Source organism: Myxine glutinosa, chromosome 1 (assembly GCF_964187855.1).
Source record: "Myxine glutinosa chromosome 1, kmMyxGlut1.1, whole genome shotgun sequence".
Taxonomy (NCBI): domain Eukaryota; kingdom Metazoa; phylum Chordata; class Myxini; order Myxiniformes; family Myxinidae; genus Myxine; species Myxine glutinosa.
In genome coordinates, this window is record NC_136261.1 from 323,869,770 (window position 1) to 324,013,948 (window position 144,179).

Consider the following 144,179-nt stretch of genomic DNA (forward strand, 5'->3'; position numbering starts at 1 on the left):
CCAATTGGAGCGGTTCTTTTCGTACCACGCTTAGTCAATGATGGAAAACACAAGAACAATCGAATGGAAGGAAGAATGAATGAATGATCATTTTAAGGCCATTTTCCCCGCTAGAGCGGGGGTTAGCCTTGCGGGCCCCATGACAATCATGGTTCCCTGGTTGAGGCAATGTTTTTATGGCCGGATGCCCTTCCTGATGCCAACCCTTGGTCACGCTCTTACGATGCGCAGGGATACGGTGTACCTATTCTGAATCCGGGTACACACCGTGATCATTCATCCCAGCAAGCTGGTACTCAATTTGCCGACCTCGGAAGGATGACAGGCTGAGTCAACCCCCCTGGCGTTAATTCAGCGATCGACCAGGATTTGAACCCAGGATCCTAGGATCCCAAGCCGGCACCCTAACCGCTAAGCCAACACCAGGGATAATTATTATTATAGAAGAGCACTGGTTTAATTATTATTCCCAATATTATGTACAATGATCGGTGGAAGCAGAGACACAGAGCAGCCTTATACAGTCTTATTATAAACTCCCAGACACGGGCCCGTTCGCACTCACACAGGGAAATTGCAGGCAGGATGATGTTCAGGCCAAACGCGCCGACTTGGTCGTCCAGGAACGGCCCCGTCCGGCTCTCCTCGGACACAGCACGTTCCGCGATTATGGCAAGCAGGCCGTGGAAGGATCCCAGTAGCGCGTCTCTCGGACAAAGGCAGATGATGAGGCGGGAAGGAATGTGCGTGTCTCTCGGCGCGGCTGGCGGTTCCACCGCGTTTAGCCACCAGCGCGCTATCACTCGCGTAACCCAATGCACTATCGCGGCTCGGCTTCAAGCTCAACCGAGCGTCACTTTACTAGGAGCGCTTATACGGTTCATACGCATCTTTCTCCGATATCGTATCTCTCAAACTCTACTGCTGACCACGCTCCTTCAACTCCTCCTCTCTTCTGTAACTCACCGCACTCCCCCTGGGGGCTTTGTGCGACGGGTTATATTTGCCACGCCCTGAGCCTTCTCGAACGTTCCAACCACGCCCTGTGACGCAGTGCTGCAGCCACTCCCTGTGAGCCCTGATTGGCGGCTCACGCTTACCGTCAGCTTCTTCGCCGCCCTCATTTGGTCCCGACCCGACCTGCTAGGCCTGCCTCGTGTTAATTCGCGCCAAAAAGCCAAAGGCAGCACATAGAGGCGTAAGAGGCATAAGGCAATGGAGGCGGGATAAGGCAATGGAAGTATGAGAAGGACCTACTCATTACTCTACTCAACGCAAAACTAACACAGGAAAAGGACTATTCTCACACATACTATGAAATAACTGAACTATCGCGAGGCTACGTGTTGTTTGTGTGACTAAACTATGAGGGGGAAATTTAACCTTTAATGTACAAAACTCAAAACCGCAACACTACCCCTCTCCCTTGTCAGACTCGTTCCCGAGTCGAACCGAACAAACAAAAATGGAACGACCGGTTTTGAGAATGATCTGGAAAATTAACTTTTACTTTTACATGTGACATATAGATGTGGTTCCCTCTAACATTTACTCTAACCCGTGGGTGCGACAGTTTTAAAACACTAAATATGTCTCACCTATTGCATTGAGTAGCTACTCTAACAGAATCACGCCCACAATTAACCGAATCCGGAATTTGTCAAACTAAACATATAGCCGGTGGGCAGCATTTTATATACAAGCACAAAAAAAACAACCTTATTTACAGTTCTATGACCCAGGACCTGTCCTTTTTGGAAAGAAGATTGGAGGGGAGAGAAAGCACAGCAAAACACAAAACACACTCAAAATCATCACATTTGATTTGCTGCTTGTTTCTTGCTTCTTGCATCTTCTGTGTGCATATATCAAACCGGCTAGCACCCGGACCGGCATACAGGCCAGTCCTGCTCTTCAGGGCTAACTAAACTTACAAATCTTCTCGTCCCTAGCACACCATAATAAAAATACACAACAAAATGCTCTATTGTATGTCTTTGCCAAGCAGGGCCAATCTCATGTGGTCCGACTGCATGACATTAATGCCACTCAAAACAAGTGGTCCGAAGATGCAAGGTGATGCTGCAGCAAGGTACTGCACAGCAGAGGTGTAAGGCCACAAGACCTGTGGTCCATAACGTGTGTGTGTTGCAGCAAAGTGTTTGTGGCAGCAAAGTGCTGCACATGTGCAGCAAAGTTATAACACAAGGATACGGCAGCAAAGTGCCGTGCAGTTCGGCTGCGCAGATGTAACAAGGTGCAGCAGGAATGCTGCACAGGTCGCTGGTGCTGCACAGTTCCGCCTCCAAAATGGTCCTGGGGATAGACAAAGCACGACCAGCAAAGCGGAAAGGGCGCAAAGGTACACAGCAAAACAAGTTAATGCAGCGCAAGGGGCACGGAAGAGCGAGCGGAGCAGGCTCGTTCCTAACCGTCCATACCCCCCATCGTCGGCTTACACTACCGTACCCCTTTCTTGTATTTACAAATTCGTCACTACGTCTTGTCTCCCATATCCCCCTCTAATCCAAATTCGTCTCCCAATCCCTCCCAGGAAGGAAGGAATGGAACAAACACAATGTCCTCTTACATCATGATGCGTCTTACACTCAAACAGTTTACAAAGCCTTGGTGTGGAGTTTCGTCCTCCTCGGTGAATGGCTGTGGATGATGCGAAGGGATATCTCATCCTAACTACACTACTGACCTTTACTTTTAAACTACCCGGGGTCATACCCCGCCAATCGGCCTCTTTAAACTATGTGGTTCTAAAAACCGAATTCCCATTGCCCACTCTGTGATGCCATCCGAATTTGGGTCTCACTCCCCAATTTTTCATACTGTGCCCTTGCACAATTTCGGGGCTGGGTCGTGTGGCTCCACTACCAGGTCCAACTACCTGCGCACCTCCGCCACTGAAGTCGCCACCCGAGCTTACCTGCTCCTACGACTACCTAACTGGGGAAGGCCCCTCCTGGCTCTTTACCCCCTGATGCCCACCTTGGCATTGGGCAACCCGGGTCCTTCCTTTGGATCCTCGGGCCCCACTCAACAACTCACAACTACCCTAACTGGCATCACAGAGTGGTCCCATCACAGAGTGGTCACATCACCCCAGAGCCTACCTGCGGCCTCACCTGGCCGACAAACTACCAGTGGCGGAGTGCCCCAATAACCATACGCACCAATTAAACCACACGCCCAGCCATTTCACTGACTCATGCACCCTCCAAAGCACTACTTGCCACGACCTGCACCACAGGTGTCAATCAATATCCATACAAATCTTGCCTAAGCCCTCTACCTGGTTTTACATGACCCCCCCCCCCCCCCCCCTGGGCTTTCGCGAATGGGTTCCACTCTTCCCCCATTCAATCCTTCGCACCATGCATTCCACATCTTTTATTCCACACCAAGCATTCCACACCAAATATTCCGCACACATTTATCTCACACACCTTTTGTCTCGCACACCAAATTCCTCGCACACCCTTTTGTTCTCACTCCTCAAACCAATTCCATTTATTTTCATCACAATTGCTCACACATACAGCATCATCTATATCTAACTGCTTTTCCCCTAAAACTCGTGCTTCCCCATCTTCCCGTTAAACTAAGCACTCCCTTCGTCATTAACAACCATCTAATCTCTCGACATCCCCTCTGCAGTACAAATGTCACTACTTAACTCTCATGTCTTCTACAGTCTGCTAATTCCCGAACAATTATCCTAGCCCTCCCTCGGCTAGCTTCGGTGCCCCATGGAGGTAACCATCGCCGGCACCCCCATGTGCCTGTCACTGCCATCCCCCTAAGCTAATGCTCATGGGCCCTGATCATGTGAGGAATGGTTAAACTGCCATTCCTCCACGTAGGGTACACTATCCTCATCCGGCCACTACACTCAAGCCTCTTCATGCGGAAATACATCGTCACAGCTCGGCTTTGAAAGGCCAAGCGATCCATGCGGTTGGTTTGTCTCCTGTAGGTTGGGTCCGTCCGGCATTTTCGATCCAGGGGAGGAGGCATGGATGGGCCGAGGTGCAGGGGCCCATCTCGGCGCGGGGCCTCGCGGTCCCACGCACGATGGCCCAACCGCCCACGGTCGGAGCACCGCACCTGCAAAGGTGCGCGGCTCCGAAATCTCCTACCTCCCCTTGAACCTCGCCGATTGCCTTTGCCGCCACGGCACGGCATCAACCATACAGGGCGGGCTCCGGCACGAATCGTGCACGTCGGTCCTTGTGACACCGCCGCACCACCGATCCCGGCCGGTTCCTCCTGCACACAACTCACCGAGGGCTCACGTCGGCTATCCGTATCGCTAAACGCTACCCCGGTCGGTGTCGATGCTTGAGCCGCGTCCTCAACACTTGCAACCCACTCCGCACTCGCACCTGCACACACACCTAGGCGCACTCACGCCCCTCACACACTTCAGTATGCACTCTTCTTCTTCGCACTCTTCTACCGCACACTCTGTAATACCCCCGGGTGTGCACTCCTGCACACACTTTACAACACGCTCTGGTGTGCACTCCTGCACACTCTCTGTAACACACTCTCCCGTTACACACTCTAACACCCACGGGTGTGCACTCCTGCACACACCCAATCATCGCACACTCTTTTTCCACGCACTCTTCTCGTGCACACTCTCTCATTACCGCACATTCTGGCGCACACTTTTCTCTCTCTCACACCCATGCTACGGTGCACACTTTTCTCTCACACCCGTGCTCCGGTGCACACTTTTCTCTCACATGTGCACCAGTCGCCCTCGTACACCGCACAATGGACCTTCCACGACCGCCCGGGTTTCGTTTCTTTCCCAAGCGCGCCAAAACCCTTTTCGCGCCCAGCAACACCAGGTACCTTTGCTAGTAATTTATAAAGAAAGCATTTTTTAACCACAATAGCAATGTGCTTGGAGTAGTTGTCACCAGCAGGAGAAATTGAATGCCCAAACTTCCAAAGTGTTTGTCTACTCACCCAAAACACTTGCATAAACAGATTATTTTATGCCTCCGTTGACGAAGTTGCCGGAGGCATTATATTTTCAGGTTGTCCGTCCGTGATATGTTTTCGTTACCGCGATAACTTGAGAACGGCTGAAGGGATCTTAGTCAAACTTGGTGCAAGTGTGTATAATGAGGTAAAGATGAACTGATTAGATTTTGGGGTCGCGAGGTCAAAGGCCAAAGAGGAGAGGTCATGTTAGGTAAAAATCCTGTTACCGCTATAACTTGTGAACCAGTGATGGGATTCTGACCAAATTTGGTACAATTATGTATAATGTGGTAAAGATGAACTGATTAGATTTTGGGGTCATGAGGTCAAAGGTCAAAGTCTGTAATAGGTCTATAACTTGAGAACGGCGGAAGTGATATAATTCAAACTTCGTACAGGTATGTATAATGATGTAAAGATTAACTGATTACGCTTTGAGGTCCCGAGGTCAAAGGTAGAGGTTATGTCAGGTAAAAATGTGATAACATGTGAAGAGCTGAAGGGATTTAAAGAAAACTTGGTACAGGTATGTATAATGATGTAAACATGAACTGATTAAATGTTGAGTTCAAAGGTCAGAGGTCATGTTAGGTAAAAATGTTATAAGTTGAGACAGCTGAATGGATTTAAATCAAACTTGGTACAAGTATTATAATGTAATAATATGGGCGGAGGCATATCGGTCGACGTCGTGACGCAAGAAGAGTGCAGTTCTAGTTTTATTTTAAAGTTTGCTGTTTGTTTTCTTCTATTTATTCTGTTTCATGTATGTCTGTGCTATCCAGGCGCTTGTTCATCAATCGCTGCTTGGACATTGTCGCCTCATACCTGATAGAACTGCAAGCAATGGATCCTTGTCGAGACAGCACGGACCTGCTGCAGAACTTTCGATCTCTTCAGCCTAAGTTAGAACGACTGTTGGTTTGATTATGTGACTCTCAAATTTATTACACCACATGCGTTTGCACTTCCATATTAATTATGAAGTTGTGCTTAACTTGCATAAATTTTGCTAGGCCTCGTTTAGCATATAATTTATGTTGAGGCCAACGTATAAGGATTTCAAACAATCGGGTGTTGAGAAGCGTTTGAAATTTAATGTGGAAAGTGTTTGAACAAGAGGTTGGTTGGGAATTCTCAGGCTTAAAGAGCAATGTCACTGATAAGATTTGATTCCTTGCCAGCACAATATTGTATGACATTCGTCCAACAGGAGCCGAGTAATTTTGATGACGTCAGTGCCGGCATTGTTTTGCATGTTAATTTTCTTGAAAAACACTTCATAAGAGCATTTGTACAATAAAGACACGGCTGGATTCTTCTTCTTTTTCTTGTATTAAATCCATTGCTGGTGTTGTGGTGCGTCTCTCCGGGATTTTAATTCGCGTCGACAAATAATGATTCTACGATTGCGTATTGGGGGCCTTAGCTGTTGTTGAATTTATGATTTATAAAAGAGGAACGGGTTTTTACTGTTTCCTCAATTTAAATATCCTGTTTGTTATTTTTTTCCCATTAAATGTAATTTCTGGAATCTTGAAAGCTATCACTTTCCTACTATTCTATGAAGCTATCCTACTATTTATTGTGCCTCAGTGACAAAGTTACCAAAGGTGTTATGTGTTTGGGTTGTTCTAACACGTCACATGGATGGCAACCTCCGGATAGGACCAACCACATCGCAGTTACCATTACACGATCGTAGCCTATCTTCTGAAAGACGGTCGAACTAAAACTTTTTCAGGAACCACCACCGAGTGGTTGTTGCCAGTTTGTGGTCCAGTGGTCACACATGACCCTTTGTGTAGCCTTGGGATTATCATGTATGTGCTACTTGTGAATGTCTGCAGCTGTAGAGGAACCTGTGTATGGTTTGAAACAACAAAGGACTTTCCTTTTGTAGCTTTTCTTGGTTGCTATGTGCAGCTTTCTTTAGCTGGATGAGCATGAGTTGATTTGTGAAAATCCTATCCACCCGGGGTAATTGATTGGGTGAGAACTGATTGGTTATTCCCTCCAATTATGGGAGAGAGACGTGATCGGGTCTTGTTATGTTATGTTGACGACTAATAGCACATGGTCCATGCTCGGGAGCCTCGGTGGTGCACGTTTCTGGCTACTCTGTCACTGAAGACTTTCCAACAGGTGATGAGATTATGGAAGAGTTCCTAAAGCTACAATAAAGGAAGACTCCACTTTGTTCCTTGTTCGGTTTATTAAGACTTTAAAAGGGTAGGGCAGTATTTACTAATTCAAGACATTGACTAACTAAGAACGAATCTGAACTTTAAACAAAGCATCGTTCCGCCGGTCATGCCAAAGGCTCCAATCTCCTCCAAGAAGCAGATCTTCCTCCGTTCTCCCTGGGTTCAGCGCAGCTTCCCCTTCTCGAAGTCCCATTTTCCTTATATTATGAATGTTCACTTCCATATATGGTATGGAATTTAAGACTCCGCACAGACTCTCTCGGCCCAGACAGTGGAACAGTCTGGTTCCCATCTTGGAGAATTCTAAGGGCCTCTTCAGACGGCTCTTATCTAATAAATGATAAAGCACCTTTTCTGTTCCCCATAGGTCACTCTCTTCCTGACCCCTCCGAGAAACAAGAATGTTCCAAGCTTCATTTGAGTAAAAGGAAAACACATTTTAACAAGAGGGGAAAATATAAATAATTATATATGCCTCCACAAGACCAACCCCAGCGGCTGGGGGTCATGTATTGGGATTCTCATGCGTGTGTTACTTGTGAACGCTTGCAGCTGCAGAGGAACCCGGGTAGGGTCTGAAACAGCAAAGGGTTTACCTTGTGAAGCTTTTCTTGGATGCTTTCTGCAGCTTAACTTTGGCCACCTATCGAGTCGGCCACATCACTTGTCCCTATTCAACACGGTTGCATGATGGGTGCATCAGATGAGGCCACACTCGACAACTGTCAAGGTACCAGATAAACATTAACTCAAGCTCCTGTCATTTCTCAAAGCCGATTGATCTGGTCCAGGCCTCATCCTTTAACTGCAATACTTTCCATCAGGTTGGTCGAAATTTCCCGTTGCCCGTTGAGGTGCCAAAGCCCATTGTCGGCTCATTTGCCTTTGATCTGATGTTTGTTTGTAAGAAATCAGATCTGGACCACAGGAGTAGAATAAACAGGCTTTACTCGATCACCGCAATATACTCTCTTCAGCACCTTTCTGCACCCTCTCGTGTCCAAGATCACGTGAACATTTACGTCATCAATGTAATAACAGGACACATCAGGCTGCGATTCATCTCCGTGCTCTGGATCATTACATGCATGCACTTCATCCAAACGATCTTGGTTGGGTCTATAGCTGCTGGTTGCATCATTGCTGTGTGAGCCACTCATTTGCAGTGCCCCATTTCGATTGGAGCAGGAACTTGGCCATGGTGCCGGCGATATCTCGCCGAACCTTCACGAAGGACACAAGTGGGATCTTTAACGTCCACCAACTAAAACCTGCACACGGCATACAGATTTACGCCAATCCGAGGGACGGCACACATTGACTGAGACACAATGACGTTTATAGCTAGGCTGAGATTTGAAGACCCCAAGTGGACATGGTGAGATGTCTGTCTGTCTGTTTTGACCTGCAATGTGTCACACACAGGTCGACTCGAGCTCGTGGGGTTGTTGTTAATGGTTGTTGTTGGAGGTTGATCTTTGAAATGTGCACCCATTAGCCGGACAGCTGCCAGACCCCACCCACGTCTGTCGCTTGACTCCACCCACCATGGCACCAAGATGAAATGATATGGCCGCCATCTTGGTTATCTGGTGGGCCTAAGACATTGGGAATGTCGGCCTCTGCTGATTATACACTGCCTGGGTTTGTTGTGTCAGATTTCCATTCGCTTTGTTTGGGTCGAGTATTAAATCTCATTCTTCCATCTGGGTCTTCAACAGGGGCGCCGAGAGTGGGGAGGGGGAGGATAACCACCCCCAGGGCCCAGACCTCGAGTCATTGGAACCCAAAATTATTCCTTCAATTTTTTTGTTTCATGTAATTGTTTGTGACGATAAAACACCGTGAGCAGCTTTATTTTGTTTCTACCTCCAAGCCACTCAGGGCGATTCCCCGACATACCATTACCATGGGGAGTAACATTCCCCCCCGCCAGCCCCCTGGTGAAATAAACTACTGTGGGAAAAATTTACATCCTGATAATCGCAGTAATGACGTAAATGAACACAGGAATGTTGATCACACCCCATCAGGATGAAATGGATTAATAAACGAATCTGCATATAGGAATAAATGAACAACACCCCCAATTTACGTTAAACATCGCATGTGTTTGTTGCGACGAAAATTTAGAAACCTCTAGCGGTTCCCGCTGAATGTACACAATCGCCTTGCACCTGCCAGGACGCGGCCAGGGCGCGATCGCCATGCCGGGCTCGTCCGGACGGGCCCAGACGCGCCTCTCCTGGGCATGCCCGGACTCGCTGTTCCCGGGCACGCCCGAACCTCCCGGGCACGCCCGGTCTCGTCTTTCCCGGGCATGCCCGCTCTCGCCTTTCCAGGGCTCACCCAGAGCGCCCGGGCACGCCCAGCCTCGACTTGCCAGGCCGCGTCCAGGACGCCCGGGCATGTCCAGACTCGCCTTTCCAGGGCTCGCCCAGAGCGTCCGGGCATGCCCGCTCTCGCCTTTCCAGGGCTCGCCCAGAGCGCTCGGGCACGCCCAGCCTCGACTTGCCAGGCCGCGTCCAGGACACCCGGGCATGTCCAGACTCGCCTTTCCAGGACTCGCCCTTGACACCCGGGCATGCCCGGTCTCGGTTTTCCCGGGCAAACGCCCCGGCATAAATGTGTATATATATTGTTGCCCGAAAAACGGGCTTGTCAGAATACCTGAGCTGTTTTGTTTCAATAAAGCAACTCGGACGAATTCCGTCTTTGGTCGCGTCAATTCTTTCGACTCGCGTTGGAGCGCAGCTCCTTCACCTCCGTATTTATAAGGTTGATTTTAAAAAAACATTTTTAAAGGGCTCCACACTGAGTATGGCACCGGGGCCCATTCTGGCTCTCGGCGGCTCTCATCTTCAATCCAAAACCATGCCCTCGTTAAACATGCCCCTTTTCCGACCCAAAACCATGCCCTCGTTAAAGATGCCCCTTTTCCGACCCAAAACCATGCCCCTTTGCCTTAAACATGCCCCTTTTCCAACCCAAAACCATGCCCTCGTTAAACATGCCCCTTTTCCAACCCAAAACCATGCCCTCATTAAGCATGCCCCTTTTCCTACCCAAAACCATGCCCTCGTTAAACATGCCCCTTTTCCTACCCAAAACCATGCCCTCGTTAAACATGCCCCTTTTCCTACCCAACACCATGCCCTCGTTAAACATGCCCCTTTTCCTACCCAAAACCAGGCCCTCGTTAAACATGCACCTTTTCCTACCCAAAACCATGCCCTCGTTAAACATGCCCCTTTCCTACCTAAAACCATGCCCTCGTTAGACATGCTCCTTTTCCGACCCAAAACCATGCCCTCATTAAACATGCCCCTTTTCCGACCCAAAACCATGCCCTCATTAAACATGCCCCTTTTCCGACCCAAAACCATGCCCTCGTTAAACATGCCCCTTTTCCTACCCAAAACCATGCCCTCGTTAAACATGCCCCTTTTCCTACCCAACACCATGCCCTCGTTAAACATGCCCCTTTTCCTACCCAAAACCAGGCCCTCGTTAAACATGCCCCTTTTCCTACCCAAAACCAGGCCCTCGTTAAACATGCCCCTTTTCCTACCTAAAACCATGCCCTCGTGAGACATGCTCCTTTTCCGACCCAAAACCATGCCCTCGTTATACATGCCCCTTTTCCTACCCAAAACCATGCCCTCGTTAAACATTCCCCTTTTTTTTTTTTTTTTTGTATACTGAATCGAGGCTCGTGAAAGAGCTAACATTTATTTCACAAACAAATCAACCAGACAAACAAAATATATACAAAGAGGGAGCGGAAGACAAGATGGGGAGAGAAGGGGAAGCACACAAACACAACATTTGAGAGCAGGGAGATGTGTGGAAGGGAGAGGGCTTGGGGGGAGGAGGCGTGGGAAGGGGGGGGGGGGGGGGAGGCAGAAGTACAAAACACAAGAACACCAAGGACTTCCAGGACAGAAGTTGGTGTTTCAAAAAAGTGGAATTGTGGTGAAATTAGCGGGGGTAGAAAAGATCAAGGTTTTGGATGGAGGAAGATAAGAGATGGTGGTGAACAGCCACCACCTGTTTTAAAGACCTGGAGGGTGGAGTGGGATTGAAGAGAGTGAGGGAGTTTGTTCCAGAGGCGAGAGAAAAGAGGAGTGAAGGTGAGCAGAGAGTCTTGATTTTGGCAGTTTAACCATAAGAGGGTTGCAGGCAGATCTTGTGCGACCTGTAGGAATATTTGCGGGACAGAGCCCAGAGAGAGCTGGGGGGGCAAGGCCAGAGAGGAGTCGGTAGAAGACGGAAAGACCACCAACCTGCCTGCGGTGTGTGAGTGAGAGGCCCTTGGAGTTAGCTTCATCGCCAGAGATTCCAATGATTCTGAATGCTTTGGTTTCAACAGCGTGAAGACGAGCTAGGTGTGAGGCAGGAGCACCAGCCCAGAGGGGAGAGCAGTATTCAATTGAGCTGCGGATGAAAGCCTTGTATGTGATGAGGAGCTCAGGTGTGCCAAAGAAGGACTTCGCACGACGGAGGATGCCCAGTCGGCGACTGGCTTTGGAGGCCAGATTTGAAATGTGGTTTTCCCAGGAAAGATCATGGCAGATAGTGAGACCCAAAAGCTTGAGTGACAGAACTTCTTGGAGAGGATTATTCAGAAAGTGGATGGGAGGGTTGTCCAGTCGGTCTTTTCGGAGAGACATCGTAAGAGTGTGAGATTTGTCAGGATTGAAAGACATGTTCCACTTGTTTGCCCAGTCTGCGATTTTGTCCAGGTCTGCAGAGAGTGAGGAGGCTGCAGAATACCGATCTGAGGGATGAAGAATGGAGCGACAGAGAGTAGAGTCATCAGCAAAGAGATAGAGAGGATTATCAAGAGAGTCAGAGAGATCATTGATGAAGACCAGAAAAAGCACAGGGCCCAGAACACTGCCTTGGGGAACTCCAGCCTGAACAGGAAGAGGAGATGAGAGAAACCCATTCAGGGCCACACGTTGACTACGACTAGAGAGGAAGTCCGCCAGCCATGCATGGAGATTTCCATGGATACCAAAAGAGGAGAGTTTGGTGAGCAGAGCGGGGTGCCAGAACGTATCGAAGGCACGTGATATGTCAAGGGAGACTGCTCTAATTTCCTGTTTGGCATTGAGGACCTCCATCCATTGTTGAGAAAGCAGAAGCAGCATGTCCAGAGTAGAGTGTCCAGGTCTGAAACCAAATTGATGATCAGAGATCAAGCCATTGGAGAAGAGGAAAGATTTCATATCTGAAGCAATGATGGATTCCATGACTTTGCTGATAATTGGGAGAAGGCTGATTGGTCTGTAGTTGCTGGGATTTGTTTTTGCACCTTTTTTGTGCAAAGCGGTGATGTTGGCAGATTTCCAAGCAGATGGAAGATGACCTTGAGCAAAAGAGAGGGTGAAGAGAACAGAGAGAGGGAGTGAAAGAGCGGAAGAACAGGATTTTAGGACCCGTGGGCTGATGCCGTCAGGTCCAGTTGCAGAATCAGAGTCGAGGGTTGACAGAAACTTTTTCACCTTGTCAGGAGGAAAGGACACAGAGTCCAGGAGCAACTGGGTACGGTGGGTACAGAGAGGGATGTGTTTGGGACACAAGCTTTAGAGGCAAACACAGAGTTGAGGCATTCAGGTTTTTCACGTGCGGAGTCAGCCGTGTGGCCATTTGAGGTGAGGGAGGGGATGGAGGGGGAACAAACACCAGAAACAGATTTGACCAGACGCCACCAGGATTTGGAAGAGGGAGACAGATAAGAGAGTTCGGTCCTGAGAACGGAGAGATATTGTTTCCTGGCTCACCTGAGGGTGGACACACTTGTTTCGGGCTTTGTGAAAGGAAATGAGATTTCCTTCCGTTGGATTTGCTTTCCAGGACACGAAAGCAAGTTGTTTCTGGGCAAAGGGGTTGTCAATCAGGACGGCTTCTTCAGGATGAATAAACAATGCAATCACTGATCACTCAAAGTTGAAGATAAGGGCAATACCACTGAGCCTCACCACAAGATTCCATGTACCATTGACGGGAGGAAGGGTATGACAACTGAAGACGAGATGGGATAAATCTGTGCATGAGAGAGCAATTTACTTTGGAAGAATTCCCAGGATGAGTTGATGTCAGAGGCGATAGAGATGGGAGACCAGTCCAGATGATTGATGGCTGCTTGAAGACCGTGTCAGTTGGCCCGAGTGAAATGCCAGACTCGTCGACACTGAGGAGGGCTCTCTGAGAATGGTCAGAGAGATGTCCACTTTAACAAGCACATGATCAGAAGAGCCGATTGGAGCAGAAGAAGAGCAGCAGACATTTTCAGGGAAGTTAGTCATAACCAAGTCCAGAAGAGAAGATGCTCCGTTGACTAGGATCCGGGTCGGGAAATTGACAGATTGTGTCAGTCCCAGTGAGTCACAGAAGTCATTTGCTGAAGAGCCACGGCTGGTGAGAGAGGTACCCACACCCAGTCAACTGGCATGGTGACAGTTGAAATCACCACATATGAGGAAGAGAGAGTTGGGATGGGTAGATAGAAGTTGGTCCATATTATCAGACAGCGAGATGTAGATGGAGTCATCACTGTTTGGTGGACGGTACAACACACATATGAACAAAAGGTGGGAGCGAAGGGGAAGCCGTAGCCAAAGGTATTCCTGGGTGTGAGGTGGAGAGAGGGCAGTGCAGGGCGAGTGAAGAAGAGAGTTTTTTTATAAAGATAGCAACCCCTCCCCCCTCCAGGACGAGGCTCAGGTCTATCATACCGGAGGAGGGAGTAACCTGGGAGAGATACCAAGGAATCAGAGACATCATGAAGGAGGAAAGTTTCTGTTTAGCAGATTACGTCTGGTTTGTCAGAAGCAACCTGTATGGAGAGATCAGACAAGTTTGAGCGAAGGCCCTGGATGTTTGAGGTCCATACCGTTAAGGAAGAGGAAGGGGGAGCATCGGATACAGAACAGGGGGGGGGAGCGGTCGGGTAAGATGTGGAAGAGGAGGAAGAGGTAGGGAGAGCTGTTGAAGGTGTCAGAGATTACAAAATAGCTTGGAGAAAGGGAAGAATGGGGCAGACAAAAGGTTTGATGGTGATTGGGTGAGGCGCAGTGAGGTGATATTTGAGGAGGGGGAAGAGTGAGGCAGAAGGTTGAGGGAGATGAAGGTGAAAGTTGGAAGGGGGAAGAAGTGGGGAGGATGCTTTGAGGAGGAGGGGTGAGAGGGGAGTCTAGGAGGGGAGGAGTGAGGGAGGGTCTCAGAGGGGAGGGGTGTGGGGGAAGATTTGGAGGGGAGGGGCAAGGGGAAGATTTGAAAGAGATGGGTGATGGGGATGATTTAGAGGGGAGGGGTGATGGGGAAGTTTTGGAGGGGAGGGGTGATGGGGAAGTTTTGGAGGGAAGGGGTGATGGGGAAGATTTGGAGGGGAGGGGCAAAGGGGTAGATTTGAAGGGGAGGGGTGATGGGGAAGTTTTCGTTAGACATGCTCCTTTTCCGACCCAAAACCATGCCCTCCTTAAACATGCCCCTTTTCCTACCCAAAACCATGCCGTCGTTAAACATGCCCCTTTGCGGCCCCAAAACCATGCCCTCGTTAAACATGCCCCTTTTCCTACCTAAAACCATGCCCTCGTTAAACATGTTTCTTTTCCTTCCCAAAACCATGCCCTCATTAAACATGCCCCTTTTCCAACCCCAAACCATGCCCTCATTAAACATGCCCCTTTTCCTACCCAAAACCATGCCCTCCTTAAACATTCCCCCTTTTCCTACCCAAAACCATGCCGTCGTTAAACATGCCCCTTTTCCTACCCAAAACCATGCCCTCGTTAAACATGCCCCTTTTCCTACCCAAAACCATGCCCTTGTTAAACATGCCCCTTTTTCCACCCAAAACCATGCCCTCCTTAAACATGCCCCTTTTCCTACCCAAAACCATGCCCTCGTTAAACATGCCCCTTTTCCTACCCAAAAACCATGCCCTCGTTAAACATGCCCCTTTTCCTACCGAAAACCACTCCCTCGTTAAACATGCTCCTTTTCCTTCCCAAAGCCATGCCCTCATTAAACATGCCCCTTTTCCTACCCAAAACCATGCCCTCCTTAAACATCCCCCTTTTCCTTCCCAAAGCCATGCCCTCCTTAAACATCCCCCTTTTCCTACCCAAAAACCATGCCCTCGTTAAACATGCCCCTTTTCCTACCCAAAACCATGCCCTCCTTAAACATGCGCCTTTTCCTACCCCAAACCATGCCCTCGTTAAACATGCCCCTTTTCCTTCCCAAAACCATGCCCTCGTTAAACATGCCCCTTTTCCTACCCAAAACCATGCCCTCGTTAAACATGCCCCTTTTCCGACTCAAAACCATGCCCTCCTTAAACATGCCCCTTTTCCTTCCCAAAACCATGCCCTCGTTAAACATTCCCCTTTTCCGACCCAAAACCATGCCCTCATTAAACATGCCCCTTTTCCTCCCCAAAACTATGCCCTCGTTAAACATGCCCCTTTTCCGACTCGAAACCATGCCCTCGTTAAACTTGCCCCTTTTCCGACTCAAAACCATGCCCTCGTTAAACATGCCCCTTTTCCTTCCCAAAACCATGCCCTCGTTAAACATGCCCCTTTTCCTTCCCAAAACCATGCCCTCGTTAAACATGCCCCTTTTCATTCCCAAAACCATGCCCTCGTTAAACATGCCCCTTTTCATTCCCAAAACCATGCCCTCATTAAACATGCCCCTTTTCCGACTCAAAACCATGCCCTCCTTAACCATGCCCTCCTTAAACATGCCCCTTTTCCTTCCCGAAACCATGCCCTCGTTAAACATGCCCCTTTTCCTTTCCAAAACCATGCCCTCGTTAAACATGCCCCTTTTCCTACCCAAAACAATGCCCTCGTTAAACATGCCTCTTTTCTGACTCAAAACCATGCCCTCCTTAAACATGCCCCTTTTCCAACCCAAAACCATGCCCTCATTAAACATGCCCCTTTTCCTTCCCAAAACCATGCCCTCGTTAAACATGCCCCTTTTCTGACTCAAAACCATGCCCTCCTTAAACATGCCCCTTTTCCAACCCAAAACCATGCCCTCATTAAACATGCCTCTTTTCCTTCCCAAAACCATGCCCTCGTTAAACATTCCCCTTTTCCGACTCAAAACCATGCCCTCGTTAAACATTCCCCTTTTCCGACTCGAATCCATGCCCTCATTAAACATGCCCCTTTTTACGCTCTTTAACCCTGGGATAATTCCCCCAGCATTAGACAATTTATTGCAGACTTGGAGTGATGGTTGGAGTGTCTGCTCTGAGTCTGGGAGGTTGGTGGTTCAAAGCCTGGCCAAGTCATACAAAAGGCTTTTTTTTGTATGTGCTGCTTTCTTGCTTGACATCACATTTAATAGGACTTGTCGGTCCGTTGGTCCATTGGAACAAATTTCCATTTGATACAATAATTGTTGTTAATATTATTAGCATTAATTAATAAGTGCTTTGTTACAATGTTATCAATATTTGTTTTTTATTTTGTAATTGGAATACCTATTAAACTGCTCTGTGCACCTTAACATGGTGCACATTTAGAAACGTGGGAATTCTTCCAGATTTTTAATTCACCTAATCAACTCGGATCATAACGATCATTTCGGTGTATCACATTTCAGATCGGGAAGCTCCAGTATAACTACAAAAACCATGACGCACATGCACACCATAATTATAATATGATTTACTTTGGAAAGCAGGTAATCAACTAAAAATAGATACCTGCGATCACATTCATCATAAATGTGTCTTACTCTACAATGTCTGTAAATGTGTCTGATCGGACAAGCCTTAGTTGAGTTATGGTGAAAATTGTTAAAATTACCATAACTGACCTAAAAAATGACCTAAAAATTACATCAAGATTTTAAAAGTTATGTCAACCCCACGTACGTTCTGTTCTCATTATCGACGCAAAATTTCATTTCGAAAGTCTTAGCCATCTCCAAGATGCAGCTCAGAAACTGATATAGTTCGGAAATTTGGACTGTTGGGAATGCAGGAATAAAAATAAATAAATAAATATTGTTTTCTAAATGGTGGTTTATTACTCCCATGGGTCTAAAACTCTGTGGTACCATTAAAAATAGGGGCAATACCCCTGGGCGCTCACCTGGTAGTATAAAGCAGTATACTACACTGATTAAAGGTATTTTAAACAGTATCATGGTATTTTAAAACAATTTCAATGGTTGCTGTAAGACAGGGCAACATGTAGAATCATACTGACGTAATCAAACAAACATTGGTACATCACAGGTGATGAAGGTCGTCATCAAGTTTCATCAAAATTGTGTGTGTAGTTTCGGAGAAGAGAGCAAATACCTATTTTATGGAGTAAAATCACCCACATACCCCTTTGAACCCTGATTTCTTTTTTTTATGCCATGAACAAACACTGATGCATCACGGGTGATGAAGTTTGTGGTCATGTTTCATTGAAATTGTGTGTGTAGTTTCGGAGAAGAGCAAATACCCACTTTGGGAGGCTCAAACCCCCATGTACTTCCTTCGACCTCGATTTTTTTTTTTAATGCCGTGAACCAACTTTGGTACATCACGGGTGATGAAGGCAAGTGCAAGTGTTTACGGGCTCACACCGCACCAGAACTACATTCCAGGTAAACTAAAAATTGGGGGTGCTAATTGTAGAAACAAACCCAACAACAGCAATGAGCCTCCACTTATCCTATAGGGGGAGGATTAATGATTCAGAAACAGCGAGCAGTCTCTCAATTCCTTGCTTCAATTGAAATCTGGAATCAAAAACAAATTGCATGGATATTATTAGTTTTTATTATACTTGATGATTAAAGAATATACACTTCATATTTATGAACAATTAGTAGCCATTTTGCATCCACAAAGTGCAATAAAACAGAGTGGTATTTGTGGATTCTCCTTTTTTGTTGCAAAACATTCCTTTCACAATTCTTTCAAAATGTACAATGAATGAATGGCGAATTTTTTGAAATCTGAAACAGAATTTCTTTATGTACATTAATGTTTACAGCTAAAGACACAGAAACATCATCTTTTCAAGGCTTCCGTTGATGCGTTGTCAAAATCAGACTTCACCAGGACCTGTGTTATGTCATCAAATTCATACGTCCTCTTCAGAAAAGTGTCAGTGAGACGTAATCCACTGATGCTCTGAAAAGCAAATTCAATCCCAAGGTTTCACAATTCAATCACACACATAATATTATTACAACAAACTCAGCAAAACTGCTCGGAGTGACTAACTTTGCCACTGCCCAAGCTGTGGTTAGATTGGCCTGAGAAAGTATTCACCCCCTTCATACTTTTCACATTTTGATGCCACCTGAAGATTTATTTCATGATGCTTTCAAATGTAATATATAAAGTTTTCAGAAACAACCTCAAAGTGATAAAAATGCAGATAAAATGTGAATAAGTTAGATTAACAGAGGTAATCAGATGATTCTCAGTTGCATAAGTATTCAAACCCTTTGCCTAATTAACCCGAAATCACTTCAGGAGCAAATTATTTGTTTGAAAGGTTATAGAATAAGTGCAATAGGTTTCACCTGTATATAATCAGTGATTTAACTTGAAAAATTCATCTCCCCCACTTATCTCAGGAGATTTAAGGTGCAACTCACTTTGTCAACCAACAAGGCAAATATGAAGACCAAGGAGTTTTCCAAATATGTCAGATATAAAGTGGTGGAGAAGCACCGTTCAGGAGAGGGTTAAAAGAAGATTTCAAAGTCACGCATCATCCCTTTCAAATATGGTGAAATCCTTCATTAAGAAGTGGATGACGGATCGTACCACCCAGACTCTACCCAGATTTGGTCGCCCATCCAAACTCTGACATCGGGCAAGCAAGAAACTGGTTTGGGATGTCACTGTAAATCCAACAATGGCTTTGAAAGATCTGCAAGGTCTGAGATGGGGATCGGTGTTCATCAATCAACAATATCCCGTTCCCTTCACAAAGCTGGCTTCTATGCACATGTGGCAAGAAAGAAGCCATTGCTGAAAAGATGCATTTAAAAGCTTGTATGTAGTTTGCAAAAAAGCATCTTAATGATGGCATGTGGAGAAACATTTGTGGTTGGAAGAGACAAAAATTGAACTTTTTGGTCTAAATTAAAGTGTGACTTCTGGTGCAAGCCCAACACTGCACATAACCCAGTTAACACCATATCTACTGTCAAGCATGGTGGTGGCAGCATCATGTTATGTGGCTGCTTTTTATCAGCAGGGACTTGCAAGCTTGTCAGGATAGAAGGGACAAAATCTATGTTGCAAACTATGCACAGGAGAATCCTTGATGAAAACCTGCTTGAATCAGCCATGAATCTGAAACTGGGTAGGATATTCACATTTCAGTAGGACAATGATCCGAAGCACAAAGCTCAAGCCACACCAGCATGGCTGAATCAGAAGATACTAAATTTTCTTGAGTGGCCCAGTCCAAGTCCTGACTTAAACCCAATTGAATATTTATGGCGAGACTTGAATATTGCATTCCATCGACAATCCTCATCAAAATTGGCAGAACTAGAGAAATTTTCATGTGAAGAATGGGCAAATATTTCACCATGTCTCTGTTAAAACTGGTAGAGTAGAGACATACCCTAAAAAACTCATAGTAGTCATTGCTGCAAAATATGCTTCCACCAAGTGCTGACCTAAGCGGCTGAATAGGCAACCAGTGAATTTTGATTTGTATATATATTTTTTTACAGGTATTCCTGACATGTAACTTCCTCCACTTATAACAGTGTTTAGTTTGATTTCTTCAGTTATGAATTTAAAAAAAAGTTAATTTGGTAAAAATGTTTCCACATAATTCGTAATTCATCTAAATGTGGCATTATTGGTCAGGGGTGAATACTTTTGGAGGCCACTGTATACGATATGACAGCAATATGCTTTGTGCTTCTGCCTAATTGACGAAGGTGTGAATTGTATCGAGGGCTTTACAGAAAGGAATATTTCACAAAATCCAGGATAAAGATGTAATACTGGGGCACCAGCTCATAAGAGAGAGCAGTACTACATTGAGCTATGGACAAAGACCCTGCAGTTTGAGAATTGTTTCGATCTTTCAAGAAATTACTTCAAATGACAGAGGATGACAAGTCTGTGGCTGGCTTTGGGGGCCAGCTTTGAGATGTGGTTGGCTCAGGTTACGTTGTGGCTGATGGTGACGCCTAGAAGATCAGGAGTTATGTTATTGTGGGGTAGGAGATTCACATTTCAGCAGGACAATTAACTGAATCACAAAGCTAAATCCACCCTGGAGTGGCGGAATAAGAAGATAATAAATGTTCTTGAGTGGCCCAGTCCAAGTCCTGACTTAAACCAAATTGAACATTTATGGCGAGACTTGAAGATCCATTGACGATCAGTATGCTTTGTGCTTCTGTGCTTCAAATGTGCTTTGTGCTTCAAATGGGGATCAGATCCCCATTAAACATGGCAGAACAAGAGCAATTTTCATGTGAAGAATGGGGAACTATTTAACCATATCTCTGTTAACAAACTTTTTAAGTGGCTGACTGGAAGGAGATAGGGCGAGTAATTTAACTATCCTTGGAGTGACATTTGACTGAGACTTGCCAAGGATCAAAACACGTTCCACCTGTCAGATCAGTATCCAGTCAATTCAAGATCAGAAAGTGACCCAGCCGCTGTCTGCCTATCGGTAGGTCGGGGTACTCATCATCCTTTCTCATTGATTAAAGACATTGCATTTTCCTCTTTATTGCCGAGTGTCACATTGCTCATTTGTATTTAACTGCTTTATCATGAAAGCAATTGTGGAGTTGTCAGTAGGTGGCACGTTTTCCTCATTGAAAATAGGTACCCGAGTGTTACATCTGTCAAGTGGCCATTGCGTTGATTAACTTGAAATAGTGGTTTCCAATCCCCTGGGACATCATTGGTCGAAAATATTAATAAAGCGGCTTAAAGTTTTACTTTCTTGTCCATGTCCTTTCTTCTACCGACTTAAGAGTCTAGAGTTTCGATTTTCGAGTTTAGAGTTGTACTTCTAAAGTTCTATCTTCTACCGACTCCTCTCCGGCCTTGCTCCCCCAGCTCTCTCTGGGCTCTGTCCCCCAAATATTCCTACAGGTCGCACAAGATCTGCCAGCAACCATCTTATGGTTAAACTGCCAAAATCAAGACTCTCTGCTCACCTTCACTCCTTCATTCCTCTTTTCTCCCGCCTCAGGAACAAACTCCCCCACTCCCTTCAATCCCACTCCTCCCTCCAGGTCTTTAAAACAGCTGTTCACCACCATCTCTTGTCTTCCCCCATCCAAAACTTGATCTTTTCTACCCCCATTAATTCACCCCAGATCCACTATTTTGAAATACAGACTTCTTTCCAGGAAGCCCTAGCAGTATCCATGTGTTTTTTTTTTAAACCTAATCCCCCCACCCCTCCCCCCACACTTCACATGCCTCCTCCCCCCAAGCCCTCTCCCTCCCACAGATCTCCCGGTGTCCCTGCTCTCCACCTTGTCTCCCGCTCGCTTCCTTTATCATGTTTTATGTGTCAGTTTGTCTTTTTGTAATCAATGTTAGCTCTTACATAAGCCTCGATCTTGTATACACACACACCAAAAAAAAATGGCCATTATTTCATTGTCTACACACACACACACGCAAAATTTTATCAGCACAAATCATGCAAAAATGAAGAAAAAGTATAATATTCGGCTTAACCACCGGGAGCATTCCCAGAACGGAGGAGATAGAACAACAGGCAGTGGTAATGCTGCACAGAAACCTGTGTGTGTGTGTGTGTTAGCTCTTACATAAGCCTCGAATGTTAGCTCTTACATAAGCCTCGATCTTGTATACACACACACAAAAAAATGGCCATTATTTCATTGTACACGTGTGTGTACACACACACACACACACACACACACACACACACACACACACACACACACACACACACACACACACACACACACACACACACACACACACACACACACACACACACACAATTTTATCAGCACAAATCATGCAAAAATGAAGAAAAAGTATAATATTCGGCTTAACCACCGGGAGCAATCCCAGAACGGAGGAGATAGAACAACAGGCAGTGGTAATGCTGCACAGAAACCTCACCTGTAGACCAGGTACACAAGCGAGTAGCGAAAGATTCACAGGTAGTGAGCCGTTAGCTGGCAATGTGCCGAGGTCCCGACCCGACACTCCGCACCAATGCACAGCATGCGAGTTGCAAAGCTCCAGGTGTAGACCCATAGTTCGCTCACTTGAATCGAGAGGGAGCGATCGAGGGACATTATACGAGCAACACGAGGGCACAAAATGACACCGATAATTATCTAGAGAATATGTTTTGCTTTCTGAGTTCATTAATCAAAAACTTTATTGCTGATGGTTTATTCTGCTGATGTTAAGTTTTGTATCTGGAATTGACCAGTTGTTCTCCCTGAGCACGTTGATTGAGGTATGCTAATCACAGTGGGAAGTAAGGAGTTGACGATTTGGGCATTACCACACCTCAATCAATGTGCTGTTAACCTTTTCTTTTTTTGTATACAAGGTCTAGGCTCGTGCAAGAGCTAAATTTGAGCCAACACTTCATCCATTTTCTACCTGTCCGCCGATGTACACTACCGGTCAAAAGTTTTAGAACACCTCAATTTTTCCAGTTTTTATTGAAATTTACGCAGTTTAATGTCTCAATGTACTTGTAATTAAGCATAGAACAAATAAACAATTGGAGATAAAAAAAGAAATCATAGAATCATTTTGTTTAACAAAATTTCATTTAAATTTTGACTCAGCAAAGTAGCCACCTTTTGCAGATATAACCGTCAAACACACTCGTGGCATTCTTTATACAATGGAAATCAAATATTGTTCGGGAATTCTTCCCAACACTGTTGCAGAAGTTCCCACAAATGTGTTGCACTTGTAGGTTGCTTTGCTGTCACCCTTCCATCCAGTTCATCCCAAACCAGCTCGATGGGGTTTAAGTCTGAAAACTGTGCTGGCCATTTCATGATTTGAGGCCTACCGTCTTGTTATTTTCCTATAAGGCAGTTTTGACATAGCCTGAAGGTGTGTTTAGGGTCATTATCTTGCTGTATGTAGGATGAACCCCTGACCAACTAGGCATATACCAGAGGGTATTGCATGGCGCTGCAAAATGCTGTGGTAGCCCTTTTGGTTCAGGGTGCCAGTCACTTTGTCCAAGTCGCCGACTCTGGATCCAGAAAAAGAGCCCCAGACCACCATGCTTCCTCCTCCATGTTTGACAATTGGTGTCACACCCTGAGGAACCATCATTTCGCCTACTCGACGGCTTACAAAAACCCTGCGTGATGAACCAAAAATTTCAAATTTTTATTCATCGGCCCATGGGACCTTCCTCCAGTCTTCAGTAGTCCACTGGCGGTGCTTCATGGCCCAGGCAAGCCTCTTTTTCTTATTTTACCTTCTTAGCAAAGACTTTCTTACTGCCACTCGACCTGTCAAACCTGCAGCTCGAAGTCTTCTCTTCACAGTTGAAACTGAGACTTGCTTACTTCGACCAGTGTTAAGCTGTGCTTGAAGCTGTTGTCCTGTGAGCCGCCTATCACGCGAGCTGTTGACTCTCAGAAACTTGTCTTCTGATTCTGTTGTGGCTTTGGGTCTCCCAGACCTCTTCCTGTCAGAGTTTCCTCCAGTTTCCAATATACTACTTCCTGCAGTGCAATATTGTTCAAATAATGCTTCAGAGGGTGTATTAACAGTCTGTTCCAATACTGCTTTTATACAGACAGGGGGTTTGTAATCTAGTAATCAGCAGAGGTTGGGACACCTGCAGGAATTGTTTGCATAAACTTTCAAGGCTTAATTTACTTACATTTCTGCAGAACAGCTTTAAGTTTTTAACCCATTACTTGTTCCCTGAAGAAGGCCTTTTTCACAATATAACTGTGCAATTTACATTATTTTCCCGTTTTTGCGCACCTAAACTTTTTTTTTTTAACCTCGAGCAGTTTACTGCTTACCTTTGTACCATTTCAGGTTATTCACTGGACATTAAACTGCGTAAATTTCAATAAAAAGTGGAAAAATTGAGGTGTTCTAAAACTTTTGACCGGTAGTGTAGATCTATCGACACCAGCCTTCCCCAGTTCCCCAGCAAAACTACTTCTTTCTGGTTTAAGCAGAACCTGCAATATTTGTAATACCCCACAATAACAAGTTCAAGCACGGGTTGGAACCATCATAAATTTGCTCACTGAATCAATGACCCATTGAAATTACAAATCATGATTCTTTTCAAAAAGTTCACCTGCCTGCAGTTTGTGACTTTGCAATGCACCGAGAATGGTGCTTCGATGTCCACGGTATCAGGGATGCTCTCTAGTTGCAAATGAACATCGCCATAACCAGGTGCCTAAAAACAACAAATCACAGGTTTACATCAACCGGCTGATTATGTTCCATTCAAATTCGAATTTATTTGTCATTACAGGCTCATTTAGGAGGATGCAGGTGTCCACAGTCAATTCTATAGCTGTGCTATCTCAAAGTTGAAATTTCTCAACAAATCCGAATCTTTGAAATGCGGAATAATATGTTGCATTACACCTATGCTAAACTACACCCAGGTAAGTTATTACCTCCACCGCCGAAGGTGAATGGAGGTTAGTCTTTCACTCTTGTCTGTGAACATGATATCTCAAAAAGTTGTGGAAGGATTCAGACAAAATTTGGTGGACAGGTTGTGTGTGTGACAAGGAATAATTGATTCAATTTTGGTGAAGAGACTAATCCAGATTTGGATCTGAGACTTTTCTAAGTGTTTCTTCACCATAGAGAGATTGGGCCAAAAACGATACGTAGCACGATATCTCAAAAAGTTATGGATGGATTCAGACGAAATTTGGTGAACAGGTTGTGTGCGTGACAAAGAGGAAAAGAATGCCATTCTCGTTTGTCATGCGCCAAGAGCACATGATGTTCAAGAATGTGTATCGTCGAGTGCAACTCCATGGGCACAATCAGTACTGGGTGTAACCGAACCACTAAGACTAAGCAAATGCATGTCTGGGCAAGCCAGGCTACAACATCATAATCTACCATGTTGAAGGCTCTCAGACTTATAATTAGTTTGTCGAAGAAGAGAACAGAAATGAGTGGAACACAGACACCAAAGAAGAAGGAATTATAAGAAGGAATCTAAGTCGATTCTCCACAATTTCCCTTGCAAACTTATGCAAGAAGTCAAGAGATTGGAGGAACTCAAAGTTGATTTCTTCGCAACTGCACATAACATAGGTTTCTAACCACTCGTTGAAGTTGGCTGGTCTGCAGACGTCCACGCTCTCCGAGGTTTGTACGCCACACAATGTCCAACTTGCCAATGGCGGTGATACCACGGACACCGCCAGTGCGCCCCAGAGCCTTAGGGAGGGCCTGTAGCCGATAAAGGTACTGACGGGTTTCATTGGGGCCCAGGTAACGTATCTTGCCATATATGTTCCCCCTGAGAAGATAAACCCACAACCACATAAAGGATTAACATTTCAAAAGTTCCAGACAATACTTTTCCATGGCCACATTTGTTAATCAATGTTCGACACTATTAGGGAAAAGGCATCATTCAATGAACATTTTAAATTAATCACACAAATTAGATTTCTATGTCTGTTGTATATTGTTCAATATGTAGAGTTTAAAAGGAAAGGAATGTGTATATTTTGCATCCAAGGACTGATACTAATGAAATACAAGTAAGTTGTAGAACATCACGATTAAACAGGTTCAAATGTCAGGACACGAATGACAACCTAAAAAAAATGCGGACAATGAATAAATGGAGAACCAATGGTCCTGTAGCTCAGCTGGCTGGTTGCCAAAAAGTGGAGTGACAGAGGGATCAGGGTGGAAATAAGAGCTGGATTTAGAATACACATTTTATCTCAGGTAGTATTGAAATGATGTTCACAGTAGTGCATTTCCCTGCTGTCTGTGAGCCTTAGTTTTTGAGATATTACCCATTCCGAGAGGATGATGCCACTTCCTGTAGTGTCAAAATTAGCCCTCTTTGATAAGGTGCGACTCCAGTGTCTATAATTTATATTTTTTGAGATATTACCGATTCCGAGAGGATGATGCCACTTCCTGTAGTGACAAAATTAGCCCTCTTTGATAAGGTGCGACTCCAAAGTGTCTATAATTTATATTTTTTGAGATATTACCCATTCCGAGAGGATGATGCCACTTCCTGTAGTGACAAAACAAGCGTTACGCCTAGGTCCCCCGTCGGGGAAGTGATGTGAGTTGACAAAGTGGAAGACGCAGAAAACATGCTATGATATGATATTTCGCTCACAAGGTTCAGACATACATGGAGGCGGCCATCTTGGATTTTGACGTGCCGACCCAATTTTCAATAGCGTTCTTCCTTATGCCCAGATACACCCACACACCAGATTAGAAGTTGGTACTTGGCTTATTTTCCAAGATATTTCGCTCACAAGGTTCAGACATATATATGGTGGCGGCCATCTTGGAGTTTGACATGGCGACCCAATTTTCAATAGCGTTCTTCCTTGTGCCTAGATACACACACACACCAAATTAGAAGTTGGTACTTCACGTATTTTTCAAGATATTCATCTCACAAGGTTCAGACATATATATGGTGGCGGCCATCTTGGATTTTGACGTGGCGGCCCAATTTTAAACAGCGGTCTTGCTTGTGCCTAGATACACCCACACACCAGATTAGAAGTTGGTACGTCGCGTATTTTTCGAGATATTCATCTCACAAGGTTCAGACATACATGGCGGTGGCCATCTTGGATTTTGACGTGGCGACCCAATTTTAAACAGCGTTCTTCCTTGTGCCTAGATACACCCACACACCAGATTAGAAGTTGGTACGTCGCGTATTTTTCGAGATATTTCGCTCACAAGGTTCAGACATATATATGGTGGTGGCCATCTTGGAGTTTGACGTGGCGACCCAATTTTCAATAGCGTTCTTCCTTATGCCGAGATACACCCACACACCAAATTAGAAGTTGGTACTTCACGTATTTTTAAAGATATTCATCTCACAAGGTTCAGACATACATGGCGGTGGCCATCTTGGATTTTGACGTGGCGACCCAATTTTCAATAGCGTTCTTCCTTTTGCCTAGATACACATTACACCCACACACCAGATTAGAAGTTGGTACTTCGCTTATGTTTCAAGATATTCATCTCAAGGTTCAGACATACATGGCATCAGACATACATGGCGGCGGCCATCTTGGATTTTGACGTGGGTTGCACCCACACACCAAATTCGAATGCGGCCCTTCGCTTACGCACGCACGCACGCCCGCACGCAAACACGCACGCCCGCACGCACACACACACACGGAGGGGAAAGCCATAGTCCCCCTTTCGCTACGCTGTGCGACGGGGGACAATTAGCCCTCTTTGATAAGGTGCGACTCCAAAGTGTCTATAATTTATATTTTTTGAGATATTACCCATTCCGAGAGGATGATGCCACTTCCTGTAGTGTCAAAATTAGCCCTCTTTGATACGGTGCGACTCCAAAGTGTCTATAATTTATATTTTTGGAGATATTGCCCACTTTCTGTATTATGATGTTGCAGGCAACCATGTTGTGTTTCGATTTTAAGTTTCGCATTGATCGATTAAGCCGTTTCAGAGAAGGGGATTTCTAAAGTTTTTCTTATGATCCAAAATGGCTGCCATACCATCCGACTGATGATGTCATTGTTACCAAACTATATTGCCTTTGGGTATCGATTCCAAATTTGAAGTTTCACAAAGATCGGTTAAGCAGTTTGACAGAAAAAGATGGTTTAAGGTTTTCCTGGAATACAAAAAGGCGACCAAAAGAGATAGAAATTCAAGTACTTTTGTGACCTTCATACCTTACCATGACCTACTTATAGGTTGAGGGGGAGGACGCCACAAACAAACTTGAATCTACCACACCAAAGATAATTTTAGCCAAGTTTTGCCACAATCCCATCAGCAGTTTCGGAGAAGTTGCAAGTGTTTACAGAAGAACAACGCGTCATCCTATAAGCTTACCTGAACTATGTTCCAGGTAAGCTAAAATAAATAATTTGGGGTGAAACAAACTGAACTTTAATGTTGTAATAAAGCAAAGTTAATATTGCAGCCATTTTCCTCAAGACAAAAGTGAGGCAAATGGAAACAATGTGAGCAAGGAAAGTTACGGATGTTGTTTGTAAAATTTTACAAATTAAGAGATGATTCGGCAAGAATTCCTCACAAATGCATTGTCGATGGATGTTGAAAAACGAAAAAGACAAATGAAACTTGAACCAGTTTCGAAACAAAATGAAAAAAAAAACGTTTAGCTTTTTGTGCAGCGTTATAGGTGTGGAAAAAAAAAAATCACAAATCACAATCAAGTATTTATAAATAGAAGGAAACAACTTCAAAATGTTTCACTGGAGACATGATTGCATGCTTTACCATAGATGGGAGGGAGCCACTGATTTGATGTGAAGAAATTCAATGTGAATAGCCTACAATGCTTTCGTGGAAAAATAAGCAAGTCAAATCAGTGAAGCTGTGATGTGTGTGCATGTATATGTATATGTATATGTATATATATATATATATATATATATATATATACATATATGGTGGCGGTCATCTTGGCTACATATATATATATATATATATATTCATTTTTTATTTTTTTTGTCACATCCCCGGGATTAAGACCCCTGGGTGACGGCTGGCCGACCGAGCTTTAACTCCAAGGCATATGTGCCGAATTGATGGCGGTTCCTTTGGCACGCGCGGGGGAGGAATAACGAGGAACTTACCTGAACGGACGGACGTGACGAGGGTTTTCTGAAACCACAACAAATAAACGTACAAGACACAGGAATTGAAAATGCACAAATAATGAGTTTAATGAAAATAATGCAAGGAGAACAAAACGAACAGTAAGGTAAAACTAATTCCTATATTGAGGCACCTCCACTCGGACTCGCATACAACACAAGGGGAAAAGGAAAGTAAAAATAAACAATGTTTCTGCCGGCTGGCACTTAACTCTGGCCTCGACGAGAACTTGGTGGGGTCGCCTCGAACCACTGCGCGGGAAACTCACAAGATGGCGCGGAGCCACTCCCGTAACCAGCCGCCGGTGTGAGGCAAGCAGACAGAATAGCCTCCTTATGATGGGAGTTGTCCACCACAAAAACTCCCCCACAGCTCTGAGGTTTCTCTCAGGCGCACATGGTACAAAGTGCAGCCACCACAAAGCCAGTAACAGAGAGAGCGAAAGAATGCGTCCGCCTGCTACGAACACCAGAACCGAGAGAGAGCAAAATGGTGGTCGCTTTGCCTTTTCTTTTCCCCGTTCTAGAAGGTTCCATCTGACGTCATGCGCGCTCCAATCACCAAGCGCAACTCGATTGTCCTATCGTTCCTTAACCAATCGTCCTTCAGGGCGTGGCCGCACGGCCATTCTTAACGCCCATCGAGAATGTTTGACTGGGCATTAATGTCTGGATACCGTCGGCGATCGGGTTGTTGTAATTATGTGCCGAGTGCATGGCTGGCCGAGTAAATGTCATAAGAACAAAGGGAAAAATCACAGGGGCATTTACACACTGGGAATTTATCCTTATGCCCTATATAATTAGCATAGCTCCACCCCTCGCATGGAGACACAAACGCTTAAACGTACGGACATTCGGCCCTGACTTGGATACATCAAGGTTCTTCTACGCAACATTCGGAGCATGCTACTCCATACAATTCTACCTAATTCTACTTAGGTATTTCATGACCTACCCCCACACACGTAACAATATATATACAGTGCATATCAAAAAAAAGGTAATCCGAATTCAGGGGGTTAATATGCAAAGGTTATTAATTTTGACAATTTACATGTGGGTTACTAATTAAGAGGAGATCCTCAGCTTTCCATTGATACCTTCCATGCATCATTGCTGTCACACATGACCGAGTACATGTTAATTGAAAATGACAAGTTCAAATCGCATTTTTACAAGTTTGGCGAATCGATACAAGTCAGGATAATTGGTGCAAAATGAACGTCAGATGTGAACTTTTCTCAGGAATGATTGGCATTTATGCACCCACACCTTCAACCTGTCCACCTCCCCTTTATACACAAAGCTCACAGCGGCGGAGCATGGCCTGAACTGCTCATCTTACCATAGCCGGGTCATTGCGCAAAGCATCCACTTCATGGCGAATACGGCCCTGCAATTCGTCAAGATCACGGGGAGGAGTTACGAACACCTTGTTCTTCAAATGTCCCCAAAGGAAATAATCACATGGTGTGAGGTCAGGTGATCTTGGCAGCCATTCCACTGCATGGTTGAGGGCGATGACTCGATCTCCAAAGAGTTCCCTCAGTCGATCTCGGACAGCGATAAGATGATGTGCTGGGGCACTGTCTTGGGCCCACCAGAGATATCTGAAGACACCATGAACCTGTCGCTCAAAGTTCTCCTCCAGCTGCGGTAAAACTTCATCATTGATCATCTGCAGATATCTGTTACCATTGATATTCCTTTGAAAGAAAAATGGTCTGATCACCTAACCACTTCCACAAAGTCCCAACCAAACAGTCCACTTTTGTCAATTCATGTTGGTGTCAAAATTAAATTCCAGGGGTTGTCCTGTCAGTGCATGTTCAAGAACATTATGGGTATTGTTCTTGCCGTCCATGGCGAAAGCAGCTTCGTTGCCGATAACGAGATACCGCAGGAAATTGACATCTGCTTCGCGACGTGCTATCAACCATCTGGCAAGCACCAGCCTCCTGGCAAAATCCCCTGGCGTACGTTGATGCCGGATGTGAATCCGATATGGATGTTGGTGGAGGTCCAGTCTTGTGATTCGGTTGAATGTTGCCCAAGGCAATCCCGTCCCATTTCGTCTTGCGCTGGTATCCCGAGGATGCTCCAAAACTTGCTGCCTTACTGCTGCAATGTTCATTTCCGATCGCCCAGTGCGCCTCCTACCAGAATTCTCCTTGTTGCGGTTGAGGCTAGTGCCATGCTCTTGGTATTTTCTAACATTCACCCAGATGGTTTTGGCTGCTGGAGGCTCCCGTTCTGGGAAACGTTCCCTGGACGCATCACGAGTTCGCTGAAAACTTCCAGTTTGGTGAAAGGTTGAAACCACGAAGCTCCGCTGTTCAGTCGTAAGTTGAACCATCTTTTCAATGACTCAGACTGTCTCGAAACCCATACACTGTAGCCCCATCTTAAACAAAGGATGACGCAACCGACGATTACCAGACCAGCTTAACAATTTTACATAATCAACTTGGCAGTCGACAAGTAATGCGTCCATTTAAAACTGTCTTGCACCGATTAGTCAAACTTGTAAAAATGCGATTTGAACTTGTCATTTTCAATGAACATGTACTCGGTCATGTGTGACAGCAATGATGCATGAAAGGCATCAATGGAAAGCTGAGGATCTCCTCATAATTGGTAAACCACATGTAAATTGTCAAACTAAATAACCTTTGCATATTAACTCCTTGAATTCGGATTACCCTTTTTTTTTCGATACGCACTGTATAGATATATATATATATATAGATATATATATATATAATAATATATATGGATATATATATATATATATAATATATATATATATAATATATATATATATAATATATATATATATTATATATATTGTTGCGAATATGGAATTTGGCCTCCATATCCGCTTGTAAATATTCCCCTATTTTCTCCAATACTCCCCAACTTTCCCCAATCCCCCATTCCCTAGTCCCATTGCATGTAAATAACAATCAGTAGAGCCGACCTTCCCCTTATTCCCCCATTAAATGTCGTGCCCAGGTCCACCGCACCACACGTAGACAACTTTCGGACATCTTCCTAGTTATTCTTATTCTATGTCAGTTAAGGCCTCGTCTCCATTAATTATGACTCTTCGTTGCACCAGAATGTGATTATATGGCATCAGTAGTGAGTTTAGGACCTTTCCCATACCTCCTTCCATCTTCTTCCCCAACAATAACAACAACAACAGAGGAGATGGCGGCGGAGCGGGGGAGGATGCGTCCTCACACCGGCTCGATTAGCTCCAGACCATGCGCTCCACGGGGTTACCACGAAGGGGCTCCTTGTCAGCTCCTCGTCAAGGGCGGAGCCTGGTAAACCCCCCGCACGCACCCAATGAGAAGCAACGTGCCGATTCCACGAGGCGGAGCTAACGAGCCGAGGGCGTGTCACTCCCCGCCGGATATACGCGGCCCCGCGCCGGATGTGACGTCAGATGCGCACCCAGCTTGGAGAAGGAAAGCCACCTGCGAGCGCTGAGTCAGATGCGCCCCCAGCTTGAGCAGACAAGACGCCATCCGAGCGCTGCGACCTCCCCGCATCTTTGGACCGGACCGGACCGTACTGGACCCTGCTTTGAGCCAAGAGTGCACCTTGAGCCATCGATACCCGCTGTCCTTTTCATCAACCCCCGTGTGAGTCAGCCTTGTCCCGTTTGTCTGTCGTCTGTCCGGGGTTAATATAAGAGTGTGTCTAAGTGCCTGTCTTTCTGTGATTATAACTCTAGCCCCTGTAATCTGACCTTTCCGTACGAATATAACCTCCTCCGGAGGTCTTGAGAACTGAACCCCTGGTGTCGTATTGTGTTATTGTAATCCAGCCGGGTGTCTTCTTTTCCTTATTGAGCCAGCATAGCGCGACTAGTCAACGTTCGGGCACAATCGGGTAACTTGTGCAGACGTGGTCATACCAATAAACCGCTCGGTAAATAACATCCAAGCCACGTCTGTAACAATTGGTGTCGAGGAGTGGAATTCGAACCCGGGACTAAATTAGTTAGGCCCAAATTTTGGGAGGGAAAATCGAGCCGGAGCGCGTACGGCGCTCGACCGAATCGATTCGGAGCGCGTTTCCCGCGCGAAATTATAACGGCGAAATTTGAATTTGTTTTACGAAAATATAAAAATAAAAAACCGAATTTTGAAAGTCGCGCTATGGCGGATCAAGACAGCTGGGGTCCGGTAAAGGAGAGTGAGGTAGGGTCGATCCAGGACCAAAATGAGGGACAGGAGGAGAGCGAAGCAGTGAGGGCGGCAGGTTCGCAAAATAGCGCCGTCACGCACGAAGAAGCGGGCGCGCAAAATGGCGCCTCACTGGTCACCGTGCCCGCGACCGAAGTAGCGCCGCTGGGAAGATTGGAACTTTTTTTTATACAAATGACGGCCCTTATGGAAAAGAATAGTGAGCGATTGGAAAACCAAATGGGGGTAATGGGAAACCAAATGGGGGTAATGAGGGACGAAGCGAGGGCTCGGAGTGAGCAATTGGGGGTAATGAGGGACGAAGCGAGGGCTCAGAGTGAGCAAATGGGGGTAATGAGGGACGAAGCGAGGGGTACCAGTGAGGGGTTAGACAATAATTTTGAGGAGTTAGACAAGAAATTTGGGAAGTTAGACAATAATTTTGAGGGGTTAGACAACGGGATAAAAGAAGTGAAAAATGGGTTAATGGGGGTAGAAAATAGAATGGCTGCCCAGGAGAATCAGATAGAGGGAGTGAAAAATGGGTTAGAGGGGTTAGAAAACAGTATGGAAGGCAAATTGAGGGACATGAGGGACCAAGCGGAAAGGGAAGTTAAACAAATGGAGCAGCAGATAGAGGGGGTCAGAATGGGGGTAGAAACCAAACTGGATGCTCACAGGGAGGAAATGGAGCAGATGAGGGTGGCATCTGGGCAGGAGATGCAAGTGATGGGAGAGGAGATCAGAAGAGGAGTGAGTGAGGAGGTCGGAGGAGTGCGCGAGGAGGTGAGGCACTGTAAGGAGCACATGGAAAAGGAGGTGAGAAAGGGGACTGTAAAGTTACAAGGGGGCATAGAGGACCTGACGCAGGAGGTGGAACAGCTGACGGAGGGACAAAAAGGACTAACGGAGCAGGTTCAAAGGAACACTGCAGTATTAGGAGGTTTAAAAGCGACACAAAACGACATAAAAAACGACTTGATAGCGACAAAGAGGGAATGTCAGATGGTACGTAAGGGACTGACAACGAGGTTGGACGAGGTGATAGAGGTAATGGAGACGAAGGACCGGCAGGTGAGGACGCACATGGAAACGGTCAAGGTAGCCTTAGAGGATGAGCTTGAGGAGACGTACCGGGGAATAAAAGAGGTGAGGCACAAATTAGAAGAAGTGGAAGAAGGGGTGAGCGAAATTAAGAAGCGACGGAGAGGGGATAACAAAGAGATAAAAGAGGAGATAAAAGAATTGGTCCAAAGTCTGTGTTTGGATCGTGATGTGCTCATTAACCGGATGAGGGATTCGCAGGTGATGGAGGAGAAGCGAAGAGGAAGAGGACCCGGTGTAAGTGGTGACCAATATGGTCGTGCGTATGATGCGCCGGGGGATTTAAGAAGCTTGGGGGTCGAGATGGACCCGGGTGTTCGTGAGAGGCCGTTGGTGAAGTGTGCGACAGGTCTGGTGTGCGAAAGAGGAGGTGTGCGAGAAAGTCCGACTCTGGGGTGTGTGAGGAAAAAGTGCGTGCCAGGGAGTGAGTGTGCTGGCGAGAGTGAGTCGGTCGTAGCGCGTGTGCGAGGGAGCACGTGGAAGCGCGGTGTGGTGAGTGTTACAGAGGGTGTGACGGGAGAGTGTGCGCAGGAGTGTGCGCGAGAAAGGTGTGTGACGGACAGGTGCATGGGGAAAGAGTGCGCTGTCAAAGGCAAGGAAGAATGCACACCTGTGGTGAGTGTTACAGAGGGTGTGACGGGAGAGTGTGCGCGAGAAAGGTGTGTGACGGACAGGTGCATGAGGAAAGAGTGCGCTGTCAAGAGTAAGGGTGAGTGCGCTGTCAAGAATGGAGGTGAGAGTAGTGAGAGAACCAAGGAGAGTGAGTTGGTTGTGACAGGTGAGCGAGGATGTACACCTGGGATGGAAGGATGCACACCTGGAATGGTAGAGCGTGAGTGGGAATGCACGCTGGAGTTGGTGGTGAGGCACGTGGTTGGGTGTGCGAATGAGGGCACACCTGTGATTGTCACAGAGGAGGTGACAGAGGAGGGGGCGCGAAGCGGTGTATTGGTGAGGTGTGCGAGCAACGAATGTGTGCCAAAGTGTTCGGTGGTCAGGTGTGTGACCAAGGCTGTGAGTGGAATGGGTGTACCTGGGTGTGTAAGGAAAGGTACGAGGAGCATGGGCACGGCTGGATGTGTGAGCAAGGAACGGGCTGCGGGGTGTAAGAATCCAGGTGAAACATCGACGTTAGACGGGGTAGAGTTTAGAACGACTTATAGCCGAATCAGGCCCTCGGTGCGTGCCGGGCTTCGCGTGCCGCGAGAACCAGCGGGGATCCGAACCACGGCGGTTTCGAAAGAACCGCCGTGCGCGATCCACGCTGGGCCTCGCGTGGAACGGCCGCGTCCGGGCTCCACTAGGCGGAGCGGGCAGCTCGATAGGAAGGGTCGTCATGGCGACCACTTTCTATTGAGACGTGCCGGCAGGTCGAGATCGGGACATTGGATGGCTCCACGCCGAGGTGATGCGTGGGATCTCGGCCCGGGTAAGCCCCCGTCCCTGCACCGAGTGCCGGACGCATCCAGCCGCTGGCACAAAACAACCAGCATCCATTGCTTGGCTTTACGAAGCCGGGCTTTGGACAGGGATTGGCGCACCGAGAGGTATTAGTGAGTCGACTGGGTGATGAGGTTAGTGTTTTGGACCCAAAATCAGAGAAAAACAAAATTTGATGATTGGCAAGGGATTGGCAGTAGTGATTGGCAGATGATGGGCAGTGATTGGCAAATTTTTAATTTGTTGAAATTTGATGTGCAAAATTGGTAGTGAGAGACCCCCGATGTGGTGGGATGGCATCCCTGCCACCCTTCCCATGTGTGGGGGGCAAAGGAGCAATAGTTTATGGGGTGTATGGCAGTGAAAACTAGCCCGGGTGGGTTAGGATATTGTGTGTAGGGATCTAGCGAAGATGACAGTAGGTAACGTTAAGGTTAGTTAGTGACTGATACCTGTAGTGGGGACGCAGGTAGATTAGTGTGGATTATAATGACGAGGGAGCGCAATAGTTAAAGGGACGACTGGGAAGCGCAAGTTTCAGAGGGGAGTAGTTAGCTGAGATGATGCTGTGTGTGTGAGAATTGAACAGGTGTGATTGCACAGGTGTGCAACTGGACAGGTGTGTGGAGCAGTGTATGAGTAGTGAGTGTTGTGGATCAGCGCGAATGCGCTTGGGGAGAGAAGGGTGCAGGTGGCACCAGGTGTGAGAGCACAGGTGTGCAAGTACAGGTGTGTGGAGAGAGTTGGAGTAAGTGGTATGGAGTGGTGTGCGTGGTGCGAAGGTGTGGATGGGGGAAGAGTGGACCCCTTTCACGAGTACCCGGGGCGGGTAGTGTAAGTGTTAGGTAGAGGGTGCAGGTAAATTGTGGTTGGATATTGGCATTTGTGGTGCGGTGGCAGAATGGTGTTGTGGATGGGTGCATTAGTGTTGTGGAAATGGCTGGGCGTGTAGCCTGTTAGTGTGTGTAGTTGGTTGGGCACTCCACCACTGTGAGGATGTCGGCCAGGTGAGGCCGCAGGTGGGCTCTGGGAGCCGGTAGTTGTGAGTGGGTGCCTGAGGATCCCGGGTGTGGATCGGGCAGCCCAGTGCCAGAGAGGGCACGGAGTGGGGAGAGCGCCAGAGGGCCTTCCCCAGGTAGATAGGTTAGGGTAAGGAGCAGGTAAGCTCGGAGGCAACTGCAGTGGTGGAGGGGTGCAGGTGGGTAGACCCACTGGGAGAGGTACACGCCGCAGCCCAGAAATTGTACGAGGGCACCGGGAGATGAATCGGGGGAGTGAGACCCCAAATTGAAGAGCACCACAGTTTGGCCAATGGGAATTGGTTTTTAGAACCCATAGTGTAAGAGGGCCAATGGTTTGGCCGGAGAAGACCCCGGGTAGTGTAAAGTTGTTAAAGTCATTTAGGCGATAGTTAGGATTGATGAACCTGTCGCACCATACGCAGCCACTTACCTGTGGTGATGATGATGACTCCACACCTGTGTTTTCTTTGTTTTGTGCAGGAAATGAGATTGCTGTGTGGATTTGTGAGACGCATCACGACGTGGATGAGACATTGGGGTGATTCCATCTCTCCCTCCCTAGGAGGGACTGATGATGAATTGGTAATGGCAAATTTTGATGAGAGTTGAAAATGGCAAATTTGATTGGTTAGGAGGGAGAGAAGACGAATTTGGTTTATGGGAGGAACGGGGAAGACAGTAGGGATGTTTGTTGATTTGTAAAGTAGATGTTTATATGGGTAGTGTTGTGTTTTGTGGATACAGTAAGGGGTAAGGGAGGGGCCATGTAGGTTACCTGGTGGGGGGGGGCGTACGATAGGAACGTACCTGTCTCACCTGGTTCCCATGTGCCCCCAGTGTGCATCACCTTACATTGCGTGCACTTTTGCGCCCTTACCACCTTACTCACTTGTTTCTTCTTTTGTCTCCCACCTCCGAGGATCTGGCTTTGGGGTAGAGAGAGAGGTGCTGGCTGCGCAGTTGTGGGCCTGCACTTTCGCTGTTTGCTGCCGGGATCGATACACCATATGGACCGCAATGTTTGTGGCCACCCACAATGGACCGCAGTTCGTTTGCGGCCAAGCACCACCCGGGGATGGACCTATGGGTCAACGTGGCACCTATGCCATACTGTTGAACCACTTTTAGTTACCACCAAGTGCACCACAAGAAGAGCAAGAGACACCTGCAGGGTTAGGGGTTGTCGAATTTATTTTTATACCAATGAACAATGGTGACTGCACCGGATGGTGCTGACTGTGTGGTGGGGTGGTGCTTTTGATGCTGGGAAAGGGTGCTCTGCACGTTATTAAAGGCCGTCGGCCACAGAGCACTCGTGGGTTGGTGTATCGATGCTGGCAAGCGCGCTCTCTCTATGCATAACATCTGCATGTGTTCCTCCAAAAACAGGTCCTGGATCGTAGTGTAAATAGCAGCGTAGTCTTGTAAATAATGCTCCCTACCGGCTGTATGTTTAGTTTGAGAATTCTTTCCGGATTCGGTTATCCTGTGGGTGTGTTTCTGTGAGGAGAAGGGTGCAACGTCGCAGGGGGACATATTTACTCATTTGTGAATATCTGTAAAACTGTCGCACTCAGGGTAGAGTTAATAGTAGAGGGAACTACATTGCGTGCCACACTAAAGTAGGTAAAAATTTATCGGGTCGGGACGCCCCGAGGGTAGAGAAGGGTGCAATGTTGCGAATATGGAATTTGGCCTCCATATCCGCTTGTAAATATTCCCCTATTTTCTCCAATACTCCCCAACTTTCCCCAATCCCCCATTCCCTAGTCCCATTGCATGTAAATAACAATCAGTAGAGCCGACCTTCCCCTTATTCCCCCATTAAATGTCGTGCCCAGGTCCACCGCACCACACGTAGACAACTTTCGGACATCTTCCTAGTTATTCTTATTCTATGTCAGTTAAGGCCTCGTCTCCATTAATTATGACTCTTCGTTGCACCAGAATGTGATTATATGGCATCAGTAGTGAGTTTAGGACCTTTCCCATACCTCCTTCCATCTTCTTCCCCAACAATAACAACAACAACAGAGGAGATGGCGGCGGAGCGGGGGAGGATGCGTCCTCACACCGGCTCGATTAGCTCCAGACCATGCGCTCCACGGGGTTACCACGAAGGGGCTCCTTGTCAGCTCCTCGTCAAGGGCGGAGCCTGGTAAACCCCCCGCACGCACCCAATGAGAAGCAACGTGCCGATTCCACGAGGCGGAGCTAACGAGCCGAGGGCGTGTCACTCCCCGCCGGATATACGCGGCCCCGCGCCGGATGTGACGTCAGATGCGCACCCAGCTTGGAGAAGGAAAGCCACCTGCGAGCGCTGAGTCAGATGCGCCCCCAGCTTGAGCAGACAAGACGCCATCCGAGCGCTGCGACCTCCCCGCATCTTTGGACCGGACCGGACCGTACTGGACCCTGCTTTGAGCCAAGAGTGCACCTTGAGCCATCGATACCCGCTGTCCTTTTCATCAACCCCCGTGTGAGTCAGCCTTGTCCCGTTTGTCTGTCGTCTGTCCGGGGTTAATATAAGAGTGTGTCTAAGTGCCTGTCTTTCTGTGATTATAACTCTAGCCCCTGTAATCTGACCTTTCCGTACGAATATAACCTCCTCCGGAGGTCTTGAGAACTGAACCCCTGGTGTCGTATTGTGTTATTGTAATCCAGCCGGGTGTCTTCTTTTCCTTATTGAGCCAGCATCGCGCGACTTCGTCAACGTCGAGTATAGTCGGGTAATTTGTGCGGACACGACGGCCATTCCGCTCGGCCCACTTTAACATCAAAGTCGTGTCTGTAACAATATATATATATATATATATATATATATATATATATATATATATATATATATATATATATATATATATATATATATATATATATATATATATATATATATATATATATATATATTGTTACTGATCGCGGTTTAGATGTTATGATGGGCCGAGCGAAGGCTCCGCGACCGAACAGTTACTCCCCGATTAGAACCCAAACGTTGGCCGGATCGCACCGCAGCTATTCAATAGGGAAAAGACAAAGGCGACACGGATGTGAAGAAGAAGAAGAAGAAGACAAAAAGGTTGGAAATACTACTAAATTTATTCCTACTATTTACATGCTCAAAGTAACCAAGGAGAAGGAAAGATAATAAAATAATATACAGAAGGATCAGAGACACAGTGCAATTATTAACTTATACAGACTTAATTATTCCCAGGACAGAACAAACAAAGACACTGACTCACGCGGGGAATTGCAGAGTGGATTGCTGGAAGGAGGTGTGTGGCTGGAGGGGGAGGACGGCACGGAGCTGGCTGGAGCTTGATCCCGCACGGGACGTCGGGCTGGACCTCGACGGCCGCTGATGCCACCGGGCCTGTCGTGTGCGCGGGATCACGGGTCGGAGCTGCTTGGTGGAGCCGATGCGCTGGTGGGGGGGTCTGGCGTGACGGGTTCTCTCCTCCTTACGCGCTCTTGCTCTGATGACCCAGCTCTTTTTCGTCCCTCCTTGTCTCAACTCAAAGTGCATCTCTCGTGGGGGCGTCTCTCATGGGTTATATATAGCCCCACCCTTGAACCTTTGCGAACCTCCCCCAAACGTTCTCTCTCCGCCCTCTCAAGCCAAACCCCTTGTTCATGGTTGGTCGAGTGGGGCTGGCTCACTCCTCCCCTCTCTGACGAGGTGGGGACCCGCCTTTCTTCCCCATCCCTGCCTCGTGGTCAATGGCGGATGAAGGGAAAACCGCCCAACATGCAGTTGGCAATGCGAATTGCAATTGACGAAAAGGGGGGAATGGAAGTGTTGGGAGTGGGAATGAAGGGAATCTATCTCTTTCACTGGTGCAATGGAGTACTTCAATTAATGGGAGACACAGCCTTACCCTAAAACACAGAATAAGAGATAACTATCAACAGGGGTATTCTATTATTTGGCTGACGTGTATGCTTGTGGACTAATTATGGGATGCCCTTTCACCTTTACACAGCTCCGGAGGCAGGGGGGCGTAGAATAAACAATAATAACAATAATAATAAAGCACACAATCAAACAAAATATACAGTTCTCATATCCGCAACAATATATATATATATATATATATATATATATATATATATATATATATATATATATAAAATATATATATATATATATAATATATATATATATATATATGAACTTCAAGATCCAATCACATCCTCATCTGTAATTGCAGAGAATAACCAATCAGCTCTGACCTAATCAATTACCCCAGGTGACTAGGATTATAAATAAATTGACTCCCCACATGCTTTTTCAACCGAAAAAAGCTGCATGAAACCACCAAGAAAAGCTACACAAGGTGAGACCTTTGCTGTTTCAAACACTACCGAGTTCCTCAACTCTGAATGGTCCAGTTACAAAGGTCAAATGGTGTGAAGGTTGAAAGATGTTCTTACAGCTTTTTATGAGCACATTGTATATGAAACTTAGAGAGCGCACCTGTCGGCATATGGTGCCTCTGCCTTATTGAGCTCAATGACAGAATACATCTGTGAAGGCTCAAGAGACACGTGCTCCATGCACATGGGTGAACATGTGATGTTCTGAATCTGTGCCTCCAAGAAAACCTCCTCGCTCTACGGGTCAGGGGAATAGTAATTTGGTGTTTCAAAGGAGAAGGAAAATAAATTACCATCAAGGCCTTCCATGCTTTACAAACCATTTGCAGTTGTTTTTCTCCCCCAGCAGCCTAAGCAACTGCCTCAGAGTTAGCTCAACTATTATTTCAGGTATCAGACTCTTGAGCAGACAGCACATGGGAATGTGAGATGGTTGAGTCATCACCATGTTCTTAACCTAATAATTGGTCAATGCATGGCGATAGTGAATTTGTGGTTATCAAGTAGGTAAACATAAAACAAGACCAAAAGTCTAACAGCGGCGTAGCCGGGATTGTGAAATATTATAAACCACAAACACACATGCTTAGCTTTTTAAACAGTCGCTAATGATGTTTATAACATTAAACAAATAAATTTAGAGGAATTCCGACATCTGTGAGGTAAGTTTTACTTACAGAACCGAGGGAAGATCTACTGTAATATATATACCCCACAAGGATTGGGTTAATAACATGCTATAAAAAAAAACGAGGCCAATTCCTTACTTCCGCGGTTGTTCGTACCGCACACCGCTTATCATTTATTCATGAACCATACACCACTTCAATCCATCAACTTTCTATTCACAACATTGGGATTAAAGCGTTATGGTCATATTTACTATATTATAATTAGTCCCCTACAGGTGTACAACGTAGGGGACTATAGGTTTGCACGCCGTCCCTCCGTCCGTCAGTGTGTCAGTCCGTCAGTCAGTCCGGCACGCAAGGAACAGCTTTCCGGACTTTTTTTCCTGAACTCTTAATGCTAATGATTTCAAACTTGGTACATGGTTTCGTCATGATAAGTTACAGATCAAGTTCGAACTTCACGACGTTTCGATCATTTTTGACAAACTTATGGCACTTTGAACTTTGGGAATTTCCCCAACAGTTTTCCGGACTACAATTTGGAGTGCGGTAAGTCATAATACTGTCTTCTATGACAGTGCTACCCAATGCCGGTAGGGGACATGTATTGCAGTGCAATACTCAGAATGCTTGTTATTATTACTATTACAAAAACGATACTACTGAAATGATGCGATACACTACATTAAGAAACCTGGGCTTAATTTGTCCAAAGCGGCCTGAAGGTGAGGCATGAAGCCAAAGGCCTATACGTACCGTATTGTTGGAAGAGACGTAACGCCGATGCTTTTGATATTTGATGGTCATTTTAACAATCGGTTTGTTTGTGTTTCACACTGATTGAAAAACGTAAAGGTAGGGCATGGCAATTGTGATATATGACAGGTTCGACGATATGTTCGGCCTGAACGACATTGGAATCAAAATGCCTGAGTGTGGAGAGTCAGCCGCCGTACCGCCGTAATGACATCAGACATAATCACATCACCCTGTCATGTGACCAGATCCCCAGCTCTGATTGGTATACATACATACGTACAGACGGGCAAACACTGTTCTGGACGGCTTTGCCCGTTGAGCTATGCCGTAAAAACAACATTATTCTTTAACAAAATCCGTTTTTATATTGCATTGGGGGCAGTGATTACTTTGCAAAAGGTAATTCGGAAGACCATTTGAGGTCACCTTTGCAATTGTTTCTCATGTACAATTTGTTTAATCAAATGTGTAAATTTTATTGACCACTTATTATTATTATCATTTTTTCACTTTCACTCCTTTTACCATAAAATTTTCATCTTAGCATCCACCATGCCGTGCTTATCAAAATTAATGATGAATGAATGAAGGAATTAATAATTCACAGATATAAGGGGGAAATTTGAGATTGCTAGACATTATCAGAACATCAGCGTGTATCAGAACTATTTACAATCTTTATTGCACTTTTTACAATTTTCTTTTTCTTTTTCTTTATAAAGTCCAGACCTATGGAGGAGTTAGAACATAGAACAGATAAGAAGAACCACCTTTAGAGGCCATTTTTCCCCACAGAGCAGGGGTTGCCCTTTTTCAGGCACCTTGGTCCCCTTTTTGAAGCAATATTTTATGGCTGGATGCTCTTCCTGCCGCCAACCCTGTTAGTCGCCTTTTGCGACACACAGGGAATTACCAGTGAACTGGTACTCAATTTGCCGACCTCGGAAGGATGACAGGCTGAGTCAACCCCCCTGGCGTTAATTCAGCGATTGACCGGGATTCGAACCCAGGATCCTAGGATCCCAAGCCAGCACCCTAACCGCTAAGCCAACACCAGGCTATAGAAAAGATAAGGATGCATCATAATAAAAAGGAACAGTAGAAAGAGAGGGAGGAAGAGGGAGGATCCCTTCAAATCTCCCCACCCTCATTGCTTCTCAATTTCCCCCCTCTCACTCCCCCTCCTCAAAGCGTCCTCCCCGCTTCTTCCCCCTTCCAACTCTCACCTCCATCTCCCCCAACCTTCTGCCTCGCTCTTCCCCCTCCTCAAATAACACCTCATTGTGCCTCACCCAATCACCATCAAACCGTTTGTCCACCCCATCCTTCCCTTTCTCCGAGCTATTCTGAAATCTCTGACACACCTTCAACAGCTCTCCCTACCTCTTCCACCTCTTCCACCTCTTCCACATCTTACCCTACCCCTCCTCCCCCCTGTTCTGTATCTGATGCTCCCCCTTCCTCTTCATTAACGGTATGGACCTCAAACATCCGGGGCCTTCGTTCAAACTTAACTGATCTCTCCATACAGGTTGCTTCTGTCAAACCAGACGTGATCTGCTTAACAGAAACTTTCCTCCTTTATGATGTCTCTGATTCCTTAGTATCTCTCCCGGGCTACTCCCTCCTCCGGTATGATAGACCTGAGCCTCGTCCTGGAGGTGGGGTTGCTATCTTTATCAAAAACTCTCTTCCTCACTCGCCCTGCACTGCACTCTCTCCACCTCACCCCCAGGAATACCTCTGGCTACGGCTTCCCCTTCGCTCCCACCTCTTGTTCATATGTGTGTTGTACCGTCCACCAAACAGTGATGACTCCATCTACATCTCGCTGTCTGATAATATGGACCAACTTCTATCTACTCATCCCAACTCTCTCTTCCTCATATGTGGTGATTTCAACTGTCATCATGCCAGTTGGCTGGGTGTGGGTACCTCTCTCACCAGCCATGGCTCCTCAGCAAAGGACTTCTGCGACTCACTGGGACTGACACAATCTGTCAATTTCCCGACCCGGATCTCAGTCAACGGCACATCTTCTCTTCTGGACTTGGTTATGACTAACTTCCCTGAAAATGTCTGCTGCTCTTCTTCTGCTCCAATCGGATCATCTGATCATGTCCTTGTTAAAGTGGACATCTCTCTGACCATCCTCAGGGAGCCTGCTCAGTGTCGACGAGTCTGGCATTTCACTCAGGCCAACTGGCACGGTCTTCAAGCAGCCATCAATCATCTGGACTGGTCTCCCATCTCTACCACCTCTGACATCAACTCATCCTGGGAATTCTTCCAAAGTAAATTTCTCTCTCTCATGCACAGATTTATCCCATCTCGTCTTCAGTCGTCATACCCTTCCTCCCGTCCATGGTACACGGAATCTTGTGGTGAGGCTGTTGCCCAGAAACAACTTGCCTTTGTCTCCTGGAAAGCAAATCCAACGGAAGGAAATCTCATTTCCTTTCACAAAGCCCGAAACAAGTGTGTGTCCACCCTCAGGAGAGCCAGCAAACAATATCTCTCCGTTCTCAAGACCGAACTCTCTTATCTGTCTCCCTCTTCCAAATCCTGGTGGCGTCTGGTCAAATCCGTTTCTGGTGTTTGTTCCCCCTCCATCCCCTCCCTTACCTCAAACGGCTACACAGCTGACTCCGCACATGAAAAAGCTGAATGCCTCAACTCTGTGTTTGCCTCTAAATCTTGTGTCCCAAACCCATCCCTCTCTGTACCCACCATACCCAGTCGTACCCTGCTGCTCCTGGACTCCGTGTCCTTTCCTCCTGACAAGGTGGAAAAGTTTCTGTCAACCCTCGACTCTGATTCTGCAACTGGACCCGACGGCATCAGCCCACGGGTCCTAAAATCCTGCTCTGCCGCTCTATCTCACCCTCTCTCTGTTCTCTTCACCCTCTCTTTTGCTCAAGGTCAACTGCCATCTGCTTGGAAATCAGCCAACATCACCGCTATGCACAAAAAAGGTGCAAAAACAGATCCTAGCAACTACAGACCAATCAGCCTTCTCCCAATTATCAGCAAAGTCATGGAATCCATCATTGCTTCGGATATGAAATCTTTCCTCTTCTCCAATGGCTTGATCTCTGATCATCAATTTGGTTTCAGACCAGGTCACTCTACTCTGGACATGCTGCTTCTGCTGTCTCAACAATGGATGGAGGTCCTCAATGCCAAACAGGAAATTAGAGCTGTCTCCCTCGACATATCACGTGCCTTCGACACGGTCTGGCACCCCGATCTGCTCACCAAACTCTCCTCCTTTGGTATCCATGGAAATCTCCACGCATGGCTGGCGGACTTCCTCTCTAGTCGTCGTCAACGTGTGGCCCTGAATGGGTTTCTCTCATCTCATCTTCCTGTTCAGGCTGGAGTTCCCCAAGGCAGTATTCTGGGCCCCGTGCTTTTTCTGGTCTTCATCAATGATCTCTCTGACTCTCTTGAAAATCCTCTCTATCTCTTTGCTGATGACTCCACTCTCTGCCGCTCCATTCCTCTTCCCTCAGATCGGCAGTCTGCAGCCTCCTCACTCTCTGAAGACTTGGACAAAATCACAGACTGGTCAAACAAGTGGAACATGTCTTTCAATCCTGACAAATCTCACACTCTTACTATGTCTCTCTGAAAAGATCGACTGGACAACCCTCCCATCTACTTTCTCAACAATCCTCTCCAAGAAGTTCTGTCGCTCAAGCTTTTGGGTCTCACTATCTGCCATGATCTTTCTTGGGAAAACCACATTTCCAAGCTGGCCTCCAAAGCCAGTCGCCGACTGGGCATCCTCCATCGTGCGAAGTCCTTCCTCGGCACACCTGAGCTCCTCACCACATACAAGGCTTTCATCCGCAGTTCAATGGAATACTGTTCTCCCCTATGCGCCGGTGCTCCTGCCTCACACCTAGCTCGGCTTCACGCTGTTGAAACCAAAGCTTTCAGAATTATTGGAATCTCCCGCAATGAAGCTATCTCTGAGGGCCTTTCACTCACTCACCGCAGGCAGGTAGGTGATCTTTCTGTCTTCTACCGACTCCTCTCCGGCCTTGCACCCCCAGCTCTCTCTGTGCTCTGTCCCCCAAATATTCCTGCAGGTCGCACAAGATCTGCCAGCAACCCTCTGATGGTTAAACTGCCGAAATCTTGGCTCTCTGCTCACCTTCACTCTTTCATTCCTCTTTTCTCCTGCCTCTGGAACAAACTCCCTCACTCCCTTCAATCCCACTCCTCCCTCCAGGTCTTTAAAACAGCTGTTCACCACCATCTCTTATCTTCCCCCATCCAAAACCTTGATCTTTTCTACCCCCGCTAATTCACCCCAGATCCACCTTGTTTGAAATTCCAACTTCTTTCCTGGAAGTCCTGGCAGTGTCCATATGTTTTATACCTCTCCCACCGCCCCCTTCCCATGCCCCCCCCCCCCCCAAAGCCCTCGCCCAGATCTCTCGATGTCTCTCGGTCCCTGCTCTCAAATGTTGTGTTTGTGTCCTTCCCCCTCTCTCCCCATCTTGTCTACCGCTCCCGATGTTATATGTTTTATGTGTCGGTTTGTCTTTTTGTGTGATTAATGTTCGCTCTTTCACGAGCCTCGATCTTGTATGCAACAAAAAAAAAAAAAAAAAAAAAAAAAAAAAAAGCACACCAACAGCAGGGATGAGAGACAACATATATTGAGACGTGGAGAAGTAAGGGATGTGGGGAAAAATAAGGTCATGGGGAGGAAACACAGGTTGGAAAAGATGGATAGCCTCAAACCCTCAGGAAGGGAAAACTGGAAACTTGGAACGAGGTTTAAAGGGGGTAGAATAGATCATGGTTTTGGATGGGGGGTGACCTGAGATGGTGGTGAACAACTGTTTGAAGACCTGGAGGGAAGAGCAACATTGAAGAGAAAGTGAAAGTTTGTTCCACAAAAGGGGAAAAAGATAAACGAATGAATGGAGGTGAACAGTGATCCTGGATTTTGAGAGTTTCACCAGAAGGGGTCTGCTGGTGGACCGTGTGCATCCTGCAGAAACCTGGGGGAGACAAAGCACAGAAACAGCAGAGAGTGCAAGACCAGAAAGGAGGTGGAGGAGACCACAGACCGGTCTGTGATGCAAAAGTGAAAGGCCGATAGACTCAGCATCATCGCCAGAGATTCCAATGAACTTGAAAGCCTTGGTTTCCACAGTGTCAAGCTGAGCAAGGTGTGAGGCAGGGGAGCCAGCCCACAGGGGAGAGAACTACTCCATCATGCTGCAGATGAAAGCCGTGTAGGTGGATAGAAGTTCAGGTGTGCCAAGGAAATTCTTTTTACGACAGAGGATACCCTGTCAGCGGCTGGCTTTGGAGGCCAACTTTGAAATGTGGTTTGCCCAAAAAAGATAATGAGTGACAGCGAGACCCAGGAGATTGAATGAATGAACCTCTTCAAGAGGATTGTTAAGAAAGTAGATGGGAGTGTTAACCAGATGGTCCTTTTGAAGGAGAGATAGTGAGAATGTGTTTGACCAGGTTGTGATTTTGTTAAGGTCTGAAGAGAGGAAAGAGGCTGCAGTCTGCAAGGCTGAAGGAATAGATATGTCACAGCAGAGGGTAAAGTCATCATCAAAGAGATAAAGAGGATTTTACAGTCAGATAAATTGTTGATGAAGATTAGGAATATGATGGGGCCTAGAACACTGCCTTGCAGCATTCAAACTTTAACAGGGAGAGGAGATGAAAGTCCATTGAGAGCTACATACACATTGGCTGTGAATGTAGAGGAAGTCAGTAATCCAAGAGTGGAATTGTCCTTGGATGCCATAGGCAGAGAGTTTGGATGCAAGGTGGGATGCCAGACTATCGAAAGCACGAGATATGTCCAGAGAGACAGCCCTGATCTCATGCCTGACATTGAGGGCCTCCATCCATTGTTGAGAGAGTATAAACAGCACATCCAAGATTGAGTGACCTGGTCTGAAACCAAATTGATGTTAACATGACTACAAATGTAGTTTGAAATAAAGTTCAAAGTAGATGACAAGCAAAACTGCAACGCATTGGTTGCTCATGGAGCAGTTACAAGCAGTCACTGTCATGTGACAAATCCATTGGCTTTCGACGTTTAATGCAGAAGGGTTTTTAATAATCTTTGTGAATATGGAATAAACAGCAAGATGACTCACTAACATACCTTTTGATTCAAGATCTTACTCAGTAGCTCTTGTGGTGTCGTGATATTTCACATCACATGGCTTTCCTACCATAAAGGTACCTGTATTTCCAAGCAGAATCATTTCAGTCAAGGAAGTATTCTGGTGTGGGAAGGCATCATCCAAACCCTAAAATGAACGAGGATGATTGCGATTGAAGAAAATCTTACAGTAGCAAGTTATCATGAACAAATCTCACCCATGGTCCAGCCATTCCGCAGAGTTAAGAGACCAAACTTTTCTATACAGACAATCAATTATACAGGCCTTCAGTAAGTATTCGCACCCCTTGACTTTTTCACATATTGTTGTTAAAGCTTGTATTTAAATGGATTAAAATGAGACTTTTTTTTGTCACTGATCTACACATAATACTCCATAATGACAAAGTGGATTTTTTTTCTTTTAGATATTTTTACAAAATAATCAAAAATGAAATAAAGAAATATCTTGGTCACTATCAAGTCAAATAGTCTGTATCAGCTTTATACATCTGGCTTTGGGGAGTTTCACCCATTCTTCCTTGCAGATTTGCTCAAGCTCTGTCAAGTTGGATGGGGAGCATCAGTGAACAGCAATCTTCAAGTCTTTCCACAGATTATCAAAGGGATTCAAGTCTCGGCTTTGGCTGCGCCGCTCAAGCACTTTCACATTGTTGTTCTGAAGGTCATTCCAGTGTTGATTTGGTTGTATGCTTGGGGTCATTGTCCTGTTGGAACAAAATCTTTGCCGCAGTCCAAGATCTTTTGCACTCTGAAGCAGGTTCTCCTCAAAGATTTGCTTATATTTGGCTCCATTCATTGTTCCCTCTTTCCTTGCAAGTCTCCCAGTCCCTGCCTTTGAAAAACATTCCCATAGCATGATGCTGCCACCACCATGCTTTACGGTAAGGATGGTGTTAGATGGGTGATGAGCTGAGCTTGGCTTCCGCCAGACGTAGCACTTTGCATTCAGGCCAAAGAGTTCGATTTTCATCTCATCAGACCACAGAACACTTTACCTCATGCACAGCCTTTCACGTGCCATTTTGCATACTCTAGGTGTGCTGTCATGTGCCTTTTTCTCAGGAGTGGCTTCCATCTGGGCACTCCCATGGAGCCTAGATTTGTGCAGTGCTGCAGACACTGTTGTCCTTCTGGCAGATTCTTCCATATCAGCCAAGGAACTCTGTAGTTCTGTCAGAGTGATCATTTGGTTCTTGTTCACCTCCTAGGACCCAGACCAAGGTCCTTCTTGCCCGGTTGCTCAGTTTGGTCGGACGCCCAGCTCTAGGTACAGTCTGAATAGTTCCATATTCTCTCCATTTCCTAACGATGGAGCTCACTGTGCTCTTGGGAACATTCAACACTCTAGAAGTTGTTTTATACCCTTCGCCAGGACTATGCCACCTCACAATTCTATCTCGGAGTTCTACGGACAGTTCCTAGGACTTCATGGTAGAGTTTCTGCTCTGACATGCACTGTCAACTGTGGGACCCTATATAGAAAGGTGTATATCTTTCTAAATAATGTCCACTCTATTGAATTGGCCACAGGTGGACTCAATCAAGTTGTAGAGACATCTTGAGGATTATCAGAGGAAATTGGATGCACCTGAGCTCAATTTGGAGTGTCATAGCCAAGGGATTGCTTACTCGAGACATTTCAGCTTTTCATTTTTACTTATTTTGTAAAAATTTCGAAGAAAATTCCACTTTGACATTATGGGGTATTATGTGTAGATCAGTGAAAATAAATCTCTATTTGATCCATTTTTAATTCAGGCTGTAATATAACAAAATGTGAAAAAAGTCAAGGGGTGTGAATACTTTCTGAAGGCACTATATAACCTTCTTACGTGATAAGATTCATGTTAAACTTTCTTCAGTTTGTGCCCTCAGCAGCAAATTCAACAAACGCCTCCCCAGCTATATGCACACAATAGGATGAAGAAACAGTTGTTACGTGGTCCTCCCGGTAACTACCTGGTCTTGGTGACCCCCGGACCGTGGGAGGGACCCCGCCAGAAAGATATATGGTTTATACGCTTTCGTAACGCAATCAAGATGAATTCCGGTCAAGAAGAAACCCCACACCAAGGATCCGGAATAATCAATAATATATTCTCTGAGCAATCCACAACCATCAACAATGCACAATCAATATTACAAAGATGTAAACTCATCTATACAAACTCTAAGATGGCCATCTTATATATTCCTCACGTGAGCCCCACTCCTGACTCCCTCCGTGGTCAATGTCTCCCACAATGTCTCTCGTCTCCGCACACGGGCGGTTGAACGAACCCCGGGCGGACGTGCTCCAAACGTGCCGTCTCGTACCGGCGACAGCTGTTGCAGCGCACCTCCTTGCCAAGCAACGGGGCAAACCCAGCGCGACTTCCAACGCGCGCGAGGCCCCGAAGTGCGACCCGTACGCGTCCTTGTAGACCGGGCAAAAACCACGCGCGGTTTGCACCGCGTGCGAGGTTCAACGTGCGACCTGTACGCGGCCTTGTAGACGGGGCAGAACCCGGCGCGGTTTGCAACGCGCGCGCGGCCCAACGTGCGACCGCTTGGTTCCGTGCACGAACTCACGGGGACTTCACGTGTCAACAGGTAGTTACGCGTCCAGGTAACTCCTCTCTCGCCAAACGGGTTTCGGAACGCCTCTGTTTTCCGCGCAGCGCAAGGTCGATTCCACCCTCTGTCGTCGCGGGGCGAGGACGAAGAAGAACCGTCCTTTTTTCTCCTCGTGTCTTTTATTCTTCCGTTTCCGGCCACTTCCGTTTCCGGCCACTTCCGTTTCCGGCCACTCCCTCCGAAGGGCTCCTGGCCCTCCAACCACAACAACTACACCACAACTTAATATACTACACACGGATAAGCAAAGACCTGAATGGTAATTCACATACATTCCATAAATATGTAACACTCCCCCCCTTCAAGAAAGAAAGTTTGAACCCAGCGAAAACTTTCTTTGCCGGCCAATTTGGAGAAACAAACCAGATAACTCAACCCTCTGACTTTGACCGTCCGTATCTTGGGAATGAAGGTTAAGGGTTGATCAAAGATCCAAAGTTAAGCAACTCGATAGCACTTTTTCCGGGAGGCCAAGCCGAGTATTCACTACATGGATGCCTTTAGGAACGCGGAGTTCACGGTTAGTCCGTGCAGGAAGGTTCTCTACATGGGCGCCTTGAGGAACGTGGAGTTCACGGTTAGTCCGTGCATGAAAGTTCACTACCTGGACGCCTTTAGGAACGGCGTTCACGGTTAATTCGTGTAGGAATCTTGGCTCGGCGGCTCCGCCGCCTTCAGTGCTTCAACTTCTCAGAACTTCCCTAATAATTAGGGTGGGACCACTGGTCCCTGTAGTCCCATGAATAGCGGTCTCCTTCTCGGCTACCACCAAAACTACCGCCCAGTTGTCCTCTCCTGTAGACCTCTCGACGCCTACGAAATGCTTTCCCTACTGTTATGGTCCGACCCTCCAAATCCTTGCCATTCCAATTCTTCTCTGCCTCTCTGGCGTCTTTTGTGCTGGCAAACGTGACAAAGCCGAACCCTCTTGACTGTTGCGTTTCCCAGTCTCTTATCAACCGCACTTCCACCAGCGGCCCATATCTGTTGAAGGCAGAGGTCAGAACTTCTTCCTCTGTTTTGAAGTTCAGTCCCCCTACAAATAACTTGGCACTTTTGTCGCCATCCCGAGCTGGTGTGGCGTTATTTTCCCTGCTGGGCTCTTTACCAACCCTCAGGTTACCATAAACTTGACCCCCGGCCAAATCATTCCCGATAACCACAGATACACCCTCTACAGGAAGCGTGGCTTGTAAACCGACGGTGACCGGTCCTGACACCAAATCGGACTCCAAATGGATGACATGAAGGGGAGCACTAACACCGCCCCCGATCCCCTGTAAACGAACACTATCCCCCGTTGCCGTCTCCTCGGACCATGGCAAAATGCCTTCAAGCATTAAAGATTGATGTGCCCCTGTGTCCCTCAATATCCTAACCGGTTTCCGGGTAGTCGAGGCTCCATCCCGTGACACAAACCCCTCTGAAATAAATGGTTGGTAACCCTTTTGATGGCGATTTCTCACAATGGCCATTGCGTTTGGAGTCGTAGTAGTCGGACTCCGCTCTGGGTCTTCGCTTTTCATGCGGTAACAACTGGACATCAAGTGTCCAGGTTTCTTGCAAAAAGCGCAAGTAGGCCCGGAGGAAAAACTTGTGGTCTGCCTCGGGCCCCCCGAACTATAAGTTTGTCTTGGGCCCTCATCCCTCCGATTTCGAACCGGTGGGGTATCATAGTTGTCCCCATAATCATCTCGAGGCCGCCGCCATGTATGGTCGTTCTCCGCACCTGCTGTTCCCCACCTCCCCTGCGGAGATCTAGGCGAGGAGTTAGGTTCGTGGACCCCTATTCGGTGGGTTAAGGCATAATCATCTGCCATGGTGGCTGCGTCCCACAACTTTGGTACCTTCTTTTCCTGCAGGTACACTTTGATGTCCTCGTGGACACACTGCTGGAATTCCTCCACCAGGATCAAGTCCCGCAATTTCTCGAAGTCTTTCCCGACTCCTTTTGACTCACACCACCGATCAAACATGTTTTCTTTCACTCTGGCAAACTCCACATGGGTCTCACTCTCCCTCTTCCTGGCATTCCTGAATTTTTGCCTGTAAGCTTCCGGAACCAACTCATAGGCCTTGAGGATGTGCTTCTTCAGTACCTCATAATCTGCACATTGGTCCATTGGTAGCGCCGAATAAATTTCCTGAGCTTTCCCCACCAGCACACTTTGCACGAGTATGGTCCAGGCCTCCTCCGGCCAGTTTAATTGTCGAGCCACTTTCTCAAAGTGTGGAAAAAATTTCGCGACTTCTTTTTCACTGAACGGTGGAACCAGCCTCACATGTCTGCCCACATCCCAGGTTTTCTGGTTAGGTGTCGACCCCGTCAGCAAGGGTGGTGCCTCTCCCCGTTCTCTCATTAACTCCAGCTCCTTGAATTTGATTTCTTGCTGAAGCTCCATGTCACGTTCCTTTAATTCCCTTTCCGCTTTTCTCTCCTCTGCTTCGAGGTCCCTTGCAGCTCTCCTTTCCTCTGCTTGTTCCTTTTCTCTTCTTTCCTGGAGTTCTCTTTCCACTCTCCTTTCCTCGGTTCTTTCTTGTGCTGTTTTCTCTTCCAACCTTTCTTGGAGTTCTCGTTCCACTCTCCTTTCCTCTGCTTGTTTCTCTTCTCTCCTCGCTTCTGCTTTCCTTTCTTCTTCTTTTAACCTTTCCTGGAGTTCTCGTTCCACTCTCCTTTCCTCCGCTTGTTTCTCTTCCCTCCTCTCTTCTGCTTTCCTTTCTTCTTCTTTAATCCGTTCCTGGCTCCGTAATTGCAACTCCAGTTTCCGGAGCTCAACGTCTTCTGGTTCTTCGGGTAGCCACTCCCAGGCTAACTCGTCCCATTTTCCTAATCCCACCATAGATTGTATCACCGTGGCCTGCAACTCTGCCTTCCTCAAATTAGTTCGGACCTCCAAGTTAAAATGTTTGGCCAATTTCAAGAGGTCCGACTTTAGCAACGCTCGGAACTGTGCCTCACTCGGTGTTACCCCAAAGTTCTGTGCCACAAACGCCATGGTGCCTATCGTTAACACCTGTTAACCTTCACCCAAGACTTTACCCCAATTTCTCAAAAAAAAAAATATTTACCAATTAATAATTAATTAATAAATTTTAATTAATAAAAAATATTATTATTTTATTATTTTATACAATTTTAAATCCCGGACGTAGACCCAATTGCGAAACCGCAAATCGTAATTTGGACGAGCCCCCAATTCTGTTACGTGGTCCTCCCGGTAACTACCTGGTCTTGGTGACCCCCGGACCGTGGGAGGGACCCCGCCAGAAAGATATATGGTTTATACGCTTTCGTAACGCAATCAAGATGAATTCCGGTCAAGAAGAAACCCCACACCAAGGATCCGGAATAATCAATAATATATTCTCTGAGCAATCCACAACCATCAACAATGCACAATCAATATTACAAAGATGTAAACTCATCTATACAAACTCTAAGATGGCCATCTTATATATTCCTCACGTGAGCCCCACTCCTGACTCCCTCCGTGGTCAATGTCTCCCACAATGTCTCTCGTCTCCGCACACGGGCGGTTGAACGAACCCCGGGCGGACGTGCTCCAAACGTGCCGTCTCGTACCGGCGACAGCTGTTGCAGCGCACCTCCTTGCCAAGCAACGGGGCAAACCCAGCGCGGCTTCCAACGCGCGCGAGGCCCCGAAGTGCGACCCGTACGCGTCCTTGTAGACGGGGCAAAAACCACGCGCGGTTTGCACCGCGTGCGAGGTTCAACGTGCGACCCGTACGCGGCCTTGTAGACGGGGCAGAACCCGGCGCGGTTTGCAACGCGCGCGCGGCCCAACGTGCGACCGCTTGGTTCCGTGCACGAACTCACGGGGACTTCACGTGTCAACAGGTAGTTACGCGTCCAGGTAACTCCTCTCTCGCCAAACGGGTTTCGGAACGCCTCTGTTTTCCGCGCAGCGCAAGGTCGATTCCACCCTCTGTCGTCGCGGGGCGAGGACGAAGAAGAACCGTCCTTTTTTCTCCTCGTGTCTTTTTTTCTTCCGTTTCCGGCCACTTCCGTTTCCGGCCACTTCCGTTTCCGGCCACTCCCTCCGAAGGGCTCCTGGCCCTCCAACCACAACAACTACACCACAACTTAATATACTACACACGGATAAGCAAAGACCTGAATGGTAATTCACATACATTCCATAAATATGTAACACAGTCAATGTGAAACACCCTTTTTTAAACTGAAACTTTTTGAAACTACTCCACTGACAAAATACCTAATCTGGATACACAAAGCATTAACTCGGTTATGAAATTAATTTCCATAGAACTCTTTGCAACATCTTCAAGCATCAATAAGATGAAGATGTCAAAACATTCCATGAGCTATTGGAGGCATGCATGAGCTATAGGAGGTGCAAAAGTAACTTCAACATAATGCACAAACAGCAAATTGAGAGCTTTGTATCTGAATACATGAAAATGGCTTTTTCTTCATTCATTGAACAATCATCAGTGTACTTGATGATGTCACGAAAATCAATACAAGTGCAAAGAATATATTTTGTACGTGTGTGAAACTTAAAGGGGAGTGTCGTTGAAGCTGAAGTGAAGGGAAAGGTGTATGCTGCATGTGTGAGAAGTGTTATGATTTATGAGAGCGAGACATGGGTAATGAACGTAGAACAGCAACGAAGGCTGGAAAGGGTGGAAATGCAAATGGTTCGTTGGATGTGTGGAGTATCGTTGAGAGAGAGGAAGACAAATGATGAATTGTGAAAGATGATGGGAATAGAGCCTGTGATGGATGCTGTGAAGAGAAACAGGTTGAGATGGTTTGGTCATGTGTTGAGGAAGGATGAAAGTGACTGGTTGAGAAGAATGATGGAAATGAATGTAGAAGGAAGTAGAAGACGGGGAAGACCGAGAAAGACTTGGCTAAAGATGGTCGAAGAAGAAATGCGGGCAAGGGGGTTAACAAGGGGAGATGCAGAAAATAGGGCAAAATGGAAAAGATTGTCATGGGGACCGCAAGGCTAACCCCCGCTCTTGCAGGGAAAATGGCCTTAAAATGCCTGTTGTGTGTTCAAAATATAAAATTCAATTGAGGTCAAGTAGTTCCTCGATCATAGACCGACATATGTAGATAGACAAAGTAAACTAATTGCTTAACCCCCTTCTGGCTTTGCGTGCATGGGGTAATAATTTTATTTTTGCATTAAACTGCTTTGGATTTCTGTAGATGGCAATACCAAAACAATAGGTATGTCGGAGATAAGTCATCGACGAAGTTCCTTATTAAAAGTCCACGTTTGTTGGCTTGCCTATTTTACCAGTCAATGAAAGATGATGGAATAATTACTCTATTAGTCAGGTTCACTATGTCAATAAATTATATTTCGTTCAAAATCATGGTAGATTAGCAAACCTATACATTTTTGAAAAGGTTATAGCATAAGGAAACTAAAAATCAATGTTTACATTTGGAGAGATACCTGTATGGCGGCCATTTTGGATTTTCAAAATGGCCACTTTAAATACATATTTTGTTCTATTTCTGCCTCTAATTACCCTAAAAACTTTTTAAAATATACTAAACCTATATTTTCAGGGACAAGGAATCCAATGAAAGTATCAAATTAGTGCTATGGGGAATGGTAAGACACGAATCAAAGGTTTTGAATTGCAAAATACTGTCTTTATATTCGCGATAAGTTGCATAATCAAATACATGTTATCATTTTGTACAGGCAGTTAATAACATCAAAATGTGTCACAATAATTCATATCACCAAACATACACAGGCAGTCAGCAAAATCATATAAACACATGCAGTCAGTATAACTTCACATCTACACAGGCAGTCAATGACAAAATATACACAGGCAGTCAATAGCATCAAACATACACGATTACAGAATATGCCATTTAGAGTTCGTCATCACTGTCCTGTGTGTCGTATCCGACAATATAGTCCGCATCGTTTTCACAGTCCGTTCCACACAAGCAAAGGTCGGTCAAATTGATTGGCAAATCGAATTGGTCGAATGGTCGATCGAATCGAATTCGATGAATCGAATCGAATCGATCGAATTGGTCGAATGGTCGAATGGTCGATCGAAGCGATTGGTCGAATGGTCGAATTGGTCGAATGGAATTGGTCGATTGGTCGAATTGGTCGAATTGGTCGAATCGAATTGGTCGGAATTGGCAAATGTAAACATTGATTTTCAGATTTTCCATGTAATAACGTTTCCAAAAATGTATAGGTTTGCTAATCTACCATGATTTTGAACGAAAAAACATAGTGAACCTGACTATATGTTCCACAAGGCTCCTTTTAAAAGAATGCTTGCCACTAACACCCAACAACCCACTCCCCACCAAGCCACACCCACACCCACACCCCACCACACCTCCACCTCATCCCATATCTTGCCAAAAAATAAATAATAAAAACACAGCAAAAAAACATCCAAATTAACCAATCAATTTTTCGGGGGGGGGGGGGGTTCAGCATTGTTCTAGGTGTATTATTAGGACAGTTAAGTGTCCCGAGTTTAATTACTTTATGAAGCCAAGATTGTTAAATTTGGGACAATAACATTCATGTCTACTTGTCGGCATTGCAACAACATAAGCAAACATTTTTACTTGACTACCCCTTTTAATAACATTTTGAGATTGGACTGCAGGGCTGAAAGAAGTTAGGGGTAGAAGCACCATGCCGACCGACCGCACACAGCAATCTGGCCATCCCAACAGCAAAGCGTGAGTGTATACAAGTTGATTAGTGCGAGGGTGGGACAGAATAACTGCTCAACATGAGTTCATCGTGCACACCAAACAGATGCGTTAGCAGGGAGAAAATAGCGATGAAAAAAGAAAGAAAGAAAATAAGCAACCAAAACATAATTACCACAGCACCAAACTCATCCTATAAAACAAGGAGAACAAAAAAAGGAAATCAATGTGAGAATTGACTTTGAAAAATAAAACCATAAAGAATTTAAAGCAAGTGGCCACACGTCACATTTACATTCGTTCAGAGTAACGCTACTCATTAAACGCTACAGAGTAACGCTACTTTTCCCGACTTTGGGAAAAAGATAACTTTGGGATTACTGTTTTGCAAGGATCACTTTTGCCCTCACCGAGGTTAAAATGCCCTCTGCTGGATGACATAGAGGCCACTGTGTAATTGAATGAATAAAATCCAAAATAGCAAGTTCCGTATTGATTTGCTTCAGTATTCATTTGCCTTGGATTGAGAAATCAAAACAAAGTGGAAATATTTCACAGCCTAGGATACTTAAGTAACGAACACAACATTCAAACTTCCCCAACTTAAACATGAGTTCAGGACAACAATGTCCTGAAGGTCACCCCAAACTTCAGGCAACTTAGAATATTTCTTGACAGTAACGAGTATCATCTGATGGCCTGTAATATATTTACAACAGTAACTAAACTTTCAGGATCTACTTTCCGATGGCAGAACTTACTGTCAAGTTAGCAACCTCTTTAATTTATGCCGGCAAATTTCACCTGCTCTTTCAGGCCACTTTAAGGGAGGGATTGGAGGGGTGGGATGGGGTTGCTGCCCAACAGGGTCACAATTTGTACACGAGAAACATGATCCTATTATTTAAAAAACAAGGAGCTGATAGTCTGATACTCCAGGTGCCCCACCTTTGGTTGGTATGAGGAATAGATCTGTGTAATATGAAAGCTAAATCTTGAAAGGTTTTTGAAATATCGCGTACACACGCGGCTACTGAGATGGTTGCCATGGCAAAATAATTCAGCCAATTACAGCCATGATCTAATCAGGTTGAGATAATGCCATGAGGAAGAGATATCTACAATATTTTTAATAAATTTACATACCCCTTGTAAAGGAAAGAGGAGAAGTATAAATATGAATGCTAAATTTTCAACAGTTTTTGTGTACGCAAAAGTACATGGACAGATGATCGGTCGGTCGGCCAGAGCTCCCATCTCTGACCTTGTCGGATGGGCTGGGGAACAAAAAAACATTTTGAAAATACAAAAACAGCACGTTATTAAAAACATTATGGTAATCCTTGAAAATGTTAAATTATGGAAAAGTTCAGGGCTTTTATTCATATCCACTTCTCGGAAGGGGGCCACCATTTCTAACGTGCCTCAAAAAATGTGTTTTGTTGCAAATTTCAAAAGGCAACTTGAAAACAACATTTTTTAGCAACTTTTGCCATATCACATGAATGAGTGGCATGACACCTGATCTCCAGATTCATCGCAACTCATCTCTCAACAGTATCAGGCTTATCGTCCAGCCAGCAATATTCCTACAGTCACTGAAGCCACAAACATCTGCACATAATAGGCCTGACATGGTGAATTTATTTTATTTATGTGGCATCAAGTTTTGTTGCACCCTCAGAGAATATTCTGTGAGAAACTCACAGGAGGAGCAGGGGGGCAGCGTCAATATACTAAAATATGCAATTTGGTGTCTGTCTATCTGTCTATTGGACGGAGATACATTCGGTTGTTACTCATTCAATTGCAACCAAACTTGATAGGGGAAACTATGGTGTTACACCATGGAGGTTGTAGCGATTTAACTTTCACATCCCCTCCCCCTCTCCCAACCCAAAGGGGTTTTCCCCCACCAAGGGGATTGTATGGTGAGATGTATAGCCGTATTAAAATAGCTTATCATGGCGTGTCATGGAAAACCTTTACCAGAAGTTAAAAAAATATTATAAAACACAAACACATATGATTACCTTTTTAAAGAGTCACTAGCGCTGTTTAACACTAAAACTGAAAGTAATTTGGAGGAATGCTGACATCCGTGAGGAAATTTCTGCTTATCGTGTCGACGAATACACCTGAACGAAGATCTACTCGAGTTTATATACCCCACCATGGTTAACAACATGACCCTGACGCTTCAATGGCGTTTTTCATGGCATTTTGCGTGGTGTTTTCCCCAAGGCCATTTCTAATAACAAAAGTAATAACAACATTAATGATAATAGCATAATATGAATGTTATTACAAAACAATATCCCTCCCCACCCAAAGGACTATATGGTCCCACACCCATGCTCCAAATGTCACGATGAAGAAGAGGAAACCCCTTGTGGAAGTAGGAATCCATTAGACCGTTTGTCGTGGAAGAGTGTATCTTTGTTCCCGTGACAAGGAGTGGGGTTATGTTAATTAGTTGGGGATTAATGGTAAATCCCCTGTATGTAATCACCTCTGTACTTTTCTCCTTGTTCCTTATGACAATGCAGCACACACACATATAGCCAGACAATCGGCAGGCAAATAAACACCAAATAAAAGTAACCATAACAGGACATTATTCAACTACCGCTGGTGCCACAGCCGCCACATCAAGTAGGCAGGTCCGTGAGACCATGCCCCGAAGAGCAGTGATTGGTTAGGACAGTCATTGAATGAGGAGATGGACTCGCTGGTTGGAGTAGGCGCGGGCGGCGTTGGACGACATAAGAGCACTGCGAACAAAAGACTGTGTTCCGACATTTTCTGCCTCTTTTTTCTTGGGTCCTGGCTTTGGTGGCGAGCAGTCGTGTCCCGACATTTTCTCTCTCTCTCTGGGCTGGCCTCCATAGCGAACGGTCAATAGTTACTTTCTCTTGCGTTGGGGCAGTCTTCACGACCAGTCACATTTTATAGCGCTCTTGAGCGAGGGACAGTGGGCGGTTTGGACGATCGTGAGGAGGGGCGGCCACAGCTCAAGGACACTGGTGCGCTTGGCCGTAGCTTTGTGACACGACCGAGGGCTGTGCTGAGTGAACCGGAGAGACGTCGGTGCGTCGTCTGGGTGCTGTGTGGAGCAGATGGCGAGTGGACGGGCGCGGCATGCTCACTTCACGCTCGGCGGCTAGAGGAAAGAACTGTGCACGGAGGCCTGTGTTTTCCCACTCGGGATCTGTGACGATTCCCAGCAGGGTTCAAGAGCCGCTCGGAGCTAAGTACACTACATTTTTACTTTCGTTCTTTTATATTTCCCCTTGTGTTGTATACGAGTCTGTGTGGGGGCGCTCCATTTAGGAATATTAGGGGTTCGAGGATCTACTCCAGTGTGAAGATCGAGGATCTAGAAGATCTACTCTTTAGCCTTCTTTTTTTGTGGCATTTCTTTCAATACCACCGTTTAGAGGCCATTTTTCCCCGCAAAGCGGGGGGTTGGCCTTTTCGGGGACCGTGGTAGTTGTTGTTTTTTTTTTGGTTTTTTTTTTTTTTGGTCCCCTTTTTGAAGCAATGTTTTACGGCCGGATGCCCTTCCTGACGCCAACCCTTTTTGCCGCCTTCAACGACAAACAGGGAATTACCAGTGAACTGGTACTCAATTAGCCGACCTCGGAAGGATGACAGGCTGAGTCAACCCCCCTGGCATTAATTCGGCGATCGACCGAGATTCGAACCCAGGATCCTAGGATCCTAAGCCGGCACCCTAGCCACTAGCCCAACACCAGGGATCCAGATTCCAGATCAGGGATCAGGGATCCGCTAGCCCAACACCAGGGATCCAGATTCCAGATCAGGGATCAGGGATCCAGATCAGGGATCCAGATCCAGGGATCCAGACACCAGATTTCTTTCAATAAAGCTGGTATTTTTGTATTACAATTCCGTGCTGGTTAAATTTATTATTACAGGGTTGAAGACGTCCAGTGGGGTCCGTGAAGGTAAGAGCCTCGTTACTCTTCGCTGCCTCATTTCCCCCGCACGTATTAACTCTGTCATCATTGACTGAATGCCTCGGAGTGTTAAGCTTGCTCGACTAATCCGTCCCCAGGGGTGTTCACCCCGGGAACGCGACACTATCTTTAGTCAGCGGAATAACTTCATTGACCTTGCATTTGAGAGTTAAGACTTCATTACTGGTACCTGGCTCCATCAGTGGTTAAAATTCCTCTGCCCATACAAAGCACAAACTCATTCAGCCATGAATAAACTTTGGCAGAAGGATCCCGGTCAGATCAAAGACGTTATATAAGAAAAATCTGGCGAGGACTTACCGTTTGCAGCACAAGTCGAAATGCCTTGATTTTTAATTTACTGTTGAATGAACGAAGGCTACAACAACCTATGAAGACGTGCATTCCTCAAATTTTCTGTGGTGCATACCAATGTGAAGTAGTATTGAAATAGTATCTCTATAACTTCTGAAACAAGTTTTGTTAATGTGCGCCAGTCTTTGGGGTGAAATAGTTTCAATGTTATGAAGTTCAAATCGATGATTTTATATCAGCAAGTTTGAAACATTTGATTTCAAGGAATAAGGAAGACTCATATCAAAACAGAAAATATCCCACTTCAACAATACAACACTGTAAACAAGGTATCCCCAATCCAACTATACTTCAATGGCCATGACATTTAAAATTTAGCATACCAAAAAAAACAATAATAAAGAAGAAGATATGTAATGAAAATGAAAACATTCTTTAATTGTAAACTAAGCACTCACCCCTGCATTGTAGAACTTCGTTTTAACCTCCAAAGGTTTGAGGACCTGCACAATACATTTTTACAAACATGACATTTGTACATTAAAGTAATTTCCCAATGAAGTGATGACAGCAAACAATGAAGAGATACATTAGTATTAGTGAAGAAAAAAAAAAATAGGAATTTAAAATATTTAATGTTATTTTAGTTTTATTCATCATTTTGCAGGTGTCCGTTATTTGATATTCTTTTATTTGATAAATTCAAACATCAATTAAAGAAAACAATTAAAAGTGGAAATCCACAAATATCGGAATCTGTCCATCTGGATGAAACAAATAAATTATGTGCTCAAGTATAGGAAATCAATGGGAAAGAAACCTGAAATTTGAAGAACTTCCGGAAATACATCTTTTCACCAGCCTGCGTCGTGTAACTCACAGCACACACCAAACTGCCAAAGAGTAATCATAACATTTATCATTTCTTTAGCATAGCAAAAGAAAAACACAAAAATAAAGAATATATAAGCTAATAAAGAAGAAGAATAAATGATATGTATATATATATATATATATATATATATATATATATATATATATATATATATATATATATATATATATATATATGGTGAGTCAAAAGTAGCGCCCAATTTCTGTTTATATGTATATATATATTTCTGTCAGTTGAATGTTTGTTTGACATTTGTATTACAGTGTACAAGAAGGTATAAATAAATGAATGACATGTTTATCTAACCATTTAGACCTTACACTCCCCAGACGCTTACTTATAACGCTCCTTATAACGCTTAAGACTCCTTATAACGCTCTCCAGACCTTACACCTCCAGATTTCTTTCTTTGGGGGCTCATGAAAGACCTTGTTTATCGTGAAAAGCCTCGTACCATTCAGGAATTGAAGGCTCAAATCACTGCAAAGTTTGAGGAAATTGATATCGAACTCTGCAAGCGTGTGTGCCACTCTGTGCCTGCTCTGCTGCAATTATGCATCGATCACGAGGGAGGGCACTTTGAAAATTGCAAGTAAAACAGCTTGGTACACTTCCGTAATAATTTTCCCCCGAATAAATGGTTAGATAAACATGTCATTCATTTATTTATACCTTCTTATACACTGCAATACAAATGGCAAACAAACAATCAACTGACAGAAATATATATATATATATCAACAGAAATCGGGCGCAACTTTTGACTCACCCTGTATATATATATATATATGAAGAAGAATAGAAGAAGAAGATATAAGTTCGACATTTCTTTCAAACTCAATAATATAAATCAGCATTTCACAAGCAACATTCCAAGATAGTCATTGGATTTAGACATTACAATAATCTCAAAAACGCACGGGATCAAAATCAATCTACCCAATGAGGGATTAAAAAAGAATTGCATGGTTACTGTAAGATTCAAAAATAATTGCATGGTTACTGTAAGATTCAAAAATAATTGTGAAGGATTGATGAATTAAAACTTAACTCTTGGTGTTTTCCAAAGCAATGGTTTAGCTGGACCGCCTGGACTTCTGTACTTGTTTCGACAAACATTTGAAAATGCGTTGACTATTCCACCTCACAAGAGCCTTTCACGGCCACCAAGTCAATTACAGATCAGGACAAGATTTCTCATCATTATTTACAACATGCCCGTGAAAAAAAAATACAAAAAAAGTTGACAATTAAAGAGTTATCTGCGATCACAAAGCGATTGCCAAGGGTTAGCCTCTCACTGCTTACCCTTGACCCATGATCCAATTATGGCTTTTTTTTTCGGACCGCCATATGACCTCGACCTTCAACATTTAGGAATAGTGTGTAAATTAAAAAAAGGTGTCCCCATCTATAACCAATCCATAAAACTCAACATCATGAAAATCCAAGGAAAAGTAATCAAGTCGTGCTCAAAAATATGTTTTTGTTACTTAGGTCACAATCCGAAAAAAGTAGGTCAAAGACACAAAACAAATATCAGGTGCACAACTTCAGTGCAGGTCCACTATTATGATGCAATAACATTTTGGAAGGCCAAGCTGTCTTTGAAATCCTGCATTGGCGAATTTGAGTGACGACAAAAAAACACGTTATTTTATTCAGATTTCCATTTCACCTTGACCTTTAACCCAGAAGAGTACAGTGTAAATTAAGCATAAATATGCCTTGATCTAGGCTATCGAGAGCGGGCAATTTCATTCTGACCTGACAGACCTTGGTCGAGTTATGGTGAAAAATGTTTAAAATGTCTATAATTGGGTCATGACCTGAAAAATTACATCAAGGTAAAAAACATGGCAACCCTGCATAGTTACGTTTGTGGGGGATAGGGATACCTTAGTCCAGGTAGATTGCATCGGTAGTGTGCTCCGACTGTCGTGAAGAAGAAGAAACCTTGATGTATCACAAGTAGGAAATTTGTGTAGACCGGATGTCGGGTGAGCTTGCATCTTCGTCCCCATCAGAGGGGTGGGGCTTGTTAATTAGCGAGAGATTATGGGTAATTAATTCCCTGTTTGTAATTGCCTCTGTAATCTTTTTCTGTGTTCCTTATGACACTGCACTACACACACCTAGTAAGAAATTGGCCATTAACCACACTAATTAAAAACCAACCGGAAACCAGGCATCAAGCACTACCGCTGATAACACCGACTTGGTGAGCGCACTGGCACAGGCAGGGCCATGAGCCACGCCTCAAAGGGCAGTGATTGGGCCGGGATTTGATTGGCACAAAGACTGGCAAGATAGGACTATGGGATTGGTGAAGCAGGCACGGATGACGTCAGAGCCTCAAGGACAAAATAGTTGAAGCGGCGGACATTTTCTCTCTTGGGTCTGGACTTTGTTGGTGAACGGTCACCGAAAAGCTCTCTCTCAGCATCGACATTTCATCTCTCCCTCAGCATCGACGTTCTCTTCGTTCTTCTCGTTCTCGACCCCATAGCGAACGGTTGCTATTGCTCTTGCACAAGGAAGCTTCATCGCGAACGGCTGTGTTCTGAGATCTTGCTGGTGGTCATGAGGAGGACAACTTGATAGTGGTCGTAAGGAGGCAGAACTGCGGGCCGGGAACTGCGGTTTTCCGTGAGGACAGGCGCAGCTGGAAGAGCGAGCTGCACACCAAGGCCGTTCGCTTCACATGCAGAGCCAGGAGTGAGCGGGCCGAGCGGGAGGCCTACTTAGCGCCAACAAGTGCGTTTTCGCGCCAAAGACGCCAGGGCCTCAGACAATCTTGACGATTCCTGATGAGACACCCCAGCCAATTTGAGTTAAGTGCCACAAACAACGCATATTTATTTTCGAATTATTTTATCCTTTGTCTGTATACGAATCTGTGTGGGGGCGCTCCAATTTAGGGATATAGTTTCATTTACTGTGCATTTTCTTTGTTACCAGCATTTTTGGTTAATAAAGCCGGCATTTTCTTGTACATTTTACACCTGTGTCGGTTGAATGAATTATTGCAGGTTTGAGGACTGCCGGTGGGATCCGTGAAGGTAAGCGCTCTTCGGTTTCTCACTCCCCCCCCCCCCCCCCTCCACCCCCACCTCCCCCACGTGTATTATCCGCTATATTTTGACTGAACGCCTCGGAGTTAAAGCTCGTTCGGAAATCCGTTTTCTTGGAAGATTTTAATCACCAGGAACACGACAATACTTTCTAATCTCATTTATTGGTTCAAAATTTAATTCAGAAAGTCCCAGCCGGATCTGAGATACAGCTTGGAAATTTTAGAAATTGTGAGTGCAGGAAAACACAAGAACAGCACTCGGTAGAGCGTATACCTCTACCAGTCTGAACCATTTACGTTTTATATCCCACTGACAGGCCGGATCAGGATATGGACTTCCAAAATCGAATTGGCTTGTTATTGTCACCTGCCCAACTAATCCACAAAGTTTCGCTTGAATCTGTCCACAGCCTTTTGAGAAATCATGCTATATATTGTTTTTGGAGCTATCACTCAATGGTGAAGAATCACTTAAAGAATTAAAAAAATTATCCTATCCGGATTTGGAGCTTCACCAAAATTGAATTGATTCGTCCTTGTGATATACACCCAAACCGTCCACCAATATACGTCCGAATCCATCCACAACTGTTTGACGACATATCCTGTTCACAGACAAACAGACAGGGGTGAAAACATAACCTCCATACACATGAGGTGGCGGAAGTAAAAAAAAAAAAAAAAAAAATTTGCTTTAGTATTCCTCGGGGTCTAAGGAACTCTGTGGAACCATTAAAAATTGGGGGCACCAATTGTAGAAACAAACCCTACAACAGCAATAAGCCTCCCCCTATCCTGTAGGGGCAGGCTTAATAAAGACAAACACCACGAAAGTGATGAGACTAATGTGTGATGAGGCGTCATGTGGATAGACATTTTAATTGACCAGTGTGTGTGTGTGTGTGTGTGTGTGTGTGTGTGTGTGTGTGTGTGTGTGTGTGTGTGTGTGTGTGTGTGTGTGTGTGTGTTATCTCTATTTGCGGGTTTCAGGAGGTGGAACAGAGTCCTCCAAGACCCAACGTATCCAAGGGCTCTTTTCAGGATCGTCACCGAACCCCAGATTGCCTCCAGTTTTAGTTAATTTGTGGTAATATTCCCGGGGATGGTTTTCAAAATCTGTGAGGTTCTTCTTTATCATTCCTGTTGCTCCAATTATTACTGGTACAATTTCAATGTTCTTCCGCTTCCAAGATCTCCAGACCTCATTTTTGAGGTCCTGGTATTTGGTCATTTTCTTGATTTCTGGGATGTTTAGGCCAAAATCGCTGTGTACTGATATCTCGATCAGCAATGCTGTCTTTTCCTTTTTGTTCCTGAGTACAATGTCCGGACGCAATGCTTTGTTTTCTATGTTCACGCTCGATGGAATCATCAGGTCGCATGTGAGCATGTCATCCTCATTTTCAATGAGTGCCCTTGGTGTGTGTGTGTGCGCGTGTGTGCGTGTGTGTGCGTGTGTGTGTTATTGTGAAACTGCATGTGCAGGTGCAGCATCTAACTCAATATGTAGAAATTGTCACACACATCCATGCCCGTGGGATTCCCACGGGTGACCCCACTAGTAAGTGCAATAATATAATAATTGTATGATCAAAACTAGTGGTTTACCGAAATATCAGCTGATATCTGACATTGAGGTTGGCGGCATCGGCCAATGATGGCACTGATATGGCCGATATTTAAAAACAAATCCTTCTCGTGATGCTAGACAGCTTGATAACCAGAGTTGCTGGTTTTCAGGATAAAAGACCAGGTATCGAAGGATTTTGTACACAGACCCTTTTGTAATCAACGAGCACACCCACTCCCCACGGAAGCGAGTGGGGTTATTGTTTTGTAATAACATCAATATTATGCTATTATCATTACTAGCTGAGTGCCCTCCCTTGTTCCAAGCGTGCAAAACATTTTTCTGCCATCGGATATTTTCTGCTGACACAACTGCTTTGACTTGGATTTCTTGCTGATTTCCTTTGGTAATATTGCTCTTGCTGATTTCTGTTGAACTTAGGTAGCCTTAGTTTTTGAGGTATCTCAATTTTCCAGAAAAAAACAAAACATCTAACGCCACCCTAGCTAACAATACCCACAACCACCCCGCACCCTTCACCCCACTCCACCACCCCCTCATCAAGCATCACCCTACCTAACAATACCCATAACAACCACACCCCTACCACCACAATCCCTCTTCAACCGTCACCCTAGCTAACAATACCCTCCTCCTCCTCCTCCTCCTCCTCCTCCTCCTCCTCCTCACTCCTCCTCCTCCTCCTCCTCCTCCTCCTCCTCCTCACTCCTCCTCCTCCTCCTCCTCCTCCTCCTCCTCCTCCTCCTCCTCCTCACTCCTCCTCCTCCTCCTCCTCCTCCTCCACCTCCTCCTCCTCCTCCTCCTCCTCCTCCTCCTCCTCCTCCTCCTCCTCCTCCTCCTCCTCCTCCTCCTCCTCCTCCTCCTCCTCCTCCTCCTCCTCCCTCCTCCTCCTCCTCCTCACTCCTCCTCCTCCTCCTCCTCCCTCCTCCTCCTCCTCCTCCTCCTCCTCCTCCTCCTCCTCCTCCTCCTCCTCCTCCTCCTCCTCCTCCTCCTCCTCCTCCTCCTCCTCCTCCTCCTCCTCCTCCTCCTCCTCCTCCTCCTCCTCCTCCTCCTCCTCCTCCTCCTCCTCCTCCTCCTCCTCCTCCTCCTCCTCCTCCTCCTCCTCCTCCTCCTCCTCCTCCTCCTCCTCCTCCTCCTCCTCCCCCTCCTCCTCCTCCTCCACCATCCCCTCACAATCCCTTGTCAACCGTCACCCTAGCTAACAATATCCCACAACCACCCACACGCCCCCTCCCTCACTCCCCCTTCATCATCCACAATCAGTATCGAAATTCGAGCTAGCAATGCACCGTTTCTCTATGTACCGTCGCTGGCAAGATCACAGTGAGTTCACAATGTGACGTCACTGGCAAACTCGAAAATCGGCAGTCGAAGGGGTTTTTTTCGGCACCTTGTAATTGGCAAATAAAAAAATATTCCCTTCAAATTAGACCGTGATTAATGATTGCCAATGGATTTTTCAGAAAAAAAAAAATTGCGTTTGGGTTCTGCCAAGACCCTTTGGGTATTTTTGGAGACTTTAAGAGACTTTGGGGTATTTGGGGTCTTCAGGGTATTTAGGGTCCATTGGGTCTTTGGGTCTTTTTGACCTTTTGAGTCTTCAAGGATCTTTGGGATATTTTGGGTTTTTTGGGTCTTCAGGGTTATTAATGGTCTTTGGAATATTTTCAGTCTTTGGGGACTTTTGGTTCCTCTGGGTCCTTTGGGTCCTCAGGGTCTTTTGGGGTATTTAGGGTGCTTGGGGTATTTGGGGTCCTTGGGGTCTTCTCAGTCTTGTAGGTCCTCTGGGTGTTGAAGAGGGGTGGGGGGGGGGGGGTCTTTTGGGTCCTCTGGGTACTTTAGGTTAAGTATTTCAGGTTACAATTGTGGGTGGAGTCAGGTCAGATTTCCAAACAATGGTTGAAAAGCGGACATACATACAAACACTTGCTCCATTATATATAGATTGTTGTTATTACTTTTGATATGAGAAAGCCTTGTAAAAACGCCATGATAGGCCTTAACAAGGAGTTTGTCTCAGGAAGAAAAACCCCTTGGGGAAAGGAAGGGAGGAGGGATATTGTTTTGTAATCTATGTATATGCTTGTTCATGTGTGTCGGTAACAATCCTTCCCACTGATTGGTTGGACAGCTGCCCTGACTCCACCCACAATTGTAACTTTGATGCGAAGAAAAGATGCTTCACGAATATTATAATTAATTTACGATCATTTATTACCACTTCATTCAAGAAGAATAATTTTATTAATAATTCAAGAAGTTCTGTCACTCAAGCTTTTGGGTCTCACTATCTGCCATGATCTTTCCTGGGAAAACCACATTTCCAGGCTGGCCTCTAAAGGCAGTCGCCAACTGGGCATCCTCCGTCGTGCGAAGTCCTTCCTTGGCACACCTGAGCTCCTCGCCACATACAAGGCTTTCATCCGCAGCTCAATGGAATACTGCTTTCCCCTTTGGGCTGGTGCTCCTGGGTCTTTAAAACAGCTGTTCACCACCATCTCTGATCTTCCCCAATCCAAAACCTTGATCTTTTTTTTCTACCCCCGTTAATGCACCCCAGATCCACTTTATTGAAATACTGACTTCTTTCCTGGAAGTACTAGCTGTGTCCATGTGTTTTATACCTCTCCTAATCCCCTCCCCCCTCCCCCCTTCCCATGCCTCTTTCCCCCCCAAGCCCTCTCCCTCCCACAGATCTCCCGATGTCCCTGTTCTCTGCTGTTGTACGTGTGTGCTTCCCTCTCTCTCCCCATCTTGTCTCCCACTCCCTTTATTACGTTTTATGTGTCCGTTTGTTTTTTTGTGATTAATGTTAGCTCTTACACGAGCCTCGATCTTGTATAGAAAAAACAACAACAAAAAAACAAAATTAGGCTACTCACCTCTCTCCGAAGGCAAAGATGCCTCAGAGCTGTCGTATTTACAATCGCGATGCATTCCCGATACGTATTTCAGCCTTGTAAAGATCGGCCACAGCGATCGAAACAGCGGTCTCTTAACATATGCACCGCCAAAATAGCTATGTGGCATTCTCTCAAGCAGAGATTAAATCCATGTCGTTAGATATTTGTCTAAGGCCAATATTTACTTTTAACGGTGTGTGTATACAGTTACGTGAAAAAGTAAGTACACCCCATGTAAAGTTTTGACTTTTTCAACATATTTCAACATACAGCTATTTGATCTTCATTTCAACAATATTGATAGATAAAGGTGATATAATATAACAAATATCATGAAACATTTACATTTTGTAGTCCATTGTATAATTTAAATAAGCATAAATGCAAATTTCGCATGTGGAAAAAGTAAGTCTGGAGAAAGCATTCGATAGGGTTCCACGCAAAGTATTGACATGGGCAATGAGGAAGTTAGGAGTGGAGGAATGGTTGATCAGAGTAGTGATGGCAATGTACAAAAGAGCGCGCACAGCTGTAAGGATGAAGGACGGGACCAGTGGTGAGTTTGAGATGAACGTGGGAGTGCATCAGGGGTCGGTACTAAGTCCACTACTATTTGTAGCTGTGATGGAGGTGCTGGCTCAGAACGTAAAGGAGGGTTTACCATGGGAGTTGTATGCAGATGATCTGGTGTTGATTGCAGAAAGTATGGATGGACTGAAGGAAAAGATGAACAAGTGGAAGGAATGTATGGAGACAAAAGGTCTGAAGGTGAATATCGGAAAGACGAAGGTGATGGCAAGTGGTAAAGCATGTGGTGAGGTGGAAAGAACTGGGAAGTGGCCCTGTGTTGTGTGTAGGAAGGGTGTCGAGTGAACTCCATTCAATGTACAATGTGCGCTGAGTGGGTTCATCAAAAATGTAGTGGTCTGAGAGGGTCATTAACCAGTGTGGCAGCTACATTCAAATGTAAGGTGTGCACAGAGGGAGCTGCAGATGGAGGAAATGTTGAGTTGGATCTTGGAGACGGCGTGAAGCTGGAAGGTGTGTAAACATTTTGCTACCTCGGAGACATGCTGAATGGAGAAGGTGGATCAGACTCGGCAACGGTTGCCAGAGTGAGATGTGCATGGAAGAAGTTTCGGGAACTGAGTGGCGCGCTGATGAGGAGGGGAGTGTCGTTGAAGCTGAAGGGAAAGGTGTATGTTGCATGTGTGAGAAGTGTTATGATTTATGGGAGCGAGACATGGGTAATGAACGTAGAGCAGCAATGAAGGTTGGAAAGGGTGGAAATGCGAATGGTTCGGTGGATGTGCGGAGTATCGTTGAGAGAGAGGAAGACAAATGATGAATTGCGAAAGATTATGGGAATAGAGCCTGTGATTGATGCTGTGAAGAGGAACAGGTTGAGATGGTTTGGTCATGTGTTGAGGAAGGATGAAAGTGACTGGTTGAGAAGAGTGATGGAAATGAATGTAGAAGGAAGCAGAGGACGGGGAAGACCGAGAAAGACTTGGCTAAAGATGGTGGAAGAAGAAATGCGGGCAAGGGGGTTAACAAGGAGAGATGCAGAAAATAGGGCAAAATGGAGAAGATTGTCATGGGGACCGCAAGGCTAACCCCCGCTCTAGCAGGGAAAATGGCCTTTAAAATGCATGTTGTTGGTGTTGTTGTTGTTGTTGTTGTTGTGCCTTCTCATTAAATAACCTCATCATCCTCAACTAGTTAAATCACCTCCATAGTTCCATAAACCATCCCACTCACATGTGCGTGCCCAGCTCCTTGACCTCATGGTGAATGACATCATCAATGCAGCAGCTTGGAGGAAGCTCATGTACTGGCATGCTGGTGCCACCAGAAAGGTTGAGCCTCTGGCTGCTGGTCTGCAGGTCCGCCTAGTGACAGTAAGGTGAGGACAAAGGAACTAAACTAAGAGTGCCTCACCATTGAAACAAGCAATATAACATTTGTCTTGTAGTAGTACCACCGTTTAGAGGCCATTTTTCCCCGCAAAGCGGGGGTTGGCCTTTTCGGGGACCGTGGTTTGTTGTTGTTTTTTGGTCCCCTTTTTGAAGCAATGTTTTACGGCCGGATGCCCTTCCTGCCGCCAACCCTGTTTGTCGCCTTTTTACGATAAACAGGGAATTACCAGTGTACTGGTACTCAATTTGCCGACCTCGGAAGGATGACAGGCTGAGTCAACCCCCCTGGCGTTAATTCAGCGATCGACCGGGATTCGAACCCAGGATCCTTGGATCCTAAGCTGACACCCTAGCCGCTAGTCCAACACCAGGGACTCTTGTCTTGTAGTAGTACAATGCGTGTTATACAAATGTCTCCCAAAGGTTGTGTCATCATGCTTGTTAGCCTGATGTTGGCTTAACAGTTAAGGTGGCTGGCTTAAGATCTTATAGTCTTGAGTTTGAGCCCTTGTCAGCTGGTAAATAACACCAGGTGGGTTGAATAAGCATGTCATCCTTTTGAGGTCTGCCAAATGAGTATGAAATCCAATACCAAAAGAAAAACAAGAAGACGTCATGCAGAGCATGATACTTGCAAAATCCACCCCTCCCCAAAATAAAAAAGTTGGATACATTGAATTGTCCATTTCATTAAGATAATAATTGACGATCTTGATCAAAGCTCGGGTCGATCAGATTAAAATGCATTTTTCAGATGAAAATTTATATTAGAAGTTTGACCTTGAGTTAACCTTTGAACTCAAAAATAGTTGGTTTCCCAATTCAGTGATGCACTATGTCATTGCTGTTTAAATCGCAAGTTAATAGGCCGAAAGTGATGATTTTTCAGATGAAATGGATGATTTTGGAAGTTTGGCCTTGGGTTGACCTTTGACCTTTTCACCTCAAAAATAGGTTTCCCAATTCAGTGAGGCATTGTGCAATTGCTCTTTAATTTTCAAGTCAATCGGATGAAAATTGATGATTTTTCAAATGGAATTGATAATTTTGAAGGTTTGATCTCGAGTTGACTTTTGCCCTTTTGACCTCAAAAATAGTTGGTTTCCCTATTTAGTGACTCAATATGCAAATGCTGTTCAATTTCCAAGTCAATCGGATGAAAAATAGCAATTTTAGAAATTTGACCTCAAGATGACCTTTGACCTCAAAATCAATAGGCTGGCTGCTTCCTAATAACAAACTCTACCATCTGGTGAAGTTTTGTGAAGATCGGTTTAAAATTGTGACCTGTAGGTGATTGACAGACAAACAGACAGAATGAAAAATCACTCAAAGAGATACAGTTGGCAAAAGAGAACAAAGTAGAATGGCACTCAGAAGAGCATACCGGCTTTTGACCTCACAAATATATTGGTGGTTGAAATCTGTGACCTGATATGCAAATCGTCTTCAAATTTTAAGTTAATGGGAGAAAATTGAGAATTTTAGAAATTTGGCCTATGTTGACCTTTTGGCCCATGTTGACCTCAAAAATCGTTGGTGGTTGGTTTCAGTAAGCTGATATACAATTCGTATTCAGATTTCAATTCATTCGGATGAAAATTGAGAATTTTAGAAATTTGAGACGGGTGTTGACCTTTTGGCCTATGTTGACCTTTTGGCCTATGTTGATCTCAAAAAATAGTTGGTGGTTGAATTCAGTTAGCTGATATGTAAATCATATTCACATTTCACATCAATTGGATGAAAATTGAGGATTTTAGAAATTTGAAGAAAGTGGTTGACCTTTGGCCTATGTTGACCTTTTAACCTTTTGACCTAAAATATAGGATTCTGTCAGACCACAAACTCTACCATTTGGTGAAGTTTCGTGAAGATCGGTTTAAAATGGTGACCTGTAGGCAAGTATAGCGGACAAACAAACACACAAACCGGAATAATCGACATACTTGTCAAAAACAAATGTTTTTGTGGATGGGGGAAGATAAGAGATGGTGGTGAACAGCTGTTTTGAAGACCTGGAGGGAGGAGTGGCATTGAAGAGAGTGAGGAAGTTTGTTTCAGAGGTGGGAAAAAAGACAAATGAAAGAGTGTAGGTGAGCCGAGAGTCTTGATTTTGGCAGTTTCATCAGAAGAAGGTTGCTGTGACGGATCTTCCTGAAGGAATATTTGGGGGACAGAGCACAGAAAGAGCTGGGGGAGCTAGGCCGGAGAGGAGTCGCTAGAAGACAGAAAGACCACCAACCTGCCTGTGGTGAGAGAGTGAAAGGCCCTCAGAATCAGCTTCATCGCGGGAGATACCAATGATTCTGAAAGTTTTGGTTTCTACAGCGTGAAGCCGAGATATGTGTGAGGCAGGAGCCTTTCCCAGAGGGGAAAGCAGTATTCCATCAAGATGTGGATGAAAGGCTTGTATGTGGTGAGGAGCTCAGAGGTGCCAAGGAAGGACTTCCCATGATGGAGGATGCCCAGTCGTGACTTGCTTTGGAGGCCAGCTTGGAAATGTGGCATTCCCAGGAAAGATCATGGCAGAAAGTGAGGCCGAAAAGCTTGAGTGACAGAACTTCTTCAAGAGTATTGTTGAGAAAGTGGATGGGAGGGTTTTCCAGACTGTCTCTCTCTTCGGAGAGACATAGTGAGAGAGTGAGATTTGCCGGGATTGAAAGACATGTTCCACTTGTTTGACCAGTTTGTGATTTTGTCCAGGTCTGCAGAGAGTGAGGAGGCTGCTGTCTGCTGATCTGAGGGTTGAGATATGGAGCAGCAGAGAGTGGAGTGTTCAGCAAAGAGATTGGATTTTCCAGAGAGTCGGAGAGATCATTGATGAAGACCAGAAATAGCACAGAGCCCAGAACACTGCCTTGAGGAACTCCAGGCTGGACAGGAAGAGGAGATGAAATAATTCCATTCAAGGCCACACGTTAACTGTGACCGGAGAGGAAGTCTGCAAGCCATGCGTGGAGATTTCCATGGATACCATAAGAGGAGAGTTTGGTGAGCAGACCGGGGTGCCAGACCGTATTGGAGGCACGAGATATGTCAAGGGAGACAGCTCTGATTTCCTGTTTGGCATTGAGGACTTCCATCCATTGTTGAGACAGCAGAAGCAACATGTCTACAATAGAGTGACCTGGTCTGAATACAAATTGATGATCAGAGATCAAGCCATTGGAGAAGAGGAAGGATTTGATGTCAGAAGTGATGATGGATTCCATGACCTTGCTGATGATTGGGAGCAGGCCAATTGGTCTCTAGTTGCAAGGATCTGTTTTTGCACCTTTTTGTGTAAAATGGTAGTGTTTGCTGATTTCCAAGCAGACGGCAGATGACCTTGAGCAAAAGAGAGGGTGAAGAGAACAGAGAGAGGGTGTGAAAGAGCAGCAGAACAAGATTTTAGGACCCGTGGGCTGATGCCGCCTGGTCCAGTTGCAGAATCAGAGTCGAGGTTTTACAGAAATTGCTCCACGTTGTCGGGAGAGAAGGACACAGAGTCCAGAAACAGTGGGTATGACTGGGTACGGTGGGTACAGAGAGGGATGGGTTTGGGACACAAGATTTAGAGGCAAACACAGAGTTGAGGCATTCAGGTTTTTCACGTTCGGAGTCAGCTGTGTAGCCATTTGAGGTAAGGGAGGGGATGGAAGGGGAACAAGCACCAGAAACAGATTTGACAAGACGCCACCAGGATTTGGAGGAGGCAGACAGGTTTGAGAGTTGTCTTGAGAGTAGAGAGATGGTGCTTCCTGGCTCTCCTGAGGGTAGACACGCACTTGTTCCGAGCTTTGTGAAAGGAATGGAGATTGCCTTCAGTTGGATTAGCCTTCCATGAGGGAAAGGCAAGTTGTTTCAGGGCAACTGCCTCACCACAAGATTCAGTGTACCATGGATCGGAGGAAGGGTATGACAACTGAAGACGAGATGGGATAAATCTGTGCATGCGAGAGAGAGCAATTTACTTTGGAAGAATTCCCAGGATGAGTTGACGTCAGAGACAGCAGAGATGGGAGACCAGTCCAGATGATTGATGGCTGCTTGAAGACCATGCCAGTCGGCTTGAGAGAAATGCCAGACATATAGACGCTGAGGAGGCTCTCTGAGAATGGCCAGAGAGATGTCCACTTTTACATGTACATGATCTGATGAGCCGATTGGAGCAGAAGAATAATGTATCGACTTTTATTCTTTAATGGCCACAATTATTCCCACAATATTTTTAACGTTCACCAACTAATGCAAGCAGACGGGACGTCTGTTTAACGTCCATCCGAGGGACAGAACATACATTGATGAATCACCCTGCTTGCAACACTGTGGGATGGCAGTTTAGAGCTGGTTTGAGATTCAAACCCAGGCTAGACAGCTTAGAGGTGAGTGTGTGTACCTCTAGGCCATCCTGCATGCCTGATCCACATTGTGCGAGAGTAAATCAAAAAGTAAAGGGAATTTTCCAAAACGATTTTAATACCAAAATTCCCTATATTTTTTATTTACCCATGTACAATGTGAAACATTATGTAGATGGAGCAGCTGAAGGGGTATGACGAGAGGCTCAAGTGCAGTGTGCAAGTCATGGGAAAGACAAATGTTTTTAAAGGAAAATAAAAATGGGAGAAAGATAATGCTGAGCACCTCAACACAACATCATGTGACTATATAGTTATATTAAAATGCAACTTCTGACTTAGCACAAAAAACGCCCTTTTCTTTGCTCCAACAAATGGTTAATGCGCAAAACATCAGTTTTGTTCTGCTTCCCATGGCAGTTAGCGTTGGTCATCGCCCTGTTGATTTCATCCATTGTTCTAGCTTGTTGCTCTGTTGGTATAATCTGTTTGGTTGTCAGAGATATCCAATCAGCTCCATGATCGGGGGTATGACACACTTCGTGGAAGTGGTTTTCCTAAACCTCCCCACAGTGCATACCTTAGCATCCAGGATACTCAACAGTTATCTGACCCTGGGTCATGTGACAACATAAACAATTTCATCCTGTTTTACTATGTATAAGCGAATGGATTTGCAGAGCAACACACCAGGTATTACTACAAGCTTACATGAAGAAACTACATCCATGTCACATGAGCAAGACTTCGCCACATGGCCCTTTGAATGACATAAGGGTTCTCTGGGTACTTTAGGTTAAGTATTTCAGGTTACAATTGTGGGTGGAATCAGGTCAACTGTCAAACCAATGGGTGAAAAGCGGACATACATAGTAACAAACACTTGCTCCATTATATACACAAAGAATTAAGTTAAGCACCCCCCCCCCCCCCGTTTTTTTACAACCTCGCACATTACAAGTTTGTTGTCATCAAAACAGTGTAATATACCCATGATATTGCTATATTTTCTGGAGAAGTGATATTATGGTCACATAAAAACATAACAATCATGCCGTTTTCAATATTTTATTCTGAATAATTTAAGGTGAAATTTTTTGGGAATTTTAGGCATATTTTCACCTCAATTTAAGTATGGAGCTATAGGTCCATCACGGACAGTGTGGATGACGTTTATGTTTTCTAACGTACAGTCATTGTTCTGAGAAGACCTCTAGCGATCTTTGCGTCAATAACGTGTGTAGGACCCACGTGATCGGATCACTGACTCAACCAATCACTTTTTTTCACTTTGATCACTCAATTTCATCAATGGATAATTGCTAATGTCATACCAATCATTATTTGATCTCACATACCTTAGAATATATGCCAATGTATACATATACACAAAGAATATATATTAGGGGGTGCTTACCTTAATTCGTTGTGTAGGGGTGCTTAACTTAATTCTTTGTGTATATATAGAAATGCACAACACAGTTTATTAATATTGTTGCGGATATGAGGATGGCATTTTTTTTTATTGTATTGTATTGGAAATTGTTGTGTAACATTGTTGGATATGGCCCCTCCTGCCTCCAGAGTTGTGTAAAGATAAAAAGGGCGTCTCGGTAGTTAATTCCATAAACACCACATTGCAGGACACGATAAAACCCTTGTTCAGTAGCTTATATCTTATTATGTGTTTTAGAGTAAGGCCTTGTCTTCCATTAGAATGACACTCCATTGCACCAAGTGAAAGAGATAGATTCCCTTCATTCCCATTCCCAAAAACCTCCATTTCCCCCCTTTCGTCATTGCCAAGCCTCGATTGGCAATTACATCCCCTCCAAAGCCGCCATTGGCCACGAGGCAGGGTTGGGGAAGAAAGGCGGGTCCCCACCTCGTCAGAGAGGGGAGGAGTGAGTAAGCCCCACTCAACCAACCACAAACAAGGGGTTGGACTTCGAGAGGGTGTGGCAAGAAAGATCAAGGAGGTTCGCAAAGGTTGAGGGGCGGGGCATATATAACCCGCTGCGGGACGTTCCCCAAGGAGATGAGTTCTGAGTCTGAAAAGAGACGACCTTCAGAGAGACAAGTGTGCAAGGAGAGAAAGACGCGTCAGACGATTTGGGAGAAAGAAGGGGAGGACCCAAAAGAGCCCGAGACGTGGAGCGACAACCAGCCCCGGCCGCGTGCAGCGAGATACGCGTGCCGCCGTCGCCCTGCTCGCTCCCAGCCTGACGAGGCCCGGCTTGCTGTGCGCCCTGCCAAGCCTTCCAGCTTGTGGTCCGAGCTGAACATTCCTCCTTCCAGCCAATCCACTCTGCAATTCCCCGCGTGAGTCTGTGTCTTCGTTTGTTCTGTCCTGGGTATTAATTAAGCCTGTTAGGTAAGCTAGTCATTTGCACTGTGTCACCTGCGTCTCATGTCCCCTGTAAATAATCGTGACTGCTCTTTTTGCTTATGTGCGTGTAAACAATAAACCCCGTTACTCTTCTGTACGTCTTCTTCTCCTTCCTCTTTGCATTCGTTGTCTTAGTCTTTTCCCGATTGAATAGCGGTGGCGCGATACGGCCAACGTTTGGGTGAATCGGGTTTAGTCGGGGAACAACTGTTCGGTCGCGGAGCCTTCGCTCGGCAAACAACATCCTTAACCGCGTACCGTAACAATATTCATGACCCTAAAAGTACCGTAGCTCATGATGCGTTGTGAGTGTCAGGGAGGAATTGTTTTGTCAGGGAGGAACACCTCTATTGTTTTGACTGACAGTTTTGCTAACTACCGTCGTCGATTTTGCTTCATCTTATACTCCAAATCGATTTATCCATAAATGAAGGAAAGAAAAATGGGGAAATTAGCCAATTCAACTTATACTCCACATTGACTTTTATGCAGAAAATACGGTGGATATTTCTATTGTGTCGTGATATATTGGGAATATGAGATATTGCGTTGTGAAACAATGTAAGGCAGCTTTTTCTATGTGAAACATGACATGTATAACATTTTGTAGAAAAATGTATATACTGTATACTGTACAATATTTTGTTACATGTATCATCGAATAGATACAGGTATCATCGAGCTTAGTGAACCTGCCAGCACTCATAAAACGTGGAATTGGCATTTATCACATTTTGGAATCAAACTCTTCATACTTTTGTTATGTTCACTTTCCTTTTAGCTCTTGGAATAAGATCAGATAAAGACCACAAAGGATTAACACAGAGAAAAAGGAACATTTACCTTGATGGCAATGTCACGTACAAGCTGGCTGCTGTCATTGTGAACACTGATGTAGCTAGAAAAGGTCTCGCCCAGGAAAATGTTTCTGTAAAAATAAGTTTTGGAAAACAAATTTTAACGCTATCTCAGATTCCTTGGCAAGTCCAGTAAAGAAAGTTGTGATGTCATTGCTGGAAATGTTGAGAAAACTGCATCATGGCTCTAGGTTTACTTCCATCCAAAGGACAAAAATGAAATCAGATAAATAACTAAAACTGGACATAATTTGAGGTCGCGACGTTGACCAATATGCCTCCACCCACATTCAGCTTTTGCTTACTTTCACCGAAAACCTCAACACCAATTGACCTTAATATCTAATCTGTACATATGTATCAAGTTATACATGCACTTAGTTTAGTTCAAATCCCTACCTCTATGACATTTTTACCGTACATGACCTCTGACCATTGATCTCTTGACCCTCTTGAAAATTCGAATCAGTTGATCTTTGCATCATTATACATACTTGTAGCAAGGTTGATCAAAATCCAATAACTGGTTCACAAGTTAGCACGGTAACAGAATTTTAACCTAACATGACCTCTGACACTTGATCTCTTGACCCTCTTGAAAATGCTAATCAGTTCATCTTCACATCAATATACATACTTGTACCAAGTTTGACTTAGATCCCATCAGCTGTTCTTAAGTTATTGCGGTAACAGAAACCTATAATGGACGGACGGATGGACACATGGCTGGACAACCCCGAAAACAATGCCTCCCGACGACTTCATTAGCGGAGGCATAAAAAACGAATCCTGGAAAGTACAACAACTTTTCACATTTGGAAACAAAGCTGGCAAATGTGTTCTCATCACAAATCAACATCAAAGTTGTATCTAAAGCCATTGGTACGATTCATCCAGTCTGCGAGGAGAAATCCGCCCCAGTTCATCTTAGAATGCTCCCTGCCCCCTTTTAAACTGGGCCCAAAGAGTAGTGTACCAATAATAACACCACGCAATCTGAAATGATATCCTGGGCTCATCAGTTGTGCTTTGCTATGCCCTTTTAATTTAAGAAATAAAACTGAAACTGGATTGCCAGTCAGTGGGGCATCTCACTTTAAATCTGACCACCCAAGGTTCAAATCACTGTTTGGACAGCATTTATTTAACAAGACTCAGTGATGTTGACAAAACTTGTATGCAGATGATCTCGTGTTGATTGCGGAGAGTATGGATGGACTGAAGGAGAAGATGAACAAGTGGAAGGAATGTATGGAGGCGAAAGGTCTGAAAGTGAATATCGGAAAGACGAAGGTGATGGCAAGTGGTAAAGCATGTGGTGAGGTGGAAAGAACTGGGAAGTGGCCGTGTGTTGTGTGCAAGAAGGGTGTCGGAGTGAATTCCATTCAATGTACAATGTGCGCCGAGTGGGTTCATCGAAAATGTAGTGGTCTGAGAGGGTCATTAACCAGTGTGGCAGCTACATTCAAGTGTAAGGTGTGTACAGAGGAAGCTGCAGATGGAGGAAATGTTGACTTGTTGGATCTTGGAGACGGCGTGAAGCTGGAAGGTGTGAAAACATATTGCTACCTAGGAGACATGCTGAATGGAGAAGGTGGATCAGACTCGGCAACGGTTGCTAGAATGAGATGCGCATGGAAGAAGTTTTGGGAACTGAGTGGGGTGCTGACGAGGAGGGAAGTGTCGTTTAAGCTGAAGGGAAAGGTGTATGCTGCATGTTTGAGAAGTGTTATGATTTATGGGAGCGAGACATGGGTAATGAACGTAGAGCAGCAACGAAGGCTGGAAAGGGTGGAAATGCGAATGGTTCGGTGGATGTGCGGAGTATCGTTGAGAGAGAGAGGAAGACAAATTATGAATTGCGAAAGATGATGGGAATAGAGCCTGTGATTGATGCTGTGAAGAGAAACAGGTTGAGATGGTTTGGTCATGAGGAAGGATGAAAGTGACTGGTTGAGAAGAATGATGGAAATGAATGTAGAAGGAAGTAGAGGCCGGGGAAGACCGAGAAAGACTTGGCTAAAGATGGTGGAAGAAGAAATGCGGGCAAGGGGCTTAACAAGGGGAGATGCAGAAAATAGGGCAAAATGGAGAAGATTGTCATGGGGCCCGTAAGGCTAACCCCCGCTCTAGCAGGGAAAATGGCCTTAAAATGCCTGTTGTTGTTATTGTGTACTCAGTGGTGTAATGGTTAGAGCAACGACCCTGAGCCGGCGGGCTGGAAGTCGAGGGAATAGGGAGTCGGCAGTTCAAACTAGGCCATGGCAAAGTCATACCAAAGATGTTAAAAATAGAATGTGCTCCTTCCTTGCTTGGTGTTCAGTATTTTAAAGGTATACAGTATACTGAATTTTGTCCGAATTCGTCCATAACTTTTTGAGATATCCTGCTTACAGACAGACAGACAAACAGACAGGAGTGAAAACATAACCTCCATCCACCTTTACTGGCGCAGGTAATAAACAATGATCAAAAGACAGTGGAATCATTAACCCCTTTACTCTTACATATAGCATGTATGACGTGCTATGCTTAAGGACATTATGGTGTCCTTGCATTTTCAATTTCACCACAATTAATCACTCAATAATTTTGTTGATACAGTATCACTTAATTATATAACGAAACATGTTTTCTATATAACGAACTATAATGAAGCCATGATTCATTATTATTTATATTTATTCATAAAATTTATGAATGTTTAATAATGTTTAATAATAATAATGGCATTATAGTTTAATAATGACGACTTTTGTACAATTTGTACATGGATACACATGTGAAAGAGCATATAACCCTTGCACATGTTAGAAGTTATTGTATATGCATGTCATAATGCATTCATGGGGTTAAGAAGACCTGAAGTGTCTCCATCCTTGGGTGGAAATAATTTGACCTCAACATAAATATATGCAAACACAGCAGTTTAATAAATAAGGAAGGTTTTTGTGCCTCAACAACCCGTGAAAGCAAAAAATAAAAATACAAAATAAAAATAAAAATCAATAAAAATGGCTTTACCCAAAGTTCTGTGGCAAAGTGAGCATTTTCCCGAGAATGAAAAAGTCGTTTCCTATCACGAACGCCGAATTGTCAGTACCTGCAGGACTTGGAAAGGTAGCTGCAAAGAGAAGGAAGTACTGCATTGCCATCTGTTGTATGTAATCAGACAATTTCACACCAAAACTAATATCTACACAAATAACACATTGGGCGAAAAAAGATAACAGGTGCTGCACCACTTTCGAGACCACCATTAAATTTTGGAGCGACAAGTTATGAAACTTCAAACAACTAAACAATGTATTCAGAATGGACCTCGGATGCAACATCATGTGTTATGCCATCACCAACATCAATGTATCACAAGGTCATCATTTGTTGTGCTGTGAGGTGCTCAAGGTTTTCAAAATTATTGTTGTAGCCACGTGGGTTCATTCCAGTTGCCTGGTGCAATTCCAGTGGGTTGCTTCAACGTTGTCATAATGGCCACGTGGGTCAACCATCACGGGTCGGATTGCGGGTCCCTCCATTCCGATACCATGCAGGTGGGACCGTCGAATCAGCCAATTGTTATGCTAACTGGTGCTAAACACCTCGTCTTTAATTAACAGCAGAGCGAAGCCGAGAGACGTGCGGCCCAGTCAGGATATACGGCGTTAATTGCCGTAGCAAATTAACCCTCAACGGACTTTCCTGATTACAAAAGTGACCACGCCATCTCTAATTCACCTGGAGACCAGGTATATTTAATTGAACTAGTAATGGTCACACAGGGGAAAGAATACAAGAAAAAAAATAGATGTCAATAGAATGTCAATAAAAATCCTGTACCCCCTCACCGAAGGAGAGGCACCGACGAAACAACAAAAAAAAACGGGATTGCTTAATTATCTATATCCTCTATCTGGTCCCACATTCACAAAACAATTAAGAAGACATAGGGAATCCAAGAGACAGAAATACTGGATAATCCCGGCAGAATCACACAGGATCGAATCAGCAGTGTCCCGGCTTGCTCGGCAGGAAAATGGCTTATCGTGTCCTGTGCAGCAAGGCCTGGAGGAGAGGAGAGGGCATGGCTCTGACGCGGGCCAAGCCTGGCTCTGGTTGAACAAAAAGCGCAGCTTTCCCCAAGGCTGATTTCAGACTACTCCTGACTTACGCCCGTCCCCCTGCCTTTAATCACCTCTCGTGCCATTCCCCCTCACTCACAATTGAGCAAGCGTCCTGTTTGATGGGTGGAGGATCGCCCTTCATGACTTGGCAGTCGGGCAAGGTCCTCCCCTTCCCTCTCAAGCAGGAATGAAGCAGCTCCACGTGGCGCCTACGGCCTAGCGAAATGCTAAAAGGACATAAGATACAGATTTCAAAGGGCAGAAGATACAGCATAAGGCTCGCAGGGATGGTGATTTTTAGACACAAACATTAGGAGTGGTGGACATCGTCGATCTATTACAATGACGCATATCTAATATCACAATTATTTACTTTCTGCTTACTCCAAGATATTCATTAATGAGCTAACTAATCTACACTAAGCAATGTTAACCCCGAGGAATCATTTCCACAACAATATGCTCAATCAAAAAAAAAATTCTTTACCTTCCTCCTCTTCTAAATAAATAACATAAAGATAGGAACACCGACGATAGAATTAAGAAGTCCTGTTGACATGAAGACAAATTATAAAATTAATTATATGTAAGTGGGTGTCAGTGTACAATTAGTACAGTGAGCAAACAGTGACTGGGGGATTATGGGAACTTTGCCTTAAAGCAAATTTGTTTGTTTTGTATAGAAAATCTGAGGCCAAAGCAGTTTCTTGGCAAGGGAATCATTTTCTTTCAATCAAGTTTTCAAGATCAACATCAAGCAAGATCAAGAATCAAGAATCAAGATCAATCAAGATCAAGGGAATCTATTTTTGGGCCAGCTGGGTGGTTTGCCATTGCCTTCCCAGAGTTGTTTGTATTTGCTCTATCCTCTTAAATGATGTGTCAAGCAAATAAGCTGCACATACCATTTTTAATCAAGAATCAAGATCAAGAGCAATCAAGATCAAGGGAATCAATTTTTTATCCCGGTGTGTACCCCGGTTTAGAATAGGTACACCGTATCCCTGCGCATCGTAAGAGGCGACCAAGGGTTGGCGTCAGGAAGGGCATCCGGTCATAAAAACATTGCCTCAAACAGGGAACCATGGCTGTCATGGGGCCCGCAAGGCTAACCCCCGCTCTAGCAGGGAAAATGGCCTTAAAACGATCATTCATACCATTTTTAATCTTTGGTATGGCTAGGCCGGGGTTTAATCCACCGATCTCCCATGACTCGTAGCGGACGCTCGAACCCTGACACCTCCGGGCCTGGTATGCATACATATACATTAGTCAAATAATAAAAAGCCAACCAAAAATTGCTCAACCTATTTTGTAACACTAAAGTGCAGATGTCACGATGCTGAATTTAGAATTTACCTCTTGCTCACTGGAGACAAATTGGTGGCCTTGTAGTTTTTGTTTTTTTAACCACTTCTTTTCTGCTCTTTCACTTCTACACCCATCCATTGAACTCCCAGGTGAGATTCCTTCTGCCAGAAGAACTTTCCTTATTCCCTTCCCCAAAACGAAACAAAATGTTCACTATGTTCGCGACAATACGTTTATAGTGATAACTGCCGATCCTGTGCAACCATGATGGATCTTTTCACCAGTTGCGGCACTGATGAGCTCCTCGGAAAGGAGAAGCCGCACAAACTCCACACGGCATCCAATGGCAAGTTTGGCAACAAGATAATGAAACGTGTTACAACACCATTGCCATCCACGCCGACACTGCACGGAAATGTGCCAATTACAATCTCATCTTCGGGTTTCTGAACGCAGCATGCAGAACACCTTATGGTGCTTCATAATAAGGAGGCTTATGTTACATTAGAGCACTCATGTTTCACATATCTGATATGACGTTTCACAGATGGAATGGAACACCGATGTAATCCACAAAAGCCATTGCACGATTTGTATTGCATTACCAGCAAATGTGCGAATCTCAGAAATGATTCAGACCTTCAGAAAAAGTGTGTAGGGGGGTTGGGGGTGGAAGAGGATGGGGGGTCTTTGGAAGTGCACCTTATGATGATGTAGCGTGAGTAGGTGTGGTACTGTAGGCTTTTAAAGAGATCTAAGGATAATCTCCCATTGTTTGCAGGCCTTACACAACCTGACATGGCGGCCTGTATTATGGGTGTGTTCCGTTAAGGTAGGTCCATTGTTTCACCAGTTAGACCAATCCTCCTGGCCTTTTAATTTGCCATGCCTTGTGGGCCAACCTATGATGTTTGTTTACTGGCTGTGGACATCCAGGACAGAAGTCCTACCCAGATCAAATTCATGGCTAGATTGTACACAGTGAAATGCTATTATCTACTGTATCACCGCACGCAACCTGTTTTCCATAAAATGCTCTTGGAATTATTTTTCAATTTCTTCCTGTCTCGTCGATGTAAGATTAGCTGTAATCCTTACAGCTGGTTCAATGCAACACCCTGGGATTATCACCAATTGGCACCACATCCTGTAATATTGTAATGATGGTACAATTGTCTATTATTCCACACCAATCTGTGCACAAATTATTTTACCAATATTCTTTCCAACCTGGATAATATGGAAACACACACCGCCCAATCGTGTCCGCCTTCATTGTGACCTTGTTCTTTTTAAACCAAGAAGCAAGCCACTATTTTACCCATTCTCGAACGAAATGCTTCAAACTTCATTCAGTTCCTTGGTTGCAACCTTCCTGGATGACGACATTGCCCGTGCCTGGAACATTAAGGTTCAGGTCGGAGAAGGTTTTTGAGCGATGGATGAAATTGTTTCCCGAGGCGAGGTCTGCTCTTTCCAGTACTTCACTTGGTATCGTTTCTTAGTTGGTTGTGCTTTTCGTTCTTTGTATAATGGATAAGCCCAAACACATTACTTTAATGTAAAATACATATTGGCAATTCCAAACAAGTGAGCAAACATAATGTTGTGCTGACAGGTTTAACTAATGTCACCCATCATTTCAGGAGCTTTTACTAAACCTGAAGATAGCCGAAATAAACCAAATTCACTGCGTCAATTAACTGTTCTTTGCCTTTTACTAAACCACAAGGGTCGCTCTAATTTGAGGCCGAGCTTGGTGGTGCAACGCACGGGAGGCAAAAGACGGGAAAACATCTCTTATAGTTAAAGTGAGGTTAATTAAAAAACAATACAGGAATAAAGGGAGACAAGACGTTATCTACTATATAAGAGTGTGTGTGTGTGTGTGTGTGTGTGTGTGTGTGTGTGTGTGTGTGTGTGTGTGTGTGTGTGTGTGTGTGTGTGTGTGTGTGTGTGTGTGTGTGTGTGTGTGTGTGTGTGTGTGTGTGTGTGTGTGTGTGTGTGTGTGTGTGTGTGTGTGTGTGTGTGTGTGTGTGTGTGTGTGTGTGTGTGTGTGTGTGTGTGTGTGTGTGTGTGTGTGTGACCATTTTTCTCAGAGATGGCTGAACGGATCTTCGTCAAACTTTCAGAGGTTCATCAGTGAGTGCCCGTGAGTGTTTTAGGCACACAAAAAAACCCCAATAGTGCCTCGGCCTTTTTTAATTAATGACAGTTATACACAAGTACACATTCGCATAAGTAAATACAAAACAATCACCAGACATTTGAACACAAATAAATCGAACAATTCCGGACGTGTACGAAGTTGGTAGTAAGGCTTCTTCTTCTTCTTCCTGATCATCATCACACTTAACTCAGAAACGTGATGAACGGCACATTCACCAGCATATATTCAACGAAAAGGTGATGAACCCCCTTCCACTCCCCCCCCCCCCCCCACTTCCTTCCTCACCCCTCCCTCTCCTGCGACACGGGGCTGGTGCGACAAGGAGCTGATGCGACACGGGGCTGGTGCGACAAGGGGCTGGTGCGACACGGGGCTGGTGCGACACGGGGCTGGTGCGACACGGGGCTGGTGCGACACGGGGCTGGTGCGACACGGGGCTGGTGCGACACGGGGCTGGTGCGACACGGGGCTGGTGCGACACGGGGCTGGTGCGACACGGGGCTGGTGCGACACGGGGCTGGTGCGACACGGGGCTGGTGCGACACGGGGCTGGTGCGACACGGGGCTGGTGCGACACGGGGCTGGTGCGACACGGGGCTGGTGCGACACGGGGCTGGTGCGACACGGGGCTGGTGCGACACGGGGCTGGAGCGACACGGGGCTGGAGCGACACGGGGCTGGAGCGACACGGGGCTGGAGCGACACGGGGCTGGAGCGACACGGGGCTGGAGCGACACGGGGCTGGTGCGACAAGGAGCTGGTGCGACAAGGGGCTGGAGCGACACGGGGCTGGTGCGACACGGGGCTGGTGCGACAAGGGGCTGGTGCGACAAGGAGCTGGTGCGACACGGGGCTGGTGCGACACGGGGCTGGTGCGACACGGGGCTGGTGCGACACGGGGCTGGTGCGACACGGGGCTGGTGCGACAAGGAGCTGGTGCGACAAGGAGCTGGTGCGACACGGAGCTGGTGCGACACGGGGCTGGTGCGACACGGGGCTGGTGCGACACGGGGCTGGTGCGACACGGGGCTGGTGCGACAAGGAGCTGGTGCGACAAGGGGCTGGTGCGACAAGGAGCTGGTGGGACAAGGGGCTGGTGCGACACGGGGCTGGTGCGACACGGGGCTGGTGCGACACGGGGCTGGTGCGACAAGGGGCTGGTGCGACAAGGAGCTGGTGCGACAAGGAGCTGGTGCGACACGGGGCTGGTGCGACACGGGGCTGATGCGACACGGGGCTGGTGCGACAAGGGGCTGGTGTGACAAGGAGCTGGTGCGACGCGGGGCTGGTGCGACACGGGGCTGGTGCGACACGGGGCTGGTGCGACAAGGAGCTGGTGCGACAAGGGGCTGGTGCGACACGGGGCTGGTGCGACACGGGGCTGGTGCGACAAGGAGCTGGTGCGACAAGGGGCTGGAGCGACACGGGGCTGGAGCGACAAGGAGCTGGTGCAACACGGGGCTGGTGCGACAAGGGGCTGGTGCGACACGGGGCTGGTGCAACACGGGGCTGGAGCGACACGGGGCTGGTGCGACAAGGAGCTGGTGCGACACGGGGCTGGTGCGACAAGGGGCTGGAGCGACACGGGGCTGGTGCGACACGGGGCTGGTGCGACACGGGGCTGGTGTGACACGGGGCTGGATGCTGGCGATGAGGAGACGTATGGTGATGAAGAAAAGGATGCTGCCTCTCAGAAGGCATGGTTGCAACTCCAACTGTCACACACAGCACAGCTATGGCCCTCGTAAACGTTGAGACCCCTTTCATGCACAGCAGGTCCCTATAATTGGCTGGCCGCAGCCATGGGCGTGCCATCTTCTGGACTCCTGCCACACAGGCAAGCCCCGATAAAAAAGTCTTGAACCCCTCGCTAAGGCTCTGCAACCGATCTCACCACCATGGCCTGCGGTGCACTGGCCAAATGGCCCATGCTGTTTACTCTGAGAATGCAATGCACTTTCCAGTTGTGCCTTTTTGTCTAAGACCTTACTCTGCCTCACTCGAAAACAGATGTTACACAACAAACTTACTCTACATCATCTTAAAGTTAACACTCGTCACTGCTTCCTCAGTGCACGTTTTACAAGACGACTTACTCTGACATTTTCCCTGCTGTAAGAAGAGGAATCTAACCTATGCAGACATACAAACCATACTATTCTTTACACAATCTAGCCATGGACCCCAGCTGTATTTGTGAGAACACCTTGAACAAATAGACAGAATTTTCATGTGGCCTTGTCACATGACATGGTAAATGGTAGTCAGATCAGAAACGTCGATGCCTTTTTCTCATATTCACAATCCCATTCTCTTAATCACAATGGTACTTCTCCAGTTTCACAAATTGCTTGTGAACTGTGCACAAAATGGTATTTCTGGAACAGCAATGCATGTGATGGTTTTAAACTATTTGCCAACAGAATAATAACAGATAATGATGACAGCAGCGAGAGCAAGGGTGATGGCAAATATATTACCAACACCAGCATGATAAGCAATTGCCAGTGGACTACGACAATCACAAAGGATTTGGTTAGGCCTTCCTCGTGTCGCAAAGGAGGCATTGACAAACAAGATAACAGTTGATTATGTCAGTCTCTTTTTGCAAAGGTTCAACTTCATCAAATAATAATACCAAAAGCAAACATGACTAATAGTGGGGCGGCTTAGCCCAAATATTCAAAAGAATTGTGCATTTTGTGATACAAGCACCAAATTTGGCACAAATGTACATTAATATGTTGCGAACATATTCAGATATTGGGCCACTTGAAATTCCGTAATTTTTTTTTTTCAAATTTTTTCAAATTTCGTAATTTCAAATTTTTCGGGTCACAATTTCGGTCTTCGAGGCCGGCCGATAGGCAAAGTGTGACCGGAAGGGACGAGGTTCTCCTGACCACGTGGCCCTCGATCTGGGAAGCGAGAGGCGTTCCATTAGTGGACGCGCCCCTCACGCCCGACTTTTGGGCGGCCCCGGCAGGCCGTTTGTTTTGACGTTCCGTGACAGGCCCCGCACCCCCACCTCCGAGCCGACCGGAAGCTTGTGCTGAGTACATCATACCTGAACAACTCAGTGAGGCAGAACACAGCAGTGCACACCAGGGTGACCCCTTCAGTGCATAAACCAATTAACCTGTCCACTGCAGGGCATATAGAAATGAAGTTATTTTCTGCATATAATAATAATATAAGTTCAGTTCTATATAACAATTTCTGTTATCACCACTACCACTACAACTACCACTACTACAAGCTTTGTCTGGAATTTTGTGGACTAACAGACAAACAGACATACAGACAAGCTGGGATCAAAACATTACCTCCTTCCACCATTGAGTGTAGAGGTAAACATCATGGAAATTATATCATGCCCTAGATTTAATTCATGCTTACCCGTGTATTTGCTTCACTGGTTCACAAGGTCTTTTGCATACATGTAATTCAGACTCTCGTCTTCATTGCTGACCACACAATGTTCGCAACATATTAATGTACATTTGTGCCAAATTTGGTGCTTGTATCACAAAATGCACAATTCTTTTGAATATTTGGGCTAAGCCGCCCCACTATATCGGCCGGCCTCGAAGACCGAAATTGTGACGGTGTCACCCGAAAAATTTGAAATTACGAAATTTGAAAAAATTTGAAAAAAAAAATTACGGAATTTCAAGTGGCCCAATATCTGAAAATGTTCGCAACATATTAATGTACATTTGTGCCAAATTTGGTGCTTGTATCACAAAATGCACAACAGGTTTGCTATGCTGCTACACTATAAGGAAGTTGCGATTCGAAAAGAAGATGTCAGAAATTTTCATAATCAAATGCAACATATCTGCTTATTGGGTCAGTCCAAAAATAAACACAGTCAATGATTTTCAACCACACTAGAAGGGCACTCGGTAGAGAGCATACCTCCTCCGTCAGGCTGAACAACTTGTGTTTTGTATCCCACTGATAGGTCGGATCAGGATTTGGACCTGAACCAAAAGCTAATCCACTTGTTCTTGTCACTTACCCAAACAGTCGACCACGTTTCTTCCGAATCCATCCACAACTTTTTGAGATAGCTTGCTGTACATAATTGTGGCCCATCTCTCAATGGTGAAGAATCACTTTAAAAATTCTCAGATCCAGATCTTCACCAAAATCAAATAATTTCGTCCGCGTCACATATCCAACGTCTTCACCAAATTTCGTCCAAATCCACCCACAACTTTTTGAGATATTCTGTTCACCTTCAGCGGCGGAGGTAAAAAGGAATTCATGAAAGATTTGCCAACATCAGACTCGAAGTTTCCTACAATACATGGCAAAAACCTAGTAAATGGTGTCGGTAATACAAAACATACTGTACCTTCCATAAAAGGGATGTTGTAATGAATGCAAGAGACCTTGCACAAGTAGCAAAGATGTTGACACATGCACCAACATCAATGGTATTTTAATCTATACAGATGATGAGAAATACAAAAAACCTGGCTGGATAGCAAATGGCAGGGAAACACACGAACATGTGTTTCAGTATAAGGTTTTTTTAGTATGGGGTCCGTACAAGTGACAATATAAAGGCAACTGTTATCAAAGTCTGGGTGAAGATGCTCAAGATGGCAAATGCATTAGGTACAGTGCCTTCAGAAAGTATTCACACCCCTTCACTTTTTAACATTTTGTTATTTTGTAGCCTGAATTTAAAATGGATTAAATTGACTTTTTGTGTCACTGATCTACACATAATACCCCATAATGTCAAAATGATGGAATTTTTTTTTTTTTTTAATATTTTACAAAATAATAAAAAATGAAATACAGAAATATCGAATTTACATAATTATTCAAATCCCTGAGTCAATACTTCATAGAAACTCCTTTGGCAGTGATTACAGTTTCGAGTCTTCTTGGTTATGTCTGTACCAGCTTTGTACATCATGATTTGGGAAGTTTTTCCCATTCTTCCTTGCAGATTTGCTCATGTCCTGTCAAGTTGGATGGCGAGTGTCGGTGAACGGCAAACTTCAAGTCTTTCCACCGATTCTCAATGGGATTCAAGTCTGGGCTTTGGCTGGGCCACTCAAGGACTTTCATGTTCTTGTTCTGAAGCCATTCCAGTGTTGTATGATGGCTGTATGCTTGTGGTCAAGTCGCCTGGGCTCTGTCGCAGAAAAGCATCTCCATTGCATGATGCTGTCACCACTATGCTTCACGCTAGGGATGGTGTTCGATGGGTGATGAGCTGTGCTCGGTGCCTTTTTCTCAGGAATGTCTTTCGTCTGGCCACTCTCACAAAAAGCCTGTATTTGTGAAGTGCTGCAGAGGCTGTTATCCTTCCAGCAGGTTCTTCCATCTCAGCCAAGGAACTCTGTAGTTCTGTCAGAATGGTAATTGGGTTCTTGGTCACATCCTAGACCTCGACCAACGTCTTTCTTGCCCAGTTGCTCAATTTGGTCTGGCGGCCAGCTGTAGGAAGAGTCTGGGTCGTTACCTGTTATTTCCATTTGCTAATGATGTAACTCACTGTGCTCTTGGGAACTTTCAACACTCTAGAAATTGTTTTATACCCTTCTCCAGATCAATGCCTCCTTACAATTCTATCTTCAGACCGTTTATTGGACTTCATGGTCGAGTTTCTGCTCTGACATGCACTGTCAACTGTGGGATATTGTATATAGAAAGGTGTGTTTCTTTCTAAATCATGTTCAATCCATTGAATTGGCCACAGGTGGTCTCTAACAAGTTGTCGAGACATCTCAAGGATGACCAAAGGAAATTGGATGCACCTGAGCTCAATTTGGAGTGTCATAGCAAAGGGGTTGAATACTTATTGCCTCAAGACATTTCAGCTTTTCATTGTTAATTATTTTGTAAAGCATTTCTAAAAAATATACCACTTTGACATAATGGGATATTTTGTGTAGATCACCAACAAAAAAATTTCAGTTTAATGCATTTTAAATTCAGGTTGTAACAACAAAATGTGAAAAAGTCAAGGGGTGTGAATACTTTCTGAAGGCACTGTATCCTTGATGAGGATGCTTAAGATGAAGATGATAGCCCATGATCAAAGATTTATCCAATAAACAGGATGAAAGCTTTCACTTCAACCTTTTTTTGCGTGAATTTTTGGGGTGCTTTGAAGGAAAACAAAAAATCCAAGCACCAAATATTTTTTCACATTACAGCAAAATCATTTTTTATGTTGAATGAATTGTATGGCATTGTGCCACTACATTATGCACTGTATGGCATTGTGCATTTGTGTATGGCATTGTGCATTGTATGGCAATTGTATGGCATTGTGTATGGCATTATTTGACTCTGCCACGTGGCTTATGGCGGCTTGGGGCGAGCTTCAGCTCAAAGGCAGCGAACGCTGCTGGCAGAGGCGCGCCATACAATTTGGATTCATTCCATACCATACAATTCTAACCGACATAATTCATTTTTTAAATACCTCCATCCATCACATTTTTCCGACCAGATGATAATTTACTGAGTGTTTTTCAGTAACCTGGTTAGAAAGGGAAATGACTCATCTTACTGCTACCGTATAATCAAATAAGCTTTGTCACCAACATTCTGTTCGACGAGTTATGGTGGAATTTCCCATCTGCAAATTCTCATTCTGATGCTGTTACAGAGAGTCGGTGTTGCCGAAGCAGTTATTGATATGAGTTATACTGGGTGGTTTGCCATTGCCTTACCAGCAGTATATAGGGCAGGAATTTGTAATTTGTTCATGGTGCCGGTGATAGCTCACGAAGGACACCGTGGGATCTTTAAAGTCCACCAACCAATGCCAGAAAACAGGAGGGATGGCACACACATTGATGAGTAACCCTGCCTGTGAAACACCAGAATGCCAGTTTATAGCTGGGTCTGAGATTCAAACCCAGGCTAAACAGGTTAGAGGTGAGTGTGTGTAGCTCTCGGCCATCCTGTCAGTCCCATACACATGAATAAATACATAATCACAACTAGAACAGCACTCGGTAGAGCACAAACCTCCGCCTGTTTGGCCATATCACTCAATGGTGAAGAATCACTTTAAAAATACTAGCCGGATCCGAATCCGGATCTTAACCAAAATTGAATCAATTCTTCCTTGTCACACACACAACCTGTCCATCAAGTTTCGTCAAAATCCATCCATAACTTTTTGGGATATCCTGCTATGTATCGTTTTTGACCCTATCTCCCAATGGTGAAGAATCACTTGTAATTGTAAGAACTAGTGAGGTACCCGTGCTACGCATGGGTGGGAGGCCAGAAGCAAACAGACAATGCAGAAACGGCGAATGCTAAAGCATGAAACCAATAAATTCCACATTCCTGTAGCACCTTCAGTCACACGTCAGACATGGACAGCAAGTTCGTGAAGGACTTCCATGAAAAACGTACCCGTTCACAAACAAACAGGTACCTGTGTTCCATTCCCAGTCAATGGCGAATCTGCATCTGGCGATCCGCGAATTTCACGTTTAGAACGTAAAACCGTGACGGCATTCCGTCATTCACTTTAACTCGATATCTCTTTTTTTCATTCCAAACAGCATAACTCCAATCACAAATATACATTAATATAATAAACTTTTAACAACATTCGTGACATAAACAAATATTAAAATCCTGATGTGAAGTTCCGTACGGGTGGGTGAATACAATTACGAATTCAAAATCGTACTTGTATTCCCTCAATTCCAATCATCCATTGATACTTTAACAAAATGATTAACACGATTAACGATTTAACATTACTTTGTTTGGGATATTATTGGGATATTATCAAACCCGCGCATTGCCGTCATCTGTCCACTTCCGCATTCACGGCAGGTTCGTAATTCTCATCAAAATCTAAATAGCATTTGCAGAATATCAATAAAAGCCACATCACTGTTAATATCGGTAAATATTATTCAATCGTGTTTGGAAAAACTGGAAAATTGGGGAAAAAATTGGAAAAACAATATAGCCTATTTTACTCCAAGGGGTCCCAGGAATACCCACCCAAAATATCGTTGCGATTGGTTCAGCCGTTATTGCGGTACCTTCGAACGGACAGACAGACATTTGGTAAATTATTATAGTAAGATTCTCATATCCGAATCCATATTCAATCTGCACCAAAATCGAATCGAATCATCCATGTCAGACACCCAACCGGTCCACCAAGTTTCGTCCAAACCCGTCCATAACTTTTTGAGATATCCTGCTATGTATCGTTTTGGCCCTATCACCCAATGGTGAAGAACCACTTAAAACATTCTACTAGCTGGATCCGAATCCGGGTATTCATCAAAATCTAATCATTTCGTCCTTGTCACATACGTACTGCCAAATTTCGTCCGCTTCCATCCACAACTTTTTGAGATATTTTGTTCAGATATTTTGTTCAGATATTTTGTTCACAGACAAACGGACAGACAAGAGTGAAAACATAAGCTCCACCCACCTTTGGTGGCAGAGGTAACAAGAATCAATCAAGAAGCCTTACTATTTTTACATTTTCCACTTTTATGGTTTTCAGCCTTGTAAATAGACATTCCCAAAAGCATCAAATACAAAGAAAATGAACGACATATACAGAGGAACCGTATACCAAATGGGCAAAACCAATAAGCGAGCAGACTGATGAGAATATGGGCATATAGGTAGGCAGTTACAGGTAATGAATGGGACATCCAGACCTGCAAGGTCACGTTCTTCACACGACACGGGCAACGTGGTATTCAGAGAGGGTCTTGTGAGGCGCATCACTGTGTAGGAAACATGGGAGAAAGCAAGTTACTTCTTTAATCGCCATTCCACCACACCATCACAATCTCAGATGGTCACAGCCTGCTCTCTGTGCTGCTCTGCCCAAAAGGCTCGATGTTACAACTTTGGTAGGTTCGGTGCTGCCAAAGCAGCCATTCGGCAGGGTTTTCACTGGGGGGGACTGGGAGCGATGGAAGTATGAGGGAGGAAGACTGGTCATTTTGTTTACAAAGTGGTAGTCAGGGAAGGAAATTGGTAATTTGTTCAGGATGCGGGCGATAACCCCTGCATAACCTGATACCTGAATACCTGATTGAAAACCCCCTGCCTTGGTACCTCACGACTCTCCTCGTTGAGGCTATGGCTACTGGTCCTGTCACTGTCACTGTCACTGTCACTGTCACTGTCACTGCCACTGCCACTGCCACTGCCACTGCCACTGCCACTGCCACTGCCATCACTGTCCATTCTGTGTGAAAAACTCTTCTGCACTTATTCCATCAACAGAGCCTGCTCTTCATTATGTGAAACATCTCAATCCGATCCCCTCATATTCTTCGTCTCCTTCAGCCACTCTTATAGCTTCGTCTCGGCTAGCCCTGGAATCGGTCACTCTCGTCACTCGACGCTGAAACTTCTCGAAACAGCTATGTCTGCCCTTCCTCAGGTGAGCGGCCAAAACTGGGCACAATATTCCAGGTGATTCGTCACGAAAATTCCTCTACAGTGTTAACACTACCTGCTTTGCAATATCATTTATCCCTCTACGAATACATCCTAAAACCCCATTACCTTTACCTCGAGGCTATAGCTACCTGGCTGGCATTGTGCTGTCTGCTTACCCCAATATATATTACCCCTAAAACCCCATCACCTTTGCCAATAGCTACCTGTCTGGCACTGTGCTGTCTGCTCACCTCAAAATATTACCCCTAAAACCATTTTACCTTTAGCTACCTGTCTGGCACTGTGCTGTCTGCTTACCTCCATGTATATTACCCCTAAAACCCCAATACCTTTGCCGATAGCTACCTGTCTGGCACTGTGCTGTCTGCTTATCTCAATATATTACCCCTAAAACCCCAATACCTTTACCAATAGCTACCTGGCTGGCACTGTGCTCTCTGCTTACCCCTAAATCCCCATCACCTTTACCTATAGCTACCTGTCTGGCACTGTGCTCTCTGCTTACCTCTAAAACCTTGTTACCTTTACCTTTAGCTACCTGTCTGGCACTGTGCTCTCTGCTTACCCCATATATATTACCCCTAAAACCCCAATACCTTTACCAATAGCTACCTGTCTGGCACTGTGCTCTCTGCTTACCCCATATATATTACCCCTAAAACCCCAATACCTTTACCAATAGCTACCTGTCTGGCACTGTGCTCTCTGCTTACCCCATATATATTACCCCTAAAACCCCAATACCTTTACCAATAGCTACCTGTCTGGCACTGTGCTCTCTGCTTACCCCATATATATTACCCCTAAAACCCCAATACCTTTACCAATAGCTACCTGTCTGGCACTGTGCTCTCTGCTTACCCCATATATATTACCCCTAAAACCCCAATACCTTTACCAATAGCTACCTCTCTGGCACTGTGCTCTCTGCTTACCTCTAAAACCCCGTCGCCTTTACCTATAGCAATCTGTCAGGCACTGTGCTGTCTGCTTACCTCTAAAACCCCGTCGCCTTTACCTATAGCAACCTGTCTGGCACTGTGTTGTCTGCTTACCTGTATGTACATTACTCCTAAAATCCCGTCGCCTTCACCTATAGCTACCTGTCTGGCACTGTGCTGTCTGCTTACCTGTATGTACATTACTCCTAAAACACCGTCGCCTTTACCTATAGCAACCTGGCTGGCACTGTGCCCTCTGCTTACCTCTAAAACCCCGTCGCCTTTACCTATAGCAACCTGTCTGGCACTGTGCTGTCTGCTTACCTGTATGTACATTACTCCTAAAACACCGTCGCCTTTACCTATAGCAACCTGGCTGGCACTGTGCCCTCTGCTTACCTCTAAAACCCCGTCGCCTTTACCTATAGGCATAGCAACCTGTCTGGCACTGTGCTGTCTGCTTACCTGTATGTACATTAGTCATTACTCCTAAAACCCCGTCACCTTTACCTATAGCATTAGCAACCTGGCTGGCACTGTCTGATTAGTGCTTACACTAATATATATATATATATATATATAATCATTTACCACCCCCTCCCCCTGGTATATTATATAATATTAATAATAATTTATAACTATTATCGTTATAATATAATATGGCCACTTTGAAAGGAACTTCAAGTTCAATACAGGAAGAGGTCATTCCGCCTGTTCTTCCCCATCGTGAGCACGTCACACGTCCTTATGTTTCACTGCACGGGCGAATAATCGGGTCGGGAATCGAACACAAGCTACAAATCTCGGAGGCAAGTGCGCATACGTGCGCCCACGGTCACGGTGGGACGAGTAAAGCTCGACGTAAACTAGCCGACACCGTAGGCTTCGGCCTAGCCAATGCGAGACTCGGTACCTCAGGTATTGGGGGTAAACCTCATGAATCGGGGATCACAGTGTGCGGGCATCGCTGCACAAATAGAAACGGCAAATGAGTTTATGAGCTCAGAAGCTTTACATGTCTATAAATAAGATAAAAGACTTTTTACCTTTCAGCGCCAGTAAATGCTCCATCTTCTGCTGCGCTGCATCCATCTTGCGGAAGGAAGAAATCATCGCTGTGCTCATTCCGGGCAATGATTCTCTTGCCATTTAAACGTTGGGCGATCGAAGGTCGGGGGTCGAAGTCCGGAGTTCGGGGGTCAAGGTCCGGAGTTCAGATGTCGAGGTCCAGGATTCGGGGGTCGAGGTCCAGGATTCGGGGCTCGAGGTTCAGGATTCGGGGGTCGAGGTCCAGGATTCGGGGGTCGAGGTTCAGGATTCGGGGGTCGAGGTTCAGGATTCGGGGGTCGAGGTTCAGGATTCGGGGGTCGAGGTCCAGGATTCGGGGGTCAAGATCCAGGATTCGGGGGTCGAGGTCCAGGATTCGGGGGTCGAGGTCCAGGATTCGGGGGGTCGGAGTTCGGGGGTCAAGGTCCGGAGTTCAGATGTCGAGGTCCAGGATTCGGGGCTCGAGGTTCAGGATTCGGGGGTCGAGGTCCAGGATTTGGGGCTCGAGGTCCAGGATTCGGGGCTCGAGGTTCAGGATTCGGGGGTCGAGGTTCAGGATTCGGGGGTCGAGGTTCAGGATTCGGGGGTCGAGGTTCAGGATTCGGGGGTCGAGGTCCAGGATTCGGGGGTCGAGGTCCAGGATTCGGGGGTCGAGGTCCAGGATTCGGGGGGTCGGAGTTCGGGGGTCAAGGTCCGGAGTTCAGATGTCGAGGTCCAGGATTCGGGGGTCGAGGTTCAGGATTCGGGGGTCGAGGTCCAGGATTCGGGGGGTCGGAGTTCGGGGGTCAAGGTCCGGAGTTCAGATGTCGAGGTCCAGGATTCGGGGCTCGAGGTTCAGGATTCGGGGGTCGAGGTCCAGGATTCCGGGGCCGAGGTTCAGGATTCGGGGGTCGAGGTCCAGGATTCGGGGGTCGAGGTCCAGGATTCGGGGGTCGAGGTCCAGGATTCGGGGGTCGAGGTCCAGGATTCGGGGCTCGAGGTCCAGGATTCGGGGCTCGAGGTCCAGGATTCGGGGCTCGAGGTTCAGGATTCGGGGGTCGAGGTTCAGGATTCGGGGGTCGAGATCCAGGATTCGGGGGTCGAGGTCCAGGATTCGGGGGTCGAGGTCCAGGATTCGGGGGTCAAGGTCCGAAGTTCAGATGTCGAGGTCCAGGATTCGGGGGTCGAGGTCCAGGATTCCGGGGTCGAGGTTCAGGATTCCGGGGTCGAGGTCCAGGATTCGGGGGTCGAGGTCTAGGATTCGGGGGTCGAGGTCCAGGATTCGGGGGTCGAGGTTCGGACTTCAGGTTGGGGGTCGAGGTCCAAGGTCCTTTAGGAATCTCCCCGAAGATCGGGATCCTCAGTCGTCACCTTAATTGATGTCTAACTGAACACCCGGGTTGTCTAATCAAACCTCCGGATTGTCTTCTCTTTCTCAACATGGACTCTTCCTATGTTGAATGATATTATTAACCGACGCTCTCTGACGTTATGGACAAAGTACGAAAGATTATAAAGAACATGTCACCGCGGCTGTGCTCGTCTGTTTTCCTTTGTAATTCAGTTTTACGTTTGTGTCACTCCATGGATTCCAGGACAACGACTCACAAATCCATCCGATCATTCAATATTCCATCCAAACGATGAACACACAGACATTTATATATAAATCGGTATGATTTGTTTACACGAGTAAAAAAAAAGTTTTGTCTTTAATAATTCGTTTATATTATTAAAAGACTATTCTCTGCAACAATAATAAAAACAACTTTGTGAGATAAACATTCCAGAAAAGGGGATTCATTCATCCCACACGGGTCACGTGACCTGCGGTTTCGGAGGCGTGGTGGGAAAGTTGATGGCGGAAGGGGAGAGGCACAGAGGGCAGGGAGGAGGAAGAGGAGGAGTAGGAGACCCATGACGCAAACAATGCACGAGGAACGAGATTAATGAATCATGAATGACGAATTTGAATGACAAACCTACTTTGATGTTCTTTCTTTTTTTTCTTTTTTCTTTTTTAACCAGAAAATACCACCCGTCAACTAAGTGAATACGTACTGGTGGGGGGGAAGAGGAGAGGGGAGGGGGGGGGGAAGAGGAGAGGGGAGGGGGGGGGAAGAGGAGAGGGGAGGGGGGGGGGAAGAGGAGAGGGGAGGGGGGGGGGGAAGAGGAGAGGGGAGGGGGGGGGGAAGAGGAGAGGGGAGGGGGGGGGAAGAGGAGAGGGGAGGGGGGGGAAGAGGAGAGGGGAGGGGGGGGAAGAGGAGAGGGGAGGGGGGGGAAGAGGAGAGGGGAGGGGGGGGAAGAGGAGAGGGGAGGGGGGGGAAGAGGAGAGGGGAGGGGGGGGAAGAGGAGAGGGGAGGGGGGGAAGAGGAGAGGGGAGGGGGGGGGAAGAGGAGAGGGGAGGGGGGGGAAGAGGAGAGGGAGGGGGGGGGAAGAGGAGAGGAGAGGGGAGGGGGGGGGAAGAGGAGAGGGGAGGGGGGGGAAGAGGAGAGGGGAGGGGGGGGGGGAGAGGGGAGGGGGGGGGAAGAGGAGAGGGGAGGGGGGGGGGAAGAGGAGAGGGGAGGGGGGGGGAAGAGGAGAGGGGAGGGGGGGGGAGAGGGGAGGGGGGGGGAGAGGGGAGGGGGGGGGAGAGGGGGAGGGGTGGGGGGAGGGGTGGGGGGAGGGGAGGGTTGGGGGAGGGGAGGGGGGAGGGGTGGGGGTGGGGGGAGGGGTGGGGGTGGGGGGAGGGGTTGGGGTGGGGGGAGGGGTGGGGGAGGGGAGGGGTGGGGGGAGGGGAGGGGAGGGGTGGGGGGAGGGGAGGGGAGGGTGGGGAGGGGAGAGGGAGAGGGGGAGGGGTAGGGGGAGGGGAGGGGTAGGGGGAGGGGAGGGGTGGGGGGAGGGGAGGGGTAGGGGGAGGGGAGGGGTGGGGGGAGGGGAGGGGTTGGGGGAGGGGAGGGGTGGGGGAGGGGAGGGGTTGGGGGAGGGGAGGGGAGGGGTGGTGGAGGGGAGGGGTGGGGGGAGGGGTGGTGGGAGGGGAGGGGTGGGGGGAGGGGTGGTGGGAGGGGTGGTGGGAGGGGAGGGGTGGGGGGAGGGGTGGGGGAGGGGAGGGGTGGGGGGAGGGGTGGGGGAGGGGAGGGGTGGGGGGAGGGTGGGGGAGGGGAGGGGAGGGAGAGGGGGAGGGGTGGGGAGGGGTGGGGAGAGGGGGAGGGGTGGGGAGGGGTGGGGAGAGGGGGAGGGTGGGGAGAGGGGGAGGGGAGGGGTGGGGAGAGGGGGAGGGGTGGGGATGGGTGGGGAGAGGGGGAGGGGTGGGGAGAGGGGGAGGGTTGGAGAGAGGGGGAGGGGTGGAGAGAGGGGGAGGGGTGGGGAGAGGGAGAGGGGGAGGGGGTGGGGAGAGGGGGAGGGTTGGAGAGAGGGGGAGGGGTGGAGAGAGGGGAGGGGTGGGGAGGGGTGGAGAGAGGGGAGGGGTGGGGAGGGGTGGAGAGAGGGGAGGGGTGGGGAGGGGTGGAGAGAGGGGAGGGGTGGGGAGAGGGAGAGGGGTGGGGAGAGGGAGAGGGGTGGGGTGGGGAGAGGGGAGAGGGGTGGGGTGGGGAGAGGGAGAGGGGTGGGGTGGGGAGAGGGGGAGGGGTGGGGAGAGGGGAGGGGTGGGGAGAGGGGGAGGGGTGGAGAGAGGGGGAGGGGTGGAGAGAGGGGAGGGGTGGGGGGAGGGGTGGGGAGGGGTGGAGAGGGGGAGGGGTGGGGTGGGGAGGGGTGGGGAGAGGGGGAGGGGTGGGGAGAGGGGAGGGTGGTGAGAGGGGGAGGGGTGGAGAGAAGGGAGGGGTGGAGAGAAGGGAGGGGTGGAGAGAGGGGAGGGGTGGAGAGAGGGGATGGGTGGGGAGGGGTGGAGAGAGGGGAGGGGTGGAGAGAGGGGAGGGGTGGGGAGAGGGGGAGGGTGGGGAGGGGTGGGGAGAGGGGGAGGAGTGGGGAGAGGGGGAGGGTGGGGAGAGGGGGAGGGTGGGGAGGGGTAGGGGGAGGGTGGGGAGAGGGGGAGGGGTAGGGGGAGGGGTGGGGAGAGGGGGAGGGTGGGGAGGGGTAGGGGGAGGGGTGGGGAGGGTTGGGGAGAGGGGGAGGGGTGGTGAGGGGTGAGGGGAGGAGTGAGGTGAGGTGACGGGAGGAGTGAGGGGAGAGAGAGAGATGAGTGGAGAGAGAGGGTGAGAGAGAGGAGTGGAGAGAGAGGAGTGGGAAGGAGTTGGAGAGGAGGAGCGTGGGAGAGGGGTGGGCAGAGAGGAGTGTGAAGGAGTTGGAGAGGAGGGGAGGGGAGAGGAGTGGGGAGAGAGAGAGAGAGGAGTGGAGAGAGATCAGTGGGAGAGGAGTAGAGAGGGGAAGAGGATGGAGAGGAGTGGAGAGGGGAAGAGGATGGAGAGAGATAGAGGAGTGGAGAGAGAGGGGTGGGAAGGAGTTGGGGAGGAGAGTGAGAGTGAGAGAGAGAGAGAGAGAGAGAGAGAGAGAGAGACTTTTTTTTCTTTTTTTTTTGACTTTTGACGTCCTTTTATTCCAAAAAATATAAAGTGCATGGATGTACAGTGTATAAAATCAACAAAGCCAAAAACAAGAGAAAACGATGAAGCGAGGAAACAATACAGATACATGCGCTGATCAGTTCAAATTTTACCGAAAACAAATGCAATCTTCTGCAGCAATACTACGAAGTGTAGAAATTATGAACAATCAAGAGAAAAATAATACCAACTCGTTTTGGCGGACTTCACAGACACTTTTCAAACACCATTTTTCTACAAATCCATCAATTTCACCCATGATATTGGAAAACTCAAACTCATGTTTTAGCCTTGCAGCACACAGTGCATTGAAAAACGTCATGACATTGCATTGATGAATGGGCTTACCAATCCGCTTCTCCTTTCTGGACAGGTAAGTAGCAAGCTTTGCTGTAGCTACAAAAAAGCACAACAGTTCATATTCTTTGTTGTGTTGCCATCTCTTTTTGAGCCCAAAAATAAAGGATCGAAAAGTAAATCTGAAATTCATTTTGAACGACACAAAGTCTAACCATTCAAATAAAGGAAAAAGTCTTTCACAACCAATAAAATAAACATATGTCACCCACAGGGTGAACCGTATCTTGCCAAAATGTGAAAATTCCGTTTTTTCGTCATGACGTCATCAAATGATGTCATAGCGTCAAACTGTTTACAGATCTGGGAAGCACTCATCAAGGGCATTCATATGAGGTATTACTCGATATGGTACCTACGATTTCAAAATTTGACCTTGGGGTCAATAATTTTCGACCTCCAGCGCTAACCATGAAGGTCAAGGCCGATCGCCACCAAAAACTAATCAGCTGAGCGCCGGACCATATACTAGATTCCCATGAAGTTTGGAGACGATCCGATCAAAGTTACTCAAAAAATTAGTGTTTCGTCGACCTCCATGATTGACCACAAAGTGACCTTGACCTTTGACCTTGACCTTCAAAATTTTGTGTGCTGAAGGGTATCTCTATAGGACTCTGATATGCGAAGTTACAGGAGTTTCCAATAATAACTGTGGTCTACAGAGTGATCTAAACGTGAAAAAAAATGATTAACCACAAACAAAATAAAAACATATGTCACCCACAGGGTGAACCGTATCTTGCCAAAATGTGAAAATTCCGTTTTTTCGTCATGACGTCATCAAATGACGTCATAGCGTCAAACTGTTTACAGATCTGGGAAGCACTCATCAAGGGCATTCATATGAGGTATTACTCGATATGGTACCTACGATTTCAAAATTTGACCTTGGGGTCAATAATTTTCGACCTCCAGCGCTAACCATGAAGGTCAAGGCCGATCGCCACCAAAAACTAATCAGCTGAGCGCCGGACCATATACTAGATTCCCATGAAGTTTGGAGACGATCCGATCAAAGTTACTCAAAAAATAAGGGTTTCGTTGACCTCCATGATTGACCGCAAAGTGACCTTGACCTTTGACCTTCAAAATTTTGTGTGCTGAAGGGTATCTCTATAGGACTCTGATATGCGAAGTTACAGGAGTTTCCAATAATAACTGTGGTCTACAGAGTGATCTAAACGTGAAAAAAAAATGATTAACCACAAACAAACATACAAGCTGACTAATACATCTTGCAAAAACTTCGTTTTGGCAAGATAAAAACAAACAAACATACAAGCTGACTAATACATCTTGCAAAAACTTCGTTTTGGCAAGATAAAAATGAAAAACATCCTCATTTACAGAACAAAAGGGGCAACATGCAGATATTGGGGCAAAATTCCATACATATGTATTGCATGGGATGATCCAGTGGGCAAGGCGCCACTGAAGATCACCTGTTCTTTTGTTAATCAGCTTACAATACATTGATTCCCATACAGGTTCATTGGGGGGCCCGGCAGGGAGTAGCCTCTTCCATCGTGCTACTCCATTTAGCGGAGGAATACCAAGAACTTGAGATAACCACCACCTATACAGGCTCTTGCTGCTCTCAGCGTGCAATACACTTGTCCCTGTGCTAACAGGTGTAAGTTCCTTGGGAAAGCAGTCAAAAATCAGTTTCGGAAACGGGTACTCGTTGGGGTGTCCAAAAGTATTCCAAGTCCAAAGTTTCTGTAGCTGATGACGTTTTTGAACAACTTTCCTCAAAATCGTTCCAATTGTCCTCTTGGACCGAATCGCCGTCAAGGTTGAAATTTCCTCCACATTCCTCCACCCGACACCGGAGTTTGGCCGAAGGTGCCATACTTTGTTTATGCCTGCCTCAATAAAGCGTTGGCACAAATGACGACTCTTGAGAACATCAGGGAAGAGAGGATTGAAGAACAGGGGTTCAACCTCGAACATCCCTGGGGAGTAAGTGTCCGCTTTACGGCTCACGGAAAGTCTTTCCCAGGCACTGAGAAGGCTCTGGTAAAATATGGGGAGCGTTGATGTATTCACGTACTTAAGGTGAGTCAGGAATACTTCGAGACCATAGCCGAGTCTACCCGCCTGCTGTAAAATATGGCAAGCCAAGGCATGGTTTGGCAGGTTTTCACCAAATAGGAGGCGTTGAATGGAGCACAGGCGAAAAGCCATGAGACGGGATCTCACGTGAACAAGGCTCTGACCACCTTCAGATGAAGTATGGCATATTACGCTTGGCCGCAGCCAATGATGGCCTCCCCAAAAAAAGTCCACAAGTTTGGCCTGTATCCTGTCCAGCAGCACTTCTGGTGGTTGCAGGCAAATAAAGCGATGCCACAACGTTGTAGCAACCAAGTTGTTTGCCACTAAGACTCGGCCCTTAAATGAGAGGTGCGGTAGGGCTCTTTTCCACAGGTTCAGCCTCCTGTCTATTTCTCCAGTCACACCTTCCCAATTCCTTTTCTCAAATTGTGTAGAGCCCAGGGACACACCAAGGTAATCAACACCATCTGCTTTCCACTCCAAGTTTTCTGGAAGAGCAGGCAGATGTGTTGAGACAGGTAGGCAACTATTAAGGTATGGCACCCAAAGAGCTTTGCTTTTCGTCCAATTAACCTTCAGAGATGAAGCCATGAAAAAGGTTCTTAAGGACTTTACAAGAGCAACAATGTCTTGGTGGTTTTTTTAAATGACGCAAACATCATCTGCATAGGCCGATATAGTCATTGGTGGGCTTCCAGGAAAACAGGTCAGGCCAGAGATATTCTTTCTCAGTGTGCAAAGTAATGGCTCCATTGCTAACGCAAAAAGCAAACCTGAGACTGGGCAACCCTGCCGTACCCCCCTCTGAACCTTTATGGGGGGAACCAGTTCATTGTTCACCTTAATTACACTGGAGATGTCAGTGTACAATAGAGTTATAAAGGCCCTGAAAATTACCCCAAACCCACATGCTTCAAGAACATGGCACAAGAAAACATGGTCAATGCTGTCAAAGGCTTTTTCAAAGTCTAGAAAACATATTCCAAAATCATTTTGGTCATGGCGAGCATACATTAAATCCCGCACGAAAAAAATGTTGTCGTAAATCAAACGACTGGGGATGCAGAATGTCTGATCAGGTAAAACCAGATCACCAATGACTTTTTTCAAACGATTTGCCATTGCTTTCGAAACCATTTTATAGTCAGTGCACATTATTGAAACCGGTCTCCAATTCTCCATCCGCCGGAGGTCTCCTGACTTTGGGAGAAGACTCACCACTGCTCTCCTTAGACTTAGTGGCATTACACCTTTTCGCAAGGATTCTTGGAATACAATCAATAGTTCCGGGCCCAAAATGTCCCAAAATTCCATGTAAAACTCAGCTGGCAGGCCATCAATTCCCGGAGCCTTTCCAGATTCCATTCCAACCAGGGCACGCTGTAACTCATCAAGGCTTAAAGGCACATCCAGCTCCAGGCGTTGAGTCTCAGTTAGGGTTGGGAGATGGGAGGTAAAACATTTTATTTTATCCTCATATATATCTTTTTTAGCAAATAGTTCAGAATAATACTTTCTAATAGTGATTTTTACCCCCATCAGAACTTGTAATTTCATTCCCACTGGGGTCCTTAACTGATAAAATAAGCTGGGGAGGCTTCGTTTCAGCTTCTAAGTGAAAGAAGGCTTTGCTAGGACTATCCGATACTTTAATGCTTTTTACTCTCAGTCTAACTAGTAGTCCTGCAGCCTTCTCCTGTAATAGTTCCCGGAGTTGGGTCCTTTTTTCAAGGAGCAATTTATAATTTGTCTCATTTTCTTGCTCTGCCATTTTGTTTTGCAGTTTTAGAATTTCGGTTTCCAACCGTGCCAATGTGATTTGACTTTCATGAGTGATGTGGGAATTAAACTGTTGACAAAACAGTCGTATATGAGTTTTCATATTATCCCACCAAAGGTTAGTGGAAGCAAAGAGGGGCTTTTTTCCAACTATAGCTATCCATAGGATGCGAAAGGCTTCCTTAAACAGGGTATCATCCAAAAGACTTGTATTGAATTTCCAATAGGCGCTCCTCCGTTTGAATTGAGGGAAAGATAGGCCCATCGTGACCATGTGGTGGTCAGAGAAGATGGAAGGGGTAATAGTTGAGGAGGTTACAATATTCCTTAATCGTGGGGTGATGTACCAGCGGTCAAGCCTCGCTAAGGATACTTGGCCATTGGAGCATCGACACCATGTAAACTGCCGGTCATTTGGGTGCATCAATCGCCATACATCCAAAAAAGCCCCACCTGAAAGAAACTGGGAGAGGTCACCATGGGACTCGGGATGTGGTTCCGGTGAATTTCTGTCTATTTTGGGCTCTAGCGTACAATTGAAATCTTCCCCCATGCATATGCACTGATTTGGGTCAAACAAATTTAAATGGTTTATCACTTCAGTAAAGAAGGCTTTACGGTCAGTACTCTCACTTGGTGCATATACATTAAAAATAATAAGCTTCAGGCTATTGATCACCAATTCTAGGGAGGCAAAACGTCCCCGAATCACCTCCTGAAAGAGGCAAGATTCAGGTACAAGTCCTGGTTTTAACAAAAACCCCACTCCAGCAGATACAGATGACATATTACTGAAGAAACATTTACCTTTGAACATGCTGCACCAGTCATGTTCAACCTTCTCAATAATATGAGTTTCTTGCAGTAATATTACATCAACTTGTTTCCGTTTGAATAAACTATTCACTTGGATCTGGCGGACGTGACTGGCCCCACCGCCATTTATATTGAGTGTTGCAAGATTAAGCGTCTTCATCACTCATTAGTAAATTTTGTCTGACACTGTGAGTACTCACTCTTTGCCTTTGTTATGATTTTCTTTAGTCGATGAAACTGCGATTTTGTTAGGTTTAGTTCATCAGATTTTTTTATGACTAGTTTTGCAGCCTGAATAAAGGGAGCCAAATCAGGGAAATGATCCCCAATGATGACATTTCGCTGTCTATACGTTTCATTGAGGAATGAGAGAACAATATGGGGAGGGGTTGGGGGTTGATCTGCCATTAATTGTGATAATGCTGTTACCTCCACCTCCTCTTCCGATTCTGATAAATCAGAAAGTGGTCCAATGGGGTCTGGGTCAATACCGTTTTCTTCTCCTGCTATGCAACCTAGCCTTCCCTTGTCTGGGGGGTCCACGCAGTGCTGTGTTTGGGAAACATCAGCACATTGATTACTGATTTCCTCAATTGGCATGAAATCATTATTCCCACATTCCTGTGGATTTATGTTTCCACCCTTATCTGCTATATTGGCAGATTTATTATGGATGTCAGCCTGTTCGGCGACATTCGCTTGGTCAATGATGCACCATTCACGGTATCGTGGCCTGAATTATTTACATCATTAACGTCGTCTGTGTGAGTAATGGAAGCGCGTTGTTTTAGCGGCTGAACCCTGATGCTCTTTTCTGGGTTTTCCTCTTTATTTATTTGGTCCATGCTTTGCAGAGAGATTCCAGGTGCATCCTGAAGCGTTTTTCCACCAACAGCCTGCAAATCGAGCACAACCTTTTTACCTGCTCCAGATGAGTCACTATCATCCGGAGCCCTTCGTTTACTCGTCCCCACTTTACTATCAGTGTCCATTTCAACATTTTGCTGAGGAGGAATAAATACGTTCACGCTTGGAACACTGGATTCACCCTCATTAGGAATTTTAAGCGGTGGCAATGCGTTAACCTCCCCCCCCACTGGGAATCTCAATTAGTGGAGCAACGTTAACCTCCCTCCCACTGGGAGTATTCATTAGTGGAGCAGCGTTAACCTCCCTCCCACTGGGCGTATTCATTAGCAGAGCAACCTCCTCCTTACAAACTATGGCAGTGTGACCTGTCTTGCCACACCTGACACACGAGGCTTTGGGACAAGAACGTTTTAAATGTCCATACGCTCCACACTGAAAGCATGTTAAGGTGGTGGACGATGCGTATAGCTGGAAATTTGCCTCTTCAAAATTAATTTTGAAAGTGATGTTGAGGCCTGTGTCGTCCCCACGGTCTGGAAGGACCATATACACCTGTCTGCGGAAGCTCATTACGTGCTTAACACGTTCATTCCGACACCCAAGAGGGATTGTTGAAATCCTCGATACCATTTTACCGTACCGTGATAGCACGGTCATTAACTTGTCATTTGGGATAAATGGTGGTACGTTAGAAATAACCACTCTCGTCGCGGGAGTTAATAGCGGCGACGCCATCATAAAGTGACCACTTTCCGTGGTTATTCCCGCACTTACCACGTCATGGACGAGTTCCTCGTCCGAAACGAACACCACCACTTTCTGGTTCATACGCGAAGCTGCACATATATTTTCATCCCCAACAATGCTCCCCACAGCGAGGATGATGTCCTCGACAGGGACTCCATCCGGAGGCACGCACACAAATGCGTGCTTCCTGGTTAAGCCTTCAAAGTAATCGCGAGGAGAGCGTGCATTCGCCATTCCGGCGAAAATACCCCCCCCCCCCCTCCCCCCGCTTGTCCGAGCCGGACAAGAGGGTATCAAACCTAAATAAACGAACTAAAGTAAAAAATAAACGTGCATTATAAGCACAGAAATGGCTTACAACGCGCCGTCAACGCCAGTAGGCCGCACCCAAAATGGGCCCGCTCTCAATCCTCTCTCTCTCGAAGGCAAAGGAGTAGAACAGATGAAAACAAATGCCAAGGCACACAGGATGGAAAAGGAGAGGGAGGGGGGCAGGGGAGGGCAGGAGAGGGGGGAAACCTCACGACGGACTCACCAAAACACAGAGCAGTTGCTCACAGCCGCCATGACGCTACAACCAACGAACCGACGGCCGATAGGTGGCGACAGAGAGAGAGAGAGAGAGAGAAAGGGGGGAGGGACAGGGAGGGAGAGATAGGAGTGGAGAGAGAGGAGTGGAGAGAGAGGAGTGTGAAGGAGTTGGAGAGGGGGAGAGTGGGAGAGGGGTGGGAGAGGGGTGGGAGAGGGGAAGAGGATGGAGAGGGGAGAGAGAGAGAGAGAGAGGGGTGGATGGAGAGGGTGCGAGAGAGAGAGAGAGAGAGGGGGGTGGGGAGAGAGAGAGAGGGGGGGTGGGGAGAGAGAGAGAGGGGGGGTGGGGAGAGCGAGAGAGAGGGGGAAGGGGATGGAGAGGGGAAAAGGAGTGGGGGGGAGTGGGAGAGGGGAAAAGGAGTGGGGGGGGGAGTGGGAGAGAGAGAGGGGTGGAAGAGAGGGGTGGGGGAGGGGGAGAGAAAAAGAGAGGGGGGAAGGGGATCGAGAGGGGTGTGGGGAGATAGGGGTGGTGGTGGAGATAGGGGTGGTGGTGGAGATAGGGGTGGTGGTGGAGATAGGGGTGGTGGTGGAGATAGGGGTGGTGGTGGAGATAGGGGTGGTGGTGGAGATAGGGGTGGTGGTGGAGATAGGGGTGGTGGTGGAGATAGGGGTGGTGGTGGAGATAGGGGTGGTGGTGGAGATAGGGGTGATGGTGGAGATAGGGGTGGTGGTGGAGATAGGGGTGGTGGTGGAGATAGGGGTGGTGGTGGAGATAGGGGTGGTGGTGGAGATAGGGGTGGTGGTGGAGATAGGGGTGGTGGTGGAGATAGGGGTGGTGGTGGAGATAGGGGTGGTGGTGGAGATAGGGGTGGTGGTGGAGATAGGGGTGGTGGTGGAGGTAGGGGTGGTGGTGGAGATAGGGGTGGTGGTGGAGATAGGGGTTGTGGTGGAGATTGAGGTGGTGGTGGAGATAGGGGTGGTGGTGGAGATAGGGGTGGTGGTGGAGATAGGGGTGGTAGGGGAGGGAGATAGAAGAGGGAAGGAGGTGGAGGGGAGAAGGGTGAGGGTGAGAGAAAGGGAAAGGGGTGTGGGGAGACCTTTGACTTTTTTATACCTTTATTTAAACAACGTTAGAAAAAAAACTGTTCGACATAGCCAACAAACAAAAATCATAAAAGGAAGGTAAAAAATAAAAACATAAAAATAGTACAAGTGCACCTTTAAAATGAAATTGTGAGATCATTATAAGCTAATTTACACAGTGCGTTCTTGTAACACCATTTTTGCTTTAAAATATCTAAATTATTTAAGTTTTGGTGAAAATAAAACTCTGCACGTAGCCTGGCCACGGTAAGGACCTTAAAAACCGTTAAAACATTGTAGCCAGCATCAGGGTTGGCAAGAAGGTTAGCTTTCCTTGTTTTATAAATTGCTGGCTTCCCTTCAGCTATTGAAAAATTGGTGAGCACAGATACGGCAGCATTCTTAGGGTTCAATGGCAAACCAAAAATAAACATACGTAAAGAAAAAGAAACATTCATATGGCAGCACAATTGTGACAACAAAGTAAAAAGTGGGGTCAGCCTTGCACAGTCAACACAAGCATGATGTAAATCTTCAGAGGCCGTACAAAAGGGGCATGAAACAGAATTTAAAACACTAAAACGGTGCAATGAAACATTGGTAGGTAAAATCATATGTACAATTCTCCAAGAAATATCACCAGTCTGTTTTACAATCGGCGGGGCATACATGGTAGGGGAGTATCTACGGAGGGTATCCGTGCACCCCCCGCACCCCCACCCCCCCTCCCTTCGGGACTCTACCAAACCACCTTTTTTATGGTCCTATTACACATTTGAGATGTTGTCAAAAAAAAAATTCCCGGCACTCTGGCAATATTCAAGATGTCGTCCAAAATGACCACCAAAATGGGTAAAATCATAGAATATGGTATATAACATCTCAAAAATGTGTCAAATTGGGAAAATAATCATTGGGATTTGGTTCCTGATCATTAATTACTAGTTTCTGATTATTGGGCTTTGTTGCCATTTTAAAAAATCCAAGATGACGTCCAAATTGGCTGCCAAAATATGCAAAATCATAGAAAATTACATGTAACAGCCAAAAACTGTGACAAAATTGTAAATTATTCATTGGAATAATGTGTTTCTCATCATTAGTAACTAATACCTAGTGATTGAATTTTGTTACAATGCTTAAATTCCAAGATGGCATCCAAAATGGCCACCACAATAGGCAAAATCATAGAAAATTGTATATAACAGCCTGAAACCAAGAATAATATACAGTAAATTAATATTTGCATTCATTGTAATATATGTTCCTGATCATTATAAACGAATAGGCCTATGTGGTGATTTATGTTTTGTTGCCATCCATAAAATCCAAGATGGAGTTCAAAATGGTTTTAAAAATGGTAAAATCATAGTAAATATCAAATGTCAGATTCAAATAATCATTAATGTAATAATAATAGACGGACAGAACCATGGAATATTCGTCTTGTAATTCTTATCAAGGATGTTATTATAGTTATCGTACTTGGATTTGAAGATGGCGGACAATTTGAAAGCCAGAAAACACACACAAACACACCCCTATACACACCCCGATGCACTTTGAATATTTACATACACTCAAGTATTATGTGTACTAATCTTTTTATGTGTATTTTTTTCTCTTTCCAGGTTAGATTAGTTAGCTTAGCAAGACCGTAGCTAGTCAAGATCAAGATCACAAGTCAAGATGTCAGACAAACAAGAAATAGTTTAATGTAATTGTCAAAAGAAAGTTGTTGAAATGGAAAGAAAACGCAAACGGGAACATTTTGTCATTCATATGTCTGGAATAAAGCATGGATCGTTCACATATTTTTCAGACTTGACGAATCCAAATGATAGATTGGCACTTCTCAAAAAGATACGGGATCGTCGCTTACGCCCCAGTCATACCGGCCATTTTCAGGCCACGAATCGCCATGACCTAAGATCGGGGCGACATTCTTGGCCAGATCGTATTGGGGTCCTGGCGATTCCTGGATGATCGGGGGTGTACTTGGCAGTTCGGGTCGAGACGGGAAGCCGCCCCGACAATTTTGAACTGTTCAAAATTATCGTGGCGATTCGTGGCGTTTTTCAAACTCTTGCTGCTGTCTGGAGGGTGTCGTACGGGCGCGTGTGGGCATCGGGAAAATGGTCGTGGAGTGTCTTGCGGCGGTCGGGAAACTTGGCTGCCACGATTCGCTCCGCATCCAGCAAGCACTGATAAGACCGCCGTACGTCCTCACATGGACGCCGTACGACTGCCATCACGATCTTCCAAGAATTGCCCCGATCCGTCCCGACCACGTTCGCGCAGCAGTACGACGACTCACGATCATTGCCGATCTCTCACGAATTAACAAGACTCCGCCAAGACTGCCGTAAGCATGCAGTAAGCACCAGTAGGCGCCAGTACGACCTGTCACAAGACCGGGTATATATAGGCGATCCCCGGCGGCGAAATGATTTCATCTCCGGCATCATTGGAAGGCATGGAGTTGATGATTTATATAACATACAAAAATAACGTGAATTTTAAGATCGTAGTTAGGTCGGCGCGATTCTTGGCCGTTCTTATATAGGGCAAGGACGGCCGCCGCGCAGTCGGGCTCGGACGGGTGGGCACGTACGCGTGCGTACTGCGGTCGTAGTGCCGTCGTAGTGGGATCGGGGTGGATCGGGGCGGATCGGGGCGAAGACGTGTGGGCACGGGCTAGGACTTGTGGAGATCTTGCCGCGCACGTGGCGGATCGGGCTTTGTCGGCGCGGCGGTCACGGCGCGATCATACGGGAGTCGTGGCAGGGGTGTTTTGGTATGACTGTGGGAAAATTTACAGCCGATCTTGCCGAAAAGTCGTGTTGGTGCGGGGAATCGCCAGATCGGGGGTGATCGGGGCGATTCGTGGCCACTCAAATCCGGTATGACTGGGGCCTTAGCTGAACCACCAGGTTCTTCATATCGAATGACAGATATCTGTCAGGGCATTACTGATGAGATCCAGGAGAACGAGGGCTATCATCGAGGATGTTACCAAAGATTTACCCTGAACCTACATAGGTTAACAGCTAGTAAACCATCTAACGATCCTGAAGCTCATTGGACCATCTACCAGCCAAGAAGGAAGAGTAAAGCGCAAGAAAGCATCAGAAAAGATCATTTTTGAACCCGATTGTATTTTCTGCAATACTGAAGGCCGAATCCATGTGAAAAAGGCAGGCATCGACACAAAGGAAGGCACCTCTTCATTTGAACGTGATGGATGGCATTTGCTGATGAATGCGACTACTCTAGCCTAGACTCCGATTCTGACAAAGACTGATTCTGACACTCCTGCAGGAGTCAAATCGGATGTACGAACTGTAGTTACAGGAGATAATTTGGAGATAGTCCTCTGTGGAATGCCATAACAAAATGGCATTGTATGAATCATCACACGTGTTTCCTTGTATAATGAAAGTTTGCTAGCATAGTTTGATAAGCGGTGGACAATCGCTATATAAAATGTCCATTTTAGTATCATTATTCTTTCATCAGATATTCCAAGGTGCAATTCTATGTCAAAGTACTAGCAATTGTATGAATCAGCACAAGTATTTCCTGAAGCTATGAATATGAAGGTTTGCTAGCATAATTTGATAAGCGGTGGACAGTCGCTATATAAAATGTCCATTTTAGTACCATTATTCTTTCATCAGATATTCCAAGGTGGAATACTATGACTTAGTACTCAACTTAAAAAATAGCAACTGCATTAGAATAACCAGATATTAGTTACTAATGATAATAAACATTTCATTCGAATGATTAATTTACAATTTTGTCAGGTTTTGGCTGTTATATATAATTTTCTATGATTTTGCATATTTTGGCGGCCATTTTGGACGCCATTTTGGATTTTAAAAAATGGCAACAAAATCCAATCATCGGAATTTAGTTACTAATGACCAGGAACCAAATCCCAATGATTATTTCTCCAATTTGTCACATTTTTGAGATGTTATATACCATATTCTATGATTTTACCCATTTTGGTGGCCATTATGGACGACATCTTGAATATCGCCAGTGCCAGGAATTTTTTTTTGTTAACATCTCAAAGTGTAATAGGACCATAAAAGAAAGCTAAAAAAATTGGTTTGGTAGAGTCCTTGGGGGGGGGGGGGTCGGGGGGGGGTACACGGATACCCTCCGTAGATACTAGACTATGGTGACCCATTGTGGGCAAGGGAGAGACCCCGGAGGTAGCATCCCTATCCATCGGGATCCAAACCTACCCTTGCACACGTAAAGATGCCGAATGGCAACACAGAGGTGGTACAGGCACTTTTTTTCAGCGCTAGGAAGTGGAGAGGAAGACAGGCACACAGATTCTGTTAATGCAGCTGATGATATTTGCACCTGATGAAGGGAGAGAACATGCATTGCAGGGTCATTGTTGTTGGCATCAAAATGAAGACCCAGTCCTCTGAAGGTATGCAACACTTCTTGAATGAGCTGGGAGACAGCTCTTACAGAGCGCATTCCAACAGCGGTTGCAATATGTCCTGCTGAGTGCCAAGTTTCATTCCGGTTATCCCGCAGGTCTCGTATGACATGCACACCAGAACTTGTGAAACATTGCACAAAGGCACGTGATCGAAGTATGTTGGGAAAGAGTGCATTGTAAAAGATAGGCTCGTCGAGGAAGTTGTTGGTGTTGTAATGAGCCATATCTCGGTGCACCACGAGAGGCTGCCAGGCTTGCAGCAGGTCTTGGTAGAACAGAGGCAATGGGGAGATGTCTACATGTTGCAGGTCCATGAGAAAAAGTTCCTTGTTGAAATCAAGCATGCCAGCCATTTTCAACAGGTAGTTGGCAGTGAGCCGCCACGTCAGCGACGTGGGAAAAAAAATGATAACGGTGAACAGTGGTGACTCAAAAAGCCATTAGTCGGCTGACAATGTCAATGAGACCATGGCCACCTTCTGCCAATGGAAGGTAAAGGACTTCAGGCTTGACCCAATGCTTGTGGCCCCAGAAGAAATCCAGGAGGTGTTTCTGGAGTGTCAGCAGCAGTGCTTCAGGAGGGTGCAAAGCAATCATTTTGTGCCACAAGGAAGCCACGACATTATTAATTACTAAGGCACGTCCTCTGTATGACAATGTATGTTGTGGAAAACCAATCAGGTCCACACAACTTTAGTCCAACGGGTGGTTTAATTCCATTTAGATCATAACATCATCCTGTAATGCAGGAAATACAATAAGTATACGATGTGACATCACATGGGACCATTCATAACATTCAATGCAAGCAAGCTGGATATTCTATGCTGGCGTACCGTTAGCGAGTCTACCAGATGTAACGTGTCACAGGAGAAGTCTCGGAGCACCGTCCGCAGCAGCGGGTCTTATAGTCACGCCCCTAGCGGTGTCAACGAGCAGCGAGCATCATCCCGGGTTCAGTACGAATACGATTTCACTACATTCTCCCCCCGTCAGAATTATACGGCAGTGCGGCTAGAAGCGAGTGAGCGTCAGCACGAACAGGGTGCGGAACATCAGTCGACCCAACCGTATCGGGCCGGGCGGCGAATTTCTCTGCCAGCACGCGTCCGAAATTCCCCGGGTACGGCATCACGTATCCCTGTGTCCCCGGCGTCGGAGGCGCCATCAGGGTCGGGTGACGAAGGGGGTAACTCCAAGTCGTCGGGCCCAGGTAGACTCGGCGAGGGGAGGGTCGGTAGACTTTCGGCGATGGGAGCGTCGGGAGAGGCCATAGTCTCATAGATGGGTTCGATCGGTTCGTCCGATTCCCTACTCAGGTCGGCGACCCCGCAAGGGGCAAGGTGACGGACGGAGACAGTAGTCTCACGGCCATCAGTCATCATCACACGAGCATGCTCAGGATTAGCCTGGAGAATCTGCACTTTGTCCACTAGGGGGTCGTACTTGCTCGCGCGAACCGCCCGTTTAAGGTAGGCCGGCCCGGGCCCAGCGAGCCAACTGGGCAAAGACCGTATACACCCCGTGCTCCTGGGGTGGTGGAAAAGTCGCTCGTGGGGAGTTTGGTTGGTTGCCGTACACAGGAGAGCCCTGATCGAGTTCAACGCCGCAGGTAGCGACCAAGCCCATTTATCGAGGCCCCGGCCGAGGGTCCGGAGGTTGAGCATGACGGCCCTCCAGATAATCCCGTTGAAGCGTTCGATCTGCCCATTAGCCTGGGGTCTGTACGGCGCGGTGTAACTAGAAGCAATGTTATTTTGGAGCAGATAGCCGCGCACCTCCTGAGACAAGAAGACCGCACCCCGGTCGGTATGGACATAGGCCGGGTAACCGAACATTGAGAACAAGTTCTGTAAGCATCGCATCACCGTGGCAGCAGTCATGTCTGCGCACGTATAAGCAAAGGGGAATCGCGAGTACTCATCGACGATAGTGAGCAGATAGCGAGAGCCGCTCGACACCGGCAATGGGCCCTTGAAATCCATCGCCAAGCGTTCCCACGGTTGCGTAGCCTTAACCAGAGTCCCCATGGGAGGGTTATAGAAACGCGGTTTGATTTCCGCGCAGATAGCGCAGTCGCGACAGATACGGCGGATATCGTCAATCGAGTATGGGAGATTGCCACACCGCACAAAATGAGCAAAACGCGTTACGCCGGGATGGCCCGCAGTGGCATGCAGCACCCGTAGGCCCTCCAAAGAGGTGATACCCGCGCATGTAGCCGGTCGTGATAAGGCATCGGCGGCCCGGTTATCCTTCCCCGGGCGATATTTGATGGTGTAACAGAAGTCGGCGAGTTCGATACGCCAGCGAGTGATTTTCTCATTCTTAATGCGCTGGGCGTGTAAGGTGTCGTACATGAACGCAACGCTTTGCTGGTCCGTGATGATTTGGAAGCTCCGCCCGAGTAAGTACGGGCGCCATCGCCGAATAGACTCGACGATCGCATACGCTTCCTTTTCAACGGACGAGTGTCTCCGCTCAGCGGTGGTAAGAGTCCGTGAAAAGAAAGCCACGGCACGCCCCCCTTGGGAGAGGGTCGCCACGATGGCCTGATCCGAGGCGTCACTTTCGAGGACGAAAGAGCCGCTCTCGTCGATTGTCGCCACGGCGGCTCGGGCGATGTCGGCCTTAAGGCCTTCAAAGGCCGCCAATGCGGCCGGACTCAGTGGGAAGGTGTCGCAGGCCACGAGGGGGCGAAGTTTCGCGGAGAAACTTTGCACCCATTTGGAGTAATGGGCGAACAGCCCAAGGGCGCGCTTCAGGGACGCCCGATCACAGGGAGGGGCCATGTCGAGCAAAGGTCGCAGACGCTCCTTATCCGGAGCGACAGAGCCATGGGTCACGGTGTACCCCAGAAGATCTATCGTGTGTAGGGAGTATTGGCACTTATCCTCGTTCATAGTTAAGTGATACCTCTGCGCGACCTCAAGGAAGCGCTTCAGATTAGCATCATGGTGCCCTTGGTCATATCCACAAACCGTAAGATTATCGAGGTAGACGAAAACATCGGTTAAGTGCTCCCGCGCAATGAGGTCATCCATGGCCCTCTGGAAACAAGCGACCCCGTTCGTTACCCCAAAAGGCAATCGCGTAAATTGGTACAACCGCTGCCCCGACTCAAATGCGGTATAGATACGATCCGCCCTAGAGATAGGGATCTGGTGGTACGCACTACGGAGATCGAGAGTGCTATAGACCGAATACTGGGACACCTGTTGCACCAGCGCGTCCATCCCCGGAAGGGGGTAGGCATCCAGCTGTGTAAAGCGGTTAATCGTTTGGGAATAGTCGATTACCATGCGTCTGCGATGGGCCTCGCTGCGCACCACCAAGACCTGGGCACGCCACGGCGACCTACTAGGTTCTATGATGCCGTCTTTCAAGAGCTGAGCCGTTTCGTCCGCAATGAATTGCATGTCTGCGCGAGAGTAGCGCCGTGATTTCACCGAGACAGGGGTGCAGTCGGAGGTTAGATTGGGGAACAGCGAAAGCGGCTGGACGTCCATTTGCACTAGGGCGCACACCGCAAGCGCGTCGTCCGCCCCCACAACAAGCGTGTCAGGCCCACCAAACTCCATTACCAGACGTCCATGCAGCTTAAGAAAATCGTGTCCTAACAGAATATCAGCACATAATGCGGGTAAAACCATAAGGTGTACATCAGGGAAAACCCGTCCCTTTAGCACGAGTTTCAATCGGCATTCCCCCTTCATGCTGAGTCGAAGCCCCTGGGAAGCCATGAAGATCCGTCTCGTAGACCTCCAGATCCGCCATCCATGCCTGAGCACAAGTCGCTGGTCGATAAAACTATCCGTAGACCCTGTATCCACCAAGGCCCGAACACAATGGCCTTCGACCATGATGGGAATAAGGGCTTGAGCCAGGCCAGACGAGGCTGCTGGGAGTGGGACTGAGCCCCCCGAATGGGTCGGACAAGCCTCGCGGGTGGATCCTATGCCAGCAGCAGTTTTGCGGTCGTGGCCGGAGTCTGCGTTGACCATGGGGAATCCATTAACGCCATCAGAGGGCTTTCCCAAGCATTCCGGTGTTTCGCGATTCAAAATCTGACAATTCTGACGGGAAAAGGCCTCCGTAGTATTCGAAATCGCCTTTTGACACTTTTGGCAGAAAAAGGCCTCCGTAGTATTCGAAATCGCCTTTTCCGAGGTGAGGGCCACCGTTAGCTCGTGGACGACACGAGGAGAACGTTCCGCTGGGGCTTGGCGAGGCTTCAAAGCCCCTTGCGTGGCCCGGAGTTTGGTCAAGGACACGTACTTCGTGCCCGATTGAGGATGAGACTGTGGTGGCTGTCCGGTGACGCCCGCCAAGGACGTCTGAGCGCCCAGGGGCCCGCAGAGAGGGGCCCTCCCCTTCGAAGTCGGGTAAGGCGCCGGGTTTCGGGCTCGGCTCGCAGGCTCCGCAATGAGCCCATTCAAGGTCGCCGCGTCCGCGCGACCGCGACCGCGCGATTCAATGAGCCGCGAGCCGCGTGCCGTTTTCCTGCACACTTTCGCGTAATGTCCTTTTTGCGAGCACAAATGGCATATAGCGTCTCGTGCCGGACACACGGGCCGGGCATGGCGTGGCCCCCCACAGAAAAAGCATGCGGCCCCGCGTAAGGCCTTGGGTCTGGTCGTAACGGCAGCCGTCAGGACTGGGTCTTCCTCCGGAGCATCCCGGAGTTCCGCGAGCAGGTCCGCATCCTCGGCGGTAGCACTCTCCGGCCGGGCGTGTAGTGTAGTGCCCGCCAAGAGGCGCGTGCGATCATAGGTGTTCGATTGCATCTGCGCTTCGGTGTATACTTTCCCTTGCTCGAGTGCCGTAGCGAAGGTCAGGTCGGTCTTCTCTAAGAGCTTGAGCCTTAGTTCCTGGGAGGAGACCCCTGCAATGAAGGCATCTAAAAGAAGATCATCCTGAGACTGCGCGGGAGTCCGTGGCTCCCTGCTGCTGTCCAGCAAGAGCTGCCGGAGCTCCTGGGCGTAGTGGTCCATCGCCTCGTTGGGTTGCTGACGTCGCGTTTGCAGCAAATATCGTGCATACACCGGGCTTTTTTCCTTTATGTACAGCCGTTTGAGCTCCGCGATCGAGAGGTCATACGTCGCGCATTGAGCGATGGAATTGTACACCTTGTAGTCGATTTTTGAATGAAGTGTTGCTAGCTTCGCGGCAGCCGTCGGCGCGGTCTCAGGCTCGTCAAAATGATTCTCCAATGTTCTGAGCCAGTGCTTCAGTTGCAAGCCACCATCCGGGGCTTGCGGGTCGGCGCAGAATACGGCAACCGCCAGCGTCTTGTTGCCAGCCATGTCGGTAGATATAAATGGAATTAAGTGTTGTGGAAAACCAATCAGGTCCACACAACTTTAGTCCAACAGGTGGTTTAATTCCATTTAGATCATAACATCATCCTGTAATGCAGGAAATACAATAAGTATACCATGTGACATCACATGGGACCATTCATAACATTCAATGCAAGCAAGCTGGATATTCTATGCTGGCGTACCGTTAGCGAGTCTACCAGATGTAACGTGTCACAGGAGAAGTCTCGGAGCACCGTCCGCAGCAGCGGGTCTTATAGTCACGCCCCTAGCGGTGTCAACGAGCAGCGAGCATCATCCCGGGTTCAGTACGAATACGATTTCACTACAATGTAGATAATATTCCTCTCCACTTCTCTAGTCTGTTATCAATTTTATTAACTACATTAACCCAGTTCTTTGCCATGAAGGCTGGGGTGCCAATGTGCAGACCTACAGTCACGTGAAAAAGTAAGTACACCCCATGTAAAGTTTTGACTTTTTCAACATATTTCAACATACAGCTATTTGATCTTCATTTCAACAATATTGATAGATAAAGGTGATATAATATAACAAATATCATGAAACATTTACATTTTGTAGTCCATTGTATAATTTAAATAAACATAAATGCAAATTTCGCATGTGGAAAAAGTAAGTACACCCCATGAAATATTTTTTATCTTTTTAACATATGTGGACAGATCAACATTTGATCTTCATTTAAACAGTATCTATAGATAAAGATGATCATATTGAACAAAAAAAAATGAAAAATTGACTTTGCAATAATTTATTCAACAAAAAATTGCATGTACAGCTCGTTCCAAATCCCCCCCACAAAATCTCGATGGGATTTAGATCCGGGCTTTGACTTTCCCATTCCAGAACCCTCCATTTCTTTCTTTTCAGCCATTCCTTGGTGGATGTACTGGTATGTTTAGGGTCATTGTCATGTTGCAAGGTCCACCTTCGGTTGAGCTTCAACTTACCGACAGATGGCCTCACATTATCCTCAAACACCCTCTGGTACAATGAATAATTCATAGTGGATTCTATGATGGTGAGCTGCCCAGGCCCTGATGCAGCAAAGCTGCCCCAAACCATAATATTTCCACCACCATGCTTTACAGTTGGTATCAGGTTCTTGTGGTCAAATGCTGTCTTTGGTTTTCGCCAAACATGTCTTCTGATACTGTGGCCAAATAGCTCTACCTTTGACTCATCTGTCCAGAGCACATTGTTCCAGAAGTGCTGGTCTTTGCCTAGGTGTTCATTGGCAAACTTTAGTCTTGCCCTGATGTTCTTTCTGGACAGCAAAGGTTTCCTTCTGGCACACCTCACATGTAGATCGAATTTGTGCAGCCTCTTTCTAATGGTAGACTCGTGCACTTTGAAATCAACAGTGGCAAGAGCTACCTGTAGGTCCCGTGATGACATTATGGGGTTCTTAGAGTCTTCTTTCAACATCTTGCGGTCTGCTCTCGGGCTGCACTTGCTGGGGCGGCCTGGCCTGACCAAGTTGGCAGTTGTTTGGAATCTTCTCCACTTGTAGATGATCTTCCGGACAGTCGAATGATTGTTTTCAAATTGTTTGGAGATCTTTTTAAATCCCTTCTCAGACTCGTAGGCATCTATAACCTTCTTTCTGAAGGCCTCAGAGAGCTCTTTTGATCTAGGCATGGTGACGCCGCACACTTCAACAACAAAGAGCAAACCAAACTAAATGTCTGAGGTTTAAATAAGACAGGTTCCTCGAAGATCCTCTCTAACGATGCTCTAATCATTTGCACCTGAGCTGGTGCACCTGAGCTGGTGCAACTGAGCTGGTGCACCTGATTCTAATTTTAGGTATTTGAAGTAGTGATAAATGTAGGGGTGTACTTACTTTTTCCACATGCAAAATTTGCATTTATGTTTATTTAAATTATACAATGGACTACAAAATGTAAATGTTTCATGATATTTGTTATATTATATCACCTTTATCTATCAATATTGTTGAAATGAAGATCAAACAGCTGTATGTTGAAATATGTTGAAAAAGTCAAAACTTTACATGGGGTGTACTTACTTTTTCACGTGACTGTAGATAAATGAATGCCTTCCTTCTCCCACTGCAAGCCTCTGGGAAGAGAAGGCAAACCAACAGCGGGAGCATGGCCAATCCATAAAGCTTAGCATTTGTTCCAATTTATTGCAGTTTTGCATGCCGAAGAAAAACTTTTCAAAATTGTTTCGTAGCATGGTGACATTATCACTGGGGGTGAGGGGAGAGAGACAGAGAGGAGTAGGAGCCAGAGGAGTGGAGGAAGAGAGCGGGAGAGGGAGAGAGGGAGAGAGGGTGAGAGGAAGACAGGGAGAGAGGGAGACATGGAGAGAGAGGGAGAGAGGAAGAGAGGGACGAGTGGGAGAGAGGGACGAGTGGGAGAGAGGGACGAGAGGAAGAGAGGGAGAAAGGGAGAGAGGGAGGGAGAGAGGTGGAGAGGGGGAGAGATGGAGAGAGGGATGACAGGGACGACAGGGACGAGAGGGACGAGAGGGAGAGGGGAAAAGGGAGAGAGGGACGAGTGGGAGAGAGGGAGGGATGGAGAGAGGGAGAGAGGGAGAGAGGAAGACAGTGACGAGGGGAGAGATGGAGAGACGGACGAGTGGGAGAGTGGGAAAGGGAGAGGGAGAGGGGGAGAGGGGGGATATGGAGAGAGGCAGAGAGGGAGAGAGGAGAGATAGAGAGAGGGACGAGTGGGAGAGAGGGACAGGGGCCGAGATTGAGCGAGGGAGTGAGGGAGAGAGGCAGAGAGGGATGAGTGGGAGAGAGGGAGAGAGGGAGAGAGGAGAGATAGAGAGAGGGACGAGTGGGAGAGAGGGACAGGGGCCGAGATTGAGCGAGGGAGTGAGGGAGAGAGGAAGAGAGGGATGAGTGGGAGAGAGGGAGAGAGGAGAGATAGAGAGAGGGACGAGTGGGAGAGAGGGACAGGGGCCGAGATTGAGCGAGGGAGTGAGGGAGAGAGGAAGAGAGGGATGAGTGGGAGAGAGGGAGAGATGGACGAGTGGGAGAGAGGGAGAGAGGGAGGAGTGGGAGAGAGGGACAGGGGGAGAGAGGTAGAGAGGGACGAACGAGTAGGAGAGGGATGGAGGAGGGTGGGAGAGAGAGCAGGGATATAGTCCAGCCGGAGGGCACCGGGGTGCAGCTCCAGCACGTCAATCCATCGAAGGTGGAGCTCAGCTCTGCAACAGTAAAACATAGAGTCAATATCCCTGGCGCTCACATGGTATAAAAAAAACAGTATACTGAAGGAGCCGGGGCTCCCACGTCGATCGGAAGAATGGACGCGACAAAAAGCTAGAATTCCTCTGAGTTGCTTTAATGAAATAAAACACTCAGGCACTCTGAAAAACCGTTTATCAGTCAGCAATATATATCTATTCCGCCAGGGGGTTTGCCCAGGCCCGGCGCCAGGGGGCGTGGCCCAGCGTCCTGGCTGCGGCCTGGCAAGTTGAGCGCGGGCCTGGGCGTCCTGGACGAGCCCGGCATGGTGATCGCTCCGCGTCCTTGATAGGTGCAAGGCGATTGTGAAAACTCAGCGGCAGCCGCTACACACGTCCCCCCAGAATCGACTTGCACCGGCAGGGTCAATTTGAGGGGGGTCCTGATGACCCGGCCGAAGCGACCCCTGGCGGGTCGTGGGAGGGGGTCCGGTGAGGTGGTGGGCGGTCGAGTGGGGGGGCACCGTGGACGGGGGACGGCCTCGCCGCGGCGGAAGGGCCACCCGTGGTGGGTGGTCGACGTCCACGTGCGCCGGCTTGAGGCGGTCCACAGCAATCCGGTCCGACCTGCCGCCGATGTCGATGACGAACGACTTGTCGTCCCGTCGCAGCACCCGGAAGGGCCCGTCGTACGGCGGCTGGAGTGGCCACCGATGTGCGTCGTGACGCACAAAAACATACTCCGCTGTGCGGAGTGCTGGGGGGACGTAGGACTGGGGGTCACCGTGGTGGGATGTTGGCACGGGGGCAAACCGTCGGGCGGCCTCCTGGAGGTCCGAGCGCTGGTGAGCTGCGGACCAGGGACTGGTAGCGTCGGGCACAAATTCGCCCGGGACGCGTAGCACCTGGCCATAGACAAGCTCGGCGGTGGATGCCTGGAGGTCCTCCTTGGGGGCCGTGCGAAGGCCCAAAAGGACCCACGGCAGCCGGTCGGCCCACCCGACGTCTTGAAGGCCGGCCATGAGCGCGGCCTTCATGGAGCGGTGGAATCGCTCGCACAACCCGTTTGCTTGGGGGTGGTAGGCCGTAGTACGGTGGAGCTTGATCCCCAGGTTGCGGGCGACCGCGCCCCACAGCTCGGAGGTGAACTGTGGACCGCGGTCTGACGAGATGTCCGCCGGTGCGCCGAAGCGGGCGACCCAGGTGGCGATGAAAGCCTGCGCCACGTCGGCGGTGGTGGTGGAGACGAGGGGAACGGCCTCCGGCCACCTGGTGGTCCTGTCCACCATGGTGAGCAGGTGTGTGAACCCCCGTGACGGGGGGAGGGGGCCCACCAGATCCACGTTGACGTGGTCGAAACGTCGTTCGGGCACGGTGAAAGGTGCCAGCGGGGCCTGGGTGTGTCGGTGGACCTTGGCCCGTTGGCAGGCCGTGCAGGCGCTGGTCCAATCGCGGACGTCCCGACGAAGGCCGTGCCAGACGAAACGCGCCGACACCAGCTTCTGGGAAGCTTTCCGGCCCGGGTGGGAAAGGCCGTGGAGGGAGGCGAAGATGCGGCGTTGCCAGGCGACGGGCACGATGGGGCGAGGCTGGCCTTGGGAGACGTCGCAGAGCAGGACAGTGTCCGCGCAGGGGATGTCGGCCAGGCGGAGGCCCGTGTCCGCCGCCCGGAGGGCTTGCACCGTGGTGTCGGTGGTTTGGTCCGCCGCCATAAGCGCAAAATCCACGCCCAGGTGGACCGCGTTCGCGCTGGCCCGGGAAAGACAGTCGGCCACGGCATTGTTTTTGCCGGCGACGTGCCGGATGTCCGTGGTAAACTCCGACACGGCGGAGAGGTGGCGCTGTTGGCGGGCCGACCATGGCTCCGTGACCTTGGCCATGGCGTAAACCAACGGCTTGTGGTCGACGAACGCCGTGAAAGGTCGGCCCTCCAGGAGGTGGCGGAAATGGCGGACGGCCAGGTGTAGACCGAGGAGCTCCCGGTCAAACGTGCTGTATTTGAGCTCGTTCGGCCGGAGCTGCCGGCTGAAAAAAGCGAGTGGCTGCCAAACCCCGTTCACCCATTGCTCATGTACGGCGCCCACCGCGTAGTCGGAGGCATCCGTGGTGAGGGCGATGGGAGCGTTGAGCACCGGGTGAGCGAGCAGTGTTGCGTCGGCGAGGGCCCGCTTTGAGCCTTGGAAGGCCGCATCCATTGCTGCGGACCAGGCGATGTCGTGCTTGGCCGGCATGCCCCGGAGGGCTTCGTAGAGGGGCCGCATGAGCTGAGCAGCGCGGGGCACGAAGCGGTGATAAAAATTCACCATTCCCAGGAATTCCTGCAGGGCCTTTATGGTGCGGGGACGCGGGAACGTGGTGATGGCCTCGACCTTGGTTGGCAGCGGCACGGCCCCGTTCTTGGTGATGTGATGGCCCAAAAAATCAACGGCCGTCGTGCCGAAGTGGCATTTGGCCGGGTTGACGATGAGGCCGTGCTCGCTGAGGCGCTCGAACAGCGTTCGGAGGTGGAGGAGGTGCTCGGCCCGGGACGTGCTGGCGACGAGGATGTCGTCCAGGTAAACGAAAAGGAACGGCAGGTCACGCAGCACGCCGTCCATCAAGCGCTGGAACACCTGAGCCGCGTTCTTGAGACCAAACGGCATCCGCAAGAATTCGAATAAGCCGAACGGCGTGATGACTGCCGTTTTAGGGACGTCGGCCGCCCCGACAGGTACCTGGTGATATCCCCGTATGAGGTCAATTTTCGAAAAAATGACCCGTCCCGCCAGACGGGCGGAGAAGTCTTGGATATGCGGGATCGGGTACCTGTCGGGGGTGGTAGCGTCATTGAGACGGCGGTAGTCGCCACACGGGCGCCATCCACCCCCCGGCTTTGGCACGATGTGCAGTGGCGAGGCCCACGCGCTATCGGAGCGCCGCATGATGCCGAGGTGCTCCAACGCGTCGAATTCGGCCTTCGCTACGGCGAGCTTGGCTGGGTCGAGGCGGCGGGCCCTGGCGTAGACCGGCGGGCCCGTGGTTGGTATGTGGTGCTCGATCCCATGCCGTACTGCGACGGCCGAAAACGTCGGCCGCGTGAGGGCCGGGAACTCCGTGAGCAGGCGAGCAAACTCGTTCGCCGCCGGGACGGCGCATGCCAGCTCGGTCGGCGCGGAGCTGCTCAATGTGCATACCAGGGAGCTGAAGGTTTCAGCGTTGATTAAACGACGCCGTTGGACGTCCACCAGCAGTCCGTGTGCGCAGAGGAAGTCGGCGCCTAGCAGAGCCACGGGCACGTTGGCGGTTACAAACGTCCAAGCAAAGCGTTGGCCGCCGAAGCAGAGGGTGACGTTGCGCGGGCCGAAGGTGTGGATAGTCGATCCGTTGGCCGCAACTAAGGAGGGGCCGCAAACCGCGGATTGCCTGTCCTGGTCAGAGGCGGGTATGACGCTCAGTTGGGCGCCGGTGTCGCACAGGAAGCGCCGTCCGGACGCTTTATCCGTGATGAACAGTAAGTTGCCCGTGTGGCCGGCGCTCATGGCTGGTAATGAACGCCGGCCCGGCCGTTTCCCGGCCTGCCGAAGGTGCACGGGGGTCGGCATGTCCGGGCCTTCTGTCCGAACCTGGCATGATAGTAACACCACGCTTGGTCAGGTGGAGGCCTCGGTCGTCGTGCCGGAGGTGGTCGGCTCGGTAGAGCGGCCGCCAATGGCGTCGGCAGTTCGGCCGTCGACCGTGCCGGGTGCTCGGGCGCCCTGGGTGTTGCGTCGGACGGCGGTGGGTCCCATGTCGCCGCTACGATGCGCTGTCCTGCGGCGGAGATCTTGTCGGCTTCTCTGGCAAGGGCCCGGGGATCTGTGATCGTCGTGCTTGCCAGGGCGAGGCGTACCGGGTTAGGCAGCTGACGGAAGAACAGCTCCCGGAACAGGAATGCCGGAGAGTGCTCGCCGAGCAGTGAAAGCATGTAGTCCATGCGCTCGGAAGGGCGCGTGTCGCCGAGCTCAGGCAGATCGAGCAGGCGCCGTGCGCGTTCCGCCGATGGGAGGGCGAAAGCATCGAGGAGCAGCTTCTTAATCGCGCCGTATTTGTCAGCGGCTGGCGGGCTTTCGAGGAGGCTCAGGGCGCGGGCCGCGGTAACCGACCCGAGCGCAGCTACCACATGGTGGAAGCGGGTGTCGTCGGCCGTGATGCCTCGCAGGGCGAACAGGGACTCCGCCTGTGCGAACCAAATCGCCGCGTGAGCCTCCCAGAAGGTAGGCAGTTTAAGGGCGACTGCCGTGTCCATGTCGATAGGTCACCAATGAAGGAGCCGGGGCTCCCACGTCGATCGGAAGAATGGACGCGACAAAAAGCTAGAATTCCTCTGAGTTGCTTTAATGAAATCAAACACTCAGGCACTCTGAAAAACCGTTTATCAGTCAGCAATATATATCTATTCCGCCAGGGGGTTTGCCCAGGCCCGGCGCCAGGAGGCGTGGCCCAGCGTCCTGGCTGCGGCCTGGCAAGTTGAGCGCGGGCCTGGGCGTCCTGGACGAGCCCGGCATGGTGATCGCTCCGCGTCCTTGATAGGTGCAAGGCGATTGTGAAAACTCAGCGGCAGCCGCTACAATACTACACTAACTAAAGGTATTTTAAACCAATTTCAGTGGTTGCTAGAAGACAGGGCAGCATGTACAATCATACTAACATATCATAAGACTTTAAACAAACAAACAAACAAAATACCTATTTTGGGGAGCAATCCCCCCACCGACCCCCCCCCCCTTCCGGAAGTCCTAGCAGTGTCCATTAACGCGCACCCCGTTAACCTCCCAGACCCCAATTTTTCCAATGCCTTGAACAAACATTGGTACATCATGGATGGTGAAGGTTGTGGTGACGTTTCATCAAAATTGTGTGTGTAGGTTCTGAGAAAAAAGCAAATACCTATTTGGTGGGGCAAGCCCCCTGCCCCCACCCTGCCCCCCCCCCCCCATAGACCACCTTAGACCCCGATTTTTTAAATGCCAGGAACAAACTTTGGTACAAACACAGGTGATTAAGGTTGTGGTCAGGTTTCATTAGAATCGCATGTGTAGTTTATGAGAAGAACAAATACCTATTTACACAAGCTCCCCTGAACTTCGTCCCAGGTGAGCTAAAAATAAGCAAGAATAAATACCCACGTTCAGATCGGAATTGAGGTATTGTGCTTTGTGTGTTTTCATGGCCATATAATAGAATAGGGATCAAACCTTGTATATGTCGATACGTTGGACACTTTGTCTAGGGAGCCATATTATAACAATACATGTGGCGGTAGCACAGACCCAGACGAATTGCTGAATCCAACAAGGTCCAGAAGCGAGATGAACTTTCCAACCATTTTATATCCAGATTTCATGAATTATCTTTTGTCGACAAAAAGTATTAACACCCTGAAAGATGTGACGGCATTGAAAAGTTTGGATGTTTCCAACTAGTTGAAATTTAGGACGCTGGGTGGATCAGTTCTCGTGAAGAATGGCGATCACGTGGTACGAACAAAGGTAGGTAAGCATGATGTTATCTACTGTATATTAACATCATCCTTATTTGTTCTGACATCTACTTCAATACTCCCGGATACTTACCCGGCCCCAAAACGTTATCTTCTTTCGGCAATTCCAAGAAAAAAAAGAAACTAAACAAATAATGTGGATGGGCCCAGACTAGGTAGCTGAAAGGTGAGTGTGCATACCTGTAGACAATCCTACAAGTCCTTATCATGAGGTTGTGGCGGACACGAAAGCACTGACGTGGTGACATCACCCCGCACACCAAGTGGGGGTGGGCCACGCCCGGGAGAGAGGCGTGGCCTCACGATATACATGGGGCGCGCAGCCCTGAGCAGCTCAGTGTTACAGTGAGCTCTTGAATAAAGACTCTTACAAATTACCGCGTTGTCCGCTTCCTCCTTGCTTACAAGTAGCGTGCGTAACACCGCGCTTTACTGGTGACCCTCGACGTTGGATCTGCCATAGCGATCCTTCCAAACACAACGCCATTGCCATGGCCAACAACGCGATGTCGGTTAAACTTCCCGAATTTTGGGAGGCCCAGGCCGAAGTTTGGTTCGTCCAAGCCGAAGCCCAGTTTCAGCTTCGGCGCCTCACCGACGACGACACGCGCTACTGCCACGTCGTCGCCTCCCTCGGGCCCGGCACGGCTGCTCGAGTTGTGTCCGTCCTTCGCCACCCACCGGACGGCCACAAGTACGAGGCACTCAAGCGGCTGCTCCTAGCCACGTCCGGCCTCACGGAGGACGCACGGGCCGACCGCCTCCTGGATCTCCCCGAGCTCGGCGACACGTGCCCGTCGGTCCGAATGGACCATATGCTGTCACTGTTGGGCGACGAAGCCCCTGGTTCTCTATTCCGGGCGCTTTTCCGTCGCCAACTTCCAGCACAGGTACGCCTCGCGTTGGCCGGGACCGTGCTAACGGAACCCCGAGCATTGGCCACCGAGGCGGACAGGTACTTCGCGGCTTCGAACACACGGGCGAGAGTCGGTGCGGCCCACCTCGTGGATCCCGAGGCCGATGCTGATCCACAGCATCAGCTTCCACAGCATACACAGCATGCTGATACGCACCTCGTGGCCGCCGCCACGCCCCGCCCACCGCCGCGGCGAAAACCGCCACCGCGGGGAAAACCGCCGGCTCCACCGGCCTGGCGGAGCCAGCCGCGCTCCTCCAGCTCCACCACCTGGTGCCGGTTCCACGCCAGGTTCGGCCACGAGGCTCGACAGTGTCATCCGCCATGCTCCTTCGACAGGTCGGGAAACGCCCGGGCCGGCGCTCGATACTGGCAATGAGCGCCGGCCGTTCGAACAGCCTGCTGTTCATCACGGACACCTTATCCGGGCGCCGTTACCGATGCGACACAGGAGCGCAGGTGAGTGTCGTTCCTGCCGGTACGTCGGACAAGCATGCCGCGGGCGGGGGCCCCGTGCTGCTTGCCGCAAACGGGACGCCCATCCATACGTACGGAAAACGCTGCCTCTCTCTGCGGTTCGGAGGGCAGGTTTTCCGATGGTCGTTCATCACCGCCTACGTGCCCATGGCATTGCTTGGCGCGGACTTCCTGTGCGCAAATGGGCTCCTGGTCGACGTAAAGCACAGACGTCTTGTCCAGGCCGAGACGTTCAGCTCGCTCGCTTGTGCGCTGCCCAGCTCGTCGAGCAGCCCACTGAGCGGCTCACCGAGCGGCTTGCCAAGCGGCTTGCCGAACGGCTCGGTTCCGGCCACGTTGATCTGTACGCTTCCGGCAGCGGACGAATTCACCCGCCTCCTCGCCGGCTTCCCGGCCCTCACGCGGCCCACCTTCTCGGCGGGGGCCGTCAAGCACGGGGTGGCCCATCACATCCCCACCGTCGGGCCACCGGTCTACGCCCGGGCACGCCGCCTCGAGCCGACGAAGCTGGCGGTAGCAAAAGCGGAGTTCGCTACCCTGGAGCGACTCGGCATCGTTCGGCGCTCGGAGAGTGCTTGGGCGTCGCCGCTGCACATCGTGCCGAAGCCCGGCGGGGGATGGCGACCGTGCGGGGACTATTGCCGTCTCAATGACGCCACCACCCCCGACCGCTACCCCGTCCCCCACATTCAGGACTTTGCCGCCCGTTTGGCGGGCATGTCCTTCTTCTCGAAGGTGGACCTCATATGCGGTTACCATCAGGTCCACGTCAGGCCGGAGGACGTCCCGAAGATGGCGGTCATCACGCCGTTCGGACTCTTCGAATTCCTGCGGATGCCCTTCGGTCTGAAGAATGCGGCTCAGGCGTTCCAGCGGCTGATGGACAGCGTCCTGCGCGACTTGGATTTTGTATACGTCTACCTGGACGATATCCTCGTCGCCAGCGCGTCCCGCAAGGAGCACCTACACCACCTCCGCACGCTCTTCGAACGCCTGGGCCAGCATGGCCTGATTGTGAACCCCGCAAAGTGCCGGTTCGGCGTTGCCGAACTCGATTTTCTGGGGCACCGCGTCACCAGGCACGGAGCCGTCCCCCTGCCGGCCAAGGTGGAGGCGGTGAAGGGGTTTTCGCGCCCCCGCACGATCAGGGGGCTGCAGGAGTTCCTGGGCATGGTGAACTTTTACCATCGGTTCCTGCCCCGTATCGACCAGCTCCTGCACCCCCTGCACGAAGCTCTCCGAGGTAAGCCGGGCAAAGGCGACGTCACCTGGACCGAGCAGATGGACGCGGCATTCACGGGCGCGAAGCTCGCCTTGGCTAACGCCACCAAGCTCGCGCACCCGGCGCCCGATGCGCCGATCGCCCTCACCACCGACGCCTCGGACTACGCGGTGGGCACGGTGCACGAGCAATGGGTGCGTGGTGGTTGGCAATCGCTGGCGTTCTTCAGCCGGCAGCTTCGCCCGCCCGAACGCCGTTACAGTACCTTCGACCGCGAGTTGCTCGGGCTTCACTTGGCGGTCAGGCACTTCCGCCATCTGCTCGAGGGCCGTGCGTTCACGGCCTTCGTCGACCACAAGCCGCTGGTCTTCGCGATGGGCAAGGTCACCGAGCCGTGGTCGGCCCGGCAGCAGCGTCACCTCTCGGCCGTGTCCGAGTACACGACGGACATCCGGCACGTCGCGGGGAAGGACAACCCGGTGGCGGATTGCCTTTCCCGGGCCGTCGCCCACGCAATCCACCTCGGCATCGACTCTGCCCGGATGGCAGCGGACCAGGCCGCTGACCCCGACGTTCAGGCCTTGCGGACCACTGTCACGGGCCTCCGCATCACCGAGGTGCCATTCGACGGCGCGGGCGCGGCCCTCTTGTGCGACGTCTCCCTCGGGCGGCCTCGCCCCATCGTGCCCGCGGGCTGGCAGCGCCAGGTGTTTGACGCCATCCACGGCCTGTCCCACCCGGGCACGAGGGCCTCCCAAAGGTTGATCGCCGACAAATTCGTCTGGCATGGCCTCCGGAAGGCCGTTCGCGGCTGGGCCAGGACGTGCCTCGCGTGCCAGCGTGCCAAGGTGCACCGGCACACCCAGGCCCCGTTGGCCCCGTTTATGGTGCCGGAACGCCGGTTTGACCACGTCCACGTGGACCTGGTGGGACCCCTGCCCCCCTCGCGGGGTTTCACCCACGTCCTCACCATGGTGGACCGCACCACCCGGTGGCCGGAGGCCGTGCCCTTGGCGTCGACGATGGCGGCGGACGTCGCGCAGGCTTTCATCGCCACCTGGGTCGCCCGGTTCGGTGCCCCCTCAGACATCTGGTCCGACCGCGGCCCCCAGTTCACCTCGGAGCTCTGGGGGGCGGTCACGCAGGGGCTCGGGGTCCGGCTGCACCGAACCACGGCCTACCACCCCCAGGCTAACGGCCTGTGTGAGCGATTTCACCGCTCATTGAAGGCCGCGCTCCGGGCCACCCTCCGCGACGGCGGCTGGGTCGACAGGCTCCCCTGGGTCCTGCTGGGCCTCCGGACGGCGCCCAAGGAGGACCTGCGCGCATCCACGGCGGAGTTGGTCTTCGGGCAACCGCTGCGGGTGCCGGGCGAGTTCCTCCCCGACTCCACGGCACCATGGTCCGCGGCACAGCAGCGCTCCGCTCTGCAGGAGACCGCCCAGAGGTTTGCCCCGGTGCCGACGGCACGCCACGGGCACCCACCGACGCACGTCGCCCCGGAGCTTCGCACGGCGGAGTACGTCTTCGTCCGCCACGATGCCCATCGGACACCACTGCGGCCCCCGTACGACGGGCCTTTCCGCGTGCTGGAGCACTTCACCCTGGACATCGGCGGTACTCCTGACCGCGTTTCTGTGGACCGCCTCAAGCCGGCCCACCTCGACGTGGACCATCCACCGCCGGTGGCCCGACCCCCGCGTCGGGGCCGCCCCCCTGCGGGCGGACCCCCGGCACCACCCAGCCCCGCCGCCACGCCGCCCCCCGGTCCTGCACCCATCCCAGGGGCAGCCGGAGGCATCCCAGATGGCATCCCTGCATCCCAGACGCCGCCAGTCGCCAGGGGGTGCTTCGGCCGGGTCATCCGTTTGCCCCGCAAACTGACCCTTCAGGTGCGCGGGGATTCTGGGGGGGCGCGTGTGGCGGACACGAAAGCACTGACGTGGTGACATCACCCCGCACAACAAGTGGGGGTGGGCCACGCCCGGGAGAGAGGCGTGGCCTCACGATATACACGGGGCGCGCAGCCCTGAGCAGCTCAGTGTTACAGTGAGCTCTTGAATAAAGACTCTTACAAATTACCGCGTTGCTTACAAGTAGCGTGCGTAACACCGCGCTTTAAAATTATGATTATGGTGCGAGTCAAGTTATAACAACATTTGTGACCCCAAGCTAATGAATAAAATAATAGACATTGTACTTTCGTAGCATTATGGGAATATTGTATGTTACGTTTCCAGATAATAGATGAAAACTAGTATACAAGCTCCATTTTATCAAATTACAATTTCATGCCAAGAGAAATAAAATTTATCAGTATGCTGTCGGGGAAGGCGGGGCAAGTTGAGCCAGTTTTTGTTCTTGGAATGTTAGGACTGAACTTACTGATGATCTTGCACAAATGAGTATCTTGCCTTCTAATTTAATCCTTGGGAAACATTTTGTAGCTAGTTCTTACTTTCTATCCCCACACTGAAAGTCACTGTGACCTTTGAAAAAACGGAGGCCAAATGGCTCAACTTGCCCCACCTGAGGGGTAAGTTGATCCAACCTCTGGGGTAAGTTGTACCACATAGGGGTAATTTGATCATTGCCCCAAATAAAGATAACTAAAGTAGAAAATCATTGTTTTGCCAGAAAAATATTTAATGTTGTAAAGTTCTACAACACTGAACGAAATGATTACCTTGTGTTCATGGTTATAGTAATCAGTTACGAACAAATTGAGTCACTCTCATAGAAAAACAAGATTGTCAACTGTGGTAAGAAAAGTCAACTCAATCCACCTGTCACAGTTTCAAGTCACAATTAAACAAAAAGTATCCCAAATAGTTGATCATTGCCCCAAATAAAGATAACTGAAGTACAAAAATTGGTCTGCCTGAAAAATATTTAATGTACTTGTTACAACACTGAACGAAATATTTACATGTACCTTGTGTTCATGGTTATAATTCAATGTGGCAGCTGGATTGAGTTGAAAACAGCTGCCACAGTTTTAAGTCACAATAAAACAAAAGTGTCCCAAATACACCCAGAAAGGCCAACAGTCAGACTGTGGCAATTAAGGCACAATATCTTGCTCATCAATGCCAGCTTCATCATTTGGATCTGGAACTAAAACTAAAACATGTCAGAAATCAAGTCAATTAAGCTGCCAAACTGACAAGTCACAATTGAACACAAGCTGTCCAGAACAACGGGCAGAACTGCCAACGCACTTAGGCTGTGACAGCTTACGCACGATGTCTTCCAGTTCAAATCCTGCTTCATCCTTTGGGTTTGGAACAAACACTGGGTTGTCAGATCCAACTTTTCCAGCAACCTTCTGCAGGAAGACACCTTCAAACTGAAATTCCTCTCCATTCAGTACATCAACCCGAGCAATGTAATGCACAAATCTTGATTTGCCAGCACATTTGCCCGAGCTTTGCTCGGAGCGCTTGAAATGGCAGCACGGCAAGGAATGCTCCCCGGGGAGTGGAGATGGTACACCCAGTGTGGTGCAGGCTCGCAATGTATCCAATGACCGGGGTAATAATATGGTATTCTGTAAGCGCTTTGAGCCTTTGGGGAAAAGCGCATTATAAATGCTAATTATTATTATCTCCACCAACATGAGTTGGCAAGTTGAGCCAGACCCTACGGGGCAAGTTGAGCCATGGCTCAACTTGCCCCGTAGGGTCTGGCCCAACTTGCCCCAGTCTGAACTTTCTGAGATGTCTCCACATACACATATTCTATGCATCCATCGTATTAAAGTCTATGACAAGAATGGAGACACATACCTGGACTAACAATTGTCATCTGATATCCATATTATATCTATGCTGCATATGGAAGAAACGTGAACTTACCTGTTTTACACCTTTTTACTTTTATGGCTGAAAATTTGATTTTTCCCTCTGCAACACTGGTTTCTGTTTCAATTTAGAAAACAATATGGCAGAATTTGGAGTTATGCAATGGGGCATCTATAGATGGTGCCACCACAAAGTCTGACTCATTCATAACAGGCTGGGAGGTGGTGGCTCAACTTACCCCTATGCTCAACTTGCCCCACCTTCCCCTATGCAGCTGACAATAAATCGTGTGCCGCGACAGGCAAACAATTCGTGTGAATAAATGACGCCGCTTGCAGATTTTATTATTCCAATAACAAACAACACGTCACTTTAACTTGAATTAGTTGTTCCTCATTAAATCTGCGACCAAACAGTAATAACATCGATTCCCTCGTCACAGAACTACAGGATTGCCACAGCTGACATACATCTTGCAGTGCCAGCGTGCGAAGTTAGGTATGCAACATGGAGCCAGTATTTCAGTTGGCCAGACTCTCAATATACACAGCACTGCTGCCTACTACCCCTCCCCCCTATCCCCCCCTCTCCTCCCATTCCCCCCTCTACTCCCCTTCCCCCTCTCCCCCCTCCCCTCCCCCTCTCCACCCTCCCCCCCTCCCCTTCCCCCCCTTCACCCCCATCCCCTTCCCCGCCTTTCACCCCTTTCCCCCCTTCCCTCTCTCCTCCCCTCCCCTTCCCTTCTCTCCCCCTCCCCTCCCCTCTCCTCTCCCCCGCCCGGCAACGCCAGGTATTTCTGCTAGTCTTAAATATAAAAGAGACTCGTTGGTCTGTCTGTCTGTGTGTGTCGCCATTTTTCTCAGAGATAGCTAAACAGATCGTCAAACTTTCAGAGGTTCATCAATGAGTGCCTGAGAGTGTTTTAGGCAAATATATATATATGAAGGAGCTGGGGCTCCCACGTCGATCGGAAGAATGGACGCGACAAAAAGCTGGAATTCACCCGAGTTGCTTTAATCAAACCAAACACTCAGGCACTCTGAAAAGCCCGTTTATCGGGCAGCAATATATATACATATTATCCCGGAGCGTTTGCCCAGGAAAGGCGAGAGGGGGCGTGGCCCAGCGTCCCGACCGAGGCCTGGCAAGTTGAGCGCGGGCCTGCCCGGGCGTCCTGGACGAGCCCGGCATGGTGATCGCTCCGCGTCCTTGATAGGTGCAAGGCGATTGTGAAAACCCAGCGGTAGCCGCTACATTTATTTATTTTTGAAAAAAAAAAGTTCGTTTTTGGGGATTTAGCTACCAATCGGTAGCTAAAAAAAAATCGCTCGAAAGTGCCTGTCTTTTTGATTAATGACAGGTATAATTATATACAAGTACGCATTCACATAAATAAATGCAAAACAATTCGCAAACATTTTAACACAAATGAATCGAACAATTCCGGAAGTGTACGAAGTTGGTGGAAGACTTCTTCTTCTTCTTCTTCTTAGTTTATAGATTGGTATTTACAGGATTTACAGTATTTATTATTTACTAGCTGAATGCACCCGGCGTTGCCTGGGTTCTTTTTGAATGAATTTAATCTTCTGTACATTGGTCTGACGCGAGAGTTAGTGCTCAACGATTCCTTGTTGTTTCTTCTGTCGGACCCTGCGAGAGAGATTTTGAAAGCATGTGTTGCAATCAGTCAGATATTCCTAATATGACCCTACTGGCATGGGCGGACTGGCCATAGGGCATTTGGGCAATGCCCGGTGGGCTGGGACCGCTGGGTAAACAATGGGCCGCTGGGCTGGATAAAAAAACTGCTGAAAAAAAATTTGTCACGGAAAACGGCAATGGGCTCTCCAATATTCGATGTGTTCACGGTTTGAATTACGTAACGTAACGTTTGTGACGATGTTTGTGACTTTTGTGTTCACGGTAGTGTTTGATGTGACGGTGTGAACGTAATTTCGTAATGTTTTTCGTTTATATTTTCGTAATCGTTTAATGAACGTTTAATGAGCGTAAGAATAATGTTTAATGGTCATTAGATGAATGAATGAATGTTATGAATAATGCCATGGCGTCGCGTTGGCAGCAGTGACAATATAAAAATGTTTGCCAAGAACTTCAAAGAGAGAAAAGGAACTTTTATCAGCAATGTCGTGTACCCTGAAGTTCTGAGCTGAAGAAGAGGTACCATACAAAATCATTCAATTCTTTTCCTAAAGAAAAGCGTACAGTTGATATCACTAATCACGATTTGAAACACGATGGAATAATATTTACCGATATGAACAGTGATGTGGTTTTTTTATTGAAATTCTAAAAATACTGTTTAGATTTTGATGATTTGTGTGTGATATTTAACGGATGTTTATATAAATCGCGCCTCCTAATTGAAGCCCCGCCCTTTGGGCGGGTACCGTGCATATATAATGGCGACACAACAATTTTTACCGCTTTGCTTTGAAGAACGGGAATGAAGGGGAAGGAGCGTGTTAATATGTGAGGTTGAAGGCTTTGGGTGGTGAGGTGAGGGGGTTTTAAGCCAGATTTTAGTCTTACAGCCGCCATGTTGGTGCTCACTGTCACTGCGATGCGAAGCGAAAGACGCCTCAGAGCTGTTACATTCACAATCGCTACGTCGTATGTACTCCCGATACGTGTTTCCTTCATTGTCAAAACTACCAAATCAACAGCAAAAAGGATTTTGAGCCGATAGGCCAAGTAAGTTTAGATAGGTCTACTGACTACTGATCTAGTATTGATAACAATGTCGCGAACTGACTTACGATGCTAATTTTTTTTTAAAAATTTCAGCATCTGCATCTGTAACCAACAATGGATAAAGCAAACCAGAAGAGCAGAAAAGGAGGTGCTGAGAACGAATGTGATCGAAAGAAAAAGAAACCGTCAGATAGTGCTTCAAAGTGCAGAAACCTTTTGGATCTGTTCAAGAGTACTAATACTGGGCCTGGTGAAGTCAGTGAACACGGGGATAAGGATACTGAATCGGTAGCTGGACCATCAGCAGCTGAATTGGTAGATGATCAATTGGCAGCTGAATCAGTAGATGACCAATTGGCAGCTGAATCGGCAGAATTGGTGCAAATTGGTTAACACAAACAGGTGCGGTCAGCTGAGAGAGATGTACCTGAGCTGCAGCTGCTACACTTGCAGAGGAGGGATACCCCTCGATTAACTACTTTAGGAAACCATGTAGAGATGAAGATTGTTTGCTGTTTTGGAATCACCACCCTAATCAAAAAACTGACAACTGAGTGGTCAAGAGGTGTTTCATGTGAAAAGATGGTACAAACAGATGGTGGTTGTCATACAACAAGGACAATCATTCTCTTCACTGTTCAGTGTACTTGGCGTTTTCCAGCACCTCAGACTGGTCCACGTTCATCAAGGGAATGACTGACTGGCGACATGTACATACACGTGTTGAAGAACATGAACGCTCTTCTTTTCATTTGAGATGCTCTACAGCATACCTGGTAGATCGACAACAGTCCAGCGTTTCTCACCTGCTCGCACGTAGCCATCATGATGAGGTTAGAAAGAGACGGCAAGTGATGGAAAGAGTTGTGGATGTGGTCAAACTCATTGGTAAGAGGGGACTGAGCTACAGAGGAAGTAATGAAGAAGCAGCATACACACTTGACAATGAGGAGATCGACAATGGTACATTTCTGGAAGTTGTAAAACTACTTTGGAAGTATGATTCCTGCACAGCCGATCATCTCTCTCACGTTGTCCAAAACAGCAAGAAGCAACATGAGAAGGCAAAGAGTTCACGAAGTCGAGGCTCCTTGGTAACTTTGCTGTCTAAAACTACAGTTAATTCTGTTATCACAGTTATCCGGGATAAGATACGTCAGTGGATTTCTGAAGAAGTAACAGACATGTTTGCTGTGGAAATTGATACCACTCAAGACATCTCAACACAAGACCAGTGCTCTGTTGTTCTTAGATATGTTGATAGCACTGGCACTATCCAAGAAAGATTAGTGAGTGTGGTGAAATGTGAGGAATCTACTGGCGAAGCTTTTGTGCAACTTGTTTCTGAAGTCTTATTAGGACTGAATCTTGACCTCAAGAACTGTGTTGGAAACTCAACTGATGGTGCAGCAAACATGCAGGGGTGGTACAAAGGCTTCAGTACTCTGCTGTGTTGGAAACTCAACTGATGGTGCAGCAAACATGCAGGGGTGGAACAAAGGCTTCAGTACTCTGTTGTGTTGGAAACTCAACTGATGGTGCAGCAAACATGCAGGGGTGGTACAAAGGCTTCAGTACTCTGCTATCAAAGGAAGCTCCAATGCAGATCCATGTTTGGTGCCACGCACATGTGTTAAATCTCGTTGTGACCGAAGCTACAAGTGTTGTGGTGACTAGCGCATCACTTTTCTCACTACTGAATGACATTGCAGTATTCTTTCGGGAATCTTATCAGCGAATGAACATCTGGAGTCGACACTCCACTACTGTGAAACGAATGGGAACTATCGGAGAAACGAGATGGTGGTCATGGGACGCCGCCTTGAAGAAGGTTTTTGGTTCATTCAACAACCCAACTGGAGCGCTTTTCATGGAAGTTATCACCACTCTTAATGCCATACTAGTTGCTGACCAGATCCAAGCAGCTGTTAAGGCCAAGGTGAAGGGATACATTGCCAGTCTCCTGCAGTTTGAAACAATTCTGACTGCACAAGTATATCTGCAAGTATTCTCCCGCACTACAGCGCTCTCCAAGTATCTACAAACTGTGCAATTGGATCTGCTGACTGTGCACCGGATGGTGGATGAATTGCGAGAGAATATGCAGATGCTACGGGATGACTTCCAAGCTTGTCATGATGCAGCTGCAAAGTTTGTTCAATGGGCTAATGACCAGCTGGATGAAATGGATGTAAATCTTGTTATGGAAGAGTCCCTTCCTATAAAACGGCAAAGACAGCACAAACGTATTGATGGCGAACTGTCCATAGATGAGGCTACATCAGCTTCTGACCCAGTAAAGAAGTATCGCATTGAAGTGTACAACCAAATAGTGGACACTATTGTGAGCAGCATTGAGCAGCGGTTTGACAGATCAGCAACATCAACATTGTGTGCTGATCTCTCACTTCTTCAGCCAAGGAACTTTGATCAAGTACAATTGGGAGCTATGGAAGAGCTGCATAAACATTTGCTGAGATTTGATGATGTCACTGCAGAACAACTACAAAAAGAACAGCGAAGCCTTGGAGAACAATAGTCAACACTGAAACAATCAGTAGCAGATGCTTATACAGTGCAGGGAGACAGTGAGTCTGAACAGGACAGGAAGACTTTGTCAAGTACATGTAAGTCATGTAAAGCCTGTCCTCTCTGCTGCTACAAGGTGCTCCTCAAGTTGAACCTCTTCGCTGATGCCTACAAGAGCATTGGGCTTGCCTACAAGCTGCTGCTAACGCTGCCTGTGTAAACAAGTGGCATGTGAACGGTCGTTCTCTGCTTTGAAGAGAATCAAAAGCCGCCTGCGAAGTACAATGACTCAAGAACATATTGAGGCATTCATGTTGATGTCTGTGGAAAAAGGGATCCTGGCCAAACTTGAAACTAAGGATATCATTGATGGTGTGGCTGCCAGAAGCAGCGAACTGTGCAGGCACCTACTCTCTTAGACATGACATGTGCTTGTGTTACTGAAAATAAATTTAATTTTTAGTGGATTTCATTTAGTTTTTTTTTTTCAAGCTTTTAGTCTATTTTCTCAGATAAGCAACATATTAATGAATAATGGGCCGACCGAGGTCAAGGATGCCCGGGCCGGTTTTAAGACCCAGTCCGCTACTGCGCTACTGGCTACTGCAAAGCCGCAATGAGCCGGCGAAGCCAAAGCCTCTTGCCACTATTTTACCCATCACTAAGGCATCAGTAGGTTAGGTAGTTGGTAGTAGCTAGGTGCAGTAGGTACCGTACCTAGTTCAAAATGACACCATTTGCATTCTGGATGAGATTAAAATTGTTAAAATTTCCTTCTTGATTAATTCGATGAATTCCGTCTCAATTTCGGATATTTCCGGCCGTGAAAAACTCTCCCCTACGGCCGCGAGATTTCTAAAAAAGATTTCTTCCTCAATTTTAGAATATTTGACGCTGTTTTCACCCTCGAAACGCGGTACCGGTAATAAACTTTTTTGAAATATTTTTTCAAATGCTCGAATCTCATTGGTTCCGGTAATTGGTGACGATTTTCGTTGAAGATAACCAGGTCCCGTGCGGGCTCGAGGAACGAGGTTGGTCTTAAAGTATTTTAATTACAAATTAGAAGTGCATTAGATTGTGAATCAAACAAAGACGGGTGAAACAAACTCCTATTGAACTTTTTCGCAATTTTTTTATGCATACTTCCGCATCCGGAAGATGGCGGCCTCCATTGAGTGATTTGGTTTTTGAAATATTTTTTCAAATGCTCGAATCTCATTGGTTCCGGTGTTTGGTGACGATTTTCGTTGAAGATAACCAGGCCCGTGTGGGCCGAGGTTGGTCTTAAAATATTTTAATTACAAATTAGAGGTGCATAACATTGTGAATCAAAAAAAGACGGGTGAAACAAACTCCTATTGAACGTTTTTCAATTTGTTATGCATACTTCCGCATCCGCAAGATGACGGCCTCCATTGAGCGATTTGGTGCGGCAAAGCTTCGAAATTCTCAAGGGATCCAGCAAAATCTGGCTTTTCAACATAATACGTACGCGTTCATTCACAACACCGGCTTCGCCGGCTATTATTTACTAGCTGAATGCACCCGGCGTTGCCCGGGTTCTTTTTGAATGAATTTAATCTTCTGTACATAGGTCTGACGCGAGCCCAGTATCAGTTAGTGCTCAACGATGCCTTGTTGTTTCTTCTGTCGGACCCCACGAGAGAGATTTTGAAAGCATGTGTTGCAATCAGTCAGATATTCCTCAGGGGCGGAACCAGGGGGGGGGATGCAGGGGGTGCGCACCCCCACCCCCCCCCCCTTCGATCCAGGATGAGGGTGCAGGCGGTGCGAATCTGCTGAACTGTTCG

The 144,179-nt window shown here is 47.4% G+C and overlaps 2 protein-coding genes across 6 annotated transcripts in view; one reads left to right on the forward strand and one right to left on the reverse strand.

Moving 5' to 3' along the window:
- Nucleotides 1–6,331, forward strand: part of NUP155 (nucleoporin 155) — a 387,607-nt gene extending 381,276 nt beyond the window's left edge. For all 4 annotated transcript variants that reach the window (XM_078769705.1, XM_078769706.1, XM_068096685.2 and 1 more), the window contains one exon: nt 5,796–6,331. In XM_078769705.1, coding sequence (XP_078625831.1) covers nt 5,796–5,937 — 142 coding nt within the window. In that variant the 3' untranslated portion in view covers nt 5,938–6,331. The remainder of the gene's footprint in view (nt 1–5,795) is intronic.
- An 11,673-nt stretch (nt 6,332–18,004) lies between these two features.
- Nucleotides 18,005–100,905, reverse strand: TRAPPC13 (trafficking protein particle complex subunit 13). 2 transcript variants are annotated; one of them, XM_068096700.2, is made up of 13 exons: nt 99,464–100,905; nt 96,720–96,788; nt 83,452–83,551; nt 80,414–80,498; nt 72,681–72,811; nt 63,275–63,347; nt 62,913–62,957; nt 58,332–58,349; nt 41,360–41,496; nt 25,543–25,741; nt 24,549–24,649; nt 22,360–22,507; nt 18,005–18,384 (listed from the first exon to the last, which is right to left on the reverse strand). In XM_068096700.2, exons 1-13 carry the CDS (start codon nt 99,564–99,566, stop codon nt 18,262–18,264), a joined length of 1,332 nt encoding a protein of 443 aa, XP_067952801.1. In that variant the 5' UTR covers nt 99,567–100,905; the 3' UTR covers nt 18,005–18,261. The 2 variants fall into 2 exon arrangements, with proteins under 2 accessions (XP_067952801.1, XP_067952809.1); XM_068096708.2 differs by having other exon boundaries at nt 22,360–22,503; nt 24,545–24,649.
- Between the last annotated feature and the right edge of the window lie 43,274 nt (nt 100,906–144,179).

Excerpts from the sequence above, each read along its gene's own strand:
- TRAPPC13 (XM_068096700.2), bottom strand. The coding sequence starts at position 99,566 with ATGGCAAGAGAATCATTGCCCGGAATGAGCACAGCGATGATTTCTTCC. Across the intron at positions 96,789-99,463 it reads GCATTTACTGGCGCTGAAAG|TGATGCGCCTCACAAGACCC; the intron begins GTAAAAAGTCTT and ends TTTCCTACACAG. Across the intron at positions 72,812-80,413 it reads TACGTGACATTGCCATCAAG|GCGGACCTGCAGACCAGCAG; the intron begins GTAAATGTTCCT and ends TACTGTCACTAG.